Here is a 137541-nt window from a genome sequence, read left to right on the forward strand (position 1 = left end):
TGATAAGTAGTTTTACTGTAGTACTTTACTGTTATTGCTACTATAATCTTTGTTACTGCTAGTCTGAGCAGTGAAACTAACTAGGTATGACATCGGCATTGTTCAAGTGAAAATGCAAATATGAATTCTTGTCCTCCAACTAAATTTGAAATTAGGGAATGCAAATACAAGGACTGGATGGAAGTGTCTCCAAACGTCTCCAACACTCTCGCTCACTAGGAAATGAGGTCCAACGTCCAAAATTCCGGACTGTCCCTTTAAACACATTATAATATATGTGGCTATATAGTGGTTATGGTTTATATGTTGTAAAGTTGACTTTATGTATGCAGAAATTTTTAAGTAACTATCGGTAGCAGTGTATAACTTTGTAAAATAGTATTTGGAAACTTTCGATTTGATGCGCAGTGGATTGTGGGATACTTCATGTAAGAAAATTTAAGTAATTTATCTTCCACATACATCTCAGTTTAACATTGACTCACAAAAGTTATATTTACACCATGATCGATCTTCCCTTGGCATACTGTTGACATACCATTATCTAAATTTTACTTCCATCCTTTCTTGGACAAGCTGAAAACTTCACCTCATAGCTCCTTACCACTGGTTAGGTTAAACTTCCTATAGTAAAGGATCTATGAAAGGAAACATAATGTCTCCTTTCCTTACTCCTTCCTAACTTCACTGATCAGTTTGGATGGTCCTTGTCATGGCGGACGAGGATGTACGTCTGGGTCACTGATAAGGAAAAGAACTTCCTTAAGCGCATTTAACCAATTCAGATGCACCGTTAGACTTAAACTTTATTGATCCACAAGGGAAATAATTGTATAAATTGTGTAATAAATTCTAAATAAGTAGCAGAAATAACAAAAGACTGATGTCAAATAAGGCATAATTATATAAATGTATGTGTACAAGTCAAATTGAAATACGGCAATATAGTAATAAAAATATATCTCAGGTATATAAGATGATATAATGATTGACAGAACATAGGGTTAGCTATTACCTCAGGATGAGATGATGATGTAAGGAGTATAATCTTTTACATAAGGGTAAGTTGTTGTACAGTTGTAGGGAGTATTATCTGTCCCTCTATAGTCTAGTGCAGTTGTTGGGTAGTTGTACAGTTGTAGGGAGTATTATCTGTCCCTCTATAGTCTGGTGCAGTGGGTGAGTTGTTGCACAGTTGTAGGGAGTATTATCTGTCCCTCTATAGTCTGGTGCAGTGGGTGAGTTGTTGTACAGTTGTAGGGAGTATTATCTGTTCCATAAGTGTGAGTTGTTGTAGAGTTGTAGGGAGTATTATCTGTCCCTCTATAGTCTGGTGCAGTGGGTGAGTTGTTGTTGTAGGGAGTTTGTAGTGTGAGTTGTTGTAGAGTTGTAGGGAGTATTATCTGTCCCTCTATAGTCTGGTGCAGTGGGTGAGTTGTTGTAGAGTTGTAGGGAGTATTATATGTCCCTCTATAGTCTGGTGCAGTGGGTGAGTTGTTGTAACAGTTGTAGGGAGTATTATCTGTCCCTCTATAGTCTGGTGCAGTGGGTGAGTTGTTGTACAGTTGTAGGGAGTATTATATGTCCCTCTATAGTCTGGTGCAGTGGTGAGTTGTTGCACAGTTGTAGGGAGTATTATCTGTCCCTCTATAGTCTGGTGCAGTGGGTGAGTTGTTGTACAGTTGTAGGGAGTATTATCTGTTCCTCTGTAGTCTGGTGCAGTGGGTGAGTTGTTGCACAGTTGTAGGGAGTATTATAGTCTGGTGCAGTGGGTGAGTTGTTGCACAGTTGTAGGGAGTATTATATGTTCCTCTATAGTCTGGTGCAGTGGGTGAGTTGTTGCACAGTTGTAGGGAGTATTATCTGTTCCTCTGTAGTCTGGTGCAGTGGGTGAGTTGTTGTACAGTTGTAGGGAGTATTATCTGTCCCTCTATAGTCTGGTGCAGTGGGTGAGTTGTTGCACAGTTGTAGGGAGTATTATCTGTCCCTCTATAGTCTGGTGCAGTGGGTGAGTTGTTGCACAGTTGTAGGGAGTATTATCTGTCCCTCTATAGTCTGGTGCAGTGGGTGAGTTGTTGCACAGTTGTAGGGAGTATTATCTGTCCCTCTATAGTCTGGTGCAGTGGGTGAGTTGTTGCACAGTTGTAGGGAGTATTATCTGTTCCTCTGTAGTCTGGTGCAGTGGGTGAGTTGGTGTACAGTTGTCTCCAGCTCGCGGATGATCACGTGACCAGCTTTACGAATCAGTTCTGGGGAGTCCTGGGGAGGAGGAGACGCAGACTGGGTACTGATTAGGGATGCACCGATCCGATACTGGCGTCTGATATCGGCACCGATACTGAAATATTAGCTGGATCTGATATCGGTTCCAAATATCAGATCAGTCTTTAGTCTAGTTTGGCAGATATTTAAAGCTACAGTATAGAAATTGGCATCGGAACTCAAAAAGAAGGGGTTAAATTGGACAGACTGGGTTCTGATTGGATGAGAAGGAGGTAGGAGGTTTAAGTTGGACAGACTGGGCTCTGATTGGATGAGAAGGAGGTAGGGGGTTTTAATTGGGAAAAACTGGGCTCTGATTGGACGAGGAGGAGGTGGCGGCGGGGGGTTAAGTTGGGCAAACTGCTTTCACAAAAAAATAAGAAACTTAAATTTTTTAGGAACTACTACTACTCGTACAGTACTACCACTACTGCTATCACCACAGTTACTACTATTACTTCAGTTTTACTGCTGCAGTTTTGGCCTATCAAAGTTTTGTTGTATTTTGTACAATGAAAAAAAAAACAATCTAAATTCTACTACTGCTGCTAACCTTTCTGATAATGCAAATTTAAAGGTCACGACCACTACTACTACTACTTCTACAACAATTAAACTATCCACACAGCTACCACAATTACTACTGCTATAATTGCTACTACTACAATTACTACTACTATTACGGCGACTACTACTAGTACTGCTGCTGCTACTACCAGTACACTACTGCCACAACTGCTGGTACTACTACTAAAATTACTGTTATTGCTAATGTTTTTGATATTGCCTACTATTAATACAATTGCTACTACTACTACTACTACTTTTACTGCAGTTACTATTACTGTAAAAACTAAGCCAATGTCTACTTCTTTCTAGGAACAGCTGTCACATTTTGTTATGTAAGTCTTTAGTCTGATCCAATTAACGTCAGTCCCACTGTAAGAGCTCCAGCTCAGTAAGGAGGTTGTGGGTTAGACACCTGATCTGTAGTGTTCAAGACCACTCTAATCAAGGCCAAGACCAGTCCAAGACCACAGGGTCCCCAGACCAGGACAACACCAAGACCTCGGAAAGTCGGGACCGAGACAGGACCAAGACTTCTAAAGGTCAAGACCGAAACAAGACCGAGACCACTGCCCATCGAGACCAAATCAAGACCATCTTTGTAATTTTCGACATTTATTTGTATTTTACACTTATTTTGGCACATATATATCAATGCTTTTATACATATACAGAGACAAGACCGAGTCTAAGCGCCTTCAAGACAGAGACAAGACCGAGTCTAAGCGCCTTCAAGACAGAGACAAGACCGAGTCTAAGCGCCTTCAAGACAGAGACAGAACCGAGTCCAAGTGCCTTCAAGACCAAAATAAAAGCGAGTCCAAGCACCTTCAAGACCGAGACAAGGCGAAGTCTAAGTGCCTTCAAGACGGAGACAAGTCTGTTAAAAAAAAGGTCTTGAGGCTGGTCTCGAGGCCAGTCTCGAGCACTACGACACTACTGACACTCTACTACTAGAGTGGGAATTCTGTCTCACCTCTTCATCCACATTGTTACTCTGAGTTACTGTGTAAAGTTACTTGCCAACCAGCTAGCCTCTTCTACATTCTGTTTGAATACAGAAAACTCTAGAGATGGATTGATCATTTGCAGCTGATGTCATCAACATTCTCTGGGGGTATGAAGCTAACTGAAAGCACAACTCTGTTAGAAGCTCTCTTACTCACGCTAGACCAATCTGAGCTTTATTTGAACACTAGCTGAGCTGGTTTAGATGGAACTACAACAGGTGGGATGTTCTGTGCTGTTAAACAAGTCACTTGCACACTAAATTATGATCATAAACCAGCGAGCATTAGTGAACATTTTTAGTCACTCACCTTTTTGTTGAAAGTCAAACACCTAAACAGGGCCAAGAACGCTCATATTGATCACAGGCTACTGAAAATGTAGAACACCCCCAGAGTAATTTGTAACACGTGTCTCTCAAATGCAGAAGACATCTCCTCTCCAAAAGTCCACATCATCCAGGAAAAAAAAAAAAAAAGAAAATCTTATTTTACCTGAGATAAATAAGAGTTGGCATGTCAATTGTTCTGAAATCTGAGTCCTCTATGTCTGTATTTTTCTCCATTTTATAAGCCACCATGAACGGAGCATGTGTCACTCTCATAGGCTTTTAATACTGCGTGAGTTGTGTGGTTCCCTATGTCTTTTATTTATTTATTTATTTATTATTTTTTAACTTTTTTTTTTTTTTTAGTACTGCTTTTATGTATTGATTTTATTATTGTAATTATTTTATTTATTGATTCTATTAGTTTCCTCATGGTTGAAACATAATTCTGCAGATTTTTTTTTTTTTTTTGTAAAATGTTTTGCATTGCTATGTGAAGCACTTTGGAAACTGTCTTGTTTATAAAATGTACTATACAAATAAAGTTGGATTAGATTGGAATCCACCTGTCAATCACCACAGCATCTGAAATCAGGGAGACAGGACACAGCTCGTCTTTGTAATGTTTGGTCAAAGTGTCCGGTTCTGCCTGGACAGGGAAATAAACTTAGTGGATTTAATAGTTTCTAAGCACATTACTGGTACAAATCGATCTGATGTGTTTGCTCCTGTCTGCTCCTGTCTGCTGAGACATGTCTACAGCTATTATCACCAAATTAATCATACTTTTTTTTTTTTCAATTATGAAAAATGTCAACTAAAAATGTATGAATCTAGATGTGTTTTTAAAAAACTTAGGCATTTGTTTTTAAGCATTTTACAAACTCACCTCATAAAATATCTGAATGGAGTCACTTTTAACAGATTTTTAACATATTAGATCTCATAAATCAGAATATAAATTTGGATTTTTTTGGGTAAATTGCATTTTTTATGTACCTGAAGGTTATTTTACTTCCATATCGACTTCTCTTGAGTCCCCCCTTTGTTTGCTCTTGTGTTTAGTCACTCCCAACACAATCAGGGGGCATCCCGCTACTGAAACTACTGTATATTACCAAGTTGCTGTGCACAGTTTTGAGACACGTTTTAATATATTTATGGGTGATGTAGACTAAGGACGGTTCAATAGGGCCCCGAAGAGATCACTAAATTACTCAAACACGCAGGGAAAACATCTAAGACCTCTTCAAGCATGTGTTTGATAAAGGAACAACATTATGACATGGTAGAAAGCTAAAAAAAAATACTCCCCTTTAATTATTTTAATGATGTCTGTAACTGTTTAGGACCAGTTTGATGAGTTAAACTGTCTGTCCCATTAAAAAAAAAAAGTTAGAAACATCTCAAAACATGTCTAATAATCAGGTTCATCAATATAAGAGACCTGAACTAATACAAATATGTTTTTCTCTTTTTACAGTGTAGACTCCATTCTGGTGAATATATCTGAAAATCACATGACGCAGAGCAGGAAGTACTTTGCACACAGACGCCAAGCGATCGTTTGAAATAAAAAATATTGATCGATTTAAACATTTTCAGCCAGTTTTTATGATGATGGTACATTTTAGTGCAGACAGGATAAACCCAGGGGACATTTACAAAGAGATTTTTATATTTGTTTACAAAGAGCAAACCAATAGAAAAATGGTAATAAACTTCAAAAATAAGTAGCAATAAAAAAAATAGCAAGAGACTGATGCCAAATAAGACATAAATTATATAAGTGTATATGCACAAGTAAGTACAAAAACATATATACCAATATCATATATTGATTGACAGAAACCTAATGGTGAGTTGTTGTACAGTTGTAGGGAGTATTATGTGTTACATAAGGCCGAGTTGTTGTACAGTTGTAAGGAGTGTTATCTTTTTCTTAAGGGTGATTTGTTGTACAGTTGTAGGGAGTATTATCTGTTACATAAGGCCGAGTTGTTGTACAGGTGTAGGGAGTATTATCTGTTACACAAGGTTCAGTTGTTGTACAGTTGTAGGGGGTAATATCTGTTACATGAAGGTAAGTTGTTGTACAGTTGTAGGGAGTATTATCTGTTATATATGGGTGAGTTGTTGTACAGTTGTAGGGAGTATTATCTATTACATGAAGGTGAGTTGTTGTATAGTTGTAGGGAGTATTATCTGTTACACAAGGTTGAGTTGTTGTACAGTTGTAGGGAGCATTATCTTTTACATAAGGGTGAGTTGTGCAGTTGTAAGGAGTGTTAACTTTTGCTTAAGGGTGAGTTGTTGTACAGTTGTAGGGAGTATTATCTGTTAATAAGGGTGAGTTGTTGTACAGTTGTTGGGAGTATAAAAAACAGCAACAACAAAAACAAAAAACAACATATGAAATAAATACATAAAAGTACATCTTTCTGATTTGTATACTGGATTTTAGAGTATTTTTTCCAAGTATTTATGTTGAAGAAAATTGAGAGAAGTCAGATTCGTAAAAACATCAACATTTGCCATATGTACTATGCATTTACATTTACATTTATATTTACACTAACAGTACTGTGGATATATGACCTATATTTGGTTTTGTTCACACAGTCTCTGGACTCTGACTCATGTGTGAAATCCTTTATTGATAGATTTTAGGTGCTCACAAATATTTGCTTTTTGCTGTCATGTTTGAGTTTCTATATTGAAAGTAACAGAGTTTGGGTCAATGTCCTTTACTATGTGAGGAAAGATCTGTAATACTGAGAAAAAAAAAAAAAAAGAAAGGATTATTCACTGCTCATGTGTGTTTGTGAATGAGAGGGTGTCAAGTGTTCTAACAAAGAGCCTGAGAACTGTGTGAACACCATGTTTCAAAAAATGTGTCAAAATGATTGAAAAAAGCTGTAATTTGTAGGTCTTTGTTAAATAATTTTGCATTTAAAAATTATGAACAATATTTACATTTTTAGAAACTTAAATTAAAATTATCGACTTAATACTTTTGAGTTAGTCCTGACCACTCGAAAACATGTGCAAAAACATTTTCACTTGTAAAACAAAACAGCTGATACAAAAATGTCGGATGTCAAGTTTTAAGGGGGATCGTTGACTTGCTCACCCCAGGTTTTAGGGGCTCGTCCCAGGGAGCACAGGAGGGACATGACCCCCCTCTTCCATCACAATGAACCACAACCACAATGCAAAACAAGACAATCTGGGTCAAACTAGTCCTGTTTTTGTTCAGTTTTGTGCATGTTTTATTCAGATTTTTTGTAGTTATTTTTTTATGTTATAATATTTTTTCACCCAAAACACGTCTGAGGAGGTTTTAGGTGTCATCCATGCATGTTTGAGTAATCTAGCAGTCTCTCTTGGGCCCTGTACAACCCTTCTTACGGTTAACGGTAAGACTCTGTACGTCACTCACGCACCCATACAAAAATTCCAGACCGGGACCAGACCGGGACCAGGGCGGACTCCGAGCTTTGACTCCGAGCCTCCACGGGGTCCGAGCCTCAGCTTTGAGCTCCGGCCCTGCCGTGGGCTCTGAGCCTTCGGTCTGGTCCCGGTCTGGTCCTGGTCTTGTCTCGGTCTCGGTCTCAGGCCCGCTCTGGTCCCGGTCTGGTCCCAGTCTCACCGCATACGGACTGAATCAGGACGGATCCAGGTCCGAGACCAGACCGAGACCAGAGCAGGACTGAGACCGGGACAGAGCTGCTCTGGTCGTCCGCGCTCAAGAACCGTGGCTGGTTCCGAGGTGGTGCAAAGCATCCGACTGACGCATTCACACCAATGAAAATGAATCGAACTAAGAGCTTTTGGTTCAAATGGACCAGGTCCGGGACCAGACCGGGACCAGAGCCCACGGCAGGGCCGGAGCTCGAAGCTGAGGCTCGGACCCCGTGGAGCTCGGAGTCCGCCCTGGTCCCGGTCTGGTCCCGGTCTCAGTCCCGCTCTGGTCTCGGACCTGGATCAGTCCCGGTTCAGTCCGTATGCGGTGCAAAAGTCCGGCATCGCAGTCACGGAAGTCACGTAAACGGGAAACGGTCGTTATCCGTTTTTTCCGTTCGTCATTTAAACACAAAATCGAAAACTGAAAAAACAAATCGTTATCCGTTTTTTCATTTTGGTTTTGGAGACAAATAACGAAGAAAACTGTTGTTTTTTCGTTTTCTTATTTTTGGTTTTATATTGAAAAACGAATGAACGAATGATACACGGATTCGACCTGTATCTGGTCTTCTAATGACAGTCTGAACGACACAGATCTGATTTTTTTCAAATGCAACCCAGACCACTTGGATATGTGCTCCTAAAACCGATACATGTCCGATCTGTTGACATGCGACTTCAGTCTGAACGGCCAGGTCACATTCATCCCACCTACACATCAGGCTCAGAGTCTAGTGAATGGAGGGAAAGCGAGGTTAGTGAGTTAATTCATATTTAGGCGGATTCAGGCCAAATTGCAGGGGTCTTATCAGAACCAGGCATTTTTTGAAATGATTGTCAAAGAAATGTCCGAGCGTGGCTACAGGTGGTCCTGGCTCCAATCTCAACGAAAAATAAAGAGTCTGTCGAGCCAAATACAAGGAGGCTAAAGACTCAAACAAACAAAGCCGTCCATTTTACGAAGATGTGGACTGTATTTTGGGAGACAAGCCCAGCGTTTAGGCGACTTCCAAACACTGAACATGCCCGCTGTGTGCCTCCAATGCGCATGTGGGACACTTTTGGGCCGTTTAAAGTTCACACTGGAGACTGGCATTTAATTAGAAATGTGAACGTGATATCAGATTTTTTTGTGAAATACGATTTTTGAGCATTAAGCCCTGCACTTTAAACATAGCCTTAGACCATTTCAGCTTTGAAATTTTTTTCTACAGAATTAAATGTAAAAGGTAGGTGTTAACTTGAAAACTACCACTTCATGACATCACAAGGTAGAACAGAGCATTTTGAGCTCTGTAGACGTAGACAGACAAATAATAAAGTGTTACTCAAACATGTGTGAATGAAACAAAACACAACTCCAGGTCTGTTTTTGAGGTAACAACATTATAACAAGGCTTAAAGATCACAAGAGTCCATTTTGAGTAATATTGGTCCATTAAACATACGCTAAGTAACTTTTCAGTTATTAATCAGTCACTTCTTGTTTCTATGGAGATGTCATTGCTCTGCTTCCAGTGTTCCACAGTATAACAATAAACAGATCTACCTTACATTTATTTAGTTACAGCAGACATGTCAAACTCAGGCCCAGGGGCCAAATTTGTCCCGCGATATAATTATTTTTGGCCTGCGAGATCATATCAAATATGTATTAGAGCTGGTCCGTCGGCTACAGATAGGCTAAAGAGACATTATTTATTTAAAATGTTATTATTTTATCTTATGCTTGTTCTGGATTCAGTGTTTAATCAAAATTAGAAAAGGTTGAATATTACATCTTCCAAAAGACGAGAAAACATGCAGATGTTGTTGAAATTTTTCAATAAATATTGGCCCACAACTAAGGACAGTTTTTAATTTTGGTCCTCTGTGAATTTGAATTTGACACTCCTGAGTTACAAGTGGTTTAATAGCTCAAAGATACCTAGAAAAACAGGTATTCTGATCTGACCTGTAGTTTAGTCTTAGTCGGGTTTGGTCTCCATGATGATAGAAAAGACTGTGGAACATTCCAGACAAAGCAAGAACATCTCCATGAAGAAAAGCAGATGGCAGATCCTCTACCAGAAAAAAGTTACACAATGCACCTTTAAAATGTTATTTCTTGGACACATTACTTAGTTTTGAAAACAGATCACAACTGTACCCATCAGTCTGATTTGTAAAGACTTTTCTGAATGAATACCATAGGCCCATTGTTTTAAGCTGAACACTTGCACTGATGTTTCTATCTTATCTGCTCCTGTGTTACTTTAGAGCAGGCTGGACAGGAGGAGGAGGAGGAGAGGAGGAAGACTCAAGGTTAAAAGATGAACATACTGTAGGTCTTTGTGTTGTATCTGCAGGTGTCAGCATAATCTTGTGTTCTGTATCACTAAACAGGAACTTTTAGATACAGATAAGAGACAAACTGTAGGCCTGTTTTTCTATAAAGGTGAGGTGAGGTGCACTTTATTCAGCCCTCGTGTAGGAAATTCATTCTCTGCATCTGACCCATCCTTCATTGTCTTTGGGTTAAACCTGTCAAGAGCAGTGGGACCCATCTCCAGATCTTGAGCTGGTCTTGGTCAGGACTTGGTCAGCTGGAGAATTTGACCTTTTGCGCATAATTCCAGCAAAAACTGTTACTATTTAAGTTTACTGTTGTGTCTTTGGGCTAGAGTGTTGGTGGCGACAGGGGTCGTCTGGCTGCTGCCTCAGGGTGTTAGTGTTTAGACAAGAATGTTTAGAAGATGTTGTTAGCACGCTTGAGGCCATGAAGGGCTTTGAAACGATTTTGTAATACCACCAAAAAACTCTTTGAAGAAGAGCCATATATTCTGTGTTGTCAACGATTCCTGAGATCGAGGATTTAAAACCGAAACAAAGAGAATGTTTCATGAATTTTGTCAAGGGGAAAGACGTTATTGCCCTTCTTCCTACAGGATTTGGGAAAAGCTTAATATACCAGTTATCCCCGTTAGCGGCGCATTACATATGTCATGATCAAATAGCAGCAATTGGTTAAATTTTAAAAAGTTCTTTGAGCGAAATAATTCTAACACTTTGAGCGCAGACGGTTTCTATGAAGTGAACCCGGCTGATAAATCAGGCTCGTAAATGGGTGGATCAGTCCTAGAATGGAGCTTAGCCTGTAAGGGACAGGATCAAGAATCAGTTCCATTGCAAACTAGTGGTGTGCAAAAGTATCGAAATATCGATATATCATATTGTTGATATCAGGGCCTGCTGCATCAGTGTAAAGGCAAGAGTATTTTTTGGTATATTTTTACTAAATTATTTTGTTACAGCTACAGTTTTGTTGCTTGTTTAGAGGAAGGAAATGTGTTTATGCAACACATTTGACATTTTCACTGTTTTGATCATTAAAATGTTTGTGTTTCATATGAACTTTGCACAAGAAGTGGCTTAACAAAGACTTTTAGTATCACAGCCATCATTTAGCCTTTATTTTTTATTGACCTGTATCGAATCAATTTAAAATATATTGTATTGAACCAAAAGTACACTGTATCGAGGTATTTATCCTATCAGCAACTTCCCAATAATACCCAGCCCTATTGCAAACAAAAGTCCATAACATCATCTCTATTAATATATCTGTTCAATTCTTTCAAGTAAATACTGTACATGTGCAATGCCAAACTCAAGGTTCATTAAAGTACTCATGATTCACAGTAATACTGCACCATACTTCATGATGTAAAAATACTTGTCGCAAGACCACTATGAAGTACTGCAACATTTTGACTAACAAGCACATCACAATGTCCAAGTCAGTTACAGGTCAGATCTGTGTAGAAGCAAGTGCATATATGTCTGACATGCCATAAGAACAGACAGGAGCAGCACAAGAGTGTAAAAAAGAGAGTAAAACAACATCCTCCTAAGTGCCTTTAATGTGGCTACATTGTGTGTTTAGCATCTGCTCCTACAGGACCTGGCTCACATCCGTGCTCCTGCTGAGATGAGATAATCGTGGGCAGTGCAGTGTTTTGCCCAAGAACACAACAACAGAACACTTTGTTCTGGAACAACAAACAGGAAAATGAAAACCTTCTCTTATAGTGGTCGGTTTTTATTGCCTTAATCAGGACCTCCAGGGATTTGGACTGAACTAATTAAGATGTTAAAGTCCCTCTAACCCACAATTCACACCAAAGCGCAACGGCGCGTAAGCGCAGCAGCACAGCACACGAGCAGCAGACGCGCTGCTTTAGACTTCCGTTTTAACCGGTCTGACAATGTACACTGACAGCGTCATACGCGCGTCCAACGAGCGTCTGACGTTGACGCACTGCTCGATAGGTTGGAGGTCTAATTTTGCAGCGTCAACGGCGCGTCTCCAAGGTTTTTAGCAGGGGAAAGACAGGAAATAAACACGCGGTGTCAAAATAAACTTCCGATGCCCTTTCAAAATAATTTAACCAAAGTCAAGACAGCGATGTAAACAATGCGCACGTGATTTACGATGTCAGACACCAATTCTACAAGGACTCCCAGGACTAAACCAGGACTAAACCAGGACTCACTGTCGAAATGTGCTCGTGGGTCCTTTCGTGTAGCCCCGAGTGTCCGCGGGCGAAAGAACCGGTGCAGAGCTTGGAGAAGAGGTACGTGCAGCCGTCGCGCTTTTCGTACACCTGCTCCGCGGGGCTCAGGGTTCGCTATCTCTCTCTCTCTCTCTCTCTCTCCAAGATTAGACCTGGTTTAGACCTGATTTAGTCCGGGTTTAGTCATGGTTTAGACCTGGTTTAGACCTGATTTAGTCCTGACCCGCCCTTAAAATTCCAGAACGTTAAAACTTGCACGTTTCAGCGACTATTTTCCCGTATCCATCTGTGCAGGACTCTGCATCAACATATAAACATATCGGCCTTATTACCTGGACGGACATATGATTTTAATCATACTCATAATGTATGTTAATTATACGTGATTTTACCTTATTAAGGGAAACAACTGAGGTGTTTAATGTGCGTGCTAATAGATTTAAACCTCATTAAACGCAAATGCGTTGCAGTTGTACACTTAAGTCACAATACACTTAATACACATTCTAACTTAATACACTTTAACATAAAATAAATGATAAAAAGCAAGTACAAAATGTGATGTCTGAAAACAGTGAGAAGATGTGCAGGCTGCGTAGCAGGAGCGACTCTGACGCTCTGGTGTGAATTGAAACTTTCAAATTTACGCGTACGAGCGACTCCGCCTACGTTAAGCGCTGCTGCTGCTCCTGGTGTGAGTTCGGGGTAAGACTTTGCTGCCAACTGTAACTATTGTACTTGTGTATCATTTGGACCTCTGTACGTTGTATGCTGTTTTTGCATATTTAGATGGATGTATTTAAGATAGGCATAAGAGGAGGAGTGATTCTCATTATAGCAGTATTGTCTTCACAATTCAAGTAAAATATTGTTTAGTTTGTTAAAAGTACTCTGAATGACCTCACTAAAGCATGATCATGAAACTGAAACAAATCTCGTAGAGATACTCAGCAAATTCAGATGCCAGTGCCTGTCAGTTTGGAGTAACCAGCAGGAGCAGTATGACAGGTGCTAAACACAGCAGGCGCTAAACCAAAGGTCCACACAGTAAAGTTAACACATGAACATTTAGCTCATTATGCTAATGCTAACTGCCTATTTGACTGTTTCTAAGGGTTTGTGTCACTTTGTTTAGCACCTGCTTTGCTAACACCATTTAACAGTGTTCCTTTAGTGGGGGGGGGGGGGGGGGGGGGGGAACAGACATAAAAACTACAGACTTTGTTCAAATACTAATTCCAACAGTCTAATTTTGCTTTTGGTGAAAATTGAAATGCTAATGAGAGACTTTTGGACACATCGCTCTCATATAGTGCTCCCTGTAATCTTCATCTTTAAATCTTTTAACTTTTTAAGATTTATTAAAGAAATATTGTGTCTGCTATAGTTATAATCTATGACACAAAAAAAAAAAAAAAAAAAAGTCTGCAGACTTGTGCATTAGAAAACTGTGATGGGAGATGATGCTGCCGTAAACATCATCACAACAAAGAGCTGTGAAGTTGTCAGCACCTCTGCTGGAGAGCTGCACATCATATTAGCAAGTAGCAGATTTTTTTTTTTTTTTCTTCATTGCTACAGACAACAGAATGAAATTAACGATTTTGTAAAATTGGCCTGGTTTAATTTATATATATATATATATATACACACACACACACACACACACACACACACACACGTGTATATATATGAAGAAAAAGGAGATGTTTTAGATGTTGCTTAAGCTGCATGAAGTTTTCCTGGAAACTGACAAATTTGGCATTTTCAAGTAGCTTTTTATGGACATTATGAACTTTCTAAGCAACTTTTATGAACTTCCTAAGTCATTTTAGTTTCAATTTATGTTTGCAGAATAAAATGACATATTATTCGAATACGCCTTATTTATGTGATTTGCTATGTTAGAGTATAGGCCCTATAGGGCAATTTTGGTGTCGTAAACATTCTCTAAATATAAATTAATTTGCATAAAATTTTGACCCAAATATCTTGTCCATAGATAGGGAACCAAATGCAGGGTTCTAATGTAGGGAAATCCAAAAAAACAAACAAAAACAAAACACTGGACCATCCTAGAGGAGGTCAGCGGGATTGTTCCTTTAATTAAGTTATTTTAGATGAATATTGTGATGTCATAGATTATAACGATATAGACACAAGCATAATGTCTATATTAAGACTTATTAAAAGTGTAATTATGCTAAACTGATACCCAGTAATAAATCAGAAACAGAATGAAAGAAGTCATTTCTAATTACTCAAATAAAGTCAACTTAAATTCATTCATCACTCCTCTGCTCCCCAGGACGAGCCCCTAAACCCGGAGTGAGCAAGTCAACGATCCCCCTTAAAACTTTACATCTAACATTTTTGTATCATCTGCTTTTCTCTTCAGTGATTTCACAAATGCATTCTCAGATCAGTAAATAGCATATCATGTGTTTTATTTTATTTACTTTTTTTTTTTATGTTTGTTTTTTCAAAGGCAATAATAGATTCTGATTTGAGTGCATTGTCACCTAAGTTGCCAGTAGGGGGGCAGTATTCTTCACTTTTAATTGAGATTTCAGCTTAAACCTAATATATTAATACAATATAGGTAAAACAAACAAACATAGTTACACTGTATATGGGGGAATTAACATGGCCATAACACAGGTCATTTAATTAGAATGAAAAACAATTCTAACAAGGAATATGCTGTACAAGACATTCTAGGAAGCAACATATGGTATTAAATTCAATTAAATATAAGCCACTATTGGATTTGAAGTTATTTCTGTTGGTTTTATTCATTGCAATCTAAATTTAAAATAATAATAGGTTTATTTTATAACTGTGAAAGTCAAAGTAAACAACAAGACAGTTTGGCGTAAACGGCAGGAGCAGGACGGCAGGTGCTAAACATTGCAGGTGCTACACCAAACACAGTAAAATGGACAGTTAAGTTTTGCACCTACCTTGCTAACACCATTTAATAGTTCTCCTGGAGCACTTCTGGAGCTTGGAGTGGAAAAGGCCTGAACAACCCTGAACCTGCACAAGCTTCACCTGTCACTGGGCCTGACAGGAGCAACTGTTTCATGGAGCTATATACACGACCAGTCAAAGGTTTGGACGCACTTTTCACTTGTGTCTTTTCGGACTGTAAGTGGCACATTTTTTTCATGGCTTGGGTGGTCCTGTGACTTATACTCCGATGTGAGTTATATATTAAAATTGTCACACTGACAGCCACAAGTGGGCGCTCTAGTCATGTGTGCCACTAGCTGCTACTACTATTACTAATGTACCACTGTCACTTCACACTACTGCACATGTCTCCTGCAGAAAGAGCCACTGTCCTGTCTGTATCATGTCAGTCGATCACACCATTACTTCTATATCAATGAAAATTTAAAATTTAAACAAAATTATAAAAACAATTGTGAAGACTGAACACAAATGCCCTCAAAAAGAAAATCATATTTTGCAGATTACAAGCTGCAAGTTGCGTAATATGCAGCTGAAAAGCAGCAGAAAGTTTGGAGTGAGTGAGAAACTTGTGACACCAGGAAGGTGCGCCATGCAACTCTCCTGGAAGTCATTGGATGGATCGATAAAGCATGAACTTCAGTGACATTCGAAACCATTCCTGTCGGGATTCAGAAATTTTAACTGGCAATGATGCTGAGTCTGACAACAGCTACGCAGAAGAGGAAGCGGTACCCTGTTTACCTCCAGAGGTCACAGAGTTGTTCAGAAGTGACACCGAGGATGAAGAATTCAGTGGATTTAGTGATTTGGAGTGAGATGGAGAGTTTGTTAAACTTGTTCTGTTCTGTTGTTTATGTTATAGTTTATCTGAAGAACTGTTCATATGTGACGTTAACAGTCTGTTGTTCTCTGTTCTATTCTTATTACTAGAACTTGTCTTTCAACATGAAATGTCTGTTCTTGGTCTCTGATTTTATAAAATAAATTTCCCCCCAAAAGTGCGACTTATATATGTATTTTTTTTTCTTCTTAACTACGCATTTTTGGGCTGGTGCAACTTATACTCCAGAAGGACTTCCAAAAAATACTCAAAAAAAAATTAGTTGGGCTATTGCTTTTGTCTTTGCTACATAATTGCATACATCTTACATCATATATTTGATGTCTTCTGTGTGTATATAAAAATGTATAAAGTAGTAATTCCGCTTATCCGGGGCCAGTGTGCGGGTGCAGCAGTCTAAGCAGGGACTCCCAGACTTCCTTCACCCCGAGCACTTCCTCCAGCTCCTCCGGGGGGACCCTGAGTAGTAAATGTAAAAACAAAACAAAAACAAAAACAAAAACAAAACAAAAAAGATTGAAAAAATAATGTTGTGTCTCTGCAGTGTCCCTCCTGAGTCTCTCCAGCAGTGTCTCTCTTGTGTTCGTCCAGTGTTTCTCCTGTGCCCCTCTTCTGTCCCTCTTGTGTCCTTCTTCTGTCCCTCTTGTGTCCTTCTTATGTCCTTCTTGTGTCCCTCTCTCAGCCTCAATACGAGCTTTGTCCTGGGAGATGAGCCGGGGGTCACAATCTGGACAAGCCTGGAAAATATCAGTCTTCAGAAAATCTATGGGTCAAATATTGTTCATTATTTCGGATTTTGTTTTTCAGCAAATTAAAGCTACAGTGTGAGTTCAAATTAAAACCATACACCATACACAAGGTTCTATATTACAAAATTGACTCTTATGAGCTTTAAGTCATTCAACAAACCTGGAGTTGTGTTTTTTCATTCACATATAATTGAGCAACCGTTTATTATTAGTCTGTCTACATCTCCAAAGCTCAAAATGCTCTGTACCACCTTGTGATGTCATGAAGCGTTAGTTTTTAAGAAAACAGCTACTTAAATTCAGTAGAGATTAGCAATTCCTGGTCTGAAATCATCCAAATGCTTCTACAAAATTTGTATGGAGTTTGAAAACACAGTGGAGCACTTCTTGTATTACCATGTGACATCACAAGGTGGAACAGAGTGTTTTCTATTTGAGAGAAGAACTCAACCTAAATATGCTGGGTTTTTGTGTTAAACATGTGTCAAAGAAACAAAACACAACTTCAGATCTGTCTGAGATGAGGAAACGGTGTTATAACTTAGATAAGAAAATTGCGTAATAAATGTTCTTTAAGTCATAGCACCAGGCCAAGTAAGAGTCCAGTTTGTGGAGATGCAAGCTCACTCAAAAGAAGAACACATGTTTTTTTCAGTGCAGGGTGCAAAAGTCCCAAACTGTGGCTTTAACAAATAAAGTAAGAAGAAAGACAGATCTCATTGTACCCACTTGCACAAAACGTTAATTTTAGTGGTCCATATGCTTTCTGATCTAGGTTATAATGTTTCCTCATCACAAAAAGGTACAAAAACAGTAGCTGTCAACTTGAAAACTACTATTTTATGACATCACAAGGTGGAAGAGAGCATTTTGAGCTTTGGAGATGTAAACAGACTAATAATAAAGGATTACTCAAACAAAACACAACTCTAGGTCTGTTTTTGAGCAGGTAACAACATTCTAACATGACTTAAAGCTCACAAGAGTCTGGAGAGGTGATCAAAAAAGTGGACAGATACGTTTTTAAGATTTCTGACATTGGCATCAATAAAGCAATGACAAGAAGTGGCTAAAAAGGAACGACTGTCAGTGAATCAGTGGCTAGACATCATAGAAGAAATATATTACATGGAACTCGAAGGACATTTCTTCATTAAACGCTGGACAAAATGGTTGAAATAAAAACAAAAACAGACTTGATCCACCCTTCCACATCCTTAAGGCAGCAGAACAGCTTTGTATTGGTTGTATTTGTTTGTTTGTTTTTTACTACACAAAACTTGAAAAACTGAATGAATAAAAATCTCACAAGAGTCATTTTGGTGTAGTATAGGACCGTTAAAGGTAGCCTGATTCAGCCGTAGCCGTAGCAGCATTAGGATTTGTTCACTCGACGGTAGGCAGGTACTTTTTTAATTTAACCAATCGAGAACCCCTTCTTTAAGAGAAATTCTTCTGGCACTTTACACAAAACTGTGAAAAAAGTGAGGAAGTAGGTAAGATTTTTAAACCTGTTTTTTAAAGTTCCAAACTGGAGTTGCATTCTTTTCTGGTTTTGCAGTGATATTTACCAGCCTCTGCACGTTTACCAAACCAAACGCACATCGTGACAAACACAGATGCATTTGTGCACTTTTGTTAGGCAAACTTCAGCCACAATGTGGCAGTAAGGTCTGTTCTGTAGATCCGCTCTGTGCTGTAGACCTGCTTTGTGCCAACACTGGAACACAAATTTACACTCGTTTTTGCTTCACGTTTGGTCTTGCTCTTCTAATCAGCGCACTGTGGAAGGGGCTTGTGTTCGCTGTACGCAGGAAGGAGCGAGAGCGTGAAAAGGTGAGGTTCGGCATGCTGACGTGAGGCAGATGGACAGGTAGGATGTTTAGGAAGTTTAACCTGCCCTGTGATGCACGCTGGTACACGAGGGCACACGCTGTTGCAGACGAGCCGTGCACAGGGAGCGTGCGAGTCTCCGCGGGCTGCACTGAGCGCACAGGCTGCACTGAGATGCCCCATACGCTCCTGCACCCCGCTACAAGTTTATTGCCAACAGCAGCGGCCATAATGAAATATCATCGCACTTGTTGAGTGTCAGACCTTGAGTGAGAGACGAGACCGAGTCCAAACGCGAGTCCGAGACGAGTACTAAGACACGGCGATCTACCCACAGGACCTTGGCGATCGACTGGTAGATTGACGTATTGAGCACCCCTGGTCTAGTGTATTCTGATTCTTGACCTAGTCGCTGGAGAGAAATGAAATTGAGTGGAGGCACCAGGTGGTGCCAGCCTGGCTACTTTAAAGGTGCATTGTGTAACTTTTCTGGTGGAGTGTCCATCAAATGCGTTTTTCCATGAAGATGTTATTGTTTTATCCGAAATGTTTCACAGTATGACTTTAAACCTTTCTATCTTCATGAAGACCAAACCAGACCAAGTTACAGGTCAGATCTGTGGAGAGGCGATGCCACGCATAGTCTGAATACCAGTATTTTTGAGCTATAAAACCACCTGTCATTGAATAAATCTAAGGTAGATCTGTTTAATGTCATACTGTGGAACATTCCAGGCAGTGCTACAACATGTCCATAGAAACAGATGAAAGACCCCCCAACCAAAACGTTAGATAGTTTACGTTACAAACAGTTTGCAACGTAAACTAAGTTACAAACTGTTACTTAACTGGTGTAAAACTGTATATTTACCTCAAGTGCAGTCACAACAAACCAACTCCTAAGTGGGAAACCATGCAAACCTGTCACATGCACTTTAAGTTTTCAAGCCTCCGTGTCTGTGTCGCCTCTGGCCGTGCGTCCCGTGCGTCCTGCGTCACTCGGAGCCCGCGCCGCTTTTGACGTCTCGTATAAAGTCTCCACTCTCCCTCCCCGCGCGCACTCTTCCTCTCAGATCACTCGTGGACGCCTGGATGTACCGCTGAGACACAAGTCTGTCAAACAAACCCCCATGGACTGCACTCCTCCGCGGGTCACCAGCTCCGAGCTCCGCCGAACAACCACCGCAGCTCCCCGGTCAACAACACCTGTCCCTCGTGGACGTCTGCGTGTCTCTGTTACTTTTGGATACTGACTTTTACGCATTGGATATGTGCACACAGGACGATGACAACCGCTTTTCTCATCGTAGAAGTAAAATAAAATAGGCTTTCCCTTTTCACTGGATTTACTCCTGCCGTTCCATATGAAGAAGTCAAAAGTGAGTAGTGTTTTTCCTTTATCCTTTCGATATTTCCGTGCAAACTTTAACACGTTTTTGAAAAGCAACGAACCCTTACAGCAAACTTTTACAATGCAGATGATGATGGTTTTACGCACACCGAGCTACAAACACAGACGATTTCTTTTTGGTTTGGGAATTTGCAGTACTTCTAAACGCACTGACAACACGTTTTGACAACTTGGAGCGAGCGCGCAGACTCCGCTCTCCCCGCGATTCGAGCGCTCTTCTCCGGTCACTCTCGCCTCTCGCACGGGGCAGGGTGCACGGTACTCACATTTGTTTACTTAATCCGGCTTGGAGACTACTGTACTACGTTACAACCCTACCAGTTTTGTTTCTCTTTTTAGTTTTTTACATCACAATCTCTCTCACACACTTCAGTCCTCGCTGTCACTTTGCGTTTTGGGCACGTTGGACACTTCTCCAAAAGCGCACGACGCGATCACGTTTTGACATAATTACAGTAGCCTACATAACATTCTGCGAATCAATTAACGCAGTAATTATCCAGTGATTTACGCACATCACGCGCTTCAAACACAATAACTTCACATAAACTTTGGAGGGAGCTTGACGTTTTCTCAATCAAACACGCCTTAATTCGTTAATCATGTTTTCCACACAAATTTAGCTACACCAAATAACTCTAATTTTATATCATTCTACCAAGACGCTGAACAACAACTACTGGTTCTTATAACAAGTTATGTAAATTGATGTAAATTATCGTGTTACTAAAGAAAACCTGTTCACCTCTTTGACGTACTTACCTCCTTTTGGCTAAGATTAATGCTTTCTTATAACTAACTTTTAAAATCTTCCATCTCCTGAGCGTAGCCCGTGGTGCGCACTCTGGGTGAGCAGGATGCCTTTCGCCAGGTAGAGAGCCCCCCAGGCGGCCGCAGTACCGGCTCCACCGTTGTCTCATTATACGCAACACTGAATTATTTTAACCCTACGTTTGTTTTTACGACACTTTCCAGCCACTTTGAGCGATCGAGTTTACGATAAGACCACTGGTGAAGTTAGAAATGCTTCGTTCACCCGGGCTTTTACGCATGGGACTGTTTTAACACGCTGCTTTAAGCCAGTTACAATGTTTTTATATTTAGTTGTTTCCACTCTCTAAGTGTGTAAATTAGATGACATCTTACTTTAAATGTCGTTTTAATTTTGATAGATTTCAATTATAACAGAGCGGATCTCAATCAGTGGTGCCGGTACCTCTATGGGGATATGGATTTCATGTGGTACCCAGGAGATTTAGGAGAATCCTAGTTTAAGGCTTTGGTTTTAGTCCTGGTTTAATTCTGGCTTTAATCCTAGTTTTGGTCGTGGTTTAGTCCTTGTTCTAGTTTAGTCCTGGTTCAGTCCTGACTTCTGCCTCGTTTTAGTAATATTTAACCAGGTCTTGTCTTGTCTATAACTTTGCAAATAATACAATGACTGGATATTTACTTTTTAACAAGTTTAAGGTATTGCCCTGAGGTAAATTTGTCCCACATGCATTTGACACGTCCTTGAGCGTCTCTGGGTTAAACCTGTCAGTGGGACCCATCTCCAGATCTTGAGCTGGTCTTGGTCAGGACTACCTTAGCTGGAAGATTTGACCTTTAGTGCATGTTTTGGTTTGACGGATCAAACCGGAGTGCCTGGAGGAAACCCACCCAGACACAGGAAGAACATGCAAACTCCACACGGAAAGATCCCTCATGCTTCCAGGGAATCTAATCTGGAGTATCGTTTTTTACAATTTTCCAAACAATATATAAAGGTATTTAGTTTACATTTAATACTGATACCGGAGCAAGCTGTGTACATGTTGTTTCCTCATCAAAACTATCCCCGAAGAGGTTTCAGATGTCATCCATGCATGTTTGAGTATTTTAGTGATCGCTTCCAGGCGCTATTCAAACCATCCTTATGATTAGTTTTAAGATTCTGTGCAATGCTCTGCCCACAACCCTATGTCACTCATGCTCCCACGCTACAATTCTCCAGAAATATACCAAACATGACAAAACTGTATGCAGCAACTCGACAAACCTGATGCGATGTAAAGGAGTTTCGGTAAAGGGATGCACGCTGATTGTGTTGAGATAGTGCTCTGAAGGGGGGGTGAGTAAGGGTGGATGTTGCGGGGGAAGGCTGCACTGACCAGACCAAGTCCAAATAGGCCCAAATATCAGGAAGAACTTGTAAAATCTACTTAGTCCTGGTTCAAATCCAGGTCCAGATTTTGAAGTGCACCAATAAAGTCCATATTTCAGTACTAGTTATTTGGTTTGCTAAAGAACTGTCATCAGTGCAAGCGAATGTTACATAGATGAAACCAGGACTAAAGCAGACCTAAACTATGATTAAACCAGGATTAAAGCAGGTCTAAACTATGACTAAACCAGGATTAAAGCAAATCTAAACTATGACTAAACCAGGATTAAAGCAGGTCTAAACTATGACTAAACCAGGATTAAAGCAAATCTAAACTATGACTAAACCAGGACTAAAGCAGATCTAAACTATGACTAAACCAGGACTAAAGCAGATCTAAACTATGACTAAACCAGGACTAAAGCAGATCTAAACTATGACTAAACCAGGACTAAAGCAGATCTAAACTATGACTAAACCAGGACTAAAGCAGATCTAAACTATGACTAAACCAGGACTAAAGCAGATCTAAACTATGACTAAACCAGGACTAAAGCAGATCTAAACTATGACTAAACCAGGACTAAAGCAGATCTAAACTATGACTAAACCAGGACTAAAGCAGGTCTAAACTATGACTAAACCAGGACTAAAGCAGGTCTACACTATGACTAAACCAGAACTAAAGCAGGTCTAAACCAGGACTTAACCAACCCTTAACCAGGACTGAACCAGAAATTAACCAGAAATAATTAGAACCAAGCCAGGACTTAACCAGGACTAAATTATGGCAGAACCAGGACTAAACCAGCACTAGACCAGGATTTAACCCGGAATAAACCAGGCCTTAATCAGGAGTTAACCAGGTCTAAAATAGGTGTAAAACAGAGTTCTATCATGATTAAACCAGGACTAAAACAAGACTAAGACTAAACCAGAACTAAAACCAGGACTAAACCAGGACTAAAACATGACTAAACCCGGAGTAGACCAGGACTAAACAAGGACCAAAACAAGACTAAACCAGGACTAAACCAGGTCTAATTTGAATAAGGTTTTGCATCATTTTGTCTTAATACCGCTCTTGTGGTGTAATAAGTGTGATAACCAACATTTGTTTAATTCTGACTTTTTTAAACGATTCCGTTCATCGGCTTTTTAATATTATCTTTAAAACGTTAAAAATGACTGAAAAACGTCAAACTATAACTGTCATATTCAGACCTGCTCATTTAAATGTTATAAACTTTTCACAAATTTCGAAGTCTGTCAAATTTTTGCTTTTTTTTTGTTTGTTTTCCACCTCTGCAGTCGGGGGTCAAAGGGCGTGGGCTTTCGAGTAATTTTCGGATTAGCTACAGAGATCCTCGCAAAGTGTTTCCGAACGGGTTTAGCAAAACTTGTAGATCTTTATTTAAGCTGAAACTAATGTAAACGTTGGAAGAAAGCTTTACGTTACAATTCAAAATTTCATCGCGTCAGGTTTGTGAAGTTGTAGTGTATTGTTTTGTATCCTGCTTTTAGAGAATTGCGAGAGAATAGATTAAATAAGATGTTTTCAGAATTTTTTAGCTGCTTAAAATACGCAAAATTCTTGGTTAAGGCTTCATGTCTAAGTTTTAAAATGTAAGCTTTCCATTGATTAACCCAGGTTTAAGTCTGAGTAAAAACGCCACACCTTACTGTACTGAAGTCCTAGATCTCAGCCTGGATAAGTACCTCCAAAAGTCTCCACCTCGAGTCCTGATTTTGGTCCAGACAAGATCCAGGTCTGATTCTAATTTAGCAGTGGATTAATACGTTCTATATCTTCTATTTTGGGGTATATCTTTGTTAAAATTCTTGTCTCAGAGCGGTGAATCTTGTTAAAATCTGATGCCTGCAGTTTGCCTGGATTGGTGTAGTGACAAGAGTGGCCAGTAAGGGGAGTAGTTCTGCTGAATCGGGCACCAGAAGAGACGGAACACACACAGAGACTAAAGGATAGAAAGAGAAGGAGGGAGGGGGTGAGACGCGGGCTTTTATTATAACTTTATTCAGCGGTAAAAAGTATGATTCAGTCGGAAAATTGAGTAATTGCACTGTATTTGAGGTTGAGGTTTCTGTAGTAGTAGTTGTGGTAGCAGTAGTAGTAGTAGTAGTAGTACCAGTGCCAGTCATTGTAATAGTAGCAACAATAGTAGTAAAAGTAGGCAAGGCAAGTTTAAAAAGTAGTTGTAGTTTTCAGTTGTGCTTTTTATTGCTTTTATCATCAACATGTTTACAGCTGTAGGTACTTTTATGTTTAAGTACTTTTTTGTGTGCCTGTCGTAATCATAGTAGTAGCAGTTGTAGTGGAAGTAGTAGTAATAGTTAGGGGTGTAACAATAACCGAAATATCATGATATCGTATCGTCAAAAGTCTCACAATATATCGAATCACAAGTTCCTTTGCTTAAATGCATGGTTTTATCGTAGTAAAGCTTATAAACATGAGGGAACTACATATCCCATGATTCATTTCAGTGCAACATGAAGAACATATGTTTTTTTACTTGAATTCTTGGGATTATGAAGGTAATAATTCACACCAAAATCATGTCAAGTTTTTTTTAAAAGCCAAAACGTGTCCGGTCTACAATTATATAAGCCTCTTTAAAATATTGTAGTAAATATCGAACCGTGAGATGCATATCGTGATAATATCGTACCGTGAGATTTGGATATTATTACATCCCTCATAATAGTAACGCTTACTTTGGCCTAGGATCATTAAAATTGTAGAAATAGTAGTAGTAGTAGCAGTAGTAGACGTAAAAACATGTGCTTGCAGTAGAAGTAGTAGTAGTAGTAGTAATAGATTTCAGTTTTGTATTACTACTATCGCTCACTACGATCTTTAACTCTTTTAAGTGTTGTTTAGATTGTCACTTACTGCATCTACGCCTAATAAATCCAGGCCAAACCCCAGGCTCAGATTTAAGCCTGACTTGTTGTACAAACTGCAGATTTAAACAAGGATAATCCACTTAACCCCACCTAGCGCGGTGACCAGGGCAGGGTGCACATTTTGGCCTGGGGTCCCATTCCAAATCCTATTGAAATCAGATAAGGATCATCTGGTTTACTGTCTACGCCTATGCAGCACATGTAACAGTCTAGACACTATATTAGGGTAGAATTACGAAGTGTGACATTTAGAATTTGTTCAAACGTGTCCTAATTTGGTTTAGTCCTGTTCTAGTCCTGGTTTAGTTCCGTTCTAGTTCTATTCTAGTCCTGATTAGGTCACGTTCTAGTCCTGGTTTAGTCCTGTTCTAGTTCTATTCTAGTCCTGATTAGGTCACGTTCTAGTCCTGGTTTAGTGCTGTTCTAGTTCTGTTCTAGTAGTGGACAAATCCTGTTCTAGTCCTGGTTTAGTGCTGTTCTAGTTCTGTTCTAGTCCTGGTTTAGTTCTGTTTGAGTTCTATTCTAGTCCTGGTTTAGTCCTGTTCTAGTCCTGGTTTAGTCCTGTTCTAGTCCTGGTTTAATCTTGTCCTGATTTAGTCCTGCGGCACATTCCAGGCAAAGTGATAACATCTACATAGAGACAAGTAGGTGACAGACCACCCACTAGAAAAGTTATGTAGTGCTCATTTAACTGTAATAATGATTAAAAAACTACACAATGTCAGCAAAAAACTATGAAATTTAAGCTAAAAAAACTATGAAATTTAAGCAAAAAAACTATAAAATGTCAGCAAAAAACAATGAAATTTAAGCAAAAAAATCTATGAAATTTCAGAAATAAACTACAAAAGGTCAGCAAAAAACTATGAAATTTCGGCAAAAAACTACGAAATGTCAGGAAAAAAACTGCAAAATATCAGCAAAAAACTACACAATGTCAGCAAAAAAAACTATGAAATTTAACCAAAAAAACTATGAAATTTAAGCAAAAAAACCCTACAAAAGGTCAGCAAAAAACATTAAATTTAAGCAAAAAACTATAAAACGTCAGCAAAAAACTATGAAATTTCAGCAAAATCTATGAAATTTCAGCAATAAACTACAAAAGGTCAGCAAAAAACTATGAAATGTCAGCAAAAAAACTACAAAAGGTCAGCAAAAAACATGAAATGTCAGCAAAAAACAATGAAATTTCAGCAAAAAACTTTGAAATTTGAGCAAAAAACTACGAAATGTCAGAAAAAAAAGACATTTCAACAAAAAACTACGAAATGTCAGCAAAAACCTATGAAACTTCATTAGCTTCCTTTAGATATAATTTTCATCTCCATGGTAAAAGTTCTGAGGTGGTTTTAACTCTATATTTAGATTTTCTTAACTGTTAAACACGCCAAACCCAGAAAGCTGCATACTGTACCTTTAAATTTTAGTGATCATTTTTTAACGACATTTTAAACTCTTAACTGTGGTTCAAATTCCTTAGTTTCCTAACGCATTCCCAACCTCTGTATTTACCCCGAGCTGAACAACTTTTACAACTTTTAAAGAGCATGTTAAAGGTGCTGTACCTGATTTTTACTGTCTAATAAACATAAAAAAACAGAACTAGTTCATTTTAAAGGGCCCACCTCATGCAAAATCAACTCTTCAGAGCTTTCTACCTTCTAAGAGTGATGTGTGGGCTTGTATATGTCGCAGAAGTGTTTTTTAGATTGATTTTTTTAACAAATTGCAGCATATTTCTGCCACCCTCCCATGTGACAACGAACTAAAGCTGCTACAACAATGATGCGGCAGCTACACCTATGACACGTTTGACGTAGCAGAAGGCACCCCCTCAACACCTAAACAAAAGCGACAGCATAAGCTCATTGTTCTACACTGCAGTGTACATGATATAATAAGTTTGTCTACTAGTGTTTAATAATACTTTACTCATCAGTAATGTTCAGCTGATGTCGACGTGGTGCTTGAACTTTGTGCACCTCCAAGTCCTCGTCCAATTCCGGGTCCAAAACATAAGGCTGAACACGCTGTATCTCCATGATGAATAAAAGTTTATTCCTACCACTATCAGGGTGCACGCCTGTCTCCCCCTCCCTCCCTGAGATGGGCGGAGGAAGGGCGGCTCACTCGTCACCTACGTCACGTTTGGAGGGCGGAGCCTGTGCTTTCTCAGGACAGCCGGCCTTTTAGTTCCTGGTCTGTGACTGTCTCCAAGAAATCAGTAAGATTTTATAACTATTGTGCAATGTTCCAAAACCCAAATTGTGCTGGTTTATGTGCAGAAGATACAATGTGAAAAGAGTTATTTTGCATGAGATGGGCCCTCTAAACGGTTTGTAGTTTTTCCTCACTTACATTAAGCATTCACAACATCCTAATTATTCACCACGATGAGTTTAAAAGCACTTCAGAGCCGAGTTTTGCTGTGAAGGTAAAGCTTGCACTAACTAGCATGCTAACGGACACTGAGATGCTTTCTAATTAGATATGAACAGTACACAGCAGGCTTATTTTGACCTCAAGAACTTATGTAATGTTTAAAACGGCATCGTTTAGAAGACTGTAGAGTGCCCTCTGGCAGAGTGGTTAATATTTTCACTTTATCTTTTCTACGTGTGGGCTTCCTGCAAATAAAAATACGCTGATCCTCCACAGAAATGTGCATTCCAATACAAAGCATGAGAAAATCTGCCTTCATTTTAAAGGTGCGCCGTGTAATTGTGTTCTAAGCCTTTTAGGATTATGTGGGATTTATACGGGACAACAGGAGAAAGGAGAGGATGTGGAAGGATCTAGATGAAGATTTGGGAGTGATTCATGAGTTTAATGAGACTTTTGTATATATATTTTACATGTAATTACAGCATTTCGTTGCACCTTTCTCTTTAATTACACCTGAGCACACCTAAATATAAGCCGCATCAACTAAAAAAAACCAAAACAAAACAAAAAAACATGTACAAACACTACCAATAAAAAAGTTTTAGAACACTCTAATTTTTCCAGTTATTTATTGCAATTCAAGTCCACTGAAGAGCTTGAAATGGTACAAAGGTAAGTACTGAACAGACAGAGGTTAAAAAAAAAAAAAAAAGATTAAGATAACAAAACACAAGTCCAAGCTCTGCCAAAACTAACTCCGGAAAAACGAACAAGTTGGTAAACTTGAAAACATGGAGTGTCCAGCACAGTGTCCAGACTTAAACCCCATCGAGCTGATTTGGGATGAACTGGACAGAAGAGTGAAGCAACCTACAAGTGCCACACATTTATGAGAACTTCTGCAACAGACTTGGGAAGAACTTTCTGAAGAATATTTGATTTCTATTGTAAAAACGAGCCACGAGTGTATTCAGCTGTTATATCTGCCAAAGGTGGACACTTTCATGAATCAAAAGTTCAGAATACGTTTTGGTCAACAGTAAACAGTAAAAAAACTGGAAAAAGTGTGGTGTTCTAAAACTTCTGACTGGTAGTGTACATAGGCCACACTTGTCTATAAGGCGCAGATGACAACATTGTAACTTGAGGTATTTACACAGAAAGATTTTTATTTTATTTTAATTACATAACGGTGCATGCTTTTTCTGAGCAGTGCCTGTAACACGGCAGTAAAACGACAGTATTACTACAGGATTATTAGACTATGTCACTGCACATGTCTCCTGCAGAAAGAGCCGCTGTCCTGTCTGGCATCATGTCAGTGGCTACATTCAGACTGCAGCCTGAAGTGACCCAAATCAGATTTTTTGGCCCTATGCGATCTGTATCTGATCTTTTAATGACAGTCTGAACGACACAGATCCGATTTTTTTCAAATGCGACCCAGACCACTTGGATATGTGCTCTTAAAACCGATACATATGCGATCTTTTGACATGCGACTTCAGTCTGAACGGCGAGGTCACATTCATCCCACCTACAAGTCAGGCTCAGAGTCCAGTAAGTGGAAGTAAAGCGAGGTTAGTGAGTTCATTCATATTTGGGGAGATCGCTGTATTCAGGCCAAATTGGAGGGGTCTTATCGGAACCGCCACTTTTTTAAATGATTGCCAAAGAAATGCCCGAGCGTGGCTACAGGTGGTTCTGGCTCCAGTATCAACAAAAATAAAGATCCTAAAGAGCCAAATGCAAGGAGGCTAAAGATTCAAACAAATGAAGTGGCCATGGACATGTAACCTGCCCATTTTAAGAAGAACTGAACCATATTTTGGGAAACAAGCCCATCGTTTAGGCTGCTTCCATAAAAACTGAACACTCTCGCTGCGTGTGTCGTCGCCGTGCCCTCCAGTGCGTATGCGGGACACTTTTTGGGCGTTTAAAGTTCACAGTGGAGATCACATACAAGTTGCATTTAATTGGAAATGTGAACAACCTCGCAAAAAAATCAGATTTCACAAAAAAATTTAGCCAGTGTCTTGTAGGATTTCAGCAAATTTCAGGTTCTCCCAGGGGCGGGGCTAGTTGTATCGATCAGGTATGAGTGGATGTCCGACTACTGAAGTTTGAGACATTTCTTCTTGTCATTCACCTGCATTTAACACTTATGAGTCATCAATTTGTATCCCACCCACTAATGTTAATTCAGCATCATAATTTATTTTATCACACGGCGATAAACTGTTTTAGTGCTGACAACAACTCCCGTGCAGGTGTAATCTTGTGAGTGCAATTTGATTCAGTTACACGGTCACGTAATAGTTTTGAGAGCTTTTGCCATGCCCTGTTTTAGTCAACAAATCGATTGGCAGGACGTCTTTAGTCGACCTACTGTGTAACTTTTCTGTGTCCTTGGAGATGTTAGTGCCTTATCTGCAATGTTCCATGGTCCTAAACGCATCTTGCATTTATGGTCATCCAGGTGTTCTGCTGGCTAAAGATCTTGGACATGCATTAGACGGAGTAGTTCCTGAAGTTGTCGGACATGGAGAAGTCTGATTCATTTGAACAGGAGGTGAAGGCGTCTGCTTCTTTCACACTTCACTCACAAGATCACAGTGTAACACCACAGCCCGAGGACACTCTGACCAACCGCCCTGGGCTAGAAGTGGAGCAGATCTGGTCTAGTCCTGGTTTAGACCTGGTTTAGAATGGTTAAAGTCCTGATTAAGTCGTAGTCTAGTCTTGATTAAGTCCTAGTTTAGTCCTAATTTAGAACTGGTCCAGAATTGCTCAAGTCCTGGTTTGGTCTTGTTTTAAAACTGGTTTAGAACAACTTTAGTCCTGATTAAGTTCTGGGCTAGTCCTGGTTAGTCCTGGTTCAAAACTGGCTTAGATCTGTTTTAGAATGGCTCTAGTCCTGTTCAAATAGAGTTTAGAATCGCTCTATTCTAGTCCACGTTATGGTCTATTGTAGTCCTGGTTTAGACTTATTTAGAACTGGCTCAGAACAGCTCAAGTCCTGGTAAAGTCCTGGTCTAGACCTTGTTCAGAACGGTTAGATTAGATTTTAATGTAAAGCACTTTGGTTAACTTGAGTGTGGTAAAGGATTGATGTGGTTTGATTGACGTACGTCCTGGTTTAGACCTGATTCAGAATGCCTGTACTCCTGGTTTAGTCCTGGTCTAGTCCTGGTTTAGAATGGCTCAAGTCCTGATTTTGGCCTGTTTTAGAACTAGAGATATTAAAATTTCTCCAAATATTTTCACGATATGCATCTCACGGTATGATATTTATTGCAATATTTTGTGGAGACTAACAAAATTATGAAAATGTTATTTTTTCCTTTTAAAATACATTGACAAGACTGAGGTTCTATCATAAGCCAAAGAATTAAAATGTAAGTGTTATTTCTTCATGTAATTGGCACTGAAATAGAGAAAAGGAACATGGTCTACGTAGTCCTGTCTTTTTCTGTAGCTATATTGCTGCACTATAGCATAAGAGACTTCGACATTTGATATATTGTGATGGCCAGCGGTATTATTTTGAGACCTCTGACGATACGATCTCATAATATTTCGGTTATCGTTATTTGAGTTATTACTAGAACGGCTCTAGTCCTGGTTTGGACCTGGTTTCTTCTACTTCTACTTTCTAATTACAGCCTGGTTTTGCCAAGGTATTTCCACTCCTCTTTCTCACCTCGGACAAGCGTCAGAGTGAACGGCTTACTCATGTGGTTTGGCTCCTTTTCACTCCTCATCATCACAAATGTCGTTAAAATGTCCTCACTTGGCAATTATAAAGACAACTACCACGAATGTGACACCTCTCTACAGGGTTCAGTAAGGCAATTCCAACAGTTACCTAGCAACTGTAATGTAAATAACTAAATTAGACCAATAAAGAGAAATGACAACACCTTTAATCGGTTCAACGAAAAATTAAACTTCCAGAGTAAATTGGTTGCCGTGCGTAAGTGGTTCCTGGTTTAGATCTGGTTTAGTCATGGTTTAAAACGGCTCTAGTCTTGGTTTAGTCCTGGTTAAGTCTTGAATTAAGTCGTGATTTTGTCCCGGTTGAGAATGTATGTTTTCATGGTTTGAAAATGCAATTAAGTTACTGACATTTAATGCCATACTGTGGGAAATTTTAGGTGAAGCAGTGACATCTCAAGCTGCTGGTGGACGCATTATCTGAAAAGTTACAGTGTATCTTTAAAAACACTTAATAAAGAGCCCACATTACGCTATATTCTGATCTATGTTATAATGTTTCCTCATCATAAACAGACCTGGAGCTGTGTTTTGTTTCATTCACACATGTTTAGCACAAAAACCCTTCATATTTAGGCTGTGTTCTTCTTTCAAAGAGAAAACACTCCGTTTCACCGTTTTCACAGGAAGTGCTTCATTGTGTTTTTATACTCCTTCACTAGAATTGTTTGGATAATTACAGCCCTGGAATTGCCAGTGTCTGTGAAACTAAAGGTAAAAGGAGCTGTTAACATAAAAAAAAAAAACTACCCCTTCATGACATCATAAGGTGGAACAGAGCATTTTGAGCTTTGGAGATGCAGGCAGACTAATAATAAAGAGTTACTCAAACATGTGTGAATGAAACAAAACACAACTCCAGGTCTGTTTTTGAGGAGGTAACAACATTTTAACATGGCTTAAACCTCACAAGAGTCATTTTTGTATAGTATAGAACTTTTAAAGAGCTAGACAATCTCAAGTTTATGTTTGTGTAACTTACATATGCAGCCCTGGTTGACTTGTGTGTGGTTTGCAGTTTGCAGTGTAGTAGATCGGCTTTGTTTTGATAAGGACTTTGTGATAACACAGAAATCCCCGGTTTGCACTTTGGTTGAGGTGTGACAGGTTCCTACAAGTTTATACGGGCAGTAGGAAATATTAAGAAAATGATGTACAAGAAGTTAAAACGTGAAGGGATTCTCTAGAAAAATAGGTTGTAATTGCTGGTGTTAGCATTCTAGAATTTGATGATATAATAATTTCAAACGGGGGGGTCTACTGTATATAACTCTATGGGAGATTTACAGTTTTTGAAAGAAATCTCCAACTATATGATCCACAAATTTTGTACCTTATCACTATTTGTTTAGGATTGACCCCACAAACTTGTTATATTAACCTTATGGCTTAAAGGTTCATTAAATCTCCAAATCTCAAAATGCTCTGTTCCACCTTGTGATGTCATCAAGTGGTAGTTTTCAAGTTAACACCTCATTTTTACTTTTTGTTCAGTAGAGATTGGCAGTTCTAGGTCTGAAATCATCCAAATGATTCTAGTGAATGTAAATGGAGTTTAAAAGTAAGTAAGTTACTATATTACCACATGACATCATAAGGTGGAACTCACTGTTTTCCATTTGAGACAAAATTCCAAGTAACATTAATGGGTTTTGTGTTAAATGAAACAAAGCACAACTCCAGGAAACAACATTATAACATCAACTAATTGACTGTTGTATATTTGTTTTGAAAACATTGAAGACATTTCTGCAGTAAATATTATTATATCTCGTAAGTTGTTGTGTCACCTGAAAATAGCAATTAAAGCTAATTACGTCAAAGCTATTATTAAATGTAACCAACTCTTTTACAGTGTAGCATGCTAGTTAGCTGTAAGCTAACGGTAGATGTCCCAATTCTGTCATTTTTAGCATTTCAGCTTTGAACTATGTCCGTGAGGTAAACAGTCACCACACAGACACAAAACCTAGATATTAAGGCGTAGCTTTTATTAAGTGTAACTGATGTTTTTTACAGTTTACCTGTTAGCTATCATCGCCCTATTTGGCACCGTTTTAACGAAACTCTTTTAAACGTGTTAATTATGGGTTCTGTCCCAGTAGTTATAAGTATTACTAAGCTTACATGTATTCATATAAAAGTGTGAGCTCTGACGCCTGTTTATCAGTTTATTTTATATTTACAAAAGTACATTTGATCAAACAAAAATAAGGTTCTTGGTTATTTAGTAGCACTATAGTAACCGTACTTTAGACAAAATTCATTTCTGAGATTAGTTTTATAAGACTTACTCTGGAAAAGGCTATAAAATGATTACGCGATAAAAACTTATCATAGTTATGTTTTTGAACTGATAATAAATGACTTAAAGACTTGGAAAGTAAAAAGATTGTGGTTGATTTTGGTCAAATATGATCGTTTTTGTTTTTAAGAATAAACTGGCAAACTCTGATATGATTATAATTAAGATGAACAATGTGCGTGGCTACAGTGACAAAAACTAGGGCTGATTGATCGAGTAATTGCAAGTGAAATAGTTTTCAACGATTTGTTTAGCTGAATTGAGAACTGGTTTACACACACGCTCCAGAACATGTCATGAGCTGAAAGGTTTTAGGACTCAGTCAGCAGGGATTAAACACAAATGACACAGGAAATCTGTAAATGTCGTGTTTTGATGAAAACACTCTTTCGTAGGGGTGTAACAATATCCAAGTCTCACAATACGTTATGAACCTCACGGTACGATATTTATTGTGATATCGTGGGAAAGCTCATGATACAGTGGGGAGGCTCACGATTAGGGATGTAACAATATCCAAATTTCTCAGTACAATATTTTCACAATATACATCTCATGATATAATATTTATTGCAACATTTTGTGGAGGCCAACAAAACTGTGAATATGATACTTTTTCCTCTTAAAATGCCTTAACAAAACTTAATCCAAAGAACTAAGACTTAAAAGTGCTTAGAACTGTTATTTCTTGAAGTCTACACTGAAATGGAGCAAAGGATCATGGTCTATGTAGTTCCCTCTGTCTTTTTTTTAGCTGTTGCTGCACCGTAACTCTTAATTTAAGCAAAGAGTCTTGTAATTCCATATATTGTGATGGTCCACGATATTACTGTGTGACTTTTGACGAGACAATTTCACGACACTTTGGTTACTGTTTCATCCCTACTCTTTGGTCTGTTAATATTTTCCACCAGGATGTCCTTCACTTCAGCTCATATTCACAGGCTATAGGCAATCTAAACAACTAACTGATTAAACGATCAAATGAATAACCTCTTAATCAGTTAGCAAGATAATCATGAGTTGCAGCCCTAGACAGAGCACTTGATAAGCACATTTAAAAGAGCTACATTAAACAAGTCAAATCAAAATGGTGCCAAATTAGGCAATGACAACTGCTTGTTTTCAGCGAACAGGAGACATGCTAATTTCCCCATTTCTCTGTAGCACTGAACCGTGCCTGTGGGGTAAGCTGTCGTCACGAAGACAGGTTTTTGATGGGAAGCCCAAACGCGTTGAAGGAAGTCGGATCTGAGTTTCGAATGCCAAGGATGTAATCGGATCTACCATCTCACTTATCTAACCGTCGGGTTCAAGGAAAAAATGATGATGAAGATGTTGATTGACTAAACACTTAACTGATAACTGTGTGTGAATATTTGAAGAATTCTTTAAAATGTTTCCATAATTGTCAAGTTCAGCTGGAGGGCCGCAGATAATTGTAGAATTTGCGTTTTAACTGTCAAAATGCAGATGTGTTGACCTGGGTTATGGTTAGTATCTCTGTAATTACTGGGCCTATCCACATGAAACAAAAACTGTCTCAAACTTTTCCTTTCTTCTCAGAATAGATTTGCAATTTGGGGAAATATAAAATTGCTATTTTTTGAACAAGCATTGTGGTTGAGTGATTTCTGGTGGATTACATAATATCGCCAGAATATTGTTATTGGTAGTAGGGTTGTCAAAATGATCAAAAATCAGATATAAATTGTTGCTACAATTAGTATCGAAACTATAGTAGATGCCCATTTCAGCAGGTATCGATACTAAAGAAGTCACATTCACAGGAAATGAAAATTAGAGATTAACCTTTCCTTTTAGAAGGATCTTGAGCTGTATCAGAACAAGTATAAGAGCACATAGACTAGTATAAACCCATGGACCACTCACCTACCTTTACCACAGAAGGATTACCCACATATAAGACTATATGGGAGTAGAAAAGAAAGTTCTACCATTTAATGCTGAAAATCACATTCTATTGTGTAAAAGTTCTTATTATTAGCAGCTTGGATGAGCTGTGAAACATATTCAATCAAAAAAACGTTTGTCCAGTTGACAATTGAATTTTTCTTCGCTTATTATCATGGTATCGGATTGGTAATGAGTATCGAGTCCATTCCTTAGTATCTAAATTGAGTTTGAGTCTACAGCCTTGTGTTTTTTGTTGATATCAAATAAGACATCTGTAATTTATCAGAGAACTACTTTTGAGCTAATGTTTTTGAATGATTCTTCCGTCCATTGGGAAGTTGACTTCATCCTGGGACTCGTTGCAGTGGGTCTGGTTAGAGACCGGATCAGGGCACTTCCACAACAAGTCCTTAGTTTGATAGGCTTTGAATGTTTGGCTGCAGTAATAAAGCGTTTTAGATGTTTGTATTGACAAGTATTGGAGGCAAAAAATGTGTGTTAACTGAAGAAAATAAAATCAAGAAATAAGAATAAGTCTAAACCAGGACTGAACCTGAACTTTTTGAAAGAAATCTCCAAACTTCTGATCCACAGATGTTGAACCTTATCATTATTTGTTTAGGATTGGCTCCTTAAACTTGTCATATTAATCTTATGACTTAAAAGTCCTATATTACACAACATTGACTCTTGTGAGCATTAAATCGTTTTAGGATTGAACCATGCAGGATTAAAATCTGTGTGCCTAGTCAAGACTGGGTTTGAAGGCCTATTTACACAAGAACGGTTGCGGGTAAAAACAACAAAATATTTTATCGGAAGTGCCTTTCATTTAGACGGTGATGACATTTTTGGGGCTTAAAAAGGCAAAAATCTGAAACCACCCTCCAGAGTGGAAAACTTGAATACTCTCCACTGTAGCCTTTCCGTCTACATTGCCCAAGATACAAAACTCTGATCAGATCTCCTCACTTCACGTACGTGTGTATGTCGCATAAATACAGTACACAGAAACAAACATGTCAGATCATTTCCATGCATCGGACCTTTAAACTGCTCTGGCAGCTCTGATAAACTTACAGGAGGAATCCAACAAATGTACAGAATATGGACAGATACTGTTAGTGAACAGAGAAGGATCTGCAATTACCTCTGTCAAATTCTGGATGCACCAGTTCGTCGCAGGCGAGCCAGACGACTATGAACGAGACGTGGAGAACCAGTCGATGGTGGGACAACTTTGCGGAAGGAGTAGCTGATGAAAATGCATGTATGTCCACAGATGCCCTTGTTGTGTTAAGTACAAGCATACCCAATGGAATTCCACACACTTTTGCATCCCCGTATGCACACAGATTTCCTCCCGAAAATGCTCATCTAAACGCGGAATAAAAAGTGAAGATGCGACACCACTTTTGCGTCTTCTGTTCAGACTGTCATGATAGCCTGAGCTTTGTTATGTCCTGATTTTGTTCCAGGAATAGTTTAATTCCTAGTTTGGTCCTAATTTAGGTCTGGTTTAGACCTTGAGTTCTTGAGTTTCTTCTGGTCTGGCCCCCAGGTTTAGTCCCGATTTAGTAATGTTTTAGTGTTGGTACAGTTCACTTTGTTCCAGGTCCTTGCAGTAGACCACGGTACAGTCCTAGTTGAGTCCTGGTATGGTTTAATCAAAATATTGTTTATTATTGCACTTTTCATTTTATTAACTAATCATATTTCCTATTGCAAGATCAGAAAAGTGTCTTGGCAGAGGTCCTTTCTTTCGTACTAATTCACAAACCATCCATCACTCTTTTAATGATTTATGTTCATTCAAACCGCGTGTGTAAGATTTATAATGGAAGTCAAAGTGGTGCAGACAAGCAGTGATTTCTAGAGTCGGTGATATAATCCGCGAATGCTTGTAAATGTCATGTTTTATTTAACGCTTGGATGATTCAAGGGCTTATGTTTGTAAATTACATTAAACGTGACCATGACTACTGTCGGAGGCGTGTAACTTTGCTGGGGAAATACGCCACCTGCACCTACATTTTGACGTTGCCTTGAATGTTTCACAGTATGGCATTAAACTCATCTAGCTTGCGTTTATTCAATGACAGGAGTTTTTTTTTTAACAGCTTACAAATACAAAACCAAAGAAAATTCAATTCTGTCTTGCTATGGATCCTACCTGGATGACTGAGGACGAAAGACAGCTAATAAATTACCTTGAAAAACAGACGTAAGTGGGGCTGCCTCTCCATAAATCTGCCCAGTAGCTTTTTATGCCTGATGGAGTGACCTGTTTATGGTTTACAAGAATGTATCAATTGGTAGTTCGCAACTCATCATCAACATTCTCCGACAATGTGACGCTAACAGAAAGCACTACTCTTATTATGAGCTTTATTTAAATCTGACCAGAAAGTGTTGACTTGGTGAGATGATTTGTGGTGTTAAATCATTAAAACGTATTTGTCAGTGTTTGCTATTTTGTGCATCGCGTCACCATGGTGATTTCTGAACATTCCGCCAATAGAGATAAAAGTAGAACACCCCCGGCACGATGTCACTGCGAAGTATCAATAAGGAGTTACCCATTCAAGGTAATATCCGTAGTTTAATTGACTTTTTTCTTATTTTGGTCACATTAATTGGTCTGTTTATGTGTTCAGTTTGTTTACGTGGTGCTCTGGAACATCTCATTGTCCTGCTCCTTCATCTCTGTTGTGACCTGATTGGTTTATTATACTGGCACAGGGTCTGGACCTCAGGCCTCCAGTCACAGTCACAGATCCAGACTTTTACTACAAAAGTTCGGAAATTTCAAATACATTTTTTATTCAGTTGTTATGCTGATTAAGTAATCTAAGGTTTTGTTCAAGTTTGAAATATCTGGACATACTTTTGGTTGAAAATCAAACATCTAAACAGAACCATGAATACTCGTATTGATCACAGGCTCATGAAAATGTGTTCCATTTTATATTTTCTTTCTTTTTGCATCTAAAAACATATCAGTCTGTGTGCGCTAATATGTGCATTGTGTCACCATGGAAATTGCTGAACATCTTCCATATTTATTGGTGGTTTTCAGATTCAAGAATGTGACTGTCATACTCCCAGATGAAGTAAGAAACCATTTTTCCTATTGCCTTGAACTATAAAAAAGCTTTCACTATGCAATATTTACTGTATGTGAACTGACGTTTTTGCAGTAAGATGTGGAGAACCAGAAGTAAACTAGTATTGAAACTAGATACTCATTTGAGCAGGTATCGATACCAAAAAAGTCACATTCACAGGACAGAAATGAACCTTTCCTGAATAGCTTTAGAATGATCTTGACTGGATCAGAACAAAAATAAAAGCACATAGACTAGTATACAACTATATACCACTATGAAACCTACCTGGACCACTGAGGGAGTACACTGAGAAACTACAGGATCGGATTCAGTATCGAGTTAGAAATTTAGAGACGACTGTGACTGTAATGATTTTCAGATCAGAAGGGGCAAACTAATTTAAGTTTGATTGATGGAGTTTTGAGAAATGAAACCTGAAAAGTCCAATAGGCAGCTCAGTTTTATTTTATGTTGTGTCATCTGACCCAAAATGTAGTCCTACTTGAGTACTATTTTTAATGAAGTAACAGTACTCTCACTTAAGTAAAAGTTGTAGCTACTCCTATATACCCTTTTACTCTTGAGTAATTTGATGTTCCAGTGTTTTCTTCCAAAGTCTTGCGTCTGCTCCAAAACCACAAAGGATTGGCTGTAGAGCTTTCTGTTAAAAATGTAGAGATCGTCCAATATCGTTTAGAATCCAGCAAAGCAGCGTGTTCACATTTTGTCACATTTGTGGTGTTATTTCTTCACACTTAAATGTTCAAATAAAACTTTATGCACTTTAGGCAGCAGACCGGCCAAAATAAAATATTGGCCTCTGTTGCATTGCGCAACTTTTCTCAGGAAGGAACCATCAGCCACTTGTTTCTATAGATATGTCATTGTTCTGCCTAGAATGTTCCACAGTATGACTTTAAACAGCACTACCTTACATTTATTCAGTTACAGGTGGTTTTACAGCTCGGAGATACTTAGGGAAACAGGCATTCGGACTGTGAGCGTTTGGTCTCCATGAAGATAAAAAGGTTTAATACCATACTGTGAAACATTTCAGAGAAAGCAATAACATTTCCACGGAGAACCTTCAAGGCTAATACTCGATGTGCTCAAAAGTGCAAATACCTGTATTCATCAGATTATTCGAAATGACTGTATCTCGAATGGAATTTGATTAATTGCAGAGTCCTAAATATGATATGCAAATAAAATCAACCTACAAAAAGGGAGTATACCCATACTTACTCAGAACTAACTGGTTTGTGTATGAATACTGTTTCGTAAATGTGTTATGCAAATCAAATTAACACAATTATGTATTTTATTATTGAATTTCTCCTTTTGCCATATTTTATTATATTTATCATTCATGATATGGTCAAAATATTCCAGTAATAAACTAGTACTGGAATATAAAAAAAGTTAATAATGTGAGTGGTTGGACATTGGCTGCAGATATATATACATATCAGACATACACATCTGCTCCCAAGATATGATAAGTGTGTACCGTAATATGGGCTATTTCTGTAACTGTTACCTAGCAACCATAAAGTAAACAAGCTCCAAAGCTGGTCTGATTTATTTCATAACTATTTATCTAATTATGATTTGACGAATCAAAGCAAAGGACAACACCTTTATTTGAATATTAGTGTTCCTTGGGCGTAAACTGTTCCTGTCATGACATAGATGGGCCTTGTCCCAATTGATACTTTGCAGTGACATCACGCTAGGGGTATTCTACTTGCATCTCTAAGGTAGAATGTTAAGCATTTACCTTGGAGATAAAATGCACACAACACACACACTGTCAAAAAAATTTACTGGATACAGTGGATAGGAATGTCTTAACATTTAAACTGGTAATATATTAAACAAACGGTTGGACTGTCCAGAAAACACCAGTGTAAAAACGTTAACCCAGTTCTATAAACAGTAGAGATGCGCGGATGGGCTATTTTTTCATCCGCAACCGCGACACAAAACTCATCATCCGCCCGCTGTCCATTTTGCACCGAAGGTTTTCAAAACTGCACCCGCCCGCCATCCGCCGATTGATTTTAGATTTTAGAACAATCATACAGCAAACAAACTAAGGAGCCTCGATAAAAATGCAAACTCTATAGCTCATTCATTTCAAAATTCGCTCAGCGTGTATGTTCACATTCTTAATCGTCCGTAACAACCCCAAACTTACCTGGTTTTCTTGCGCAGCTAATTAATTGACAATGTTTTCCGACTAGGCTATTTTTGAACCTTCTTGCCTTCGTGTTGGATGTTGTTACATTCTGAACATTCTGCCATTGCCCAATGTTATTTCAAAGTCATAGCCTCACTCCATCGGTCTTTCTTTAAGTTTTAAATACCCCGAGTGGCAATCTACGCTATAATGTCTGCGTGTTTTAAAATATAACTGATATCGAAACAAAACAGACAGATCATCTCATCCAGATGAACCTTTATTGAAATCAGGCAATGCCCTCTTTATATTCCAATTGAAATAGGCAAGAAAAAATATGCATAACTAAATAAATCTGGCCCTATAGCCACTTATGTGTTGGCAAACAGCTGAAATAAATTAGAAATAATAAAATAAACTGCATATAATATGTGCCTCGTAAACCTTAGGCATCAATAACCCGACACAACCTGAACCTTCAGAACATAAAAACGAGGTCAAATGGGCTAATTAAGGACATGACGTACACTTGCACTGCTTGCTGTAAAGCGCTTTTGAAAGGTTTAAAGGTGGAAATGTGCTGTATAAAAATGTGACCACTTACCAGTTTATATTAGTGGGGGATATTTTGTGAAGTTTCTGTTCTATGATTAGATTTGAGCTGTAGAGGACTGACTGAATAACTTCTATGATTCAATAAGTGTTTTGTTTAGTTATTGCAGCTCATGTTCATTAATAATACTCTACATAGAGAATAGTTTTGCTTCTGTCAGTCTCCTCATTTTGGTCTTAAAATGTTCATATTAACCCACTCTACATGATCCTGGAGTTAGTTCACTGTTTTGTCTGCAAAATACTTCATCTTTCTAATATAGAACTCATCTCCAATTTTGCCCTTATAACCACTGGCCTCGTGAGCTTCATTTGACTGGATCTGAACGCTACTGGTGACATCCCTCTACCTTAGTCCACTTCTTTATACAGTCTTTGGCTTCAATATTATCGTCTATTGTCTATATTCTATTTTATTGTGACAGACCATAGCACTCATGCTCTTCATGCACTTTCTGAAAACACTCGCTCCATGGAAGTGTGTGTGCATGGTGTAGGGACTGGGACAGGGCCATGGGACGCCATCTTAAATTCAGCTAATAGTTCCTATATCTTTTCTTCTCAAACTGCAACTTAACTGATGTAAAACTATAATAAATATTGACCACAGGTTTCATCCCACCAAACCAAGAGTTGGTTAGAAAAAAATGAAAACCTGTTGTTTGGACTTTGAGATTTCCCAATGATATAATGAGTTATGTTGGTGACCTTGAGTGCTGTCATGTGGAAGGGAACTGTAATAATGAAATAATCTGAATCACAAGTAGAGACACCGAGACTGGAGCCATCATCTGAGCTATCTTCATTTATCAGATCTTAAATCTAGTAATTGCTAACAAGATATGAAATAAATATTGCAATACGTGTGTCTCCAGTGGAGTCTTTATCTGTGTTAAAGCCATCTGCTTCTTCATGGAGATGTTCTTGCTTTGCCTACAATATTCCACAGTGTGGCATTATACTAATCTTGCAGATGTTTATTATAGCCAAAACAATATATTCAGTCCGTGAGTGGGCCCACCTCTCCACAGATCTGACATGTTGACTTGGTGATGTCACCTGTTTGTCTCCATGGATATAGAATATTTCTGCAAATCAATAACATATCCATGGAGTGTGTGCAACTTCAAATGAGGACTAAATCTTGCTAAATCTACAATTATTTGTTATTTGTCATTTACATAAATTCAGATAACATCAATTCAGCACAATACAGTGCAGCATTAGATGCAGTAAAAGTCATATAGAGTCCAATCACTGAAAGGTCTTTCATTACATCATTTGGTGTAAAAGGCTATATAAGGGCTCATAGCTAGATCCTTGAACAGCTCATTTCACACAATCCTCCTGAAACTTCCTCGTCACTTAGGCACTTTAAATACTAGTAGTGTAGATGCTTTTTTGCGCTCCTATTGGACCAATCTCTCCCGTCCCCTTAGGTTTAGGGCTGCCATGATTGATGTTATTCTAAATGAATTTTACATTTTTGCTGAATTTTCTCTGAAAAGTGCTATATAATAAAAAAAAAAAAAACTTTAGTTCTTTAAGGGCAAATTATAGTTCTGCGTCGATTCAACGCGCACTGCCACAGTCGCCTTTTCACCGTCATTTTTGATTTATGGATCTACATCGGGGTCTATGCGTCGCAAACTAATTCACCACAAAAACGCTAGGGGTCTCGGATATATGTCCATTCATATATATGGTCTATGCATATGACCTGCAGATGGATAATCATTCACTGAAAAGTTTAACATGAACCATCTCCAACACGATAAAAGCACAGAACAGACTCAACATTAGCAGAATACCCCTCTGTTACATAAAGAACACATATATTCCACTGAGTCGTGTCCTTTCCAAGTTTGACAGAAGTTGACCGTGTCAGGGCACAAGGAGTGAGCTGGAAAGCAGAGTACAGGAAATGTGTGTAGTGCAGTGGTAGAGAGGACCAGTCACAGCTTTTATTGTCTGCATTACATCAATGCGTAATTAGAAAATTTCAGAGGTGCACGTCGGTCGACACAGACACTCTGCGTAGGGGGTACCGTAAACTGGCCTTCACTTATGCAGTTCAATGGTCCCTTACTTGTGTCTGCACTGCACATGCTCTTCTGAGTTGGGTAAAACCCCATGATATGATGCTAAAAACTCAATTAAAAAAACAGAAGGAATTTAAAAACCAAAGAGTTTTAAAGAGTGCTCAGTGTGTCAGCCACAAGAGCAGCCAACCACTAATATTTCATAAAACTTGCATGAGTTGACATAGTAAAGACTGTACGATCACAGCGGGGACTTGGTAGATGCGGTTCCTCAAAAGAATGTATAAAAAGAGAAATCCAAGTCTTAATTAAACAAGCGTTGTGGCTCACTGAAGGCACAGGTGTGGCTTTGGCTTGTGCTGCAAGTTATGTTATGATCAACTCATAAATGAAAAAAAAGTCAATAAATAAAACAATAAAAGTAGAGATTAGTGTATCAGTGGTAGGGCTGTGATAACAAACTCACGCATGCAATGTTTCTGCGTAGTAGTTGTTTTTGCTGGAACTCCCATGCAGGTGTAGTCTTGTGAGTGCAGTCAGATACACACTGTAGAGACACCTACTAGTTTTGAAAGCTTTTGTCATGCCCTTTTCAGCCGACTAACTGATCATCACTTTTCAGAGTTCAGTGCTTCACTCATTGATTTAGCAGAAATTTGCAATGTTTTTTCAGTTTCCTGTGAATTTTTTTCTTTTTTTCCTCGTAAGCAGCCATATTTGTTTTGATACGTACAAACCGTGCATGTTCCCGTGTGTCCATGACTTTGGTTCCGATCTAGTCCTGGCTCAGTTGATGTAGACTTGGTTTGATCCTGGTCTAAATCTGGCTTGGTCAAGTTATCTGTTTGCTAATTTGAATACTGTGTGTGTGTGGCTGTTGAGTTAAGAGTTCACTCTTCACTGTGATTGGTTAAATCCACCCGTCAGTCACTCAGAGCAGGACAGAGGCTGGCCAATAGGAAGAGCGTCTGCGTTATAGCACAGAGCATTAAATAGATAACTGAATCACCATAGAATTTTTACGTGTGATTTAAAGATCCAATGCGTAACTTTTACGTTGGACGGTCTGTCGCTTGATTGTCTCCATGGATACTCTCGCTTTGCCTGGAATATCCCAAAGTATTACTGTTTCATCATCTTGTTATATGTAACATTTAGAGGCCTTTTTACCTATTCAAACCCCATAGATTTATTAAAGTAACATAACAAGATAAGTTTAATGCTATACTATGGAACATTCCAGACAAAACAATAACATCTCCACAGAGACAAGCAGACAACAAATCGGAACCGCTAGAAAAGTTCCACAGTAGTTCTTTAAGGCGTCTGCGCAGGTCTTGTTTTTACTGGTCATGTCCCAGTCCGGTCTCCGTAATATGAAGCATATTTTCAATCGAAACATAATCCGAATTAAATGGAATTCGTCAAAAACAGAGAAATAGAAAGGTCAAGTCTAACTCATGTGAATGTTTAATGCATTTAAACCAAGAATGGTCCTCTGTCTCGCTGTGGCTGACTCAAAGTGTAGGCTGTTTATTTTTTGGTATTTGAAGAGCTGCTGGTTGAATTCCCATGCGCTTTACTCCGCCCTAGAACAAAACATCTTCTTGGTATTTGTTTGTACTCTTTCTCTTACGCCGTCCTCTTTCACTGCATCCATAACTCTCTAAATCCCCGTTAGGATAGTCAAAAGTATCGAAAATCAACCCTCACCCTAAAAATAGATATTCTTGATACCGATTTAGGTATCACGAAGCAGAAAAGCTGAACCTTTGGCAAAATTTGTGCTTTTTTGTGACATTTGAACAAGCAGATTTGGGATCCCCTAGCCGAAAAGTGACATGGTGTACCTTTAACAGCTCATTTGGCAGTGTGACAGTACATTCATTCCCGTTATAGCCTCTCTGTAGCCTCCTTTTGTGCGCTGAATCAAGGCTCCTCTGTTTGAATTGGCACAGTTTGGTTCGGATCACTTCACCCTTGTCCTCATTATTGTCCCGATTCAGAGCACTTCTATTGAATCACCTCTCCAAGTGTCTGCCGCCTTAAAGTGCGTGACAGGTTTTCACATTTGTCTAATTTTGACTTGGTTTGGTGGGATAGTTCATTTCCTGAGGGTGTGAAACTAACTGAAAGCACTACTCTGTTAGATGCTTTGTTTCTTGTCTTAGACTTTAATCTGATCTTTATTTTAACACTGACTTGAAAGAGATGAGCTGGTTGGAACTACAACATGTGAGATCTAAACAGAACCTTCAATGCTGATCACAAGCTCCTGAAAAGGTGTTGTTTAAATACATTTTGTATTTTTTCTTGAGTCTTCAGAATATTTAAAAACTTTTTTGCCAGTGTTTGCTCATGTGTTTATTGTGTAATGGTAATGACTGAACATTCTATCAGTAGAGAGATATAAAACAACCCCAACATGATGTCACTGCAATGCATTAATAGGAAGTAGTGCTGAGTTCTAAAACTTTACCTGAATTGAAATTAAAACCATGAAGTAGACCTTACTCGAAATAATCTAGGAAACCAATTGCCTTGACACAGCAAGTGAAGTGAACTTTAGTTTTCATTCACAGAACTCGTGTTGTGAAGCTGTGCCAACCTCAAATCTGAAATATGTAGTAACCTTTACTTTAAGAGTAAGTTCATCTTACCTGGTAAAACTACTGAAACTGATTGCCTTGAATTGAGCAAGTAAATGTTACGTCTATACACAAATTAAGAGTAAAAAAAAAAAAACAGGTTCTATTCTACAGCAATGCCATTTAGATCTGAATCAGGTACAAGGATTTGAATGTTTATAAATCTTTAAAAAAACGTAACAAAACTTTTATTCATCTTAAATTCAAAACACATGGTAACTTGTGTAACAATAAAATAATACAACTCAGACATTCCGTGTCAACTCAACCAAGACTCCCACAATTAGGGCTCAATAAATGCTGGAAGATACGAAACAGGTTTACAGATGTAATCGAGCACAGACTGGATGAACAGAGGAAGGATAGGGAGACGCCCTGGGAGGATCAGGAAACGAGTGGAGGCTGTAGGAAAAACAGGGAGGTGGCAAAAGGAGGACCGGAACAAACTGGGAAATGGAGCTGGACTCTTGGCAATAATACATCACTGTTGATGTTACTTGTTTCATTCAAGTTGAACTTAGTCTGATTGACAAGTAATGTGCTTTTTTCTCCTTCAAAGTAACTGTTACTTTACCACAATCATTGAGATTCACAAATGTGTAGTTGCGAGTAAAGTAAAGGAGCTGAATGCAAGTTAAACCTAGTGTTAGATTTTACAGTGCATGTAAAGTCACCTGCTTGTTTCTATGGATATGTTATTGCTCTGCCTGGAATGTTCCACAATATGATATTAAACAGCTCTACTTCACATTTATTCAACTTGATGAACCCTCCACCAAAAAATTTACACGAGGTTTTAGTGAAACCAGTAGTTTAATCTGTCATATGAATTTTAAACAGGTGCTTAAAACCGCTTCAATCCACCCTTAAAAGTCTTTGTTTTGCTTCGCGCTGTACCCTAATGTCCTCTCCTACTCCTTCCTCTTCACTATTGTTTATTTTTCTAGCCGCGAACCATTTCCACGTGGTAGAGAGTCCATTGCACCGCTAAGGGTCAAGCTATCTTACTTGTGAAACGTTGCAGCAGTTGGACCCGAGCTAAACGTGTTGACATTTGCTGGTTGGATTTCCCAGATAAGCCCCAGTATATTCTCTGTGGTTCCTTAACCCTCACACTGGCTGTTGAAAAGTGGGAATTTCGCGGTCAGTGCAAGTCAATACCTCCCCCGAGACACCATTTTGTCCAATCCAAACAGTTTCGGACAGGAGACAAGGGCTCGCCTGTGTAACCTTAATGTGTACTTTTAGTAGCAGTATTTTTTTTTTATTTCTACATGACATCTTAATCTGGGTTTGGAGTAGTGTTGTCACAATACCAAAAATTTCACACTTGATTTCGATATTAAGGAATTAACTCAATACTCAATACTGATTCTGATACCATGACGATACTAAAAACACTATTTAGACAATAGAATGTTATTTTCAACTTTAAATCATAGTACTTTCTTCAAGATCAAGATCATTTTGAGGGCCTGTTTACACGAGAATGCTGGCGGATAAAAACAACAAAATATTTTATCGGAAGTGCCTTTTGTTTAGACAATGATGGCATTTTGGGGCTTAAAAACACAAAAATCTGAAACCACCCTCCAGAGTGGGAAAATTGAATACGCTCCACCGTAGCGTTTCTGTTCAGATCTGCTCACATCGCGTACACCTTTACATCACATACATCACCATCTAGCATTACCGCCGAGACGCCTGGCATGCATACCCAATCGAATTCCACACACTTTTGTGTCACCGTATGCATGCAGATTTCCCCCCGAAACCACTTATCTAAACACGGAATAAAAAGTGAAGACGTGACGCCACTTCTGTTCAGGCTGTCATCATATAAACATAGCCCAAAGCTGTTCAGGGAAGGTTCATTTCTGTCCTGTGAATGCGACTTTTTTTTTGTATCTATGGCAAAGAAGAAATTCAATTTGTCAACTGGACAGTGTTTTCAGGTTGAAAATTTTTCGCAGCTCATCCAAGCAGTTCCGTTTTTCGATACTTGCTCAAATGAGTATCTCTTTTTAGTATCAATCAGCATCAGATTTTCAATACTTTTATCAACCCTTTAAGAATGTGGACATTTCTTAGTAGGAGTAGTTTTATTTCTAAATGGGATTAGTAGGTTTGGACAACACTGTAGAGAAATGTTCTTCTGGTTTTCAAGTTCTGTTCAGTTAAATTGAGAGGTTAAGGTGGTGCAGATGACAATTGAGTTTTATGTCTTTGTGACTGTAATGTTATTTGAAAGGGACTTGGTTAAAAGCACGGATCAGCTCACCTGTTGTAGTTTTAGCTAGTTCAGTTCTTTCTGGTCAGACTACTTTCACTTCATGGAAACCGTCTGACCTCGCAGCATTAGGATTTGTTCGCTCGACAGTAGACGGGTACTTTTTTATTTAACCAATCACTGCTATTTGGTCGTGATGTATGTAATGTGCCGAATCCCGTAGGAAGAAGGGCAATAACGTCTTTCCCCTTGATAAAATTCATCAAACATTCTCTTTGTTCCGGCTTTAAATCCTCGATCTCACGAATCGTTGCAAAGACAGAATGTCTGTCTTCGTCTACTTCCATCTCGACGCTTTGTTTACCATTGTGCTCAACCACGAAAGGGACCCAGACAGGTGCTTGAGTTTGACGTTATGGCTTCACAGCTCTTCGCTGATTTGCCGGTGTGTGGTCTACAATTTCCTGAGTTCTTGCAAACCATCTAGTGTATTCCCATTCCTGACCTAGTTGCTGGAGAGAAACAAAATTGAGGGGAGACACTAGATGGCACCAGCCTGGATAATTTATGTCTGATTTCCATTAAACCTTAAAAAGTTTCTGGTCTGTGTGAGTCCTGGCATGATCCCTGTCCTCATCTGTGTCCATAAATTCCACCGCAGAACTAAAGCCCCACACTGAGACCTTTATTAGTATTTTTATATTGTTATTTTATTATTATTATTATTATTAATATTTTCAGTTATACAGAGGCAGCTGCAGGCATAGAGAGGCTCAGACCTTCTTCTGTTTTACACGTCACTCATCACAGAATGCATTACAGGGATGCTCTGTTTAAAAGCAGCATATCAGGTCTTATACTATAAAATGCACAGGGACGAGCACGGCATAGATCTCAACGGGCAGTGCTTTCTTAAGTGTAATTAAAAGAAGGCATATAATGCTTTTAGAAGTATGTCAATATAGATCTAAAACGTCTTAATAATCCACTGACTTCCTGTTCAAATTGGAGAACTGTCTTTAGTAATACCTGCTATAATGAGCACATAGTTTCAGTGTCAGTTTTGAAGTGTCTCCTTTTGAAGGACTTTTCATGTTACAAACCTGAGCCACTGTTGCCTCTTCAACTGCAATTTTACAAGCAAAAGATTCAAATACTGTTTACATGTAAATCCTTTGTTGTTTTAGATAGATAGTTGGTTCAGATCTCCTTAAGTCAAAACGTTCTTGTCAAAGTCTGATCCCATCTCGTCTCTGAAGCTAAACAAGACTGTGGCTGGTTAGAAATGGCAGAGCACTGGGAATACCAGATGCCAGATGTGAATGAATGAATAATACAATATGAAGTGACTTTGAGTGTCCAAACAAGCACTTTTTAGATAGACTGATAGCAGTGTTGTCAGAATACTAAAATTTCAAGCTCAATTGCGATACATGAGCCCTATTCACATGGGATAAGTACATCCTGAAGACGTCAAGTAATTTGCAAATTACTGCCCCACCTCTGTTAATTGCAGCACATTTGCACGGGATAAGCAAAGTCTGTAAATTACTCTGTTTTATTGACAATGACACAGAGATTGAAAGAGAAAAGAATGCGGAATGAAAAGAAAGAAACAGGCATGCAATAACAACAACAAACACTGAGTAGCAGATTTGCGCGGGACTAGTATTATCACCAGATGTCTGTGTTTGGCAAAATATAGTAAGTAATTTGCAGTGGAATTTTTACTTTTTTGAATATTTTTTACCATAAATTACAGACCTGGTAGGCTGATTCTTCAGCCATTTTCACCGTGTGACCTTGCAGCATTAGGATTCGTTTGCTCGACGGTAGGCGGGTACTTTTTTATATAACCAATCGTTCCTGTTTGGTCGTGATGTATGTAATGTGCCTCTAACAGGGCTAACTGGTATATTAAGCTTTTCCCAAATCCCGTAGGAAGAAGGGCAATAACGTCTTTCCTCTTAATAAAATTCACCAAACATTCTCTTTGTTCAGGCTTTAAATCCTCAATATCGGGAATCGTTGCCAACGCAGAGTGTCTGGCTTTGTCTATACTTATCTCGACCGCTTTGTTTACTGTTGTGTTGTACCACAAAAGGGACCCAGACAGGCGCTTGAGTTTGACGTCATGGCTTCACAGTTCACAGCTGACCTAGTCACTGGAGAGAAATGAAACTGAGCGGAGGCACTAGGTGGCGCCAGCCTGGCTACAGACCTGCCGCATTTGCATTGGATTAAGATCTCAGGCATCCTCCGCAAGCATTAGAAATTACCAAAGATCCACAGGTAATACTAGTCTCGTGCGAATAGGGCTTTAGGAATAAATAGCCTTTATATTCAATATTGATTCCAACCACAATAATAATAATAAAAAAAAACAAAAAAACACACACTTACATACTAATGTGATTTTCAACATAAATGGTAGTACTTTCATTTATCTTACCATGTGGGCTGTGTAATGCCAGGTAGGTTCCATAGTGGTCCATGAGGGTGTACTAGTATGTGCTCTTATACTTGTTCTGGTCCAGCTCAAGATCATTCTAATGTTGTTCAGGAAAGCTTCATGTCTGTCTTGTGAATGTGACTTTTTCAGTGCTCAAATGAGTATCTAGCTTCGATCCTATCTTAAAATGAATTTGTTTCTGATTTCCAATACTTGTGACAGCCCTATACCCAGATCCAACACGTTTCATTGTTATCCTTTCATTTGATTGACAGGGTTAGTGGATTTCATGGCTTTAATAGTTTTCCAACACCCCTGGACACAGCCCCGGTCTCCAACGTCAACAAACAGCACTGCCCATTATCGCCTGCTATCGACTCTTATCTACACATCTCTACATACTCCTCTCAGACAGATGCGAGTTCTGTCTCTGGCCTATCGTACTCAGCCTAATGTAATCACTGTGTAACGCTAACTCGCCAAAGCCATCTCAGGGCACTTAGCATGGAGCAGTCTTTAAGTTGTGTTTACGTAGCCTCGGTATCTGTGCTAATCTAATCCAAACTCTTAAATAGCTCGTGTGGTGTTGTTTCTCTGAACCGTGGGTGGGAATTTCAAAGGTAAAGGCGCTGAGTTGTTGGCAGGCTGTTTGAATACCATGCTGCTTCTCTTTGATTATTTTGTCACTGTAAAAATGTTGTTTAAAGATCCGATATTACACAAAAATGAATCTTTAAAGGGGCCATATGAGGCTATTTTCGGATCTATGTTATAATGTTGTTTCCTTGTCACAAACAGACCTGGGGCTGTGTTTTGTTTCATTCGCACGTTTAAGGCACAAATCCTGCATCTTCTTCTCTCAAAAAGAAAGCACTCTGTTCCACCTTGTGATGTCATGTCGTAATACAGGAAGTGCTCCACTCAATCAATCAGTCAGACTTTATTTGTATAGCACTTTTCATACATTTGAACACCACAGGCGACCTCTATATATACAGCAATGTAGACAGAAACATAAAACATAAAGCTTCTAAAGGTTATAGTAAAAAAAAAGATAAAAACTGGAGAGCTAAAATTAGATGAAGACTAAAAAAAAAAAATAATAATAATAATGATAATAATAATTTACAACAAATGTAATAATAATGTATTTTAAATTAATTTAGTTTCAATTAAAAGCTACATTTAAAAGATATGTTTATTTTACGAGTTTACGTTTAAAAATATGAACACTCGCAGCGGCCCTCAGATCCTCAGGTAGACAGTTGAACAGATGGGGGCTGTAAAAACTGAATGTTTGAGTTTTTTGGGACATAAGATGAGACCTGAGGACCTGAGAGTCCAAAAGAGCTCATATGATAAAAGCAGATCAGATAAATAAATGACTAAGACTATTAAGAGTTTTATAAACCAATAAAAGAACTTTAAAATCTATCCTGAAAATCTGTACTGTGTTTTTAAACTCCATACACCTTCACTAGAATCATTTGGATAATTTCAGCCCTGAAATTTCCAATCTGTACTGAACTAAAGCTAAAATGTGGCCGTTAACTTCAAAACTATTTCTACATCACAAGGTGAAAGTGAGCATTTTGAGCTTTGGAGATAAAGAAGTTAAAGTTACTCATACATGAGTGAATGAAACAAAACACAACTCCAGGTCTGTTTTTGAGGAGGTAGCAGCATTATAACAAGGCTTAAAGCTCACAAGCTCTTATTTTGTCACTTCTCGAAATGGCAAAATAAAATCAGTCCAGAACAATTAAACAAGTTCTCCAATCTTGCACAACAAACAATACATCTTAACTGGTCATAATTAAGACACTGAGGATACTTGAAACTCTTTTTCTGCAGTGAAAGTAGTCCCCGCTCTCGTCTCACGCTGTTGTTTGTTTACATGGCGGCTTATGTGGCTAAATAGAAGCTAGCGCAGAGTCTCATACAGTCTCATATGTCTCTGTGGTCCAACATAAACAGGACCGGATCATGCAGGCTTCAGAACCTCCAGGCTCCCAGACCTAGGATCAGAACTACAGAGCATTTCACACTAAGAAAAGATGCAGGTTAGACTAGGGTTAAGTCTAGTCTGGTCCTGGTCTGGAAATTTTTGATTATACCTTTGTCTGGTTCCTATTCGTGTTGTATTTTGAAAGGAAAAGACAAAAGACTGGTTTAGAGTTACTTCAGAGCTGGTTCAGTCTTAGTTTAGTAATGTTTCAATCCTGGTTTATGCCTGGATTAGTCCAGGTCCAGTCCTGGTCTAGTCCTGATTTAGTCCTGATTCAGTCCTAGTTTAGTCTTGGTTTAGTCCTAGTTTAGTCCTGGTTCAGTCCTAGTTCAGTCCTGGTTAGGGATGTTTAAAAATATTGAAATATCGATATATCATACTGTTTAGTGTGATGATACAGAATCGATATCGTGGGCTGCTGTATCGATATTTCACCAAGAGTATTTTTTGGTGTATTTTACTAAATTATTTTGTTGCAGTGCTACAGTTTTGTTGCTTGTTTAGAGCAAGGCAACTCGTTTATGCAACACATTTGACATTTTCACTCTTTTGATGATTAAAATGGGTGTGTTTCATATGAACTTTGCCACGATTTAGCCTTTATTTTTTTACTGAAGTTCACTATATTGGCATAAGTATCATATCATGGCTTATGTATCGATACTCAGCCAGTTTAATCCTGATTACAGAATAGGGAAAAGTGCTAAAAAGGGGACATATTTCTGACCTCCCGCTGTTTAAGAAGGAAAATAAAAGTTCATAATTATAATAATAATAATAAATAAAAAGGAGATCAGAGACCAGATGAGAGACCAGATCAGAGCCCAGAGGAGTGATCCAAACGAGCTATGTTGTGGTCAGTGCCAAAGGCTGATCAAATAGTATTGGCGTTTTGGTCCAAATGTGGTTACTTTATTCTGAAAGAACATGACTGTAAAACTCCACAAGCAGACACCACAAGTAAAACTGGAATGAACCACAACTAAACCAGGATCAAATAAAGTCTCAACCAGCGTTAAACCAGGACCAAACCAAGGCTTAACCGGGACTAATCAAGATCAAAAACATGTCTAAAAAATTCAAATAAAGCAGAACCAATTGAAGGTCTTAAACAAGATTAAAACAGGATGGACCAAACAAGGTCTTTTTTTAACCAGGACTAAACAAAGTCCAAACAAGGTCTCAGCCAGGACTAAACAAGGACTAAACAAGACCTCAACCAGCACTAGACTATAGGATAATGTCCTGCCTTAACCAGAACTAAACCATACATAAACCAAAATTAAACTCTTCTACTACATAGAAGTAGTAGTAATGGTGAAACTTTTTAGTCCTGGTTTAATCTTGGTTTAGTTCTGGTTCAGTCCTGGTGCAGTCTTAAAATAGTCCTAATTTAGACTTGATTTAGTCCTGGTTTGGTTCCTAGTGGACTGGCTTCTCTCCTTCACTTTGCACAGCTCAAATTTTCCTCTGAAAGAAACTGAACACCTTTATAACTCTCTCTCCTCACCGTTGTTTAAAGACCATTTGATAAATCATATTACACTGCAAGTACAGGAAGAGTATTCGGTACTAAAGCTGGACTAAACCAAGTCTAAACAAAGAAAAACAGGACTGAACCAGGACTAAACCAAGATTAAACCAGGACTAAACCAGGACTTTGTGCTAATACTTTCAGACAATTATTATGTTGTTAATTGGACCAGTGAAACCCAAATTTCCACTACTACTTCTACTATTACTTGCTTCAGTAGTTTGGCAGTATGATTCTGCATTGCAAGTTTACTGTGCTTACGATTTTCAGTACTTTACTTCTGCTGCTATTACTACTACTGCTACTAGTACTACTACTACTACTACTACTGACAAAATTGCCAAGAGTTTATTCCTGGTTTAGTCCTGGTTTAGTCCTTGTTTAGTCCTGGTGTAGACCTTGTTTGGTCCTCTTTAATTCTGGTTCAGTCCTGTTTTATTTGTGGTATTTACTCGTGAAGTTGTACAGTCATGTTCTTTCAGAAATAAAGTAACCACATTTGGACCAAAACACCAATATTAGTAGATTAGCCTTTGGCACTGACCACAACATAGTTCGTTTGTTTGGATCACTCCTCTGTCTGATCTCTCCTCCAGTCTCTGATCTCCTTTTATTCTTTATTCTATGAAAAATGTCTTTAGAGCTTTAGAGCCCTATTATACAAACCAGGATTAAACCAGGACTGAACCCGGACTGGACCAGGACTGATTCTAAAATATTAAAGTATAAAAGCTACTAATAACAAACAAAATAGATCATTGTAAATTGACCCATGAGTAGCAGGTTATTGCTCATTTGAATCTACTTCTTTTGCACATTTTAATAGGTTTAGTTGAATAAATTGTAGAAAAAAATGCACCGGAAGAAACAGCACACTTAATGCTCACTGCTTCATCCAGTTTGTAATGTGGATCTACATCGTATATGTGCACATAGACTTGTTTTAAGTCTTTACTTGGGCTCTTAACCTGCTCCGGACCAGGTAAGCTCTGCCACTTTGTTACTATGGTGACCACGCTGTAAAGTGAGCCAGCCACCTTCATGATACAGGAAATCCAGGATTTGAGCTTGACTAACCCAGCTTAGCCACCTTCACTTCACTTTGTCGTACTCCAGTTGAGGCCTTGTTTGGTCTTTGTTTAGTCCTGGCTTAGTCCTTGTTTGATCCGTTTTGACTTAGTCCTGTTTTAGTCCTGGTTGAGACCTTGTTAAGTCCTGTTTTACCAATGGTTTAATAGTGGTTTTGTCCTGTTGTACTTGTGGAATTTACTTGTGGAGTTTTACCGTTGGAACTAAACACGGTGCTGCTAAGCAGTACCCATAACTTTGCTCAGTTTGATCACTTCTCCTCTGCTTTGGTCTCTGGTCTGGTCTGGTCTCTTTTATTTGACTGTTTGTGTGTTTTAATCAAACCTCATTATTGAGCACAGTTTGATCTTGTAACTGTGTTCTGAAACAGCAGGAGCCCTCAAACATGTCTCTCTTCCCTCATAAATGTTTGTTTTTCGGGTCTTTATAGCTGTAAATGATCTTGTAAAACTGTCTACTGCCTGTTTTACAAGAACTGCAAATCATTTGGTTTAGCTCAGGTTTAGTTCTGGTCAAGTCCTGGTGTAGGTCTACATTAGTAATGATTTAAGGAGTAGTTTAGTCTTGTTGTAGATCTGGTTTAGACCTGGTTTTGTCCTCATTTAGTCCTGGATTGCTGTTGTACATTCTCATTAGTGAACTTGTTTGTATCTTGCTCAGTTCAGTCCAGACTTGTCAGCAGATTGAGGGCTCATTATGTTTTGAATGGGAGCCAGAGAAACTTGGTTTAGTGGAAGCCCTGATCATAAATTTGCTTTGGAAGTGACTCAAAATGAAACCAGACACTGCCATTGAAACTTGAGCAGAGACAATTACATTAAACTCATTCAAGAAAATCCATGAACAAGACGTCAAGAATGTACGGGCATTCAAATCTCACAAAGGTTTTCATGTTCTTCTAATTGACTTGGTTTGGTGGCATAGTACCTGTGGTAAATCATACTTGAGAAATGAGATGAGAAATTTACCTGGATTGGGTATTGACTTAAATATGGGTTTATATGACTTTGGCATGTTAAGTCATGTAATAAGACTGTTTACTCCTGGTAGTCGGCCCAGATAGTCTCAGGATGTTTGAACTTGTATTTATACAAAGTGGGTCTGTTGTTATTTGAGAGAGAAATAACAGTTATATAACACATTTGGATCTGTTCGGCCTTATTTATGGAAAATTAACTGCTGTTTTCAGTCTGCGCGCTGGTATTGGTTGATATCGGGAATCGGCAGATACTTAAAGCTATAGTATCAAAATTTGTATCAGAACTGAAAAAAGCTGAATTGGCTCCTGATCATAGTTTGTGATAAGAAGTTAAAAAAAAGTAGTGGTCGATAGTAGTGGTAAGTTTTACAATGGAATGCCTCCACCTATTAGCCAGACTGGCGCCACCTACAGCCTCCGCTCAATTTCATTTCTCTCCAGCGACTAGATCAGGAATCGGAATACACTAGACAGTTTGCAAGAACCCTGGAAGTTGTAGACGGCACATCGCCCAATCAGCAAAGAGCTATGTATGTATGTACGAAAAGCTCCTGTCTGGGTCCCTTTTGTGGAACAGCACAACAGTAAACAAAGCGGTCGAGATGGATGTAGACGAAGACAGGCATTCTGTGTTGGCAACGATTCCTAAGATCAAGGATTTAAAGCTGGAACAAAGAGAATGTTTGGTGAATTTTATCAAGGGGAAAGACATTATTGCCCTTCTTCCTACGGGATTTGGTGCATTACATACATCACGATCAAACAGCAGCGACTGGTTAAATAAAAAAAAGTACCCGCCTACCATCGAGCGAACGGATCCTGATGCTGTGAGGTCAGATGGTTTCCACGAAGTGAAACCGACTGATGAATCAAGCTATCCACCTAAGTGATCAATACACAAAATCTACCTAAAATGCACTAAAATTGACACTTTACACACAGTTTAAGTTGTTGTCATCTATTTTAAATAATTAAATCAGAATAAATGAGTAATTTAGATGCTCTGGTTTATGTTATGGTTGCTAGGAAAAAAGAAGGAAATTATGATTTTAATGAAGATGTACACAGTTTAAAAACACAATGAAGGACTTCCTTTACCACCACATGACATCACAAGGTGGAATAGAGTGTTTTCAGTTTGAGAGAAGAACAGGGTTTGTGTGTTAAACTTGTGTGAATGAAACAAAACACAAATCCAGGTCTGTTTGTGATGAAGAAACATTATAACATAGATCGGAAAACAGCGTAATACAGTACAGACCCTTTAAATTGAAGTATTGTAGTATTATATCTGAAACAGTCGTGTAGAGTGTATCTCCATATGAAAGGTGCAGTGTGTTTGTGAATGAGCTGTGGTGATTTGCACATGAAGCAGAGAGGACCTGAGCCGTGTTTTGTTCGTTCTTCTCGTCTCACAGTAAAAGTGTTTTCAAACTGTAGATTTGGAGAGACTCTTCACTTAAGTGCGCATAATATTAAGACGAATAGACGGGATCAGACCACGGAAAAATATGCACTGATAAATACATTACCTGAATGGTGCTTTACGGTACATTATGTAACTTTTCTGGTTGAGTGTCTGCCACCTTTTTGTCTCCATGGAGATAAACTCGCATCTTTTATTTTATTCTATTATAAGTGGTTTTATTGCAAACTACCATGAAAAATTGTGCATTCTTTGTGTGCGTGGGGTCGCCTCTCCATAGATGTAACCTGTAACTTGTCCTGGTTGTGTCACGTTCTTGTCTCCATTTAATGCCATACTGTGGAACAACTTAGATAAAGCAATGACATCTCTACAGACTAACTTTTCATGATTTTTAAGCATTAAAACAGATGTATTTGTTCCAGCAGAGCGCGCAAAGAGTTACCTTATGCTACTGCTCTGAGGAGTGAAGCAGTTCAGGCAAAAAAATAAATAAATAAATAAAAAAAAAATAGCTGCTTGTCTCAAATCTGGGATAAATTATTTGTTTTTTAAAGAAAGGCTTTTGATAACATCTTGCTTGAATGTTTCAGCGATGAAGATAAAAGCCATTGTTGACTTTTCTATGGCATAAATATTTTCTTGGAATTATTTTCTGGAAATTATTTTCTGGAAAAACAAAAATTGACACTTAGGTGCACTAGCCATGAGAAAAAGTCTGCTAAACGTTTGTGCGCTGCGAAACAATGGAGTCTGCAGTGTCCAGTATCATGGAGAGGTTATTGTATGTAACCATGGTTCTCTGAGTGAAGTGACATCCCTAGTCCCGTACATCAGGAATATGTAACTGTGTGGATATGATAGAGAACATTCTATATTCTATGTATTTATCTCCATGGAAAAGAGCAGATCTATGGAGAGATGAACCTCCGTACTGTTAGAAGGCATGTATCTACCGTATTTTTCTGACTATAAGTCTCTCCGGAGTATAAGTCGAACAAGCCAAAAAATGCATAATGAAGAAGAAAAAAACATATATAAATCACACGTTTTGGGGGAAAATTATTTTATAAAAGACCTGGAATGGGTATTTCATCTTGAAAATCAAGTTATAGTAACAACAACAACAACAACAGACTGTTAACGTCACATATGAACAGTTCTTCAGATAAACTATAACAAACAACAGAACAGAACAAGTTTACCAAACTCTCCATCTCACTCCAAATCACTAAATCCATTGAATTTGTCATCCTCAGTGTCACTTCTGAGCGACTCTCATGGAACTATAATAAATTATTATAGATCCATAGACTGATGCTTCCTCTTCTGCACAGATGGAGCAGACTCAGCATCAGTTCCGGTTAGAATTATTTCGGCTTTTTTGAATCACGACAGGTTGGTTTCAGTTGTCACCGAAGTCCAGGCTTTGTTGATCCATCCAATAACTTCCAGGAAAGTTGCATGGTGCATCCTCCTGGTTTGTGTGAAGCTGTGTTCTCCATCCCCCGCTTTCCGCCAGTCCCTCACAAGTATCTCGCTCGCTCGGCTGCATATTTCACTACTTGCAGCAGGACAGTGACTCTTTCTGGAGGAGGCATGTGCAGTAGAATGAAGTGAAAGTGGTACAGGAGTAATAGTAGTTGCAGGTACTGGCACACAAGCCTAGAGCACCCTCTCGTGTCTTTCAGTGTGAAAATTTTAACATATAAATCGCACCAGAGTAAAAGTCGCAGGACCACCGAAACCATGAAAAAAGTGCGACTTATAGTCCGAAAAATACGGTACTACTAATGTTTATACTACGTTTATTAGTGTGGAACTTTAAAGGATGCGCAATGTTATTTTCACAGAGACAAGCAGGTAACTAACCATCAGAAAATATACAAATTGCATTTGTAAACTTTTTATAGCAGTACATATAAAAATGTGTATAAGAAAAAACCCTTTCTTTACAAATGTAATCTTGTACAGGATCTTACTGCTTAACAAAAGGGTTCAGATAGGTCCTGATTACACAAATATGCATGGATGACATCTCAAATCTCTCCAGGTAAGTTTTTTTGATAAGGGAACAATGTTAGAACATGGTAGAAAGCTCCGAAAAGTCAATTTTACACAATACCCACCCTTTAACGTGTAACACAATTTGTGGTTCTTGTGAGAGAATGTTTACAGAACTTTGCACCAAAAGTCACTGAAGCATGTAAAATTTGAAACAGCCGCAGTAAATAAGAGGATCTAATCTGCAGAACATCTGGGCAACAACAGATTTTTCAAATTCTTTTTTTTGTCATCCTGGTTATAAAACACGGTATGGCTGTCACATGCTGCACAGAGCGAGAGGCCGATGAACGAGGGAGATTAAATATTTGTAATGAGAATAGAGTCATCTGAGGTTCCGGACGAGAAAGGACTGTCTGAATGAGGAAACGCTAATTGTAATCGGATTTAGACATGTATATGTGTTAGATTAGTTTGTGAAAATATCTCTCCTGTAGTAGTAGTAGTGGTAGTGGTAGTGTAGTAATAGTAGTAGTAGTAGTATAGTAGGTAGTTTGTAGTTAAGTGGTAGTAAGTGTGTTGTGGTTTGTTCTGGAGTAGTAGTAGTAGTAGTGTACATGTTTACACCTCAGATTAGTTTGTGGAAATATCTGAAATATCTCTCCTGTAAGTAGTAGTAGTAGTAGTAGTAGTAGTAGTGGACATGTTTACACGTCAAATTAGTTTGTGGAAATATCTCTAATGTAGTACTAGAAGTAGTAGTATTAGTAGTAGTGGTAGTAGTGGTAGTAGTAGTAGTAATAGTAGTAGTATTGGTAGTTTGGAGAAAATATGTTTGTGGGTCTAAGTTTGGACAATAAGCTGATTATTCTTCAAATAATTCTCCTTGATCACCAAAGTTCCATGCAAAAATTCCCAGTACAAAATAAGCAATGGTTACTGACTGGGGTTTGGCTAATATTCATGCCAGATAGTTTTCAGTCACGCCAGATCTGAACCAAAACCATCTGATTAAAAGGCAAGATTTTTTTTGCTTATACTTCAGATATGTAGCTTTTCTGCTTGTCTCCATGGAGATGTTATTTCTTTGCCTGAAATGTTATTAAACATATCTCCCTTCTATTTGCTCAATTACAGGTGTTTTATAGTTCAAAAATACCTAAAATAAAATTTAAAAAATAAAATAAATAAATAAAAGTCTTGCTTCTCCATAGATCTGACCATTAACCTGTTGCCATTGTGATCATCAAGTTAATTTCTACTCTGCAATAAAGGAGGTGGACTCCACCAGAAAAGTTACACAGTGCATCTTTAGGGAACTGTTCAAAAGCAATGACTCATTCACAAATGTCACCTCACTATACTTCTCCAATCTCTGCCTACTATTTGATTTGTTTGTCACTCCTGAAAATGCACCATAACAGAGAATCAAGTGTCTGGGATAGTGCTGGGAGGATTACATATATACCTATTATATTAGCAAAGTCCACAAAATCATGTTTAAAAAAAAAAAAAAAAGTTTAAAATTTCTTTCCTCCCAATGTTGTATTTGTTGTACCCATGAAAAAAATATTCCATGTAAAATATCAGCCTGGTTAATATTTAGAGGTAGCTCAAGTACACTAAAGTTTTGCTTTGGAGTCATCATTTGGCGTTCACAGTGTTAGTTGTACAAACACTATTAAATGATGACAAATTCTTATAAAAGGTAAAATACAGTGCATTGAAATGGAAATTTGAATAACAGAAAATAAGCTTCTTCAGTGACTCAGAGAACAGTGAAAGAATCTTTTCCTTTCTGATTATTGGGATTCTGCCTTTCTGCTAGAACCTTATGACTTCTTCCCAAACGATGCCGGCACTTGTCTTAGTCTCTTCGTAGCAGTAGCTCAGCTGGTGGAGCATTTGTCCACTGATTTGAAGGTTGGCAGTTCAAATCCTTCTCTCGACATGAACATCATTGGCTGACCCACAGGTTGGTTGTATGAATCCAGCTTCCACAGATGAATGCTGTCGTTGTATCCTTGGGCAAGCCAGTGTGTGTGTGTGAATGGGTGGTTCTTTGTTGTAAAGTGCTTTGAGCCTTGAAGGTGGAAAAGAGCTGTATAAAAACGTGACCAAAAACGTGACCATAAAAAATAGACCATAAACATGACAATGGAGAAACATGCGGAGCACCTGGCCAAGTGAGGAAATTGGCTTCCAAGTATCTGCTCCTCTGACTTTGACCTCTCTCAAACGGAGACACCTTGCAAACATCTTAAGACTGACTGTGGCTCTTTGTAAAGGCGACTTAGAAGAGTATTTTTTTCCATAGGGAGACCCACTTAAAAAGACCTTGGGAGGTAAACTATCTCGAACTTTTTGGACCATTATATTTAACGGTCTCAATTTCTTTCATATTTATCAGCTTTGTCCAGACAATGCGTGATGTAAAGGTCTAGTCCAGATGTAGACTCGGTGTGGTCCTTTTATAGTCCTGGTTTAGTTCTCAGTTTATGTCCTGGATTGATCCCAATTTCCATCTGGTGTGCGTGCAAGTGTGAACGTAGCCATAGCCATAGATATGATTATTTTTGCGTATTGTTATCTTAATGCATATTTGGTCTGGGCTAGTGGAGGTCCTTGGAGGTCTCTGGATTCTCAGAGGAGGAGGAAGCCGTTCCCAATGAAGATCTTTGTAGATTCTTGTTTGCTGCGGTCATGCTAGTATTTATTATTTCAGATTCAAACTCCTTATAAAGAACCGACATTTGTTTGAATAAGACTAAAGTGGGGACAGTTTAGAGAAAATATGTTTGTGGGTCTAAGTTTGGACAATAAGCAGATCATTCTTCAAGTAATTCTCCTTGATCACCAAAGTTCCATGCAAAAATTCCCAGTACAAAATAGGCAATGGTCTCAATTTTCTCAGCAGTGGTCAGTAAACTAATACTGATTGGGGTTTGGCTAATATTCATGCCAGATGAACATTCTGAGTTTCTTGCCCATGGGCACAGCAATAGTTTCCAGTCACACCAGATCTGAACCAAAACCTTCTGATTAAAAGGTTTGATTTTTTTTGCTTATACTTCAAATATGTAACTTTTCTGCTTGTCTCCATGGAGATGTTATTGCTTTGCGCTGAGTGTTCCACAGTAAACTTGTCTATATCCATGGAAACAAGCAGTTGACACCACTAGGTCAAGTAAGATCCGTGGAGAGGCAAGCCCTTTTTTCAAGTTATTTATTAGAGCTGATTTCAGATATTGTAGTAAAAGAAGATTGTGTGGATGAGTTCAAAAGTTTAATTCCATAATTCAGGAAAAATGACATAAATCGTCTACATATTGGCAAAAAAATATCGGTTGAGCTTATCCGACATTGGTATCGGTATCGGCCATGAAAAAATGCAAATTGCTCAATCTCTACCTAGAATTAATATTATGCTTTTGAGTGTTACCAGTTTTAGCCACATTTTCATTTAGTCCTTGTTCAGAACTTCTGTAATCCCTAGTTTGGACCTGGTTTAGATCTGGTATAGTCCCGCACTAGGCCTGGTTTGGTACTTTCACTTTAACATAGTGAACAATGAAACAACATGTGCTAGTCCGTGGTCGAGGGGCTGTGGTTGTCATTGATCTAAGCTGAGTTGAGTTGAGTAACCGTCCAAACATAACATCTCGAATATTTGCCTGGATGTTTCCAATCCCGAGCAGTTGACCACCTCTCCTAGTCTGCGCCTATTGTTTTGGATATTTGAGATTCTGATACCACAATGATAGTAAAACACACTCTTTATTTAGACAATAGAATGTGATTTTCAACATTAAATCACAGTGCTTTTTTTTATATCCTCATGTGTGTAGTTGCTCATTCGTCAAGGTAGGTTCCATAGTGGTCCATGGTTGTATACTAGTCTATGTGCTCTTATACTTGTTCTGATACAGCTCAAGATCATTCTAAAGACATTCAGGAAAGGTTTATTTTTGTCCTGTGAATGATTTTTTTAGTATAGATACCATCTTAAATGAGTATCTAGTTTCGATACTAGTTTTAGTATATGATTTTCAATACTTTTGACAACCCAAATGATTGTGCTAAGGAATTAGAAATGTAGTAGTAGTAGTAGTAGTAGTAGTAGTAGTAGTAGTAGTAGTAGTAGTAGTAGTAGTAGTAGTAGTAGTAGTATGGTCTTGGTGCATTGTTAAAGTTGTAAACTCAGCAGATTCCTCTCGACTGGACTTTATCTTATCTCTCCCCTATAGACCTCAGACACAGACTGAGATTGTGCAACAAAACATGCTGTGGACAGAGCAGTCAATACATGTAATAAAGGAAGTACATGCCTGTTATCTGATTTGAATCAACCCATTCAACTACACAGTAAAGTCATTATCTACAGTAGAAGGCCATTTAACAGTTAAGATAGACAGGAATGAATACTAATGAGCTCTTAAAGCAGACCTGTTCTGCAAGATCGACTTTTCAAAGCTTTGAACCATGTTATAGTTGTTTCTCTTCTCATTTACACTCTCAAAGTTGTATTTGGAGTAATCTTTAATCTCTTATGTTTCAAAAAGCCATACTGCTGATCAACTCCTGTTTTTAACCACCACCGGCACACACCCACTTCTCTCTACATAGTTCATTATCTAACGTATTTTTTGGACTATAAGTCGCACCATCCAAAAATACATAATGAAGGAGAAGAAAAACATATATAAGACTACGTTCAGACTGCAGGGCTTAACGCTCAATTCCGATTTTTTTGTGAAATCCGATGTTTTTGCGAGGTCGTTCACATTTCCAATTAAATGCGACTTGTATGTGACTCCACTGTGAACAGTAAACGGCCTGAAAGTGTCCCGCATGTGCACTGGAGACACGATGACGTCAACCGCAGCGAGCGTGCTCTGTGTTTACGGAAGTTGTCCAAACACGGACGCGAGCATTGAGCACCTGGAGATTTTAAAGTTCCTCTCGTACCGGAGCCCGAACATGAACAACTTACTTGTTTTAAGGAGGAGACTGAAAAGGAGAAGGACGAGGTGGTGTTTTGTGGGGCAGCGGTAGCGACGTCCGTTGAAAGGAACGTGTGGATGCGGAGACGTAGCCAAGAGTGGTGAGTTTATTAACAATTTTCGCCTTCTTCAGCGCAGAATAGTGACGTTTGTGGCTTGTTGATAACGCGTAGGTCGAATGAATGCGCTTTGGCCGTTCAGACTGAAGTCACATGTCAAAAGATCAGATATGTATCGGTTTCAGGAGCACATATCCAAGTGGCCTGGGTCGCATTGGAAAAAATCTGATCTGTGTCGTTCAGACTGTCATTAAAAGATCAGATACAGATCACATAGAAGCCAAAAATCGGATTTGGGTCACTTCAGGCTGCAGTCTGAACGCAGCCTAAGTTGCACCGGACTATAAGTCACAGGACCACCCAAACCATGAAAAAAATTGCAACTTATAGTCCAAAAAATATGGTAATTTTATGTTCTTAATCAGTGATATGCATAGGATTACACAGTGTCGCGTGGATATTTTGGCACAAATGAAAAAAACCCTCTACTCAGCTATGATGAGGAGGTTTTGTCAGCATGTGGCGCTTTGTTGTGATGAAGTTTACGGCGAAGTCAAATCCCATTGGGCACCGCAGTTTTCTAACTCAAAATTCAGCAAACATATTTCTTTTATGTTGTCGCTTTAGAAGAATATTGTGTTTTAAAATGTGCTTATTATAACGGTGATCCACGGGTGTCATAGCAGGCTCAAGCACAATATTCTTTCAATTGTTAAATCGTGGTATAGTGATTTAAAGCTATACTGTGTAACTTTTTTCCCAGTGGGGGGTCTGTGCTTTAACTGCAATGTTCCACAGTAACTTCCATTGTTCGTTTGCATGTGTTTTATTGTACATTTTATTGTTTTATTGTACGTTTTGTTGTTTATTGTTACTTGTCTCCATGAAGATGTGCTAGTTGAATGCTATGTTGAGTATCATTCCAAGTTTTTTTTATTATTATTATTATTTTTTTATCATAAACAGTTTGCAGTGTTCCAAAGTTATTCCTCATTTACCTTAAATATTCTGCGCATCCTAATTATTCACCAAGATGAGTTTCTAAGAGCTTTTAACAACTGTCAGAGACCAGAGCGGACCACAGGGAATATGACAACATCACATTCTAGAAACCACAAATTTATTCTTAACTAAAAACACTAGTATTGTAACTCAACCCACTATCTTAAAGTGATTTAAGATTCTTTCCTCTTGGTCTAAGTGGCCACAGACACAGCTGTTACTGGGCTAGCAGGTGTATGTCTTAAACATGTCTGTTCTTTTATAATGGGCCATAAAAATTGACAATTTGAATTCTTAATGGTTGTAATTAACATGCACTTTTCATGTTGCAAACACATGGTAAAACTGTCTGGAAATGAGGTCTATTTCACCTCACCTCAAGTCAGCTGTAGTAGTAGTTTTACTGCGGCAGAGTAGTTAGCCTCTCTCCTCTTCTCTGTAAGGTTGTGGGTTTGACTCCTGATCTTTCCGAGTGCTAGTGTATGTGAGCAGTTATCAGGGATGCACTGATGCTCCAGCTTTTTTGGTTCCAATACCGATATCGATACTACAGTTTTAAGGATGTACTGATCTGATACTGATATCTGCATTTTTAGACTATGAGTTTGCATTAGACAGGGTGAATAATCGGGCCGACACAGCGTAGAGCCTCTGCACACTGCTGTCACTACAACCGGAGCAGCTAACGCCCAAAGCAGCTTAAGTACAGACTGAGGCGGCTCTAAAGCTGCTAAAACACGATTAATGACAGAGATAGTGTTTGTTTTACCTCTGCCGTGTCTTAACGGAGCCTTCTGAGTGAAAAACAAACTTCAGGGCCAAATGCACTAACTCACCATGTGCTTCTCATCTTTTTACAGGCCTCAAACAGAGCCTAAATAATACGGTGAATAACTGCCTTCATAATTTGTTATAATATTGTAAAATATATATTTTTAGTCGGCCTTTTTTATATCTGGTAATAACTATGTTCAACTGGGGCTAAATTTACCATGGAATACTTCGTTGTTTATGAAGACACACCCTAAACTGAATAAACAAAATAATTAAAAATGAGAAGATCGAATCGAACCCCCCCAAAAAATGGATCGCTGTAATTTAAGTTTCAGTCAGGCATCAGTTAATATCAGGTATTGGCAGATCCCTAAGGATCCAGTATCAGTATCGGGACTGAAAAAGCTGGATTGGCACATCTTTAATAGCTTTAATTATCTGCTGACTGATACCGGATACCAGCTCTTTAAACAAAAATCAAATAAGACAAAACTGATGCAGATGTGTTATATAACTGTTATTTGTTTCTCAAATACAGAGCAACCTTGTATAAATAAACATTACAAGATTTCCAGGGCCAATTACGACCAGTAAACAGATTTATTACATGAATTAGAATATCGACTGAACCAATATTCGGAGACCGATATTTGATCCAGCAAATTTTTCAATTCTGGATCATTATCCTGTGTCCTGCTCTCAGTATAAAGTAAAAGGTTGCAGGTTAGACTCCAGACTCCTCTCTCTCCTTGTGTTACTGTGGCAGAGTGGTTAGCTTTTGGCAGGTGCCCAAAGCTAATGACTGTTGGGTCTACTTGCGGTTAGCTTGCTGACTCGCAGCAGACTTCTGTCGGTCTACTTCCTGTGTGTGTCTTAAAGGTTACATAAACGTCCACTTTGAATCCGTGTCGTTTTATTTTGGTACAGATCAATTCCTGAAGTAGCCCACACATTCCTGAAGTTAACTAATCCTTAGATAAATGAATCATGTAGGTTACTTTAAACGCCTTTAGTGCTGTTGATCCGTGTTGGTTGTGAATGTGTGCTGTTACTATTTTCAGACCCTAAAACTAAACTGATTTCAATCCAGGACTAAACCAGAGCTAAACCAGATCTCAGCTATGAAAGGGTGACCAGATTTTCAAAATAAAATACACTGGGACATCGCTGGTTTGGGTTGGTTGGTAATAATAAAATCGTGAAATGAGTGCATAATTAAGGAAAATTGTTTTGCACTCGGTACTAATATGAGTCAGTATAGTCACATTTTCTTTGTGTTTTGGGCATTTTTAATCTGCTTTTCTGTATTTTACCGAAACAAATGACAGTTTATGCCTCTCTCTACTGTTGGCAGGGATCAAATTGGTCAAAAATAGGGACACTGGGGACATTTCTTCTATAAAACTCGGACAAATCACTGGTTTTGGATAAATCTGCTGGGATTGGCTCAAAACTGGGACTGTTCCGGGTCAATAAACTAAACCAGGACTTAACCAGGGCCAAAACTGGACTAAAGTTCCTATATAATATTTACTCAGAAACCCACATGTTGATGAGAGGCACTTGTCCATGTTGGAGTTCAGTACTGCTAAAAATATGTAACCCAAAATGGCCTGTTTTTTTGTTTGTTTTTGTTTACGTTTTTACAATTGGCGCATGGATCTTAGTGAATGCTGGCATTGTGTCCCAATCACTGTGAGTTATTGATGACACAGCCTCAATTCAATTTCAGTTTTACAGCTGTGTAGTCATGTAGTTTGTGCAGTTATCTTTTAGCATTAAAGTGTTCAAGTAACGCTTTGTATACTCTCTAGTAGGGTTACTCGATTATGGAAAAAATTATTATCTCAGATATTTTGGTCAATATTGAAATCACAATTATTCAAATGATTATTTTTTTAGTTACACAATGCATTTATTCAGCATTTCTCTCTCTCTAAAAAAAAAAAAAACGAAAACACTTTGTTATTAATAATTTATGCAAAACTTCCAAATTGAAAATAAATATAGGTTACACATATGTACCTTATTTTTGCAGTTTTGTGATGTATAAAACATAAAATGATAATAAGGCACAGAAAAACATAAATGTATCCAAAATAAACTATATATCCTGTTGTTCTACAATCTCTATATTTGAAAAAATGAACTAAATATACTTATTTATATAAAAAATATCCCAAAATAAACTTGTTAAACCAAATTGTTTCAACTCAATTATATGAGTTTGGAAATTGTTTGACACATAAATCAAAATCGCGATCAAAATTCAATTAGTTGCACAGCGCTTACTCTTTGGGCAGCAAAAACTGTAGGCTATAAGATCAAGAACATATATAGAGCATTTATTTTTTGTCACATTGCCCAGCTGTAGTAGTAGTAGTAGTAGTAGTAGTAGTAGTAGTAGTAGACCGGATGTCCCTATTTACCCGGGACAGTCCCAGTTTTGAGCCGTGTCCCTTGTCCCACTGATTTGTCCAAATTTTATACAAGAAATGTCCAAGGTGTCGTTATTTTTGACCAATCTGATCCCTGCCAACAGTAAAGAGAGGCATACTTTTTAAATTTGTTTAGCTAAAATACAGAAAAGCTGCGTAAAAATGACCAAAACACAAAGAAAATGTGACTATACTGATTCACTCACGCACTCGTTTCACAATTTTTTTTATTACCAACTACCAAAAAACGGGGATGTTCCAGCTTTTATTTTGAAATTCTCGTCACGCTAAGTAATAGTAGTTGTAGTAGAAGTAGTAGTATTTTTGGTCATCATGAAGTGTTATCATGGAGTATTATGTCATGCATGTTTTAGCTGATTCCACCTCCACCTTGCACATTCACTGGTGCGTCCTCCTCCTTCCTGCTGGTAGCTTAGCGCTCTGTTAGTTTCCTGTTAGCGCCCGTTTCACGCTCTGTGAATGTGTCTCGTCAAACTGGCTCTGCTCTGTCCTCGAACGCCACGTCCTGCTGCGTTCACAGGCTCTTCTCCCACAGTCCGACATCCAAGCGCTCACATAAACTCCGCAGGACCCAGGCGTGTCTTAGGGGCACTAACTGTGAGGGGAACCACCATAGCCAACAACATGGATCACAGCACGTTATCAAAGAGCTAAAGACACGTTCAGGAGCAACCTCAAGTGACCCTCCATGAGACAATTTCTATAGGAGGATGGGACGGCATCTGACACACGAAGATATATGAGAAACAAAGTGAGCATCAAATCGCCATGTTTGTTTTCCCAGTGGGATGCGTCATTGAACCATATCGCTTTTGTTTCTGGTTCTGATATCGTCATATTTTAGTTCTGGGATTCGGACATCTTAATTGTGTGGTTGTTGGATGTCCTAACAGCGGAAAACGGCTCGAGAAATGGGCTTCAGAATTTTGCAAACTCCATAACTGCAAAAGGGAATCAGATCTGTGTGACTGCAAAATAGTGAAAGGTGAAGGCGATGGGCAGTATTGATCCACAAGAAGGACCAAAAATGTAACCTCTGGCTGCCTAAGAAATCATCCTGAGTTTGCAGCCAACATTTTGTATGTGGAGTGACAACAAAGCCCACGGGCACATGTCAATGCACGCGAGCTCCCGCATGGAGAGCAGTCTTGTGTATCATGTCATCACTTTGACCAATCAAAGCGAGAGAAGCTAGAGCGGAGCAGAGCGGAACCAGAACTACTGATTATAAAGTGTTTTTTAAGACAACTGAAGGATTTTGAGCTCAGAAAAAGATAATGATCTAAAAATAGGTAAAAATCGCCACAAAATCCAAATTTTTTGAAAGTTGTAGGTGCCCTGTCAGCAGAACACGAGACATTTGTAATTACATTGTGCTCTATGAGAGCCCAGGGGATTTTTTCCGTTGAAGTTCCAGTGAGTGTCACTACGTCAACTGGAGGTAGCTACAAGCAGCAACACCCTATCCAGTTATTTTAATAGATCCATGACTCTAGTCTTAAACTGCGTTACAGACTGAGAGGATCTGACAGGAAAAGGAAGGTTGTTCCACAGGCTGGGCGCTGCCACAGAAAAGCCTCTGTCACCTCTCAGCTTGAGCCTAGTTTTGGCTTCGACCAACCGGAGCTAGTCAGCTGATCTCAGGGCTTTGGGCGGAGTGTAAGGCTGCAGTAATTCCCTCAAATAGACTGGCCCCATAGAGTGCAAACATTTGAAACCAATTAATAACATTTTAAATTGCACCCTTATTAAGACAGGGAGCCAGTGCAAGTTACAAGAAATGTCCATATTTTTGACCAATCTGATACCTGACAACAGTAAAAAGAGACATAAATTGTCATTTCTTTTGATAAAATAAAGAAAAACTGCTTAAAAATGACCAAAACACAAAGAAAATGTGACTGTACTACCTCACGTGTTAGTCACGAATGGTCTCAGCAGAACAGTTTTCTTTAATTGTGCACTCAATTCACAATTTTATTATTACCAACTGCCCCAAACCAGAGATGTCCCAGTTTTTTATTTTGAAAATCTGGTCATCCTAGGGGTGGGGCATGTGACACACCGGGATAGTCATGGGTCTCAGCTTCCTGTTATAAGCCTATGCAACATTTCAATTTCAATTCAAGGCTTTTTCACATGCGAAAAATATAATATTTTGTTTTAAATAGTTCATTCTGTTCTCATTCTGAAACCCATAGATATATATTTGGATGAGAAGGCATCTGACACATTTTTTGACTTGGACTGTTCAATGATTACTGAATGACTATTGTTTATCTATTATACCCTGATAGGGTTCTCACTATCACATTTCAGTGTGTAACATAATACAAAAGAGATAAACTGAAGTGATGTGATCTAAACATAAACTGATCCAGATTTGAACGCATGAATTAATATGTACACTTCCCTAAACAAGACAAACATTGCTTCCTTGTTGCCCTCATGAAACTGTACTGGAAATAGACTGTGAAAGTGCACTTTAGTTGAACTAAAATTTATCTGGGATTATTTTTAAAGAAGACATTGACGGTTTCTAAGAAGTGAAACCGGCTGATGAATCAGGCTACGGTTAGAGAGCAATATGTCACAATTGCCACAAGGGAAGATGACTGAGTTACTACAGCTCCTGTGAGTCAATGTTAAACTGAGAGATGTGCAGGATAAATTACTTAAATTCTCTTACAACAGCCACAACAATATAACATGACACAGACCGGTGCTCTCTGGACTTTAAAATACAGCGGACATTTCCTCTCAGATTACGCTTCCCTTTTCTCCAGACCCGGAAGGACATCGCGGTGACCAGCGGTGCCAGGTCGGGGCGGGCCTGAAAGGGGCTCCTCACGTACCGCCCGTAGACGCCAGTGGCTCTGCTCGTCACATAATAACCTGCATCTGACTCACTGGCGGTCGTTAGTCCAACCAGGAAATTCAAATGTACTGGCCGTAGTTGATCCTAAGGAGGCCGTTACAGACCAGTTTTTAACAGATATGCACTAAAATGCCAAAACAAGGCCAGGGATAGGGATACATTTCTATTTTAGACTCATTTACATAGCTAATCAGTAGAACAAAGGGATTTTGGTGTTTAGTGGTCCTTTAAGTCCACTTCTTTATACAGTCTACGGTTCAGATACGGGTGAGTCTAGATGATGAGAAAGGTCAGTGAATATATGGCATTGTTATTTTTGTTGTGTGGGAGGGAGCAGAGGATGCAGAGGAGATGGTCAGATGGATCCTTTCCTTTCTAAAATACTGTGTTTTTAGCGTTTCATCATTTCAGAGTCCCGTCTTAGCTCTCTCGTTTATTGACCCCACAGTTGTACAATAGTGCTTGGTCAGTTCAAATGATTCATAAGGATAGTGCAGTAGGAGCAGGTTCAGATGGCGCTTCTTGCTTTAGGCTGTTTTGTTTGTAAAAGTCTGCCCTTAATCCTCGTGCCTCCTGTTGTGCAATGTCTAAAACAGTCCCCTGCATTAATCTGAATGACACACAGAACTGGCCTAAGCTTGAACTCTGACCCCATGGACAGTCAAAACACAAGGATCAAGACTTAAGAAGGTGTTCTGGTCAGACTCGTGCCAGTGTTTATTTTGACAAGACAGTTTAAAGGTGTTGTATCTGATTTACTGTCTTAAAAAAAAAAAACAGAACAGAATTTTAAATGGTTTAGTGCAAAGTTATTCCTTACTTATCTTATGCATTTAGAGCATCCTAATTATTCACCCTGATGAGTTTATAAGAGCTTTTCACAAGTCTCAGAGACCTGAATAGTCCTCTCTTGTTCAGTCCTGGTTTAGTCCTGGTTTAGACTTGATTCAGTCCTGGTTAGGTCCTGGTTCAGTCCTGGTTCAGTCCTGGTTTAGTCCTGGTTTATCAGTCCTGGTTTAGTCCTGGATCAGTCCTGGTTTAGTCCTGGATCAGTCCTGGTTTAGTCCTGGATCAGTCCTGGGTCAGTACTGGTTGAATACCGGTTTAGTCCTGATTTAGACCTGATTCAGAGCTGGCTCAGTCCTAGTTTAGTCCTGGGTAAATCCTGGTTTAGTCCTGGTTCAGTTCTGATTGAGTCCTGGTTTAGTTCTATTTGTATTTGTCAGATAATAATTACAGGAGTTTTTCTACGTAACAGTTGGAATTCCCTAGTGTGAACCTAAAAATGTCCAAATGAAGAAAACGAGTGCAAATGTTTTTGCAAAAATCTCAAATATACAGTTCTTCAGTGTGTTTTAGTCAAAGGGTAGGCACTTAAGATTGTATTTAAGATTGTACTTGATAAGATAAATCTTTATTTGTCCCACGACAGTCAAGAACAGTAGGAGAGTAAGAACAGGCAATCACAATCAAGATAAAAATAATAGACTATAAAGAAAACACAAATGCCACCCAAAGTCCTGGTTAAACTGGCATGTGCGCATGTCTAACACTGACTCTATTGTTCAGTATGATTTATGATCAGCTGTCATCTGGATTATGAGGAAGTGACTACCAGGCACCAACTGTGCCAAGTACTGCGCCAATACAAGGAAGTACAGTACCAGGTGTCTATCAGAATGTATCTCATATTCAACAGCAAACGTCTGTGACCCAGATATGATGTAAACACGTTCAAATCAAATATAATATTTAATAGGAACAATTTTAATGCTGACGTGTTTTTTTTAAAGATTGGACATGATGCTCAGTTTTGTGATTGATTGTCAAGACAATTATCCAATTAGAAAGCAGAATGAGCCTTACACAAGTCTCTCATTTGGGTTGCCAGTTTCAATGTTGAAATCCAGTTGGTTTAACCTAAAATGCCTCTCTGATCTGAATGGTCACTACCTAAAGCCCAGCACCTGCACCAGTCATGAGTCAGTGCTAGTGCAGCCTCTGCAGCTCAGGCAGGGAATTCTGAAAAGTTGTATTTGTCTCTAACATAGACTGTATAAAAAAGTGGATTAAGTGTGATGTCACCCATAGTGGTTAGCACCACTCACGTGAAGCTCGCAATGCTAACGGTCAGAAGGGAGAACTTGCAAGTTGGGACTTGGAACTCGACTTGGACTTGAAGGTCAATGACTTGGGATTTGACTTGGACTTTAGCACTGTGACTTGAGAAGACTTGATGCTTCTCCTAAAAAAATATATGTTTTAGAGATTAATTTTACAGGAACACACTAGAACATGTCCGTCCCAGGTCCCCGGGTTAATAATATATTCCAGTTTAAGTTAATGGGAGTCAGTAGGAGCCGGAAGAGCCGCATGCGAACTATTTGTAACAGCAACAAGGGTTTAGTTGGGATTGCAGTTCATCTGTTAAAGCTGTAAGTGTGTAATCTGTGTACACTTCCTTCAACCTGTGTTTGTTTTCATACAGTAAAAGCATTGACAGGTTAAAGCTATTAGGGCAAGCTTCTATTGATCACACAGAATAAAGATCCTGATAAGTCTCCACGTTACTTTTTGTGCTGAGAGCCGATTGGCTGTGAGGGCGTTCCACCTGCTCCACTCCTCCATCTGAAAAGTTGTTCTAAAGGTGTGTCTGGAAACTCTGCTTCCTTTTCCTTCTTCCTTTCATTGTTTGAAAATTAGGGTGCCCCAGCTTGAAATGTTGTTTGAATGAATGTACTTTGGATGTTTTGTGCAAAAATAAAAACTGAATCTTGAAAAACCCTGTGCCCAAATGTGTATGTGTAAAAACAGCTCCTGAAGTCAAAAAGAAGTCAGCTGCCTACCACCCACAGCTGTTTTATTGTTCGTTTGCATGCTGTGTTGTTGTTAACACTACCGCTCTAGTCTCCGAAAGTTATTAAAAGTACTTAAAAACTCATCACAATGAAAATTTAGGATGCTCTGAATGCATAAATTAACCCTTACATACTGTTCAGGTCAAATTTGACCCGTTTTGACATTCAACAGTAGAAAAAATACCCTAAGCATCATTCTTTTATCCTGAAATTTAATGACTTTTCCTAAATTTTGCCAAAATACACAAAAATGAAAATATTTTAAAATTTTATACTTTTGTACAGGTGCTACAAATTTTGCGACACTGAGGCTGTTTCGGGTCAATTTTGACCTGTATCTATTAAGATGGATTTTAGCTCCATCAGTGCAGGTCAAATGATGCAAAATGGAATTTTTAGAGAACCTTGAAACTGTGGAACTGCACACCCCATGTTTGTGTGTATTTTTTTATGGGACAGTGGTGACAGAGTTCAAGAATTCACTGTTTTGAGATTCCCCCATGACCCAGGTTCCCAGAGACAGACACCTGTTGGTTTTTGAAGAGGCAAAGGAGAATCTCAAAAAAGTGAAAGGAGTGATCATCCTGTTTATGCTGCACATAAGAAACACAAGTCAATCAAGTGGGAGAGAGAGATCTTTTCTTCTAAGTTTGAGTAAGTTCACTCAGGACACCACAGTTGTCTCGTACATGTAAAAGAAGAACAAGAATGTCATTCTTATGAGCACATTACATATGGCTGCAGAGGTGAGCTCCTGGGAGCTCCATCATCATCATCATCATCATCAGACATCATCCTTGACTACAATGCCAACAAGGAGGAGTGGAAAACCTTGACAAAGTAACAGGCACAGGTGCAAAAGAAGAACCTCACATTGGCCCGCTTTGCTGGGCCGCTTTGTCTATGGAGTGAGCTGAACCTGACCGGGAGGCCAAGCAGGACGAACTGGAGGAGGTTCTTTTCTGGAGGAGTTTGGAAAGGCCCTTGTGACTCCCTGTCTGCAAAGGTGACACCAGCTTCCCCACACGGCAGCTTCAGCAGCATTGGTGAGGCCAGTGCAGTGATCTGAACCTGACCCAGATCAAGAAGTCACACCAGAAACCAACACAAGGGCACAGAAGACAAGAAGATACAACTTTAGCCCTGCTAAGAAGAACTGCAAAACAGCTACAACCTGGTGCAAATGTGGGAAACACAGAAACACAGTCCCACACACACAAAGTTTCCTACCACTGCTTTGAATGCACTGACTAGTTTGAAATAAGCAGAAGGGCTGCAGTGGATAAACATGGATACATTATAAATTCCAACAGTTCCAGAATATTCATGTCATTTTCAAATGCAATAATATATATACAGATTTTTAGGTGTTTTGTAAAACAGGACTATGATACTTGTGATAGTAGATGTTTTTCTCCAAAATCGAGTGTTGTAAAACTTACAAAAATATGCTCTTCCTGCTCTCCGAAACATTATATTTATATATTACACTTATTTATTAATGTAGGACAGTCTGTTTAGTCACTTTAAATAGATCTGTAGTTCAAAATGTGGTTTAGACACTTACTATGACCCGAACCATACTGTGAAGGCTTCAGAAATGAACATTAATTTGGACCACTGCAAACTGTTTCAAATGAACTCATTTCCATGATTTTATGACCACAGTAAATATATATTTTTATTATGACTTTGTTATGGAAACTCTGACAGGTTTCATTTGGAATGCTGTATGGTCCTAATTTTTGGTTATTTGTTATTATCATTATTTTATTTTCAAGACAATAGAAGGAAATCCAAAACACTTCAGACTCAGGAGATGTTCAAGTGAAGTTCGTCCAGAATCCCAGTGAGAAATTACAGGTGCACTGCATAAATTTTCTAGTACAGTTTAGCCATCTACTGGTCTACATGGAGATGTTATTGCACTGCCTCTAATGCTCCACATGATGGCATTTAACTGGTCTGTTTATACGACATGGTGTCTGAGTAAATCACCTTAACTAAATACTTGCTTTTCTTTAATATTTTCTTTAACATTAACTTTTATTCTCATATAATCATAAATTATACATTTTGTGCCTTCTTTATCATTATTATTAGTTTGTATAACCATAAACAGAAACAAAAAAATCATAAATTTTTTTCATTCTCATTGTAGTTTATTTTGTTCGATCATAAACGATAAACTTTTGTGCCTATTTACATTACATTATTATTAGTTTGTACGACCATGAACAGGAAAAAAATACTTTAAAAAAGCTAGGAAACTAAGAAAAAGGTGATTGCATTTCTGAACAATTAGAGTGATGATTAAAAAAAAAACAAAAAAAAAAAACACTAACAGTAACACCGTAGAAGCCTTTAAAGAAGAGTATCAAGCAGAAATGTCAAACTCAGGCCTGGGGGCCAAATTTGGCCCACAATATAATTATATTTGGCCTGCAAGATCATATTAAATATGTATTAGAGCTGGCCCGCTGGCTACAGATAGCTATAGAAAGATTATTTATTTAAAATGTTGTTATTATTTTATATTATGCTTGTTCTGGATTCAATGTTTAAGCAAAACTATTTTTAAACATTTATTTTAATAAGAAAAGGTTTAAAATTACAAATCTCGAAAGAAGAGAAAACATGCAGATGTTGTTGACATTTTTCAGTAAATATTTAGTTTGGCCCACGACTTACTCCCAGTTTTTATTTTTGGCCCTCTATGAGTTTGAGCTTGACAGCCCTGGATAAAGCGCTATGTTTTGAAAGATATAGAGCTCTGGAATGAATGAATTATGCATTAAATTTAGTTTGTTTTAATTTACATTTTGTGTCTTATATATACAGTAAGTCGAAATTGTAAATGCAAACTTGCTGTTCATACGCTCCTTTTCTTTCTTGGAATATTGTCACTGTTTTATAGAATTTGGTGTTATAAGTACTTTTTACTTCAGCTGAAACCCTTTCAGTCATGATCCATGGGGCTGTAGTCTAAGTTTTATTTTATTTTGTGTTTCAGTGCTGCAAAATGGCCAAATACATTACTACTACTACACAGTTTGCAAACTTTACCTGCGTCAGGGTGTTTTTTTTTTGTTTTTTTTTTCTAGTTTCAAATCAAACATGCACAATGGGTCAAATCCTCCAGCGAAGGCAGTCCTGATCAAGGTTAAGGGGGATGGAAACAGAGCATTTACAGCAGGTCAGGTGTGTGGAGAGGTGTCTCAGCTCACAGAAGAGCGCATGTTAGTGTTTTTAAGCAGTAAATGCAAGATAGTTCAAGGTGCATTGTATAATGTTTCTTCTGGAAGGTCCACCCCCAGCTTGTCTACATGGAGATCTTACTGTTTTTCACACATTATTTCCCACATTATGGAAATAAACTTGATAATCACATTGGGGACATGTTAATTGTCAGATCTATGGAGAAGCAAGCCTGCACATGGTAAGAGTTAATATTTTTAAGGTACTTTTTGAGCTCTAAAACACCTGAAATTGAACAAATGTAAGATAGATATGTTTAATACCATACTGACATCTCCATGGAGACAAGCAAGTAGATGACCTTCCATCTTAGAAGTTACATAGCGCAGCTTTAATGCCATACTGTGGAACATTTTTGGGTTGATAACATTTATTTCTATTGTCCATTTAGACTTTAATCATTTGACTAATCTATAAATATTGCTGACTAGTCAACTGCTAAAATAATTGTTAGTATCTGCTTCACAAGTCAGGTTTCAATTGCCTTCAACCATTTTTTGAAACATGCAATTTGACTTGAAATATATTCCAAAATGATCTTTGTTGAGTAATAAAAAGATACGAAAGCCTGCATTTAAGCTCTCGTTGATTGGTTGGAGTTGTAATTGAATTTTATTTGATGACTTTTTCCCATTCAATAGATCAGATGTTTTGTTTTGAATTGTCATTTGGCTGTCCCACTTTTTTTTCTGAAAATCATGGGCAATTCCAAATCTGGTTCTTTTTAAAGCGCTATTTTCTGATCTGTGTTATAATGTTGTTTCCTGGAGTTGTGTTTTGTGTCATTGTGTAACTCTGGAGATGTCATCGCTTTGTCTGGAATGTTTCACAGTATTCATAGTATTAAGTCTTTCTATCTTCATGGAGACCAAACCAGACCAAGTTACAAGTCAGAAAGCCTGTTTTTATAGATATTTTTGAGCTATAAAACCACCTGTAATTGAATAAACGTGAACTAGAGCTGTTTAATTTCATACTGTGGAACATTCCAGGCAGAGCAATGACATCTCCATAGAAACGAGCAATGACAACGACAAGAACCCCCGACAAATAAGTTACATAGTGCACCTTGAACACATAAACCCTGGATCTGGTAATACAGGAAGAGCTCTAATGTGTTTTTAACTCCATAAATCTTCACTAGAATCATTTGGATCATTTCATTAATGAATCGGTTGTTGACTGTTTGGAGTTGTATTGCTCTACTAAATCTTCTGTTTGACAAGGTGTTGACTTAGCGCACACGCAGACTCTTGTTTATGATCTTAGCATAATCTTAGCATGTTAAACTGTCGTAATAGTTCATTGCTGGTAGTCATTGCACAATTTCCACAAGAACGAGACGAGATTTTAACATAATTTCTAATATATACATTTCTCTATTCACTATCCAAATTTAGCCTCACATTATTAGTATTATTTTTTTTATTTGATTTCTGCTTTATGGTTTAAATGCGGTTTAAATGTCCATATTCATATAAAAAATCTCACCAGATCAGTGTTTTTCATGTGTGCACTTGTAATATCCCTAATTGATCTACTACTATCAGGTAATATGGTATCATAAAAAGTAATATACTGAAAGGATAGTGTAATTGGATATTTAGATGCTTATGACTAAATTGGGACTAAACCTGGACTCTAACAGAACAAAACCAGGACTAGAAAAAAAACAAGTGTACATCAGGGCTAATAAACTGGGCTCATACTATTAATAATTCTTTAGAGTATTAATGTGGTTGCCATTTTGGAATGCACGTTTGATATTTGGAGCTGGAAAAGTGTCAGGACTAGTATAAAAGTAGTATTAGAGGCAGTAGTATTTATAGTTTTAGTACTTACAGTTGTATTGTTTTTCTCCTCAGAGTTGGATACGTGTCTGTGTCCAGTTACTGCTGTTCATCGTGTTTGGAGGACAAGCGCTCGAGTTCCACGGCAACCCAGTGACGGACGACATCCTCAAGCTCAATATTCTGGTCAGGACTGCAAACACATGTACTATGTAGTAGTAGATAAAAAATTTAATTAGAATGTCGTTATAGTGAATTCAGCTGGAATTCTGATGGGCCTGCCCCATAGTTGCCGGGGCAGGTCCAGCTTTACACTTTACAACTACTTATTTTACTATACTACTTTTAGAGCTATTTTTTGAAGGCGCTGCTGTCTGCTCTATCTTAAATAATAAACATTTTGATGTGAAACAGACTTAACATAAATGTTTCTAGCCTGATCAAATGCAACATTTTGAATGACTCATTTGAAGGGAAAAAAGTTTGGACAGCCCTGACTTAAACTGATAACGTTGTTTTGTGTTTTGTTTTTCAGAGACAAAATATTCCTAAAGATTACAAAATTCCAGTGCGTTACATTCCAAAAGAAGAGGTAAGACCAGATGTATATCAGATATCTTGTAGAAATAGTTACAGCATGTAAACACAACAAATGTTACTGTTTTAAAAACATGAAAATCATGTTGCAGTGGTAAAAAGTCATTCCTCAACTAGCATACTAACTGCACTCTTCCTGATTCTTTGACAATAAAACACTTAGTAATTAGATGCAGAAGACACACTGCAAACTTATTAAGAACTGCTTACACAATATATCTGTACAGCAGAGCCCTTAAGACAACAAATGTAACTATTATGTCAATGTGAGGGTGATCGCTGTACCCGCTGATCCACTCGAACCCTTTGTGTGTCTGTGTGTTGCAGGGGGGCATGTGCTGGGTCAAACTCAACATCTTCTATCTGGAGGAGAGTTTAAGGGACCTGTCGCATAAGTTTGGAAACATTTCAACCAATCGTAAAGACATTAGCATAATCATACAAATGCTCGAAGGCTCACGGATCAAGATGGGCCAACTGGTAAGAAGCACTCTCACTGTCAACCTCAGTGCAAACTAATTTAACCTTAACACTGTGTAACTTTTCCAGAGGAGGGTCAGATACATCATTTTCTATGGAGATGGTATTGCTCAGTCAGATCTGTGGAGAGGTGTATAGGATGATATTATATTATATTATTATTATATTATTTTTTTTCTGGTATGGGTTCCATTTTCAAATTATACATTAATTCAACCAATTGCTAATTTATTTATTAAAAAAAATTAAGATAGGCTCAATCATTTTTTGTCACTATTGCCGACTTTAATAGTTTAAACTGGTGTTGAAACAAAACTAAAGAAAGGACTAAAGCAGGACTTCAACTAGGCCAGTGGTGGAATGTAACAAAGAAAAAGTAGCAAAGTACTGTACTTAAATATACATTTTAGGCACCTGTACTTTACTTAAGTACACTTTAAAGTGGATACTTTTTACTTCTACTTTACTACATTTGAGAGTAGGTTTGTGTACTTCCTACTACACCTCCCACTACATTTTTGAACTGGACTCAGAAGTAAATGTATTTTTTATTATTGTTTGAGGCTGAGTCTGAAGGTTCATTTTTGATCAATTTATAGTCTGAGAAAACTAAAAATAGACAAATGAAAACAGCTAGGGGAAAAACAACAAAATGAACTTCAATCTGTATTATAACCATTACATCTGAAGCTTTATTAAATCTCAAAATACACACACAATACTTTAACTTTTAACTATTTTAGTACATTTTAAACATGTACTTTAATACGTTTGCTTTGTCTGGAAAGTTTCACTTTCTATATGTTCTGTCTTCATGAAGATCAAACTAGACCAAGTTACAGGTCAGTTCTGTGGAGAGGTGACCCCACTCAGTCAAAATGTCAGTTTTTCTAGGTATTTTTGAATTATAAAACCACCTGTAATTGAATAAATGTGAGGTAGAGCTGTTTTAATGTCATACTGTGGAACATTTGAAGAGTAATGACAAGTAGGTGATGGACCATCCTCCAGAAAAGTTACACTTTTAAGTTGATTTTTTCATGTGGTACTTTTACCCTTACTTGAGTTAGTTTTTTGCAGTATCTGTACTTTTACTTAAGTAACAAAACTGAATACTTTACTGAACTAGACCTTGGTGGAGGATGTAGTCCATTTGTGCCCTCTCCATGTCTTTATCATTGTGCATGTAGAGTGTAACATTACACAGACCTCGCCCTCCACAGCCCTGGTGCACAGCTGTCCTCTCCTTTGTGTTTAAACATGTCTGATGCATTATTCACTCACCTCTGTGGACCATACGAGGAGCGGGCAAGACCCAAAAGACCCTGCTCTAGAGAAAACAACAGTGGTGTGATCTGTCAATCATCCAGGCGTGTCCATAGTAATGAATAGCTCAAAAAGTGGACAAAGTTTTGTCCAGTTGTAGACATTTTTGAAAAATGTCTTACAATAATAATAAGTTGAATTAATATTGTCTTTTAAAAGCTTCTTCTCATGTATTTCAGTCACAAAGTTATCAGAATTTGGTTGAAATGGTTGAAATGAAAGCATGTTCTTTTTTATGTTTTGTTTATTGCACTGAAAAACATGCATCCTTAACTGGGAGCGGGCTTGCGTCTCCACAAATCTGACTCTTGTTTGGCGGAGAGTGTCTCCTTCTGCTTTTTTCCATGGAAATGTTGCTCCTTTGGCTGTACTCTTCTAGTCAGGATGGCACAACCTAGCGCCTCTTCTCAATTTTATTTCTCACCAGCGACTATGTCAGAACTCAGAATACACTTAGACGGTTTGCAAGCACCCCACACCGGCCAATCAGTGAAGAGCTGTGAAACCATGACGTCAAACTCAATTGCCTGTCTGGGTCCCTTTTGTGGTACAGCACAACAGTAAACAAAGTGGTCATGGATGTAGATGAAGCCATACATTCTGTGTTGGCAACGATTCCAGAGATAGAGGATTTAAAGCCGGAACAAAGAAAATGTTTAGTGAATTTTATCAAGGTGAAAGACGTTATTGTCCTTCTTCCTACGGGATTTGGCACATTACATACGTCACGACCAAATAGCAGCAATTGGTTAAATAAAAAAGTACCTGCCTACCGTTGAATTAACAAATCCTAATGCTGCGAGGCCAGACGGTTTCCATAAAGTGAAACCGGCTGATGAATCAGGCTAGTGCTCTTCCACAGTATGACATAAAATCTAGTTCAATGGAGAATATTTCCAAGTATGGTTTTAACTATCTATTTTCATGGAATAGACTGAAGTGGTATTATTAATAACTATCTTCATTGCCATCACTGCCCCGGGGTAGACTGACGGAGGTGTGGCCAACAATCTTTACCAACGGCTTCTCCAAACACAACCAATTACACACTTATATTTGTAGAGGTGGATAAAGTGTCTTGCCTCACAACGATTGGAAGTATGCAGTAGTCATAGGCGCTATTGCACCATCAAGCCAGCACTTTCATCAGGTGTAGACCATGTACGAATAGAACATAAAACCGTCCCGATTTGATCCTGGTTTAGTCCTCATGTAGACTTGTTGTGGTCCTGTTTTAGTCTGGGTTTAGTCCCCGTTTAGTCCCAGTTTAGATGCGTCCTTAAATTTGTACTGGGACCAGGATCAGACCACACCCAGACCATGGTCATATATACAAAGACAGACCAAGTTCAGACCAAGTTCAGATCAAGTTCAGACCAAGTCCAGACCGAACTTAGACTTGAACTAGACCACGCTTAGACCCGGGTTAGACCATACGAGGAGCGGGGAGCCCTGGAGCGTATTCTGATGTAACTTTATCTGATTCTGTTCAGGATCCACCGCCCACACACAAAAGGGTCAGATTACACAGGGCAGTACATGAGACGCACTGATAACATCTAACCAACAATAGTACTAATACTATCTCTACTACTGTTACTACTACTGCTACTACTACAGGATACACACTGATAACATCTAACCAGCAATAGTACTAATACTACAACTGATAATAACACTACTACTGCTAATATTACAACTACTGCTACCACTGCTATTAACACTACTACTGCTACTGCTACTACTACTATTACTACTACTACTACTGTTACTACTACTACTTTATGAAATACAATGATAACATCTAACCACCCTGAAATTAATACTACTGTCACTACTACTGGTACTACTGCTATTAATGCTATTACTTCTACTACACATATTTACAGGGTTGTACATGATGTAGATGCACTGATCAACATCAAACAACCGCTGCTGCTGTACTACTATTATTACTACTACAAATACTCTGAATGCTATGACTACTACTTGTACAAACCCTTAGTTTGTGAACTGCATTCTCTCTTTCTAACCTTCTGCTTGGTCTTCTCTGAATAGTAGTTTAGGGTGTAAACACTGATAACATCTAACCAACATTGCCGCTGCTGTTACTACTACTACTACTACTACTTCACTAAAGTTATTGTGCTTGCTCTCCTCTGAACAGTACTCTTTCTAACCCTGTGCTTGGTCTAAGTCCCTGGCTGCTGACTGGAAGAAGCTAAGAAAATGTTAACACAGTCTAATAGTTTATGTTGTGAGTGAACACCCCTGCGGTTTACTACGATGTGCCAAATGTGAAAATGATACTTTAATTTACTCTGTGGATCTCAATGGCATATAATTTAATAGCTAAATAACATCTCACTAATACACATAATTAGATTTAAGATTTTGCTATAAAAATCTGATCTAGTGTTTTGCTGGTTGGATATGGCATACATAGAGGTAATTCCAGCACTGTTACCTAGCAACCATCCTGTAAACAAGGGCAAAAATTCATCTAATTTACACATTAATAATAATTTGATGAATAAAAATAAATGACTTACCTTGAGTTTAATAACTGAATGTTTAAACTTTTAAAATTTGTGTGTAAATTATTGCTGCATTTTGAGTTTTCTGTGTTGCTGACATACGTAGGTGTAGGCTTACTCTACAACTGCTAGTAGTAGTACTGCACCAAGACTATTTTGTTGGTCTCTTTCTAACCCTGTGCTTGGTTTCTCTGAACAGGACCCTTTCTAATCTTGTGATTAATCACTTCTGAACAGTACTCTTTCTAACCTTGTGCTTGGTCTCCTCTGAGCAGTACTCTCTCTCAAACCCTGTGCTGGGTCTCTTCTGAACAGTACTCTTTTTAACCCCATGCTTGGTCTCCTCTGAACATTACACTTCTAACCCTGTGCTTAGTCTCCTCTGAATAGTACCCTTTCTAACCTTGTGCTTGGTCTCCTCTGAACAGTACTCTTTCTAACCCTGTGCTTGGTCTCCTCTGAACTGTACTCTTTCTAAACCTGTGCTTGGTCTCCTCTGAATAGTACTCTTTCTAACCCCATGCTTGGTCTCCTCTGAACATTACACTTCTAACCATGTGCTTAGTCTCCTCTGAACATTACACTTCTAACCATGTGCTTAGTCTTCTCTGAACATTACACTTTTAACCATGTGCTTGGTCTCCTCTGAACAGTACTCTTTCTAACCCCATGCTTGGTCTCCTCTAAACATTACACTTTTAACCCTGTACTTAGTCTCCTCTGAATAGTACCCTTTCTAACCTTGTGCTTGGTCTCCTCTGAACAGTACTCTTTCTAATCCCATGCTTGGTCTCCTCTAAACATTACACTTTTAACCCTGTACTTAGTCTCCTCTGAATAGTACCCTTTCTAACCCCATGCTTGGTCTCCTCTGAACAGTACTCTTTCTAACCCTGTGCATAGTCTACTCTGAACAGTACTCTTTCTAAACTTGTGCTTGGACTCCTCTGAACAGGACTCTTTCTAACCTTGTGCATAGTCTTCTCTGAGCAGTACTCTTTCTAATCTTGTGTTAGGTCTCCTCTGAGCAGTACTGTCTCTCTAATCCTGTGTTAGGTCTCCTCTGAGCAGTGCTCTTCCTAACCCTGTGCTTGGTCTCCTCTGAACAGGACTCTTTCTAACCTTGTGCATAGTCTCCTCTGAGCAGTACTGTCTTTCTAATCTTGTGTTAGGTCTCCTCTGAGCAATACTCTTTCTAACCCTGTGCTTGGTCTCCTCTGAACAGGACTACATCATGTTTGACTTCCAGTGTCACTATAGAGAGGAGCGGTGGGCCACGGCGCGATACTTCGATTACGTCAAAGATTTTCTGACAGAGACTCAACAGCTCAAAGAGTTCGTAGACGACTGTGACCCTCCGCCTTGCCCAACGACACAACTACCAACCACCACCACCACCACAGTCACACAGCTAGGTGAGTACAAATACTACTCCTGCGACTGCTACTACAACTATTACTACTACATTTGACGACAAATACCAAAGCAGTTTGACTGATCCATACATGTTTGAGATTCCTGCATTTGAAGCGTTAGTGGTCATAAATTCCTGTTTTCACCTACCTCCTATCTCCGCCCCCTGCTCTGTATTTACTTGCAGTTCAAGGGTAAATTAAATTGTTCAAAAATATTGCACAGTCATTTATATACAAGAAAACAACACAATATGCATTTGTTTTGGTGCATCTTTTTACAAACACAAGTCTTCTTTCTCTCTTCAGCTTTGCAGCCCACACTTCCAACACTGTGATCCATCAGGGATTTCTGCAAAAGATTTCTTAACAACTGTTGTTTTTGAGCAATACATTAAAAGTACACTATGTATCTTCTAAGGTGGAGGGTCTGCTATTTGGTTGTCTCCGTGGCGACGTTATTTCTTTGCCTGGAATGTTCCACAGTATGACATTAAACACATCTCCCTTGCATTTGTTCAATGACTGGTGTTTTATGACTCAAAAATACCTTACAAAAGATTAATTCTTCTTATGTGCAGACTCGCTTCTCCATAGATCTGGCCATTAACCTTTACCTTGTGATTACCAAGTTCATTTCGATACTGTGGAATAATCAAACAGTAATATCTCCATGGAGACGAGCAGATGGAAAAGTTACACAATGCACCTTTAAAGTGGCTGTACCTGATTTTTTAGTTTAGAAGTAAGTTAGTTTTGCCCATTTAGAGATGTATTATAAAAGCAACGGACCAGGAAGTACAGCTGGTGCTCTGTTAGCATGCTAGTTGCTGTTAGCTTTCTAAACTTGTGAATAATTAGGACGTCCAGAATGCGAAGAAAGTGAGGAATAACTTTGGACCACTGACAACGTATTAAAATGAACTAGTTCTTTTTTTTTTTTTTTTCACGTTTTTAAGACAGTATAGACCTCTTCTCACCTCTTCCCACCTTTCCAGCGATTTGGGAGTGGTGTGAACTTTCTGAGGACAGCCTGAAATTGGATCTCATTGACGTTTTTCCCACTTTCAGAACAAAAAAGTTAAAATATTTTTACTGGTCTTTGGCGAAATGTGGGCCGCTCTGTGTACTTTTATCTCTCACTCCAGCTTTCTATAAAATCTGTCAGAAATTTGCTGGGAGTGGTGTTTGAATTCCTCTGAGTTGTAATAACAGGAAGATATCATCAAAATCTGTTTGTAAGAGAAAGTCCTGTTGATTCAGGCAAATATTCTACTACTACTACCATACTACAGCAACATTACTACTGATACTATAACTACTAAAGAGAGTTGCTTACCTTTCTGTTTACTATCACTACAACTACTACTAACAAACAGTTCCCTACAACTTTTATTACTCTACTCTATTCTAAAACTTCTACTGCTCCTGCTACTACTTCTGCTATGACACTACTACCACCACTACTACTACTACTACCATTACTACTACTCAAACTACAACTATTGATGTTCCACAACAATTTCAGCTGTCTAATCCATAATGAAATCCAGGCCACTGTAACTTCAGGACCAATTTACAAATTTGATTTCAAAAGTAAACAATAGTTTTGTGATAAAGTCCAGAAGTTACAATATAAAACAAGTGGTAGTGGACTTCCTCTGGACCAGTGTTTCTCAAAAATGTTTTCACAAACCAAGTCAGTAAACATTCGTAAATCACAAAATGAAGGTGGATTTGACCATTATTGAACATGAATGAAAATATGTTATTGTTGACAGAATGATTGTGTCTCTCTCAACAATTAGTATTACTCAAGTTTTAAACAATGAAAAACAGTCATTGAAGCAGCAATAAAAGGATCCATAAGTATCCTGATGTGCACTGATCTTTGCTGATTTATCACCTTCCTTCTGGACAACCAAGCAAGCATTTCTCAACTTCAGGGCAAGCAGATAGGATTCATGGACTCACTAGCTCTCTCATGTGTCAGAACTGTATACTGCAGACCTAAATGCAGATTGTGACAAGACGACCCCCCCAAAAAAAAATCTCTTGTGACCCACCTGAATGTCGCAACCCAGTCTTTGAGAAACAATACTCTGGACTATAGCTGGACTAGAGCCCTGTTTGTGGCTCTGGTTGGACTGGTTTGGGCCTCTGTCTTGGTCTCTGGACTAGTGTCTTCCAAGCAGCTGGTCACTGAGATCTTTCCCACCTCCAACTTGAAATAATGCCCCAAAACACCGCAAGAACTGGTAATGCCCATTCCACATACGAGTTTTAAACTGTGGCATATTACAACACTGATAATCAGCACAAAGAGGTTCTGAGAGGTTATCCACCACGTAAACCAGCATTTGATAAATATTAAATCTGACAATATTCTGTCGTTTCACATTTAACTTTCACGTGTATTTAATAGGGTTAGCATTCGCCTTATTGTTTACACATGAGATAATTTAGATGGAACGCTCTGAGGTCAGAACTTGTAATGTTCACAAGGAAAATACCTTCCATTTGCCTGGAACACAGCATTAGACCTGGTTTTGCTCTGGACTTGGATCTGGTTTTGGAGTGGACTTGGACCTAGGTTTTATTCGAACTTTGGTCTGGTTTAGGTCTGTTTTTGTTTTCATTTTGATCTGGGCGTACACCTGGTCTGGTCTTGTTTAGCGTTGTCGCAATACTAAAATTTCAAAATTTTGATACTAAGAAATAGACTTAACACTCTACTACACTCAATATCAATTTCAATACCACGATTATACTAAAAAGCACTCTTTGTTTTGCCAACAGAATGTGATTTTCAACATTAGATCATAGCACTTTATTGATCACTAGGGAAATTCAAGTTCTGCTGCAGGAAACTTTGATTTCACACAATCTAACAGTGCCTTGTGTCCATTCCCTCAGAGTATTTCCTCTGAAGGTCTTCTGGCACATTTTTCTGCCACATATGGTGTGAAAGGCCTGTAGCATCTCAAAGGTCCATCTCTAGTTCCTCAGCTGGCTCCTTCACCAGCCTTTTGAACAGTCTCCAATGATACGTGAAAAACAAAAGCTAGTTCTGATACAGTTCAAAATCATTCTAAAGCTAAGTAAGGTTCATTCCTGTCCTGTGAATGGGATTTGTTAGTAATGATACCTGCTGAAATGAATATCTAGTTTTGACAATGGTTTTAGTATCTTCTTTTGGTTTTGGTCTGGACTCAGTTCTGGTTCTGGTTTGGTCTTGTTTTGCACTTGTGTAATTGTTGTAAAAAGAAGAATCAGAACTCACCACAATATTTTTATTTGGCCAGCACTCTGAAGCTGCAGGGCAAGTTGGTTTGTTTTAAATCCACTTAAATTCCTCCCACAGAAACCAAAATTACTACGAAAATCAAGTTTGGTTTTGATCTTTAATAAAACAAGATGTCAAATTCATGCTTGCAACCACAGAAGCCTATTTACAGTGTGCATGATGGGGTTTTATGATTCTATAATTTTGACTTAATTTGGTTGGATTATAACTTACAATTATACAAGCAAATTTACACCAGCCAAGAAACAATTTGCGATGGAAAGTTGAAAAGTATGTTGAAAATGATGAGATCACACTGGGAAAAATCCAATTTCCACATAACAAATCATTTTTTTCTGATACTCTAAACATAATTTCAACAAAATAAAGGTGATTTCTTAGATTTGCATTTGTCAGATAAAAATTTGTGTGTACATTAGAGGAGTTTAGTGGACGATTTTATTCACTTGGTTAAAAGGTCCACTGCGTAACTTTTCTGGCCTCTTATGTTTATGTTCTAGAATTTTATGATGTTATTATTTCAGGGGTCTATGCAGCTCTACGGGAGATTTACAGTTTTTGAAAGAAGTCTCCAAATTTATGATCCCCATTATTTGTTTGGGATCGGTTCCACAGAGAAGCTGTTTTTGTTTCATGTGGATAGGTTCAGTAATTACAGAGAAATGAACTATAAAATGGGCCATAAACCAGGTCAACAAACCTGGAATCTGACAGTTAAAACCTGAATTGTTCCTTAAGTTGATCTGACTTTTTAAACTGGATTGGGCACATGTGGGAAAGATTGTCTCTGAAGTCAATTAGTCCCATGGCTGAATTGGTTTTACAGATTGTTTGTGAGATGTGGACAATGACACAGTGTGGAACCTCCTCTAGTTAAAGAGCATGTTTAAAATCCATACTGAATTTAGCTATTTTGCAACCTCCTGAGTTTGCATGTTCTGCCTGTGTTGCTATCTTGCCCCATTGCAGATATATTGTATAAGCAGATCTTGAAGTCAAAATAAGTCTACTGTTTACTGTCTCCATCACATTATAAAGCGGTTTATTGTCTGATAACCAGAAAGTGCACTGTTAGCATGTTGGTGTTAGGTTTATCATCACCAGAAATCATCATACTTGTTGTTGCGTTGCCTGGAATGTTCTGTAGTGTGGCATTAAACGTATGTACTCCAATAGAGTGAATCCACAGGTCAGGTCTGTGGAAAGGCGATCCTGCTTTCAAATGCGTGTGAAAGTTAAGGCTTGTTCTTGTTCTTGAGGTGATAAAAACAAGATAAAAGTTTGTTTGGGCTCTGACATTTCATACTTCAAAAGATGTTCTGCTGCCGCACTGGCAAGGAAGCCAATAAACCATGCCCACATAAATAACCAATCAATAAACCAAGTTTTGCTTAGCTGAGGTGTCGAGAACAAGCCTCAAGAAGTACTGAACGGGACCTGGCTGAACAAAATGACGTCTTTTTGTTGTTACTCTTATGAGCTTTTAACCATTTTATAATGATGTTACGTCATCAAAAACATACCTGGAGTAGAGTTGTTTCATTCACACATGAAACACACACACATAAATTTGGTTTATTAGCCTGTTTATGTCTCAAAATACTCTGTTCTACCTTGTGATGTCATGAAGCGGTAGTTTTCAAGTTTATAGCTACCTTACATGTTTTGTTTACTAGAGATTGGAAATTCCAGGGCTGGAATCAGTCAAAGGATTCTAGTGAAGGTGTACGGGGTTTAAAAACACAGTGGAACAGAGTGTTTTCAGTTTGAAAGCAGAACTCAGGGTTTTTGTGTGAAACATGTGAATGAAACAAAACACAACTCCAGGTCTCTTTGTGAGGAGGAAACTACATTCCAAAATAGCATAATATGGGCCCTTTAATGCCATACTGCGGAACACTCTAGCAAACCCCCCCATTAGAAAAGTTACAGTTAAGTTACTTTAATAAAAATCCTATAGATTATAACTACTCCTGACTCGACTTGCCTTTCTCCCACTTGACTGCGCTGTCATGCCATAAGCGCAGACCCGCGCTCCCGTGCTCCCATGCTGTTTTCACTAGCCACAATTTGCTCCTTTCTCGACTTCCCAAATATTTTATTAAGACCTGAACGTCAGCTGAACCACCCGGAATAACGTGACGAAAACCAGGGAAGCTCAGAATTAATGCTTATTTTAACCTTGGGCCTGTCACCCCGCGTTACCCAAGCCTTCCTCTAGGGGCCCTCGCCAATTCCAGCCTTCAACTCACAACCAGAGGGTCCCATGTTCAGCTGGGGTTTGCGTATCCTGCCTGTGTTTCTGTCTTGTCTCAGTACAGATGTATTGTAAAAGCTGCACTTCAGGTCGAAATAAGTCTCGTAAGTGTGCAGAGACAAGAAAGTGAAGCCACAAAGTCAGATCTATGGAGAGGCGATCCTGCTCAAAGCTAGAATGCATGTTTTTCAAGGTCTTTTTCAGAGCTAAAATAGAAGATAGACTTTAAAGGTCTTACATTACACAATACTGACTCTCGTGAGCTTTACGCCAAAGCAGAGAAGCTCCAATTTAACATTTATTTTAACCTTATCCAACTCTTCCTCTAGGGGCCCTCGCCAATCCCACCCTAGGGCCTATCCGGGGCTCACTACAAACCCCAACGCCTTTTGATGCGCCGAAAAACATCTGAATCGAGTTTGGGATAATTCAGAACATGCCTCTCCCTCCACGATAGCATCACCTGGACTGCAGCCAAACTCACAAACGCAGGCAGATTAGTCAAATTTTGCTCATTTCTCTTTCAAAAAGTCTTGTCGCTGTTTAGATAATCTTTTAAAAGCGTGATTGATTAAGGGAGCAGGTGTAGGTAGCGCGGTGATGATGTGTGGTGTTTTTGTGCAATGTATGGTATTTAAAGATGGGGTATTATGCAACTATGTTATATTGTTCCCTCATCAAAAACATGACTGAAGAGGTTTTAGATTGCTCGCATCCAACAGAGCAGTGATTGAATCCTTCCCGAGCTGGATAGGCATTTTTATTTGTGGCCAAACCCGACCAAACCAGACACAATTAAAATCACACTATTTTCATAAGGATATTGTTTGTGTAGCCTCTAACAGACACAGTGACACAAAATACAAACTTGGGATAAAGCAAAAATAATAAGACTCTATTATTCACCTCTCGTAAAGTGGTAAATTTTAAGTGCAGCATCATCATCCACTTCATCCATAGAAATTGTCCTCCGCAAATAATGACACCCAGTCCACAAAACGGCACTATTCATTTAGTTTGAGGAGTTCTTTATAAGTAAAAAGGGGAGAGTAGTTCCTTATGTTTGTTTACATCCACACAGTGCACGGATAGAGGTGAAGCTGCAGATTTGTGATAGTGACCTGTGGGCTTTATCGCCAAACTTTATGCTTTAAAAATCATGTATCTGAAATACTGCACCACATTTTACAAATAATAATAACACAGTTTTGTCTTGTATCTGAACTAGAGGTGCAGTGCTCTGATCTTTTGGACACTTAAGAGTCTCAAAGCTAGTGGCTTTAGGGCCTGTTTACATGAGAATGCTTACGGGCATTTTGGGGGCTTAAAAACGCAAAAATCTGAAACCACCCTCCGGAGTGGAAAAGTTGAATACGCTCCACCGTAGTGTATTCAACCATACCATCTACACTGCCCAAGACGCAAAACTCCGGTCAGATCTGCTCACGTCGTGTGCACATTTACGTCACATAGCCTACATACAGTACACAGAAACCTGGCATGCATACCCAATCAAATTCCACACACTTTTGCGTCACCGTATGCAGGCAGATTTCTTCCCGAAATTGCTTGTCTAAACGTGGAATAAAAAGTGAAGTCTTTTGCGTCTTCTGTTCAGACCGTCATCATGTAAACGTAGCCTTACTGTAGACAGGAAACAGCTGACACGCTGCTGTGTCTGAGTCCAACCCAACCAATCCGAACATAAGGTCTAAATATTTGTCCAAACCTGTCGGACTTTGGTCAAGTTTCCATGATCTATTTTAGATGTCATCCGTGCATGTTTAAGTAATCTTGTGATCTCTCTTGGGCCCTATACGAATCCTCTTCATATTCCGTCCGATGCTCTGCCCACAAACCAACAATTCTCCATAAATATTTAAAAACACGCTACAAAACTGTACACAACAACTTGAAAAACCTTGATGTGATGTGCAGTAGTTTCATTGCGCGTTGATTATGTTGTGATGGCGTCCGGAAAGGGGAGCAACTTAACATGGAGAGCAAAGGGACGGGGGATTCAGAGCTGAAGGGGGAGCAGAGTGAGGGTGTCAAAAATTAAAGTGAAACTTATAAAACATATTAATACGTTGTTTTCGGCGAAGAGCATTTTCGGAAAAAAAAAAAAAAAAAAAAACTCTAAAATGTAACATGGTGATCTAAATATGTTTTGTTAGCAGTGTAATTATACCTCGTAAAAAAGGGTAGTAGGTTGTGGGTTAAACTCCTGATCACTCTGAGTGGAGTGTGCGTGTGAGAGAATGCAGTATTTGCATTGAATATAATGAGTGCTAATTAGACCTTAATAAGCGGCATGTTAGAACTGGATGACAAAGTAATGATTAACTGTAGTTTTGGGCTTGGTCAGATTTAAGTCCTGTTTAAACTTGTTAATCCTATAGAGTAAATCGTTACCATTTACTGTTACCTAGTTACGCTGAGTAAACATTTTTCTGTATTCCTTTAATAATAATTAAAGGCACTGTGTCTGATTTTACCGTCTTAAAACGTGAAAAACAGAACTAGCTCATTTGAAATAGTTTGCAGTGGTTCAAACTTATTCCTCATGTACCTTATTCACTCTGAACATCCTAATTATTCACCACGATGAGTTTATAAGTGGTTTTTGGAAATTTCAAAGACCACAGCGGACACTAGCATCCTAACAGCGCATCACCATTAATTCCTGGTTCTCACAGGATAAAAAGGCTTTACACTGTCTAATTTAGACCCTCAGAGCTGCTTTCATAATATATCTGTACTGGCACAAAACGAATATTTCTTTATTGCTTTCAAAAATGTGATTATATGCATAGACTGTATATATAAATGAACATAGCTAACGTTGCAAATAGGAAGTGAACATGGGCGTGCTTCCGGCTCCATCCACTTGATGCCAATTAACTTTATGTTCGAACATCGCCCCTCTCTCTGTAACTGCTGCTGTCATTCATTCAAAGAAATGAATCTGAACTGCTCAAAATCAAAAATACTAATTTCCAAATTCAAGACATTTGACCTTATATGCATTTTCTTTCTTTTTCTTTTAAATCTAGACTGGTACAACTAATAAAAAAACTGTAACTGCTGCTGTTAGGCTCGTCATGTGGGTCTTAAAATGTTCATATTAACCCACCTCTGCATGATGTTTTTATTTTGCTACTTTCGTAAATCAATTCCAATTCCTAATTTGGAACTTGGCTTCAAACTTGCTCCTAACTGCTAGCCTGGATTGGACTGGCTATGAGTGATGTCAGACTCCCGTAGTCCACTTCTTTATACAGTCTATAGTTGTGTCCTTTTAATAGCTTATAAATGACTAAACTTTGATGTGCCGATATGCAAAGTTAGCACACTGTTATTGGAAAGAAGAAGAAGGAAATACAAATATTTTTGGTTGACTTGAATTTGAATTTTAACAGTAGGGCTGGGGATCATTAAGAAGTTGTCAGTATGATACATATCTCGATACATAGGCCACAATATGATACGTTTTTCGATACAGTGCACTTTCAATCCAATACGATTCAATACGATATATTTCAGATTGATTCAATTCGGTTCCATGAAAAGCAAAGGCTAAATCATAAGCTGTGATACTAAAAGTCTACTAAGTCTGCAAAGTTAATATGAATAGCACCAATTTTACTCACCAAAACAGTGAAAATGTCAACACAACTGTAGCTGTTACACAAATTAATTTAGTAAAATACTCTTGGCAATATATCGATACAGCAGCCCATGATATCCATACTGTATCATCAAATTAAACGATAAGATATGATATATCGATATTTCAATATGTTTGCACACTCCTATTTAACAGTTTATTTCCAAATCACATGAGAACTTCCTGGAAAACTTTGGAATTTTTTTGTCCCAGGAAGTGAAAATGTTAGGACAAATTTTGTCACGCTCAAAAACCTTGCAATAAAGTTGACGATAATTTATGTGCAGTTTGTCACTCTGATTAGATCAACTCCTAACTCTTGTTTTGATGTGTTTTTCCTGGTAACATCTCCCAGATTTGGTCTCCTCTCTCAGATCTGTGGAGGCGTTGGTTGCTCAGATGCTCTCAGCGGGGTGCAAGCTTGTAAATGTGGGAATCATTCTCATACACGCAGAACTCGAGCCTTCAAACCTCAACAAATCTCAGACCAAAGAGAAAACCCCGAGACTCCACTGGGGAAATGTGTGATTCCCAAATTCCTGGTGATGTTTGGGAAAGCAGAAAAGACACACTTCAGATAGATGTAGACTTAACTGTTCCCAAGGGAAATTTCTCTCATTCAGACCCAAATAAGGACTAAACCAGGACTAAACAAGGTCTAAACGGGACTAAATCAGGACAAAACTAGGACTAAACCAGGATTTAACCAGGACAAAACCAGGACTAAGCCAGGACTAAACTAGGACCAAACCAGGACTAAACCAATGTTTATGTGAGTGGAGGTAAAGAGAGAGACAGAGGAAGAGAGAGGAGGGATGGAGGTAAAGAGAGAGGAAGAGAGGAGGGCTGGAGGTAAAGAGAGAGAGAGAGGAAGAGAGAGGATGGAGGTAAAGAGAGAGAGGAGGGGTGGAGGTAAAGAGAGAGACAGAGGAAGAGAGAGGAGGGATGGAGGTAAAGAGAGAGAGAGAAAGAGAGAGGAGGAATGGAGGTAAAGAGAGAGAGAGGGAGAGAGAGAGAGAGGAATGGAGGTAAAGAGAGAGGAGGGGTGGAGGTAAAGAGAGAGAGAGAAAGAGAGAGGAAGAATAGAGGTAAAGAGAGAGAGAGAAAGAGGAGGAGAGAGGAGGGGTGGAGCTATAGAGAGAGAGTAGGGTGGAGGTAAAGAGAGATGAAGAAAGAAGAAGAGAGAGGAGGGGTGAAGGTAAAGAGGGAAAGAGTAAGAGAGAGGAGAAATGGATGCAAAGAGAAGGAGAGGAAAAAGAAGAGAGAATGAAAAAGAGGAAGAGAGGAGGAATGGAGGTAAAGAGAGGGAGAAAGAAAGAAGAAGAGAGAGGAGGAATGGAGGTAAAGAGAGAGAGAGAAAGAGGAAGGGCGAGGAGGGGTGGAGGTAAAGAGAGAGAAAGAAAGAGGAAGAGAGAGGAGGGGTGGAGGTAAAGAGATAAAGAGGAAGAAAGAGGAGGAATAGAGATAGAGAGAGAGAGAGAGAGAAAGAAAGAGGAAGAGAGAGGAGGGGTGGAGGCAAAGAGTGAGAGAGGAAAAGAGAGGAGTGGTGAAGGTAAAGAGAGAGAGCACGAGCAATATAATAAATTCATTCACATTTTGTTTTCATGGCTTTGGGATTTGTGCAATAAATTAGAGAATAAGAAGACAAAAGGGACTGAAATACAACATATATTCCACTGAGTCATGTCCTTTAATCTGATAGAAGCTGAACAGCGTCAGGGCACAAGGACCGAGCTGTTTTTTGAGCGCTTCGTTTATGCAAATGAGCCATGTGGTTTCTAAGTTTTGTTTCTGTAAAACGTAAACAAATATGCTGAAATCTGTGTGGATAGGGAAGGCTTGCGGACACAGAAACGACGTGTCTGGGCTCAAATCCTTTCCGATACGGTGATATGGTGATTCGTTTCAGTGTGAATGTAAACTTATGCTCCTGTTCTGTGTGTGTGTTTGTGTCACAGGTTCCACAGAGTCCGTGAGCAACGTGTGTCCCCAGAGGAACTGTCAACCTGGTGAGTGTCTTCTTACGGAGGCCGAGAGGCGTCACAACAAACGCAAACGCCGCAACAAATACAAATGCGACGACACAACATAAAGCCACAACACACCAAAAAAAGCCACAACAGAAATGACTGCGGGGACTCTATTTTAATGCAAACGCCGCAACAAATACAAACGCCACAACACAAACACAAATGCCACAACACATTAAAAAGCCACAACACAACAAAAAGCCACAACTGAAGTGACCGCGGGACTCTATTTTCCGACGGACCGAATCAAGCGGCAAGTGAAGAAGAAGAACTACAACGTGAAACGAATAATGATAAAACAATAAATTACTTTTACTTACGTTTCCAGCTTCTCCGTTCCTTTACTTTTCACGTTGTAGTTCTTCTTCTTCACTTGCAGCTTGATCGGTCCGTCAGAAAATAGAGTCCCACGGTCACTTCCGTTGTGGCTTTTTGATGTGTTGTGGCTTTTTAATGTGTTGTGGCTTTTCAATGTGTTGCGGCATTTGCGTTTGTGTTGTGGCGTTTGTATTTGTTGCGGCGTTTGCATTAAAATAGAGTCCCGCGGTCATTTCTGTTGTGGCTTTTTTTGGTGTGTTGTGGCTTTTTGTTGTGTTGTCGCATTTGTATTTGTTGCGGCGTTTGCGTCTGTTGGGACCCCTCTAGTTTTCCGTATTTTCTACTTCTACACACGAAAATATGTGAATGAAAACACTAAAAAAAGCAATGTTTTAGAAAGAGAGCTAGAGGGCCCAACAATGGAGAGAGCAATACAGAGAGAAGAGAAACAGACATGAAGAAAACCTTACGAAAACCACAAAAAATCTTGTCTATTTCCAACTGGCTCTGTCTCTCTATAAACATCAAACACTTTTTACACGTTTTCAAATACAAATTCCCATGTTTTTCCCCAAGGTGACAACCAAAAACCAGAACACAGACACAGATCATTCAGGGGAATTTTGTACGTTAACATTTTTGACACAAGCTCCAGGCAGAATTGCAGCAGTTTCTGTCTCTATTTCCTCCCCACAAAGTTTGACAAATTCATATGATGAGTGGGTATTACGCAAAAGTATTAGTTTTAGTTTTATGCAATGTTCTTGTGTGATGTTATGTAGTACAGTGGTCCCTCGTTTTTTATCGCGGGGGTTACGTTCTAAAAATAACCCACGGTAGGTGAAATCCGCGAAGTAGTCAACTTTATATTTTACAATGATTATATCTGTTTTAAGGCTGTAAAACCCCTCACCACACACTTTATACACTTTTCTCACACAGGACAGTGAGCGTGTTTTCAGGGCTATCAGATGCGCTCTAATGCCTCTAACCCCATTAAAAAAAAATGCAATCCAGAGCGCCCTATACACGAATCCACTCGGGTGTCCCAGCGTGACTTCAGTAAACTACAAAGCCGCACCACCCGCAGCGCACGCAAACACACACGGAGCAGACAGCGACCGCACAACGACAAACACCTGCAGACACACTCATCACTCCACGCCGACGAGGAACAGAACAGAGGAACAAACTGAAAAAACTGAGTCACTGCGAACACGCCAACAATCCGTTGGTCCCAGACAGCACCCTCCCTACACACCACAACTGAACAAAGCCCAGAGTCACCGTGAACGCCACAAACAAAGTCCCACTGACCCATCCAACTGTTGTGTTTCATATAAAGTCCGGTGCAGTTTATTTGTGAAAAAAGTTCGAAAATAGACTATCTAATGATAGTGCGTCTTATAATCCAGAGCGCCTAATAGCCCGTAAAATACGGTACAACCTTTTTTGCATCCTTCTTAAAAGGTATTGTTGCTGTCGTCCTTATGTTATTTTGGAGCCCTACAGTGCAGAGTCCTGCACGGGTCCATTTTTGGAGACCCACACCCAGTACAACACCGCACCCGCGCAGTACAGCACTGCACCCACCCGTTAACCTGAAATTATATCAAACATTTGTGCTGCATTCGCCAGGGACTGAACCAAGACTAACCCAGGACTAACCTAGGACTGATTCTAGGACTGAAGAGGAGGACTAAACCAAGACTGAACTAGGAATAAAACAGGACTAAAACAGGACTAAACCAGAACTGAAACAGGACTCACTGTTGGGACGGGCTTGGAGGTGACCGCAGGAGAAAGGACCTGTGTAGAGCTCCGCACCTCGCGAAAGTAAACGCGACAATTGCCCGATTGCACTTTGCAGACAAACTGCTCGGCGTCCTCTCTCTTAAGTCCAAGATTAGTCCTGGTTTAGACCTGGTTTAGTCCTGACCCACCCGTGTGTACTTACTACTTGCCCATAATACGCAATATGTGTTCATACGCTGTAAAAAAAGCACGCACAATTGCACTAAAAAACAGCGAGACTGCGAAAGGTGAACCACGAAATAGCGAGGGACGACTGCACCTGAAAATCGCAGAGGCCCCTGGAAGCTGCACAAATTGACTGAGACGTTTTTGACTAGAAAGCTGCAAATGTACCTAGATTACACAGTAGGCAACGCTATGAAAACACCAAGTACACGGTATTAATTGTAAGTACTTTAAGTGATTTGTGCGTACTGAGCCGTGACAGTATGTGTGTAAGCCGGGCCCTGTGGTTTACGAGGATTAAGCGCTTTTCGAGCACACATAAACTTCATTTGAGTTTGTTGTTGAGTGAGTTGTTGAGTTGTTGGGCAAACACATGCGACTGTTGCGGTTCGGTTTGGAATCTCGGGGCTGGGCTTGTTCAAACCTGACTAATGGGTTTACTTAAGCCCGACTGCTGCAGGGAGCTCAGAGCAGCTTTATCTCCCTCTACTCTATTTCTTCTCACTTTCTCGCTTCTTTCTCTGTCTCTCTCTACTCCCTCTCTTTATTTCCTCTCACTTCCTTTACTCTTTTTTTTCCCTTGCTATTCTGTCTACTCTGTCTCACTCTACTATCCCTCTTTATCTCTCTCTCTCTTACTTTCTCTTCTCTCTGCTTCTTCTCTCTCTTCTTTCTCTACTCCCTCTCTTAATCTCACTCTCTTCTCTTTTTCTACTCAGTCTCTTTATCGCTCGCTTTCTTCTCTCTACTCTCATTCTTTATCTCTCTGTCTCTCTCTACTCCCTCTCTTTATCCCTCTCTCTCTCTTCTCTTTCTCTCTACTCCATCTCTTTATCTCTCTCTCTTGCTCTCTCTTCATCTCTCTTACTCCCACTACTCTCTTTCTCCTCTCTACTCTCTCTCTTTTTGTCTCCCTCTACTTTCTCTACTCCCTCTCTTTATCTCTCTCTATCTTACTTTCTCTTCTCTCTACTCTCTCTTCCTCTCTCTACTCTATCTCTTTATCTTTTTCTCTTTCTCTCACTCTCTCTTTCTCTACTCAATCTCTTTCTCTATTTTTCTTTCTTCTGCCTCTCTCTCTTACTCTCTCTTCTCCATCTCTTTATCTCTCTCACTCCCACTACTCTCTTTCTTCTCTCTACTCTTTCTTCTCTCTCTACTCTCTTTCTTTTTGTCTCCCTCTCTCTTTGTCTACTCCCTCTCTTCCTCTCTCTCTCTACTCCATCTCTTTATCTCTCTTTCTTCTCTCTACTCTCACTCTCTTTCTCTCTCTCTACTCCATCTCTTTATCTCTTTCTCTCACTCCCACTACTGTCTTTCTTCTCTTTACTCTCTCTTCTCTCTCTTTCTCTCTACTGTCTCACTTTCTCTCTCTACTCTCTGCATTTCTCTCTTTCTGACAGTCACTCTCTTTTCTCTCTACCCCCTCTCTTTCTCTGTACTCTCTCTCTCACTTATCTCTCTATATATACACTCTTTCTCTCTCTTTCTCCCTCTGCTCCTCGTGGCTAAAAGTCTCTTTCTTCTCTACTCTGTCTTCTTTCTCTAATATCTCGCTTTAAGCACATGTGAGGCTCTTTTGAACGTCTTGTTTTTCCAGTTATAAGCGAGACATCGATCAAAAAAAACATAGAGTTTAATACTACTCTGAAAGCTGCCACGTTCCAAATAGGAAGTGAGCGTGGGCGGGCTTCTGGCTCCATCCACTCTGATTGACTTTCCATTGAAAAAACATTACCCTTCTCTCTGTAACTGCTACTGTCAGTCTCATTATTTTGGTCTTTAAACTGCTCTACGTGATCCTGGGTGTTTATTTAGCTTTATTAATCCCTAAATCAAGATATGAGCATTAATAACACACCAATTGTCAGTGTTTTTCATCTTCAACAATTTCAACATCAGCTTTAGGAGGTACTTGTATTCGCTTTCCTTACGCTACTTGTTGACCTTGTGTTGTCTTTTTGTTTCAGAAAAGCTTTGGTCTGAAGTCCTCGAACGCAGCCTCCTCTCTCTACTCTTCATCCCTCTGTTAGCCATCATCTTCCTCCTCATATGGAAGGTACATCAACTTTTGTATTTTTTCCATAACTTCAGGAGGTAGTTGGATTAATACTATGGGTTTTTTTGTGTCAGATGGAGGGAGTATATAACTCTATGGGAGATAAATTGTTTTTTTTGAAAGAAATCTTCAAACTTATGATTCACAAATGATGAACCTTCTCATTGGCCACATTTACATGAAGTTTTTTTATTTCCGAATTAATTGTTCTGAAATTAAATACTTCAGAATTAAAATATTCTCCTTCGAATTTACATGGAAATAATAATTCTGAATTAATTACAAACATATTTACGTTGATTGGAAGAAAACACACAGTTAAGCTGCTACCGGCTTTTTTGTCATTTCGGTTTGTCATTACACCACAGACACATGGACACGGCTGCTCAGTTCACTCCCGCATCCCGCAAATCCAAAAAGCAGTGGATGAAAGTCCGAAGCCAGGACTGGTGGAGCTGGATCGTCCGGGTCACATCAGAAGGGCGACCCAACCAGCATGCACTGAACGACCACAAGTACATTTAAAAAGAATAAACGTTAACATGATCAAGGAATAAATTAATTCAGCTTTAAAATCAGAATAAACCACCCACTTGCTTTGGAATTAAGATTTCGAATAATCATTTTCATTAGGAATTAAGTGTCTTTTCAGAATTAAATTATTTTTATTCAGAGTAGCCGCGGGGTCTTAAAAGTCTTAAAAAAATTTTAAATTTCATGTTCCTAAAATAAGGCTTTAAAAAGTCTTAAATTATGTTGTCCAAGTCTTATTTTTTTCACAAAGGTCTTACATTTCATTAGCCTGTTTTTTGTATGCTCAATCGGGCTGCAGTGCAATGTTAAATGGAGGGAGGTAAAAAAAAAAATAACAACATGAAATCACTTAATGTGAATAAACTTCTAATATGGAGTATGCGCAAACAATACTTTGGTTTCTAGCTCTGACGGCAATGAGTAAACAATCAGTAGAGTGGAGGAAGACGCTGGCTGGATCATGTGGAAGTGCAGGTTTAATCCATAGTGGCTCTTAGATTGTAGATATAGTACCGTAGTTGGCTGGTCATTATTAGAATTGGATCTGGAGCTTTTCGCCTGCATAATGGGTGCGATGTTGGTCTTAATTTTCATGTGAGTGTTCTTATAAAAAGTCTTAAATTTGGAGTTGTCAAACCTGGTGATACCCTGTTAAAGCTCTCATGTAAACATGGCATTTATTTGCTTGGGATTGGCTCCACAAACCTGTCATATTAATCACATGGCTAAAAGTCCTTTCATCTGACAGCAATCACATCTTTGAGGTTGAATAACGGCACCACTTTCTGAAGCTATTATGAAAAATTAACTTGTTCATTTGCACGAACAGAGAGGACACTGAACTTTGCGCTAGTTTCATGTGGATAGGCCCAGTAACTCCAGAGATATGAACCATAAACCAGGTCATCTTCAGTCTGACAGATAAAGAGTAAACTCCACTTGAGAATTCTGACCTCCAGCTCAGTCCTGATACTCTTGATACTTGATACTTCTACATATACCTCTAATGGTGGAATTTAAACAGCACATTTTCAGGAGCCTGTGATCAATACAAGCGTTCATGGTTATGTTGATAATGTCTGCAAATAGGGATTCTATAATGTGCTGATGTCACGTAACCGAACACATTTCTATCAGTGTTCCACAAATTATTAACTCCAAACACATTGAGGATACTGAATGTAAAAGTGTAACCTGTATTGTGTTTCAGCTGCGGTCTCGGAGGAGCTTGGAGGATCGGGACCAGGCTCGGGCTGAAGATGGACTCTTCTCAGGAGCAGAAGGGGGCGCTGCTCCGCTAGACGCCAACGTGTCTGAAACGTAAGAGCAAGAGCCGCCGTCCCAAAGCGAAAGGCGCTGTACCCGAATTTTACTGTCTTCAGCTTTAAAGAATGAAAATCACGATGGGTTTATGAGCATTTTTCACTGCTGTCAGAGACCAGAGCGGAGTTTTACAGTGATGGACGAAAAACAATAGCATGCCAACAGTGCACTTTTCGCTTTATAATTACATGCAGGCAGCACACAGCGGTTTAATTTTAACTTCAAGAGCTGCTTATACAATATATCTGTACTGGGGCAACAACAAGACACTTTTACTACAAGAAAATACTTTACTGACACTTTAAAGATACACTATAGAGCAGTGCTTTTCAATTATTTTCTGTCATGCCCCCCAAAGAAGAAGAAAACATTTTGCGCTCCTCCACTCTCCACTGCGACTATAAATACTATCATTTGTATCCTCAAAGTGGGATGATTGTTGGCAATATTCGGCACGTTTTCACTGAAAAACTCAAGCGGGTTATCAGCATGACTGGGGTGTAATATCTTTAAGTGACGCCCTAATTTATTTGGCTTCATGCTGTCCACTGCCAACGTTTTTAGACGCAGTAAACACGCGGCTCTTTCCTCGTTTCCCACTGTACTCACAGTGAAGCCGAGCGCTACACACGGTTTGACATGTTTCCTCGTCTTAGCTTTTGGAAGACTCGTTTGTTTCATTATCTCCATCTTTCTCTGCCTTTCTTTTCATCCCTGTTAAATATTTTTTCCAAAAACCCGACACTATACCGCCAACTAGTGTAGTGGATGTGCAATTACACTTTATTCTAGTACATCAAAAAAATAAAAATAAAAATACAGCATCACACCTGCTATTTGAGAAGAACTGCTGTAGAGTCTGTCTCCCTGATGTATCACAGAATGGCATTATTTGTGAAATTGTGGGTGTTTTATTGCTCAAAAATACAGTGCTGTACCTTTGTTTATTCTTTTTCTCCTCCACAGAAACCAGCTAACCGTGGAGACGGTGTAAAGCTACTCTTCATCGGCCACAAACTGGTACGATTCCGATTCTACTCTTTATTCTACAAATAATTCTTGATGAGTTTTTTCAACAAATTTTCCCAGTATTTATCAATATATAGTATCATCTGCATGTTTTTGAGTCATAGATATTGGTACGTTTTTTTTTTGTTTTTTGTTTTAAACTGTTCTTTACTTTATTGACAATTCCAAAAGTATCAAATAATTTCATTCACTCAACTAAAACCAGTTTATACACCCAACAAAGACTGCACTAGCACTAATCCATCATTTTCTGCAAGTGCTCCGGTTTAGGTAGTGACCATTCAGATCAGAGAGGCAATTTAGGTTTAAAACAACTGGATTTCAGGAGTGACACTTATGTGAGGCTCATTCTGCTTTCTGATAATAAACATCTTTAGAACCAAAATATCAAATTACAATATAGTCATGTCCACTGTTTTTGTAATTAAGGATAAACCAGTTTTAATTGTAATGAGAAAATGTGTTCACCTCATACTTGGGGACACAGAAGGGCTGCACGATACTGTGAAAATATTGAATTTGCTATTTTTTCTGACTGAAGCATTACAATTTTGATTTTTATTTAACCCATGTAGACCAACAGACATGTTTTACATAACCGTGCATAACTTGCCAACCATAAAAAGCAGAAACTTAATATTTCCCTTCAAAAGCTGAGAGTTGTGGCTTTCTGAGCATATTTCCGGCATTATCCTACATCACACGGACGCTGCGTGATGACATAGGTTAAAACAAATGTCCAATAGGAACTTTTGTTTTCTGCCAAATGCATGAGCATCCATCCATTTTGATTGGCCCAAACTTTGGCCAAGATTGTAGTGAGTCAAAATGGTCGACTGTTCTGAGCATCTGTATTTGTAACAATTGAAAAAGTCGCTCTAAGTGCAGTTATTTCTCAAATAAATGGCAAATTATGCATCTTGGTCTGTGTAATTACACATCCCTTGTTATTTTTATTTGAAAAGTTTATTTCAGTCAAAATGTCCAAATCCAAATGTAATAAACCCCATGAAAATGCAGGAAGTGATGTGGCTCTGTGCCCTGGACCTGATACAAGCTGTTTCCATAACTAGCACCTGGAAAGTAAAAGGGAAATTTTACTTTTTTTTGTTTTGTTTTGAGGCAATAAGGATACTTTTACTTTAATTACAAACTTGCAATTTTGCACTTTTCTAGGTAAGGCTCTAAATGATTTTTTTTTATGTCCAAAAAAGTTTTTCATACATGTTTGCTGTGTGTTTTGTATGAAAGAGTGTGAATTTAATTTTCTGATTATTATTTTTTGTTATTTTTTTTCATTTGTATTTCTGGTCCTATAGTTTTCATTACAGCCATATGACACAACTACAGCAGCAGACTGTGAAATAACAGGTTGTACTGAAAAAAAGGATGTGTAACACTTCATTAGTGGAAGTTTTAAAAGTGAAATTAAAAAAAAAAATCCAGGCGATTGATCTTGATAATTGATCTTAGGTCTGGAAGGGCTAATAATTCTAGTCTGCAGTTCAAAGTTCACATTTTAAACACATCCAGAAGATTTGACAAAAAGACTGCATGTTTGTGCAGATCTAAACTACAGGATTAGCCATTGTTATGAAAAATAAGACAGGAGATTTGTTGTTTTATCTTGAAAACAATGCTACTAAAAATTGCAGCTTTTGCGATCTCCTAATTTCATGCATTCAAATTCTGATTTAAGTGTAAGTGTAAGTAAGTTAACATTTAAGTGTGCTTCAGCCCTGACTCTGTTCTGTTTTCCCACAGGGCCGTGCGGTTTTCTCGCGTTGACGTCGGAGTTGTCTCGCAGGAGCAGAATCCACACCACGGCGTGAACTTTCCAGACGCTTCAACCTGGACGAACTTTTCCCCCAAAAAACACGCGTCGGTGCGGATCTCTCACCATTTCAAACTCCAAACTCGACCTCTGCTTTGCCTGTGTCACCCAGCAACAAAACTATCTTCAAAATGCGTGGCTGTCTTCTCTGCCTTTCTATCCAAGACTGCGTTAAACCCCCACAAAGACTGAACTAAAGAGAGTTTCTGCAAAGAGAGAACACGAGAGCTAACCCTTTTATTGGTTTTCAAACGTCCAACTTTACAAAAAATGGCTTCTCCTTCCGTACAGGATTCAAGATGGCATCCTTCTTCTTGCTACGAACCTGCCGCGTTTTCAACCATCAGAAAGTGACTGAATTTTTGAATTGAAATCGGGCAGGGTCCACTACCTTCTTCACTACCTCCGCTTCTTCACCTGTCCAATTTTTTTCCACGAAATAAATTGTGTTTTGGAGTTTCTCTCAAAGTTTTTGTTCCATTGGGGTGTACGATGTATTTATTTATTAATGGCGATGTAAAAATAAGTTGTCATTTTTAAGCGCGAGCACCTTCTTCTAATGGTCACAGTTACAGTTGTATTCGAACACAGCGCGAGAGGTTTTTTTGTTTTTAAGTTTTTATGAATGGGTTTCATTAGTTTGACCAAAGTATGCTGCTTTTCTGATCATTATCCATAGACTTTTCACCAAGAGGAGCTGCCGGATTCAAGTCCTGTACAAGGTTTTTCAGGGTGACAGAAAATTGAATACATTTGAAAAAGAAAGAAAAGAGAAAAGGAAGAAAATCTGAAGGAAAAGATCAAAAGTACAAGCACAGAAGTTAACAGCAAATGAAAACGTTTTTTGCAAATCTGCCCAGTTCGATATTTTAACTCCGGTTTAGTTTGAGACTGAACTGTACGTTTTAATCTCATAATTCCTGAACAGCACAAATCAAATAATTATAATGATACTTTACAGCGTTTCATCAACATTCCGTGGGGGTGTGATGTTAACTGAAGGCACTGCTGTGTCTGAAAGTTAAGTTGGGCTACGTTCAGACTGTTGGGCTTAAAGCTCAATTCGGATTTTTTGTCTGATTTTTTTGCGAGGTCGTTCAAATTTCTAATTAAATGCGACTTGTGTGTGAACTTTAAATGCCCCAAAAGTGTCCCGCAAGGAAGTCGCCTAAATTCTGGGCTTGTCTCTCAAGATACGGTCCACTTCTTCGTAAACTGGACAGGTTACACGTCCACGGCCGCTTTGTTTGTTTGAGTCTTTAGCCTCCTTGTATTTGGCTCACAGGCTCTTTATTTTTCATTGATATCGAAGCCAGGACCACTGGTAGCCGCGCTCAGACATTTCTTTGGCAATCATTTCAAAAACCGCCCAGTTCTGATAAGACCCCTCCAATTTGGCCTGAACACAGCGATCCCCTCAAATTTGAATTCACTCGCTAACCTCGCTTTCCCTCCATTGACTAGACTCCGAGCCTGACGTGTAGGTGGGATGAATGTGACCTGGCCGTTCAGACTGAAGTCACATGTCAAAAGACCAGATATGTATCGGTTTTAGGAGCACATATCCAAGTGGCCTGGGTCACATTTGAAAAAATTGGATCTGTGTCGTTCAGCCTGTCATTAAAAGACCAGAGATCACATAGGGGTGAAAAAATCATATTTTTGTCACTTAAGGCTACAGTCTAAACGTAGCCTAAAACGACTCCTTTTCAGTTAGTCATTCTCACCTTTTTGTTGAAAACCAAACACTAGTGATGGGCGAATAGAGCCTCGTGAAGCATTGACACCTCAGTCGCAATATTGTCTCAAATGGTTTGACGTGTTTGAGGCCTTGGAGAAACACTGACCTCTAGTGGACAAATTTAACCATTGGCACGCAGGTGTCTCAGCATCGATGAAGTATTGTTAGTGTAAGACAATACTTGTGTGCAGAGCAAACACCGTACCTAACAACAACAATAATAATGATGATTTAAAATAATATGTAAAGAGCAACATAAATAGCAGCTGTAAATAAGAAAATCGGTTACATTGTTAGGTGGAATTAGGTCAAAGTGATCCCACTCCATGGATCGCTTTTGTAGATGCCATCAAAAATGAAACAAATGCCAAAAGTCACCAAAATCCCCACTAACGTCACACAATACTCCTCACTACCCAACATTTTTAAGAAATATTGGTGCATCTTTTATACTGTAGCAGTTTCGCGCTTGTCAAACCACGGAAGTGCCCTGAACACTCTGAACGCTCTGAACCAATCGCAGAGCGGAACATTCCCTGAGCCAATGAAACGCTTCGATACACTGAAGCGATTGACACGCAGAGCGAAGCAGCAGGGGGAGGGACCGACACTTCCACACTTTGGTCACGTGAGCGGCTGCTGCGAGACGAGCTCCGAGGCAGTGCTTCGGAGCAATTTGTTTCAGGAAGATGGAGACGTGCTCCGGAGCTCCGTCTCATTTGCCCGTCACTACCAAACACTTAAATCCATTTTGAGTTTGCAGATTATCTTAAAACTTTTTAGCTTTGTTTGTTAATGTGTGAATTGTGTCACCATTTCATAACTCTAGACCAGACCAATATCAATAGATTGAGAGAATATGTCCAGTGCCGTCTACTTGGGTCCTTTCTCTTTACATGGTCTCCCTTTGTCTGAGTGGGTAAAATGCAGTGGAAACATTTAAAAGGTTCCATACCATATTTTACTTTTAATGTCTTAAAAAGAAAATGCTAAAAACACAACTAGTTTGCAGTGGTCCATGGTTACGTTAACAAAAACTAGCATGCTAACAGCGCCCAGCCTTGCTTCCTGGTTCACGGAGGATAAATACGCTTTACAATGAGATGCAGACGAGTAAACAGTAGTCTCATTTTTACCGTCCTTTTACGACAAAAACAATTTAAAATCTGATACGTCTCCTTTAAATCAACATTATACCTTTATTATTTTATTTTTAAAAATCCCTGAAAAACCCTGAAAAGACTTGAATCGTGTTTTTGTGAAATCTGTCCATGACTTCGGCGGCCTCAACATGCCTTTTACTTCCTTTTTCTCTTTTTTTTGTACTTGTGCGGATGGCAAAACTGTTGGTTGTCATTTTGAAACTTAATATGAAAAAAATGTAAAAAAGAGAGAGTATAAAACCAAATAGCATTAAATAAATAAATAAATAAATCATATAGAGTTATTTTTAAATGAAGTGACTGCTTTATTTATGGAGCTTTCGGAGGGCCGTTACTTTGGGGCGGTTTGTTTGTTGGCTCGTTTTTTGGGGGGTTTTTTTTTGGGACAATCTGACACATTAGTTAGTGCTTTAACAGAGAATAAACACCATAACGAAAAAGCTAAAAATTTAAATGTAATCAAAGTTTAAAGACCCATTGTGTAACTTTTTTGTGGTGGAGGGTCATCCGCTTGTCTCCATGGAGATGTTTTGCCATGTCATTAAACTGTTCAATCTTTCATTTATTCAATTATGAGTGTTTTAATCGGACCCAAATAAACCTTGAAACACATTCAATCTTAATGTAAGCAAGCTTGCATTACCATGGATCTGGCCTGGTTGCGTCTCCATGGAGATAAGTTTAAAGGACCCACAGTATATTATGTAAAATGGACTCCTGTGAGCTTTTAGGCATGTTTTAATATTGTTACTTCATCTAAAACATACCTGGAGTTGTGTTTTGTTTCATTCACACATGAGTAATCCATTATTATTAGTTTGTCTACATCTCCAAAGTTAAAAATGCTCTGTTCCACCTTGTGATGTCATGCAGAGGTAGTTTTCCAATAAATAGCTCCTTTTACCTTTAGTTCAGTAGAGATTGACAATTCCAGAGCTGAAATCCTCCAAATGATTCTAGTGAAGGTACATGGAGTAAATGTAAAAATACAGTTGATGACTTCTTGTATCACCACATGACATCACAAAGTGGAACAGTGTGTTTCTGGTTTGAGAGAAGAAGTTAGCCTAAATAAGCAGGGTTTGTGCGTTAAACATGTGTGAATGAAACAAAACACAACTCCAGGTCTGTTTGTGATAAGGAAACAACATTGGAATATAGACCACAAAATATTGGCCCTTTAATGCCACAGTTATGCAACATTTCAAACAAACTATAGTATTTTTGGCCATCTAAATAAAGGCCTTTTAACTATATTTTTCCTCATGCAATTTTGACTTCTTTGGAGTGCCTGGATTCCTTTGTGTTTAAAACTATAGCATCTGTATGGAGAAGATGAAGAAGGTGATGGACTCTCCACCAGAAAAGTTACACAGTACAACTTTAAATGCAAACCAAACATGAGGGATAGTCGGCCATATCGGCATGAAACATTTTATATCAAATTACATGTTTGACAGTAGTGTATTGGTTGAGCATTCACTGATCAACAAGACGGTCATAGGTTCAAACGTTGCACATGCTTTTGTTGTGTCCCTGAGCAGGACACTTCACCCACATTATTTACTTCTATGATGGGAAGGGCATCTGGCAACCTGTGACAAAATTCTAAATCAGATCAGCAGACGTATTTGACTAGCTAAAAACAGCATGTTAACAGCGCAATTCCTGAGTATAGGACTTATTTTGATCTAAATATATACTGTATGTATTGGGGCAAGCATTTGATCCAAGACATAGGATAAATTTAGTGATGGTCACACTAGCGTAGCACTCAACCATTCACACACACACACACATACACAGACACTAGGGCGAGGTGGGTTTATGTGTCTTGCCCAAGCGCACAATAACAGTTTTTTACTCATGGAAGCTGAACTCAAACCAGCCTGTGGGCCAGTGGATCTGACCACTTTACCGTTGATGATTATGTCAGAACAGGGGGCTGATCCTTCATCAGAAAAGTTACATAATGCACCTTTAAATTAAAAACATGATTGACAGAAATACTTTTTTACAATGTACTTATTTCTGCAGTTGAGTAGGATTGATATTGATGGATACATGGATCAGTGAACTGCTTCTACACTCAAACTAGGAAGACAACACTGCAAACAAAAAAACAAAAAAGAAAGAAAAAATGCATTGTTTATTTCTGACAGGTTTCAAAATATTCATTTATATATTTATTTCAGATTGTGGAAATAATTTAACATGATATTTTTGGTTGAATTTAAAAAGTATGAAGATATATTCAAATGAAATGTTCAAACAAAAAATGAATTTTTATTAAAATAAATTAATCTGAGCTGCTCAAAACATGCATTTTCTTTCTTTTTCTTTTAAATCTAGATTGGTACAAATAATAATAATTTTTAAAAAAAGTAGAACTGTAACTGCTGCTGTCAGGCTCCTCATGTTGGTCTTAAAATGTTCCTATTAACTTGCTCTACATGATCCTGGAGTTTTTATTTAGCTATTTTTCTCGGCTAGAAATTTGCCCAATAACAACCAGCACCAATGAGCTTCATTTGACTGGAGCCGAACGCTGTGGGTGACGTCACACTCCCTTGGTCCACTTCTTTATACAGTCTATGGGATCAACCTTCTTCTTAAAATTTCCTTCAGTATTTCAAAGGAAGTTACTGCCCAAGTTTCAGTAGTCAAAATGTACAAATGTTGGAGTTTAGAAGTCAAATATGCATGACATTTTCATACTTCTTTTAGGTAATTTTTAGGGGTTTGTATTGGTATTATTTTCACATTTATTAGGTTAAAGGTGCATTGTGTAACTTTTCTGGTGGAGGCTTTTCTCTCTGGAGATGTTATTGCTTTGTCTAAAATGTTTCAGTACATTAAGCCTTTCCATCATCACTGAGACCAAACCAGGCCAAAATACAGGTCTGTGGAGTGGCGACCCCGCTCACAGTCAGAATGTTTTTGTAGATATTTTTGAACTATAAAACCACCTGTAACTAAATACATGTAAGATAAGTAGAGCTGTTTAATGTCATACTGTGGAACATTCCAAATAGAGCAGTGACCATAGAAACAGAAGGTGACGAACCCCTTCACTGTAACAAAACAAAGACTAGCCAAGTGAAAGTTTTACCATGATTTGAATAAATTTCACTTGACAAGTAAAATTTTCTGCCAGCGGAACAAGACTTTTTGTACTTAAAATATGAAAATAAATCCTTCTACACTTAAAATAAGAAACAAAATCTAATATTGCTTGAAATAAGAAAAACGCACTTATTACACTGGTAGATAACTTTACTTATCAAGTCGAATCTACTGAAATAAACTAAAAGGTTTTTAATTGAATTCATTTTAATTTAAGTAGATATTGTTTTTTCCAGTGTTGACGAAAAGTTACATAGTGCAAATTTAAAAAGCACAATGGAATCCCAAGTTAGAGGTTTTTTTTTTTTTTCTTTTTTCCCCTATTTTCTAACAACAACGTTCAAAATGGCATTCCGATCTAAACGGTGAACTAAAAGAAAATGGCCTTGTCCTTTGTGATCAACCTTGAACAGATGGCGTGAATGACCGCCCTCGGCTCTGCTCGTGTGGACAGTGGGTTTGGACCTGACGGATCCAAGAATCCTCCGCCCACTGGACTGACTCTGCAGAAACTCTACTCTAACCTGTATTTTTGTACAAATGTAAACAGCATTTACCAACCATAAATAAACTACAAAAATGATACCTCATCTTTACTGCTTTCATTTGGTCCAAAGTTTGTCATTTTAGTGAAATATGGGGCGGGCAGGGGCTTAGAGAAGTAGTAAGTGGAGAGGGAGGCCATGTGGCATGTGGAGAAAGTGGTGGTAGTAGTAGTTATAGTAATGGTAGTAGTAGAGCTAATGTGGTGGTAGTAGTAGTAGTAGTCATAATGGTAGTTGTAGGATAAGAAGTAATAGTACAGGTAGTGGTGGTAGTGGTAGTAGTAGTAATGGTAGTAGTAGGATAATAAGTAAACGTACAGGTAGTGGTGGTAGTGGTAGGCTGAGAAGTAGTAGTAGAAATAGTGGTAGTACTAGCAGTGGTAGTAGTTGCTGTTGTAATGGTAGTAGTAGTAGTAGTAATGGTAATGGTAATGGTAGGATAAGAAGTAATAGTAGAGGTAGTGGTGGTAGTAGCAGTAGTTGTTGTTGCTGTTGTAGTAATGGTAGTAGGATGAGACGTAGTTGTAAAAGTAATATGGGGGTAGTAGGTAGTAGTGTAGCAGTAGTAGTAGTAGTTGTTGTTGTTGTAGTCATGGTTGTAGTAGTAGGATGATATGTAGTAGTAGTAAGTAGTATGTAGTAAAGTAGTAGGTAGTGTAGTAGTAGTAGTAGTAGCAGTAGTAGTAGTAATGATAGTAGTAAGATGAGAAGCAGTAGCAAAAGTAATGTGCTGGCACTAGAAGCAGTAGGATGAGAAGTAGTAGTAGAGGTAATGTGTTGGTAGTCGTAGTAGTAGTAGTAGTAGTAGTAGTAATGGTAGTAGTAGAATAAGAGGTAGTGGAAGTAGTAGCAGTAGTAGTAATAGTAGTAGTAGTAGTAGTAATGGTAGTAGTAGAATACGAGGTAATGGTGGTAGTGATAGTAGTAGTAATAGTAGTAGTAGGATGAGAAGTAGTAGTGGAAGTAGTGGTAGTAGTGGCAGTAGTAGTAGTTGTTGTTGTTGTAGTCATGGTTGTAGTAGGATGATATGTAGTAGTAGAAGTAATGTGTTGGTAGTGTAGTAGTAGTAGTAGTAGTGGTAGTAATGGTAGTAGTAGGATGGGAAGTTGTAGTAGAGGTAATGTAGTGGCAGGAGTAGCAGCAGCAGCAGTAGTAGTAGTAGTAGTAGTAATGATAGTAGTAAGATGAGAAGCAGTAGCAAAGGTAATGTGCTGGCAGTAGTAGCAGTAGGATGAGAAGTAGTAGTAGAGGTAATGTGTTGGTAGTCGTAGTAGTAGTAGTAGTAGTAGTAGTAGTAGTAGTAGTAGTAGTAGTAGTAGTAGTAGTAGAGGTTGTACTAGTAGCATGTGTCAGAACATGTCCCCCAGCACAGTAGAACACTTCAAAGTAAATCCAGTCATTAGCATTAGCGTGGAGCCTCCCTCCCAGCACACTTCAGGAGCCTTCACACTGCGTGCTTCAGATGTTTCATGAGCAGATGTTATCTCTGACTGACATGAGAACATTTCCTGTCTTCAGAGGTGGGCCCTCCATCAACATTTTGGATTTCTGGGTTTTGTCTTGGTGCCAAACTTAATCACAGAGCAGTGATTCTTCTGCAGATAGTTCACAAGCATGGAACACTTGAAGGTCCTAGATTACGCAAAATTTGCCACGAGTTTTAATCCTGAATAAAACTAATTGAATTCTGAATAAAAACTAATTGAATTCTGAATAAAATTAATTCTGCTTTTAAAAGACCATGTAAACACTTAATTCCTAATGAGAATAATTATTCAGAATTAATCTTAATTCTGAAATAAGTGGGTGGTTTATTCAGATTTTAAAGCCGAGTTCATTTATTCCTCAATCATGTAAACATTATTCTTCTTAAAAATAATTCCGTTCGTTCAGTGCATGCTTGTTGGGTCGCTCTTCTGATGCGGCCCGGACGATCCAGCTCCACCAGTCCTGGCTTCGGACTTTCATCCACGTCTCTTTGGATTTGCGAGTGGGATGTGGGAGTGGGCTGAGGTAGAGCAGCCATTGACTCAGTTTGTCTTCTTCCTCCCTTCTCCGATACTCTTCCCTTCTCCTCCTCCGCTGACAGACGTAAAGTGCGATGAGACAATTCTCCAGCTGCCGCGCAATTATCATTGGAATTACTGGGAAAAAGTTTGAATCATGTTTGTGTCCGTGGGGTGATGACAAACCAAGATGACAAAAAAGCCGATAGCAGCTGAAGTGTGTGTTTTCTTCCAATCGATGTAAATACGTTCGCGCACCCCCTGTCCAATCAGAACCCTTCCCCATCCCCAGGTGTTGAGTGGAATTAAATAAAATAGAAGCCGAGATGGGTCACAACAAACGCAAACGCCGCAACAAATACAAATACGACAACACAACAAACCTAAAAAAAGCCACAACAGAAATGACCGGGGGACTCTATTTTAATGCAAACGCTTCAACAAATACAAACGCCACAACACAAACGCAAATGCCGCAACACATTAAAAAGCCACAACAAATTAAAAAGCCACAACGAAAGTGACCGCGGGACTCTATTTTCCGACGGACTGATCAAGCGGCAAGTGAAGAAGAAGAACTACAATGTGAAAAGTAAAGGAACGGAGAAGCTGGAAATGTAAATAAAAGTAATCTATTGTTTTATCATTATTTGTTTCATGTTGTAGTTCTTATTCTTCACTTGCCGCTTGATCGGTCCGTCGGAAAATAGAGTCCCGCGGTCACTTCCATTGTGGCTTTTTGATGTGTTGTGGCTTTTTAATGTGTTGGAGCATTTGTGTTTGTGTTGTGGCGTTTGTATTTGTTGTGGCGTTTGCATTAAAATACAGTCCCGTGGTCATTTCCATTGGCTTTTTGTGGTGTGTTGTGTCTTTTTTTGGTTTGTTGTGGCTTTTTGTTGTGTTGTCGCATTTGTATTTGTTGCGGTGTTTGCGTCTGTTGTGACCCCTCTTGGCTTCTGTAAAATAAAGACGATTTAACATATTTTTTCATGTAAACCTCAATTCGGAATTATTATTTTCATGTAAATTCGAAGGAGAATATTTTAATTCTGAACTACTTAATTCAGAACTATTAATGCAGAATTAGAAAACATCATGTAAACGTGGCCAATTACTCTTATGAGCTTTTAGTCATGTTGGAACTCCTCAAAAACATAGTTGGGTTTGTGTTTTGTTTCATTCACACATGTTTGAGTAACCTTTTATTATCCGGCTGTTTGCATCTTCAAAGCTCAAAATGCTCTGTTCCACCTTGTGATGTCATGTAGTGGTAGTTTTCAAGTTAACCACAACATTTTACCTTTTGTTTTGTAGTGATAGGCAATTCCAGGGGAGAATTTTTCCAAATGATTCTAATGAAGGTGTGTGGAGCACTTCCTGTGGTGCCACTTGACTTCACAAGGTGGAATAGTGTGTTTTTTGTTTGAGAGAAGAACTCGACACTTTAAAAGGATCCGACATGTTTAAAAAACCCAGATTCAGAACTCAGGTTATGGAGCGAAGCATTACTGTGAAAGGAGTTAACTTTTGGAACAATCTTGACAAAGATATAAAAGAATCAAGCACAATGATGACATTAAAAAAACACGTAAAATCCAGTACAATGTGTGTGTATGAAAAAGTTGTTGTCCAGAATAGAATAGTGAAGATTTCTGTTGTTGCAATGAAATGTTTTAAAGTAACTATCGGTGTTGATGTATTGTCTGAAAAAAGGAAAAGGGACCAAATAATATAAGATGACTCTTCTTTCTGCTCCTCATTCATTTATTGTATTTTTGATGTTGTGATACTGTCAATGTCTTTTTATACTTTATGAATGAAATAAACAAATAAAAAATAACTCAGCCTAAGGTTACATTTACACTGGAATGAATCACTGTATCATCGTATCTGAAATGATTTGTTGCTTGTCCACAAGCCTTCCTTATCCACACAGCAAGTAGTTCTAACTCTGCTGTTTCCCGTTTGTCTATGGTTTTTTTTTAAACAGTTTTCTGAAATAGTGTGACATGACCAATGTCACGAACCCACCAAATCAGGAAGGTGCAAGTCACAGTGACGTGGTCCAATAAGGACACAACTAGAGCTCCTATGTCAGTGTATCAGCGTTTTCAGGCGTCCACACAGTGCCGGATCAGGTCCGGAACTCAGATAAATTCGTGGGAGCTGGCAGCACCAGATCATTCTGCCTCTGGAGCTGTTTTGCATCATTAGTGTGGACGAACACTGCATCCGCAACAAAAACGACTCGAATACGTACCAGTGTGGATAGGGCCTAAGTGTACTGGGTTTGTGTGTTAACGTGTGAATGAAACAAAACACAACTCCAGGTCTGTTTGTGATGAGAAAAAAATATTTATACATTATATGACATAGGTCAGATCATAAGAGTAATATAATAAAGTAATATAAACTCACAAAGTTTAGCAAAAAGTGTAACAAAAAGTGAAAAGAAGAGGTCCTAAAATGAAAACTTGTGGAACACCCTTAGTGATTTCAAGCAATTCAGGCCTTTTTTTTTTTTTCTCTCCCTCACTTCCCCTTTCCCTTCTGTGCTCTCCTCTCTTTCTTACACTATCCCCCCCCCCATGTTCCCTCCCTCTCTTCCACTGCTTTCTCTCCCCCACTCCCTCCCCCTCTCACCCCTTGCTCTCCCTGTCTCTCCATCGCTCTCCTTTTCCACCCTTTTACCTTCCCTCCCTCTCTCTCTCTCTGTGTGTGTGGGAATCAGCACAGCTCTTCAGTCACAGGTGGGGTGCTCCTGTGTCTCTGCTCCGTGTCTAATGGGCGACTCCAGGGATCCCGTGGGTGTCACCCGAGCTCTAATACTCCTGTGAAAGGCCAGCGCCGACGCCTCCCAATGCAGACCGGTGCGGACCAATGTGGACCAATGCAGAGCGGAGAGAGGGAGGGGGAAAGAGGGAGAGGGGGAGAGAGAGAGCTCGTGGGAGGGATCGAGAGAGGGGAGAGAGAAAGAGAGCGTGGGAGGGAGGAAGAGAGGGGAGTGGGAGAAAGAGAGAGAGATATACTTCATTAATCATTTTTTAAGAAATTATTTTGTTGCTGTAGCTCATTTACAGTAGCAGTGAGAGAGGGAAAGAAGAGAAAAGGAGAGATGGGAGAGAGGAGGGGAAGAGAGGGACAGGGAGAGAGAGAATGGTTGGGGGTCACATTTACATACTCTACACCAGCGGTCTCAAACTTGTGTCCTGGTGGCCAAAAACGGAATGATATTTTGCGGCCCCGTCTTTGTCCAAATCCAGAGATGAACATGAATAACGGACCAATCAGATGCCTTCATTCCCCGAGGTTGCTCCCTCTAGCGTTAGCAACAGGTTTGATTGACAGCTAGTGCGAGGAGAAAATTTAGTTTGTCGGACAAAAGATAGTTTGGTTGAAGACGTTTCGCAACCAAACTAACTTTTGAATTTTCCAACCAAACAAACTGAATTTTCTCCTCGCCAGGGATTCTACCTGGACGACTGAGGGATTCTAAGCTCCCTTTCCACCTTCCTTCCCCTTCCACCGTCGGAGAAGTAAATCCCGTTTTGACAGGTTTGAATGACATTTACATTTATCCAAATTAACAAAACTATTAATGGATCACTGCCATTGTTTGTGGATTTAACTGTGTTAGCTGATTGTTCTTCATGGACTGTATCTAACAACTTTAACTTGTTGGACTTTTTTTTTTTTTTTCAGGTTGTTGTACTTTTTAATTGGTTTGTCTTGTTAGTCTTAAAATATAGTGCTATAGGCTCATTTACAGTGTGTCATGGCTTGTTCGACATTTAATTGCGCTAACAGACTTTCAAAGACCCCCAATGCCCAGTTTTTCTGGTCAGTAAAAGTTAAATTAGTCAAATAAACTGATGGTAATTGATTAATTAACCCTTGTATTGTGTTAGAAAGCTACACGTGTCTTTAGTGTTACCGGGTCAATTTTGACCCGTGATTTAACTTAGCCTGAAAATACTTAAAAACACTAGATATCATCCAATATTGTTTTTCCCCTCATAACTAACTTAGTATGTGTTCATGTCCATGGAAACATTTTTATTTTTTTTATTTTTTTTGGCTGCACAGACCTTTTATCTTAAAATATACCACTCGTTTTTGATTACAAAAACTGCTTAAATTCACTAATTATATTTCCTATAGTGATAAAATTTGTAATTATATTATATAATTATACTATAATCATAATAATTTTATATATAATACATATAATATAAATCTAATTTATATAAGTATAATTATATTGGGTGTCAAGAGGCTTGGTGACCATGAACTGTCACTTTTTCTTGACTTGAAGACGTCTCTTTCAGTCTTTGTGACATCTGGGTTCTCCTCACCACATGTGTGCTCTTGTTCAGGGTCATACTGAACCTCATCCTCATCCACAGACGTATATATGAATGGACATAACTAACGCTGTAGCCACCGCGTTCCAAATAGAAAGTTCTCCAGGAGGCTCTTCCGGCTCCTTCTGACTCTGGCTCCAATTGACTTATGTTAGGATCTTGTCGTCCTTCTCTCTGTACCTGCTGCTGTGAACCTCGTCATTTTGGTCTTAAAATATACGTATTCACCTGCGACACATGATCCTGATTTTTTTTTTTTTTTTTTTGGCTGTTTTGTCCGTCCAAAAAATCCTATTCATAACATATAACCTGGCTCTAGATTCGCTCCTGTAACCGTGAGCTTCATTTGAGCGGCGCCAAACGCTGTGGGTGACGTCACACTCACTTAGTCCACTTCTTTTATTCAGTCTGTGCCCTCATCCTCATCCTCAGATACATCTTCCTCAGCTTCACTTTCCTCTCTGTCTTCAGAATCACTGTCATGACCAAAAATCTGATCCAGCGCCTCATAAACAGTGAACCTGCTCATGTTGACTGATGCTGCAACAGATACAGCTGATAATATCTCACTAAAACCCTGTTTATATATGACAATGTTTATTTTAGATTCAAAATGTATCAATGTGCTGCAAGAAAGAGAAGAGTTCACGTGGGTGAAGACGACCTTTTTGTGTGTGTGTGTGTGTGTGTGTGTGTGTGTGTGTGTGTGTGTGTGTGTGTGTTGTGGGACACACTGAGCCATATTTGATCCACAGAGCAGCCTACAGCTTGTAAGTGATGCATAAAACAGCCACTATTCTCTGCCGGGTCATTTTTGACCCGTAACACCACAGATGTCACTTTTTTTTTTTTCAGACCTTTACAATTTACTAAAATGGTGAAAACTGATTTTGTTGCGTTAAAATAGTTGTGTCTGAGGATTAGATGAAGCCTCATTCCGGTACAAAAAAGCAAATGGCAGTTTTTACATACCTAAACTTGAAAACGGGTCAATTTTGACCCTAACACAATATAAGGGTTAAACAAGTTAGTTAAATAACATGTATGAACCTGTCGTGGTTTAATAACCCAAAGTAATAAATTATTTGTGACATGTTGATGCTGGAAAGCAAACATATACTTAAAACACCTAGGTTTGACAAATGTGAAATTCTTGCCCGTCAAGACTAATTTAAGACTAGACTTTATGGCCAGCTCATCAATCTCACAGTTATGCCTAAAATGTGCATTTGAAGTGGCAGTGGTCCACACACGACCACAGGCCGTATATATATGCACGCAGCGGTGGGAGCCAATGGAAACATTGTCTTTTACATTTTTTGTAAATAGGCCAGATTTATATAGATTATTTTATTCACACCCAAGTAGAGACACTGTAAGGCAGGGTGACCATATTTCCGTTTGTGAAAACTTGGACACTTTACTGGGGGTGGGAGGTGGGGCCTCGACATTGAGCTACTCCCACCTCGTAAACTGTGCACATGGCCTCCCACTTGTCTCGACCGGGACGGAAAATGGGGAATTTCTGGTCCAAGTCATTGTTAAATGCATATTTGTGCTTTGGCATGTTGCAGGCTGACCAACTGTTTGTGTCTGCTCGCTCCTTCTGAGCTACAGAGAGCTACGAGAGACGCTCAATTTAATTGCCCAATGAAAGATCATGAAAACCCGGACATTTGCATCACTTCATAAAATTTTTTTAAAAAACCCGGATGCCCAGGACAGGACGCAAAAAACGGACATGTCCGGGGAAAAATGCATGTTTGGTCACCCTACTGTAAGGTCAAGGCTTATTTAAATTTTATAATGAACACTAGCCTTACATGTATTCATGCAAAGTGTCAAAATGTGATAAAAGTATCAAGTTAACTGGAGCTCCAGTTAATATATATATAATATATAGTTCCAGACATAAACAATATGTCATTTATTCATGGTCACAACATTTTCCTCTTTTAAATTATTTTCTCCCTATAGATATCCCTCCGGAGACCATGAGAGGCTGAAGTTTAGCTTAGTTTAGTTTATTTGTTTATTTATCAGGGACAATGCACATAAAAAACATTGAGCTACACAAAGACCTCATATGCTTGTTCTTGGTTATAGCAAAATTACTAATTTCCACTTTCAGTCCCTGGACAGGTTGATGTCATAAATGGCGTAAATGCCAATAAAATACAATACAATGTACAGTGATGCAATCATTCATCCAGTGAAGCAATAAGTAAAACTATAGTCCCTTTCAGTCTCAGTCACCATATCCATACACTAAGTTGTGGTTGAACAACATCAGAAGAAAGAACTGGACTCCCTCTTCTTCTGCTCTGTGCAGTGAGCACTTTCAGGAGGATCACTTCATGCTGGACCACCAAGTATTTCTGATTTTATTAAAAATATATATATTGCAGATAATATTTTAGATGTCCACTGTTTGCTCTTAATCGTGACTGACAATTGTTATAATAAACTATTTTATTGTTTAATGTTTCTGTTGGGCAAGAGAGCGCTGAAGAAATCTGCTGTGCCTACTGTTTTCAACTGTCCAGCTCATCTCCAAAAGAAGGTGTCACCCCTGACTACAAGGTCCAGCTGGGTAAGTACAGAAGAGGTAAACTATCAGTTCTCTTCATGTTCAGAATGCTAGAATGCTAGCTACTGTCGTTGGGACTGTCAATATGGCGACCAAAACACGTGACTGCAAGTTCTCTATACAAAACAAAAGCAGCATGTCAGCACCCTTGATTTCTGAAAAAAAGAAAAAAAAAAATTAATTACAGTTTTTCGAGGCAGTTGCCAATTTTAAGACCTGAAAACTCTGGCAAATCTGATGAAAAAACAGGTCACATCACAAACATACCTGGAGTTGTGTTTTGTTGAATTACTAAAGAAAAAAAGGTCACTGTTAACTTGAAATCTTCCTGACATCACAGGATGGAAGAGAGTGTTTTAAGCTTTGGAGATGTAGACAGCCCAATAATAAAAGATTACTCAAACATGTGAATGAAACAAAACACAACTCTATGTACACTGAAAAAACAGTTAGAGGGGGTTTGCTCAAATTGCAAACACAAATCACTCAATAGTGTGGTTTGCTTTAATGTAAAAATGTGCTTAGAATAAGTTGTAATATCTAGATAGAAAAATGAAAAAATCTCTTTGTGACCATAGTCCAGGGGTGCTCACACTTTTTCAGCGTGCGATCTACTGATCTCAAAATGACCAAGTCATAATGATCTACCTAATACAAAGCCAAGCAAACTGCACTGAAACACTCTGTGCCCCTTTTTTGGACCCTCACCCACAGTTTGAGAACCCTTCTTTAAGAGAACTTCCTCTGGCACTTTACACAAAACTGTGAAAAAAGTGAAGGAAGATTTTTAAACCTGTTTTTTAAAGTTCCAAACTGGAGTTGCATTCTTTTCTGGTTTTGCAGTGATATTTACCAGCCTCTGCACGTTTACCAAACCAAACACACATCGTGACAAACACAGATGCATTTGTCACTTTTGTTAGACAAACTTCAGCCAAATGTGGCAGTAGGTCTGTTCTGTAGATCCGCTCTATGCTGTAGACCTGCTTTGTGCCAACACTAACACAAATTTAGACTCGTTTTTGCTTCACGTTTGGTCTTGCTCTTCTAATCAGCCGCACTGTGGGAGGGGCTTGTGTTCGCTGTACGCAGGAAGGAGCGAGAGCGTGAAAAGGCGAGGGGCGGCGTGCTGACGTGAGGCAGATGGACAGGTAGGATGTTTAGGAAGTTGAACCTGCCCTGTGATGCACGCTGGTACACGAGGGCACACGCTGTCGCAGACGAGCCGTGCATAGGGAGCGTGTGTGTTTGTGATGCGCCATAGAGTCTCCGCAGGTTTCAAATGAGCGCACAGGCTGCACTGAGACGCCCCACACACTCCTGCACCCGCTACAAGTTTATTACCAACAGCAGCGGCCGTAATGAAATATGATCACACTTGTTGAGTGTCAGACCTTGAGTGAGAGACAAGACCGAGTCCAAACATGAGTCCAAGATGAGACACGGCGATCTACCCACACGACCTTGGTCGACTGGTAGATCGCGATGGACGTATTGAGCACTCCTGCCATAGACTGTAGATATAAATCAAGCCCCGGGGTTTCAAAATGGCCGCCCATTCAAGTCAATGAGCCAAGCTCAACGATTCCAGATTAGTCTTTAGCCCAGCAAGGTATTTTCGGTGGCTTTGGGCTGAAGGCGCATGTGCAGTAGTGCTCTTTTCTCCCACGGTCACACGTGAATGCACGCAAGCGCACGCACGGAGCGTGGGCTCGTGTAGCACGTAATCACATTGACCAATCAGAGTGAGAGGAGCTAGAGCGGAGCAGAGCCGGAGCTAACGATTATAAAGCGTTTTTTAAGACAACTGTTAATTTATTTATTTTTTAGTGATACAGGGACAGCGCAAAATTTGTACACTAACATTAACAGGAGAGATGCATTGTACCAGGTTGAAGCACCAGTGCTAATTTCCACCTGTCGTCCGTGGGCAGATTCCTTGATTGACTCTATTTAACTGAGCTTGGCTATCAACTGTTCTTCCTCAAGACCTATGTAGCATGTTTTGGGTTGATGGGGGAAACCAGAGCGGCCGGAGGAAACCCATCCAGACACAGGAAGAAACATGCAAACTCCACACAGAAAGGCCTGGGCGACCTGGGGATTCTGGGAACCCAGAACCTTCTTGCTGTGAGGCATGAGTGCTAACCACTCAAACTGAAGGATTTTGAGTTGAGAAAAAGTTTATGATCTAAAAATAGGTAAAAATCACCAACAAATCTGATATTTTTGAAAGTTGTAGGTGCTCTGTCAGCTGAACATGGGCAGTGTGTGCTCCATGAGAAAAATGCTCTCTCATTTTTTCTGCTCTAGTTCCAGTGAGTGACCACTATGTCATCTGGAGGCAACACTCCAGTCATTTTAATAGATTCATGATATAAATAGACATAGCGATCACGCTAGAAGCCGCCTTTCATATAAAAAGTTCTCATGTGGCTCTTCTGGCTCCTTCTGACTCTGACTCCTATTCACTTACACTGGAATATTGTCGTTCCTCTCTCTGTAACTGCTGCTGTGAGCCTTGACATTTTGGTCTTAAAATGTTCGTATTAAGTATTAGTACAATTAGTATTTTTGTTATTTTGTTTACCCTGGCTTCAAATTCTCTTCTGACCCGAACTGAAGAAGGAGCTTGAATGAGCTACGAAACATATTTGACCAAATAAACTTTTGTCCAGTTGACAAATTGAATTTCTCCTTTTTAAGATGAATCTGCTTAACTGAAGTCAATTTAAATATGCTAGAAAATCCTTTTTTGAAGTGCACGTTCTGTTGGAGAGCTCATCTTTGTTGTAAATATCACATTTTTACTCTCTTTCTCTCTTTCAATCTCCCTCTTTCTTTCTCTCTCTCATTTCCTCTCTAACGTTCTCTCTGTCTCTTTTTCTTTCCCTCTTTCTCTTTCTCCGTCTCTTGCTCTCACTGTTGTTTTTCCTGTTGCTGAACTTACTTGAATGAGTTAATGACTCAATACATGTACTGTCTTTCTCTCTCTCCCTCTTTCATCTCCCCCTCCTCTCTCTCCCACTCCTTTTCTCTCTCTCCTCGAGGTTGAAGGCTCCATCCATCACGAGAGCGAGTGAGGGTGGTCAGATCACAGGGTCACAGAGATCCTCCAAAATCAGCAAAAACGAGAGAGGGAGGGAGAAAGAAAGGGAGAGGGTGATGGGGCGGCGAAGAGAGAGAAGAGCGAAGAGAAGGAAAAAAAGAGAGAGAGAGGAGCCAATAGAGAGGAGGAAGAGGGGAGAAAGAGAGAGAAAGAGAGGGTGATAGAGAATGAAAGAGATAGACTGATTCTTTGCAGTGACATCATGCTGGGGGTGTTCTACATGTATCGCTATCGGAATGTCCATCAGTTACCACGGCGACACAATGCCTCCCACTCTTTCCCTATCTGTCTTTCTCTACCTCTCTTTCCTTATCTTTCTTTCTCTCCTTCCCTCCCTCTGTGTCCATCTCTTTTTCTCTTCCACTATTACTCTGTCCATCTCTCTCGCTCCTTTTCATCTCTCTCTTTCTCTCCTTCTCGTTCCCTATCTGTCTCTCCCTCCATCCCTCTCTCTGTCTCTCTTTTTCTCTCTCACTATTACTCTATCTGTCTTTCTCTCTCTCTCTTTCCCTATCTGTCTTTCTCTTCTTCCCTCCCAGTCTCTATCTCTCTTTTTCTCTCTCATCATTACTTTGTCTATCTTTTCTCTCTCTCTCTTTCCTTATCTGTCTTTCTTTCCCTTTCTCAATCTCTCTCTCTCTCTCTCTATTACTCTGTCTGTCTGTCTGTCTTTCTCTCCTTCTCTTTACCTATCTGTCTCTCCCTCCCTTTCTCTCTCTCAGTCTCTCGTTTTTCTCTCTCATTATTACTCTGTCTATCTCTCTTTCTCTATCTGTCTTTCTATCTCTCTGAATCTCTCTTTTTCTCTCTCTCTATTACTCTGTCTATCTGTCTTTCTCTCCCTCCCTCCCCAATCTTTATCTCTCTTTATCTCTGTCGTCATTGCTCCTCTCTCTCTCTCACTATTACTCTTTCTTTGTCTTTCTCTTTTTCTCTCTATCCGCTGCAAAGTATCAGTAGAGGTGAAGAGAACCACTTCTCCTCTCTAACTCTTTTTATTTATCCTACTTTTCTGTTTCTCTTTCTCTACTCTCCCTCTTCCCTCCCCTCGTTATCCTCCTCCTCTCTTTCTACCCTGCTCTCCCTCTCCATCACACAGCTTCTTCTTCCGCTCCCTCACTTCTCTTTTCCTCTCTCTCCTCTTTCCTCCTCTCCTCTTCTGTGTTCTCTCTCTCTAACCTTCTAATCTTTTTTTTTATTTATCCTTCTTTCCCTCTTCTCCTCCTCCTTTCCCCATCTCCTCTCCCTGACTTCTCTTCTCTCCTCCTCTGCTCTCTCTACCTTCCCCCTCTCTTTTATCTATCCTTCTATCCCTCTTCTTCTCTTCTCTCCTCAGCTGCTCTCTCTAACCTAATCTATTCTTCTATCCCTCTTCTCGCTCTTCTCTCCTCTTTCCTCCTCTTTTTTATCTATCCTTCTATCTCTCTTCTCGCTCTTCCCTCCTCTCTCCTCCTCTGTTCTCTCTTTTATCCTTCTATTTATCTTCTTGCTCTTCCCTCCTTTCTCCTCTGTTCTTCCTTTTATCTATCCTTCTATCCCTCTTTTCCCTTGACCCTCCTTTCTCCTCCTCTGTTCTCTCTTTTATCTATCTTTCTATCTCTCTTCTCGCTCTTACTTCCTCTCTCCTCCTCTGCTCTCTCTTTACCCTCACCCCTCTCTTTTATCTATCCTTCTATCCCTCTTTTCCCTTGACCCTCCTCTCTCCTCCTCTGTTCTCTTTCTTATCTATCCTTCTATCCATCTTCTCGTTCTTCACTCCTCTTTCCTCCTCTGTTCTCTCTTTTATCTATCCTTCTATCCCTCTTTTCCCTTGACCCTCCTTTCTCCTCCTCTGTTCTCTCTTTTGTCTATCCTTCTATCCCTCTTCTCGCTCTTCCCTCCTCTCTTTTTTATCTATCCTTCTATCCCTCTTCTCTCCTTTCTCCTACTCTGTTCTCTTTTTTATCTATCTTTCTATCTCTCTTCTCACTCTTCCCTCGTTTCTCCCCCTCTGTTCTCTCTTTTATCTATCCTTCTATCCCTTTTCTTGCTCTACCCCTCCTCTCTCCTCCTCTGTTCTCTCTCTAACCTCCTCCTCTCTTTTATTTATCCTTCTATCCTTCTTCTCGCTTCACTCCTCTTTCCTCCTCTGTTCTCTCTTTACCCTCCCCCTCTTTATTTATCTATCTATCCTTCTACCTCTTCTTTATCTACCCTTCTACCTCTCTTATTGTTCTTACTTCCTCTCTCCTCCTCCGTTCTCTCTCTAACCTCTTCTTGTCTTCCGTTTGTTCTTCTATCCCTCTTCTTGCTCTTCTCTCCTCTCTCCTTCTCTGCTCTCTCTCTAACCCCCCACCCTTTTTTATCTATCCTTCCATCCCTCTTTTCCCTCTTCTCTCCTCACTCTAATCTGCGTCTTTTTCCCTTCTCCTCTCCCACATCCCTCCCCTTTCCTTCTCTCCTTCACCCCCTCTTTTCTCTCCCCTCTCTCACATCCTCTCTTCCCTCTCTCCATCTCTCCTCTCCTCATCCCTCGCTCCGTCTCCAGTCCGTATGCATGAGTAAACCGGAGGAAGCCTTTGGAGCGGCGTTCATCGTGTTTACATTGTACCTTTGGCCCGGGACTTTTTTGCTCATTGTTTTTACAGTCACTGAACTCGGCTCGTGATGATGACACGCGCGCCCCACAGGAAGTTCAGGGGTCGCGGGTCGCCGATTAGCGTGTACGCCGGCGGGGCATCAGGTTTAGGGCGCTGATCTCTCTGATATCCATATTGTGTTTCTTTGACAAATGGATCTGCTAAGGACAATGTTGGTGTATTTTTAGAGCAGATTGGGGAGAAAAGTGGATTAATTGTGAAGGGAAAGTCCCACTGGTTTTGCTGGAGGATAAATATAGACGATAATTAAGTTTCAAGGCTGTTCCCATGGAAAATATGTACTGTATGTCTCCAAAGGTTTTGTACAACATATGTAAGAGTTATCTGCTCCATCTCAGCCTCTCCTCTGCTCCGTCTGACCCTCTGCTCCACCCTCTCCTCTGCTCCGTCTGACCCTCTCCTAGCCTCTCCTCTGCTCTCTGCTCTCCTCTCTGACCCTCTCCTCTGCTCCATCTCAGCTCTCTGACCCTCTCCTCTGCTCCATCTGACCCTCTCTCTGCTCCATCTGACCTCTCTCTCTCCATCTGCTCCACCCTCTCCTCTGCTCCATCTCAGACCCCTCTCCTCTGCTCCATCTCAGCCTCTCCTCTGCTCCGTCTGACCCTCTCCTCTGCTCCGTCTGACCCTCTCCTCTGCTCCATCCCTCTCCTCTGCTCCATCTCAGCCTCTCTCTCTGCTCTCCTCTGCTCCATCTGACCCTCTCCACTGACCCTCTCCTCTGCTCTAACACGCTTACATGAGAGCTTTAATTCTGAATAAAAATCATTTCATTCTGAATAAAAATAAATTCTGTTTTAAGAACATGTGAACACTTAATTCCTAATGAAAATGATTATTCGTAATTAAACTTAATTCCAAAGTAAGTGGATGGTTTAAGTCAAATGAATTTATTCTCTGATCATGTAAATGTTTATCCATCCATCCATTTTCTTCCGCTTATCTGGGACTGGGTTGCGAGGTCAGCATTCTAAGCAGGGACTTCCAGACTTCCTTCACCCCAGACACTTCCTCCAGCTCTTCTGGAGGGACCCCGAGGCGTTCCCAGGTCAGCTGAGAGACATAGTTCTCAGCTGACCTGGGTCTTCCCTGGGGCCTCCTCCCGGTGGGACATGCCCGGAACACCTCCTGAGGAAGTCACCCAGGAGGCATCCAGAGCAGATGCCCGAGCCAACTCAACTGCTCCTCTCGACATGGAGGAGCAGCGGCTTTACTCTGAGCTCCTTACCCTATCTGTAAGGGAGCGCCCAGCCACTCTGCGGAGGAAACTCATTTCGGCCGCTTGTATCCACAATCTTGTTCTTTCGGTCATTACCCAAAGCTCATGACCACAGGTGAGGGGAGGAATGTAGATTGAGCGGTAAATCGAGAGCTTTGCCTTTTGGCTCGGCCACGTTTTCACCACAACGGTCTAATACAGTGACCACTGGTCCCTCCCATAGTGACTGGTCACTGCAGAAGCTGTACCGATCCACCTCTCAATCTCATGCTTCATCTTCCCCTCACTCGTGAACAAGACTACGAGATACTTGAACTCCTACTATCCTGGATTCTCAGCATGCATGTAAAGAGCACATCATGCAAAAACCAGGATATGGCTAATAACTGGGATACTGATGTGTATCTAATACACTGTTAGATACTTTGCACTTTAAAACTGTATTAAGCCAATGAAAACTGGTGTCAAAACTAGATACTCGTTTGAGCTGGAATCACAACTAAAAAAATGTCACATTCACAGGACAGAAATAAGCCTTTCCCGAATGTCTTTAGAATGATCGTAAGCTGTAACAGAACAAATATAAGAGCACATAGACTAGTATACACCCATGGATCACTATGGGATGAGGGATTACACAGATTTAAGACTACATGGTAATAGAAAAGAAAGTACTATAATTTAATGCTGAAAATCACACTCTATTGTCTAAAGAAAGTGTATTCTTTAGTATTGAAATTGATTATTGTGACAAAACTAAAACAACTTAAAAATTATGCAACTAGCTTTCTTATAATCACATATTTATATTTTCCTGTCATTCGTTTTAAAGGGCCCATACTATGCTATTTTCTAACTTATGTTATACTACTGTTGTTATAGGAAGTGCTTCCCTGTGTTCTTAAACTCAGTACATTTTCACTTTTAGAATCATTTGGATGATTTCAGCCCTGGAACTTCAAATCTACTGAATTAAAGGTAAAAAGTGGCTTAACTTGAAAACTTTCGCTGAATGACCTCACAAGGTGGAACAGAGCATCTTGAGGATTGGAGATGTAGACAGAATAATAAAGTGTTACTCAAACGTGTGAATGAAACAAAACATGACTCCCTGTTTGTTTTTGAGGTGGTAACAACATTCTAACCTGGCGTAAAGCTCACAAGAGTCCATTTGGTGTAATATAGGATCTTTAACCTGGACTAAATCTTGTATAGGTGACAATCCTTTGTGGTCAGGATTAGCTGGTGTCAGTTCAGGTCAAACTGAGCACCTGAATGGTCTCTATGGGAGGGACCAGACACGGATCAGTGCGAGGGGGGGGCTCGGCACAAACCAGGCCTTGATACGAGCTCTTGTTTGGGGATGAATCGCTCACCTCGGCCTCTTTCTTTCAGCGGAGGATCTGGTTTCTGCTTCCTGTCTGACGGAGGGAGCAGTGGTCGTGCCTCGAACCGAAAAAAATAAATAAACACATTATTGAAACATTTTGAAAAGAGATATTTCTGTATGTTTTTGTGTTTATTATTTGAATTTATATGATCAAGTTGAAGTACAAAGTGTTGGGTCAAGAAATCTATTTTAAGGGTAAAAACATATTTGGGAAAACAACTGCTCAAATAAGAGTAACTTAAAGTGTAACCATCAGGACACAAAATCTGGTATTTTCAACAGATAGACACAAAAACAAGACAAAAAAAGTCAAATGCAAGAAATGCTGTTACACTGTGAAATATACTACTCAAGTAAGAGTACTGTTACTTCAATAATATTACTCAAGAAGGAGTAAAAACATGCTGCTAGAAAAGTACTCTGAAAAGTGCAATTTATTTAAAAGGTTACTCGAGTAAGAGCTGAGGAAATATTGTAGTAGTAGTAGTAGTAGTAGTAGTAGTAGTAGTAGAAGCAGTAATTCTTCCAGTCCTGGTTTAGTTCTGGTTTAGCTCGACGTGGCCTGAAGAGACCTCTCTTAGAAATCCAGAAGAGATCTCAATCCACTGTAGATTTTTGGCAAATTCTATGCAAATAATTGCTGAATGTTTTCAGAATAAATGGACCAACATTCTTTAGAACAGCACAATATAAACAGTGAATATCTTTAAGCTTTATTTCAGTGACCTCCCTGAGAGCTGAGACACAAGGCCACAGGAGACTGAAGAGGCTTGGCAGACTGACTCAAGATTCTATTTAGTTTTAACACTTAATGGTTCTATATTACACAACACTGACTTTCATGATCTTTAAGTCCTTTACAAGTACCTCCTCAAAAACATATCCACAGTTGCACATCTCCAAAGCTCTTCTCCACCTTGTTGTTTTCAAGTTAACAGCTCCCTTTTACCTTTTGTACTATAGAGATTGGAAATTCCAGAGCTGAAATTATCCGAATGATTTTTGTGCAGGTGTATGGATGTTTAAAGCACAGTGGAGAACTTCCTGTATTACCACATGAAATCATGAGATGGAACATACTTTCATTTTAGTCTGTTCTTTGACTAAAATGTTACATACTGTAAGTTTGGCCCTAAGACACAATGGACAAAATGGCCACTGAAAACCATAAAAACAATGAGAGCCTGTACCAAATTAAGTCCTACATAAAAAAATAAAAAAAATAAATACTGTGTATATTTAGATTTTTTCAAATCTCTGATTCAAACTTAACATGGCTCAGGCCAGACTGATATGTGAGTGTACACATTATCAATCTGGAAAGGCTCTCTGAAAGTGATCAGAAAACATGGAGTATCATTTGAATCTGACTAGTCGTGTCACAACAGCGTAACACGCTGAAAAATCAAACTTTTGTTACATCCAGTTGAGCGAAAAGCACAGACATCATCCTTGTCCACAAATGCACAAAGCTCTTACCTTCTGCACATTTTTCACAAACTAAATAGTGTTTTTTTGCTAAAATAGTCTGAAGTACATCTGTCTGTGTCGCCATGTTTGTTTTGGTTTGTTCATGTTTGTTACAAACCTCAATGCTGCGACATGATTGATCTCCCTTCTGAGTTTGCAAACTCACAAAGATCTCAGGAATCCATCTTTACTGTGCAGGTTTATTCAAACCACTGTCTCTATCAATCAATCAATCAATCAATCAATCAGTAAATGCCTATTCATTTCCTTATTTCACTGAAGAGTTTGAAGTGGCCAGTGCACATATATATGACACACATGAGCCTGTGCAGAGCGGTGAATAGAGTTATCAGTGTGGGTCAGCGGTAGAGGCCGTGACAGGGCTGACAGAGAACAGGTGTCTCCCGTGTCACTCATGCAAAGAGCTGCAGAATCCCATTGTGTTTGTTTATTGTCACTTTTCCTTGGGGCCGTATCCAGTTTCTCTTTTGAACTGAGCGTCTAAAGCCGTCTGCGGTGTGAACGAGGCAGCGGTCTAGCTCTGAAGTTCAAGTGAAGCAGGAACACCCACTGAAACTTTTGTGTTCACATGTAAGCAAATAAAACAGTGTCCTGCGGAGAGAGAGAGATACAGTCACTTCAAATAGACCACGCTCATTAAACAGCCTCATGGACAATGTGTCACTATCACTGGGCAATTACACACTGCAAGAATGGAATATAGTATGTAGGCTTGGGCATTTCTACTCACTGACCTGGCTATTGGTTAACACAATCATGTGTGTAAGGCTTTGAACAGAGTGGAACACAGAATCACTCTGGGATGGATCCTGTTAAATTTGATCAGGAAAAGGCAGAACATTCAAACAAATACTTTAAGACTTCTAAAAATCTTGAATTGCCCATCTGTGTATGATTAGGATTAAAGGGAAAACCAGATGAAATCAGGGGGGCTTCCTTAAGGGGACGGGACATATTTTTTTCTACCCTTTAATTAAACCTAATTAAAGTGTATTAAAGAAGTTCTCGGAAAGAGTAGGCAGGAGCTGTTACTTAATACACTTAAAGGTGTAAATGGAACTGTGTCCTTGTCATAGTGGAGGGTCTGTCACTTACAGGTGGCACAGAGATGACATCTTCATAAGAGCACGATTAAAGGGTGCATAATACACTTGTAAAGTCTTTACAGACTTTGAAGCCTTTCAGAGTGCTGCACTCCAATTATTCACTCACTCCTCACTGTGCGGTGGTAAGTGGCCCTGGGGCACACTGACGGAAGTGATGCTGCCACTCTCAGTCATCTCCAAACTCCAATCACTCACGCATACACCACACTGTGTTGAAGGACACAATGACAGAAGTCAGTTCAAGTGAGAATCAGATTTCCAACCTTTAAGCTGGTGGACCTTTAACTGCCTCTGTCACCCCAAAAATGATAGACTTTTAGTCTCTGACATAGAACAGTTTCAACGCATGTGTACAGTAGATGTTTCTGAGCCTCTGAGGCCACAGGGACGAGGCAGGGCTGTCCTTTCCCCCTCAAGTGTTTCAAACACAAAATCATAATAGCAATGACACTCTGCTTCATATTGAAGGTATTGAACATGTGAAACCACTGGCAAGAGGTGGAGACAGACTTCAAAAATTAAATCAAAGAGAAGTTTTCTGGATTCATAAACTGAGAGCATGTGAACATCCAGGTTTAAACCAGGACGTTGATCTGTCTTGTTTTCTATAATATACATTTTTTAATAATATAATTTTTTTAAATAATATGTTCTTTTATTAATGTTGCACCACTATAGGCTGATAGGTTCTCTGTGTATATATTATTGTTATTATGGTTATTATTGATAATGATGGCAATAATAATAAATGATAAAAATAATAACACAAATATAATAAAATATAATAAAAATATAAAAAATAATGATACAAACAATAAATATGAATAAATTATTGGTAACAATAATAATAAAACATTAATGGTAATGATAATGTGTTTATGTTTTTTGTTGTAATTTTTATTTTTTTTTATTTTTTGCCTGTACCATGTCCTGTTCCTGTGCACCTGTTTTGTCTGCCTCCAGTCGACTCCAGCCTGCTACTGGTTGCTGTGTTCTACTTGAAGGCCACGCCCATGTTCTGTTTTAATTAAACCCTGATGAAGACCAGTTAAGGTCGAAACATGTTGCCTTTGGCCATTCAAATAAAGGCCTTTTATCTATATTTTTCCTTGTGCGATGTGTTAACTTTTTCTTCTTGTTTGGAGTGCCTGGAATCCATTGTGTTTGAGTTTTGATCTTTTTTCCAAGAGCACCCTCTACTTGCTCCTTATAAATGGAACACCTGCAGCAAACAGCCACATTTTTGTTCTTCCCCCTCAAATGTTTGTTTAGACTCAGAGTCAGAGTGCAGAGCTCAGAGCTGCTGTGAAAGATACTGACAGGGGCACATCTAAAAAAACATCACCTCCACAACTCATATCAAAATATGTTTTGGATGTTTTAAAAGCAGGGGTCTCCAGCCTTTTTCCTCCAGTGATCTACCTAAAACTAAAATACTAGAGAGCTACTCATTTTAGCGGCTACAAGAAACTGAGATGATTATATTATTATAAGAGGGTGAGCCTTGGGGAACAGTTAGGCGCCCGTAAAACATAAACTGTTTGTAATTGTTTATTTATTCGTGCACAAATTTAGGCTTCAAAATCATACATTTACAATAGTAACAGGCATGAAATTAACCACATTTTTGTTATTCAGCACAATGGTATAATTCTAAAATCTTGTGGCGAGCTACTCCTCCCGAGCTACAGGTCGGAGACCCTGTTTTAAAGGTTCTATTAAAAAATCATTATCAACCATTTTGAATAGGTTGGCTTTATTGCTTATAATAAAATACCTATATCTTAAAAAATAATGTTTGTGTATGAAACCATCGTAACTGCAACCAACTGCAAGGACTCCCTCTGTGAACTGATAACTACACCGTGTGAAAGTTGATTAGCTTTTCAACATGACTGAAATATACAAATGAAGCAAAGAAAAATTCTAGCTTTGTTGTTTTTAATTCTGGTACAACTGGTAACAAGACCAAAAGCTTTAAAATATTGGTTCTGCATGGTGTCTTTTTTCACCTTACCAGCCTCACCTGACATCACCTCCATGCACTTCTGTGATTGTAACTTACCAGTGTTTATTCAATGATTGTGAGCTTACAAAAACAGTGGTTATATCTTGACTCACACGTTTGGCTTCAGTGCTTCATGCTGTTGCACAAAAGGTACAAGCACTCTGCCATCTGGACTCAAACATAATGAATGACTTTTGCATCTCAGGTTTCATTAAACATCATTTAAGATCAGAAAACAATCAATTACACATGTTGACATATTCCAAGTATAGCATTAGGTTTACAAGATGCTATAATTAGTCTGGGGTTTGTTTGTAAGGAAATACCCATGTGAATATTGTATTTATCTCAACCGCCAGCGGCTACCAAGACGTAAAAGACAATATGAACGCGACAAAGGGAAACATGCTTGGAGCTTGGTAAAATCCTGATGACTTTATTTAAAAAATGTTGGAGAAAAAAGTAAAGCTACAGCATGTAATTTTTCTGGTGGGGGAATCCATCACGTGTCTCCATGGCTATTCCTTTAATGTTTCAGAGTATGGGACTTATCTGTTTTGTATTTATTTAATTGCAAATGTTATATAGCTATTAAAAAACAAGAAGAGGGTGACGTCCCACATTCAGCTTACATATAGTGCAGCTTTAAATGAAAAAAACAAAAACATAAACTTTCATAACACTTGTTGGGTAACACAGAACTTGCTCTTGATGTAACTGGTTATTCTGCACTTGAGTAAACCTGGGGTGTGAGGTTTGGAGTGGCAGAAGGCCCATTAAAATAAACAGTCATTGTGGAATTATGTACAGAAAGGCAAGGACATTTATACTAACTAACCTGCCAATCTCAACCATCCCCAAACACCAATCTCTCACGCATACAAATACTTTAAGACTTTTTGAAATCTAGAATGACCCAACATGATACACTTTAAAGGAAACCTGAATACAGGGAGAACGTGTAATCTTTTTTCTTCAATTAAACCTAATTAAAAGGCATTAAAAGAAGAGCTTACAAAAAGTAAAAAGGAGCTGTTACTTGATACACTTAAAGGTGTCACAGAGATGACATCTTCATAAGAGCACAATTAAAAGGTGAATAATACACTTGTAACCTGCCAATCTACACCATTCACAACCAGCAATCACTCACACATACAGCACATCCACAATGATTCACACAATGACAGAACTTGGTCCAAGTGGAAATTGATACTCGTAAATAGAGGCATGTAGCCAGACTGGCGCCACCTAGTGCCTCCACTCAATTGAATTTCTCTCCAGCGACTAGGTCAGGAATCGGAATACACTAGATGGTTTGCAAGAAGAAGTTGTAGATGGCACGGCCAATCAGCAAAGAGCTGTGAAGCCATGACGTCAAACTCAATCGTCTGTCTGGGTTCCTTTTGTGGAACAGCACAACAGTAAACAAAGAGGTCGAGATGAATGTAGATGAAGACATACATTCTGTGTTGGCAACGATTCCTGAGATCGAGGATTTAAAGCCGGAACAAAGAGAATGTTTGCTGAATTTTATCAAGGGGAGAGACGTTATTGCCCTTCTTCCTATGGGATTTGGCGCATTACATATGTCACGACCAAATAGTAGTGATTGGTTAAATAAAAAAAGAACCTGCCTACCGTCAAGCAAATGAATCCTAATGCTGCCATATCAGACGGTTTCCATAAAGTGAAACTGGCTGATGAATCAGGATAAGAGACATGCACATCCAACAAAAAATTTCAACTGCATGCTGGGTTCAAAGACAAAAGATGTGCAAAAGAAGAAAGAGATCCGCAAGTGGAAATCGAACCTCCGGGCTTTAGGTTGTTGGACAAGTGCTCTAACCACTGAGCCACTGTTGTTTGCAAAACAGTGAGCCTTTAACCCCTGAATAGAACAGATCTGACCTGTAACCTGACCTGGTAGTATCGTCTGTTTACATGTTGATAGATACCATACTCTGGAACATAACATCCCCATGGAAACAACTTACATATCGTGCATCGTTAAATGAAAAAAAGAAAAAGAAAAGTGTTTCACAACAGCTCTTTGGTAACACTTTGGTACATAACCTGTTTTATAAGCCTGGGGTGTGAGGTTTTGGGGTGCACAGAGTGACAACACCCACATGATGATGGAGCCGCCTGCAGCTCTTGTTTAGTTTATGTAGTTTGTAGTTATGTAGTTTGTAGTTTATGTTTAGTTCAACTCTTGGGCTCTCTTAATAAATATAAATAAATAAAGACTTACTTCTCTTGATTTGTAGTTTTCCTT

At 39.0% G+C, this 137541-nt stretch overlaps 1 protein-coding gene across 1 annotated transcript; it reads left to right on the top strand.

The window, feature by feature from the left end:
- Positions 1-19888: 19888 nt before the first annotated feature.
- kitlga (kit ligand a) lies at positions 19889-109965 on the top strand. Its single transcript, XM_020919175.2, has 10 exons — positions 19889-20189; positions 80152-80262; positions 80612-80668; positions 81001-81153; positions 86242-86431; positions 97621-97671; positions 101961-102049; positions 103794-103903; positions 104873-104926; positions 106700-109965. The coding sequence occupies exons 1-9, from the start codon at positions 20175-20177 to the stop codon at positions 104898-104900; spliced, it is 804 nt and encodes a 267-aa protein (XP_020774834.1). The 5' UTR covers positions 19889-20174; the 3' UTR covers positions 104901-104926; positions 106700-109965.
- Positions 109966-137541: the final 27576 nt, after the last annotated feature.

Source organism: Boleophthalmus pectinirostris, unplaced genomic scaffold (genome assembly GCF_026225935.1).
Source record: "Boleophthalmus pectinirostris isolate CB_2022bp ecotype Guang Dong unplaced genomic scaffold, ASM2622593v1 HiC_scaffold_2, whole genome shotgun sequence".
NCBI classification, from domain to species: domain Eukaryota; kingdom Metazoa; phylum Chordata; class Actinopteri; order Gobiiformes; family Gobiidae; genus Boleophthalmus; species Boleophthalmus pectinirostris.

Coding starts and splice junctions, on each gene's coding strand:
- kitlga (XM_020919175.2), top strand. Junction 81,154..86,241: donor GGATCAAGATGGGCCAACTG/GTAAGAAGCACT, acceptor TCCTCTGAACAG/GACTACATCATGTTTGACTT. Junction 103,904..104,872: donor GACGCCAACGTGTCTGAAAC/GTAAGAGCAAGA, acceptor TCTCCTCCACAG/AAACCAGCTAACCGTGGAGA.